This window comes from Entelurus aequoreus, linkage group LG10, assembly GCF_033978785.1.
Source record: "Entelurus aequoreus isolate RoL-2023_Sb linkage group LG10, RoL_Eaeq_v1.1, whole genome shotgun sequence".
NCBI classification, from domain to species: Eukaryota; Metazoa; Chordata; class Actinopteri; order Syngnathiformes; family Syngnathidae; genus Entelurus; species Entelurus aequoreus.
This window is the reverse complement of record NC_084740.1, coordinates 38,059,473-38,164,472: the sequence shown is the minus strand read 5'-3', so window position 1 is coordinate 38,164,472 and position 105,000 is coordinate 38,059,473. Positions and strand designations below refer to the sequence as shown.

The 105,000-nt window shown below is 41.8% G+C and overlaps 4 protein-coding genes and 2 long non-coding RNA genes across 17 annotated transcripts in view; 4 read left to right on the top strand and 2 right to left on the bottom strand.

The window, feature by feature from the left end:
* The first annotated feature begins 5,382 nt into the window (after window positions 1-5,382).
* On the top strand, window positions 5,383-27,167 carry zgc:162698 (Transmembrane protein 87A-like). 2 transcript variants are annotated; one of them, XM_062060764.1, is made up of 21 exons: window positions 5,383-5,614; window positions 5,751-5,823; window positions 7,681-7,769; window positions 7,842-7,991; window positions 14,902-14,949; window positions 15,789-15,848; window positions 15,925-15,987; window positions 16,050-16,191; window positions 16,278-16,339; window positions 18,140-18,323; window positions 18,395-18,494; window positions 18,560-18,653; window positions 21,230-21,300; window positions 21,472-21,578; window positions 21,650-21,708; window positions 23,946-24,049; window positions 24,130-24,212; window positions 24,301-24,362; window positions 24,634-24,686; window positions 24,754-24,784; window positions 26,797-27,167. In XM_062060764.1, exons 1-21 carry the CDS (start codon window positions 5,489-5,491, stop codon window positions 26,836-26,838), a joined length of 1,803 nt encoding a protein of 600 aa, XP_061916748.1. In that variant the 5' UTR covers window positions 5,383-5,488; the 3' UTR covers window positions 26,839-27,167. The 2 variants fall into 2 exon arrangements, with proteins under 2 accessions (XP_061916748.1, XP_061916747.1); XM_062060763.1 differs by lacking the exon at window positions 21,230-21,300 and adding an exon at window positions 20,992-21,071 and having other exon boundaries at window positions 5,384-5,614.
* Window positions 27,168-32,188: 5,021 nt separating this feature from the next.
* Window positions 32,189-59,576, bottom strand: si:ch211-137a8.4 (nucleolar and coiled-body phosphoprotein 1). Its single transcript, XM_062060756.1, has 4 exons — window positions 59,414-59,576; window positions 35,159-36,636; window positions 33,981-34,448; window positions 32,189-33,130 (listed from the first exon to the last, which is right to left on the bottom strand). Exons 2-4 carry the CDS (start codon window positions 36,447-36,449, stop codon window positions 33,108-33,110), a joined length of 1,782 nt encoding a protein of 593 aa, XP_061916740.1. The 5' UTR covers window positions 36,450-36,636; window positions 59,414-59,576; the 3' UTR covers window positions 32,189-33,107.
* On the top strand, window positions 36,449-37,198 carry LOC133658578 (uncharacterized). Its single transcript, XR_009827494.1, has 3 exons — window positions 36,449-36,655; window positions 36,720-36,773; window positions 37,158-37,198. It is a non-coding gene; the product is annotated as an uncharacterized LOC133658578 (long non-coding RNA).
* On the top strand, window positions 37,214-44,020 carry LOC133658577 (uncharacterized). 2 transcript variants are annotated; one of them, XR_009827493.1, is made up of 4 exons: window positions 37,214-37,249; window positions 38,363-38,480; window positions 39,185-39,517; window positions 43,826-44,020. It is a non-coding gene; the product is annotated as an uncharacterized LOC133658577 (long non-coding RNA). The 2 variants fall into 2 exon arrangements; XR_009827492.1 differs by lacking the exon at window positions 43,826-44,020 and having other exon boundaries at window positions 39,185-40,534.
* Window positions 54,423-84,732, top strand: LOC133658573 (uncharacterized). 5 transcript variants are annotated; one of them, XM_062060755.1, is made up of 12 exons: window positions 54,423-56,766; window positions 56,873-56,978; window positions 79,490-79,806; window positions 80,863-80,973; window positions 81,094-81,208; window positions 81,386-82,206; window positions 82,375-82,547; window positions 82,677-82,925; window positions 83,091-83,215; window positions 83,584-83,630; window positions 83,715-83,863; window positions 83,991-84,732. In XM_062060755.1, the coding sequence occupies exons 3-8, from the start codon at window positions 79,630-79,632 to the stop codon at window positions 82,711-82,713; spliced, it is 1,434 nt and encodes a 477-aa protein (XP_061916739.1). In that variant the 5' UTR covers window positions 54,423-56,766; window positions 56,873-56,978; window positions 79,490-79,629; the 3' UTR covers window positions 82,714-82,925; window positions 83,091-83,215; window positions 83,584-83,630; window positions 83,715-83,863; window positions 83,991-84,732. The 5 variants fall into 5 exon arrangements, with proteins under 5 accessions (XP_061916739.1, XP_061916738.1, XP_061916737.1 ...); XM_062060754.1 differs by having other exon boundaries at window positions 56,849-56,978; XM_062060753.1 differs by lacking the exons at window positions 54,423-56,766; window positions 56,873-56,978 and adding an exon at window positions 79,151-79,404.
* A 5,542-nt stretch (window positions 84,733-90,274) lies between these two features.
* Window positions 90,275-105,000, bottom strand: part of LOC133658575 (nesprin-2-like) — a 25,682-nt gene continuing 10,956 nt past the window's right edge. Inside the window, exons 2-12 of one of the 6 annotated variants that reach the window (XM_062060757.1) lie at window positions 102,641-102,797; window positions 102,427-102,577; window positions 102,108-102,290; window positions 101,907-102,041; window positions 99,000-99,194; window positions 98,839-98,932; window positions 98,530-98,771; window positions 98,273-98,464; window positions 97,367-97,483; window positions 97,233-97,303; window positions 90,275-90,677 (exon numbers count right to left, since the gene is read on the bottom strand). In XM_062060757.1, the coding sequence (XP_061916741.1) occupies window positions 90,473-90,677; window positions 97,233-97,303; window positions 97,367-97,483; window positions 98,273-98,464; window positions 98,530-98,771; window positions 98,839-98,932; window positions 99,000-99,194; window positions 101,907-102,041; window positions 102,108-102,290; window positions 102,427-102,577; window positions 102,641-102,780 (1,725 nt within the window). In that variant the 5' untranslated portion in view covers window positions 102,781-102,797 and the 3' untranslated portion in view covers window positions 90,275-90,472. Of the gene's footprint in view, window positions 90,695-97,232; window positions 97,304-97,366; window positions 97,484-98,272; window positions 98,465-98,529; window positions 98,772-98,838; window positions 98,933-98,999; window positions 99,195-101,906; window positions 102,042-102,107; window positions 102,291-102,426; window positions 102,578-102,640; window positions 102,798-105,000 lie in introns of all 6 variants that reach the window. The other 5 variants (XM_062060759.1, XM_062060760.1, XM_062060761.1 and 2 more) reach the window with 5 other exon arrangements.

Sequence of the window (105,000 nt, the reverse complement as noted above, 5' to 3'; positions counted from 1 at the left end):
TCATAACCACACCCCCAACCTTGTCAGAATATCCTCAAACTTGACTCATTTGTTTGTGCTACAATTTTTTGGCTAACTATTATTGTTTTATGTTATTAGTGTTGTTGTTTTTTGTTTTTTTGTGTGTTATTAACATGTTATTGATCATAACCAGACACCAACCTTGTCAAAATCCCCTCAAAATGACCCGTCTCCGCTCGGGATGGTCTCCTGCTGGCCCCACTATGGACTGGACTCTCACTATTATGTTAGATCCACTATGGACTGGACTTTCACAATATTATGTTAGATAAGATCATTATCTTCCAAAACGTTATTAGTTAATGAAGTCATTAGAGACAACAAACTTGACGTCGTTGGTCTCGCCGAGACCTGGCTCAAACCAGACGATTTTTTTGCGCTAAATGAGGCATCTCCTCCTAACTATACCAATACACATGTTGCCCGACCTCTTAAAAGGGGAGGGGGTGTCGCACTAATATACAATGAAAACTATAATCTTACACCTAACCTAAATAATAAATATAACTCATTTGAGGTGCTCACTTTGAGGTTTGTCACACCGCTGCCTCTCCACCTGGCTGTTATCTACCGCCCCCCGGGGCCCTATTCGGACTTCATCAGTGAATTCTCAGAGTTTGTTGCTGATCTAGTGACGCACGCCGACAATATAATCATAATGGGGGACTTTAATATCCATATGAATACCCCATCGGACCCTCCATGCGTGGCGCTCCAGACTATAATTGATAGCTGTGGTCTTACACAAATAATAAATGAACCCACGCATCGCAACGGTAATACGATAGATCTAGTGCTTGTCAGGGGTGTCACCACCTCTAAAGTTACGATACTCCCGTACACTAAAGTAATGTCCAATCATTACCTTATAAAATTCGAAGTTCTGACTCATTGTCAACAAACTAATAATAATAATAATAACTACTATAGCAGCCGCAACATTAATGCTGCCACAACGACGACTCTTACTGACCTACTGCCTTCGGTAATGGCACCATTCCCAAATTATGTGGGCTCTATTGATAACCTCACTAACAACTTTAATGACGCCCTGCGCGACACCATTGATATTGTAGCACCGCTAAAGCTAAAAAGGGCCCCTAAAAGGCGTACCCCATGGTTTACAGAAGAAACTAAAGCCCAGAAATGATCATGTAGAAAGCTGGAACGCAAATGGCGTGCGACTAAACTTGAGGTTTTCCATCAAGAATGGTGTGATAGTTTAATAACTTATAAACGCATGCTTACCTCAGCTAAAGCTAAATATTACTCAAATCTCATCCACCTCAACAAAAATGATCCTAAATTTCTGTTTAGTACAGTAGCATCGCTAACCCAACAAGGGACTTCTCCCAGTAGCTCCACCCACTCAGCAGATGACTTTATGAATTTCTTTAATAAGAAAATTGAAGTCATTAGAAAAGAGATTAAAGACAATGCATCTCAGCTACAACTGGGTTCTATTAACACAAATACGACTGTATATACGACGGATACCGCCCTTCAAAATAGTTTCTCTCTCTTTGATGAAATAACATTGGAGGAATTGTCAAAATGTGTAAATGGGACAAAACAAACAACATGTTTACTTGACCCAATTCCTGGGAAACTTATCAAGGAGCTTTTTGTATTACTAGGTCCATCAGTGTTAAATATTATAAATGTATCACTTTCCTCTGGCACTGTTCCCCCAGCATTCAAAAAAGCTGTTATTCATCCTCTACTCAAAAGACCTAACCTCAATCCTGATCTCCTGGTAAACTACCGGCTGGTGTCCCAACTTCCGTTTATCTCGAAAATCCTCAAAAAAATTGTAGCACAGCAGCTAAATGAACACTTAGCGTCTAACAATCTCTGTGAACCTTTTCAGTCCGGTTTCAGGGCAAATCACTCTACGGAGACAGCCCTCGCTAAAATGACTAATGATCTATTGCTAACGATGGATTCTGACGCTTCATCTATGTTGCTGCTTCTTGATCTTAGCGCTGCTTTCGATACTGTTGATCATAATATTTTATTACAGCGTATCAAAACGCGTATTGGGATGACAGACTTAGCCTTGTCTTGGTTTAACTCTTATCTTACTGACAGGATGCAATGTGTCTCCCATAACAATGTGACCTCGGACTATGTTAAGGTAACGTGCGGAGTTCCCCAGGGTTCGGTTCTTGGCCCTGCACTCTTTAGTATTTACATGCTGCCGCTAGGTGACATCATACGCAAATACGGTGTTAGCTTTCACTGTTATGCTGATGACACCCAACTCTACATGCCCCTAAAGCTGACCAACACGCCGGATTGTAGTCAGCTGGAGGTGTGTCTTAATGAAATTAAACAATGGATGTCCGCTAACTTTTTGCAACTCAACGCTAAGAAAACGGAAATGCTGATTATCCGTCCTGCTCAACACCGACATCTATTTAATAATACCACCTTAACATTTGACAACCAAACAATTAAACAAGGTGACTCTGTAAAGAATCTGGGTATTATCTTCGACCCAACTCTCTCGTTTGAGTCGCACATTAAGAGTGTTACTAAAACGGCCTTCTTTCATCTCCGTAATATCGCTAAAATTCGTCCCATTTTGTCCACAAGCGATGCTGAGATCATTATCCATGCGTTCGTTACATCTCGTCTCGATTACTGTAACGTTTTATTTTCGGGCCTCCCTATGTCTAGCATTAAAAGATTACAGATGGTACAAAATGCGGCTGCTAGACTTTTGACAAAAACAAGAAAGTTTGATCATATCACGCCTATACTGGCTCACTTGCACTGGCTTCCTGTGCACCTAAGATGCGACTTTAAGGTTTTACTACTTACGTATAAAATACTACACGGTCAAGCTCCTGCCTATCTTGACGATTGTATTGTACCATATGTCCCGGCAAGAAATCTGCGTTCAAAGAACTCCGGCTTATTAGTGATTCCCAGAGCCCAAAAAAAGTCTGCGGGCTATAGAGCGTTTTCTATTCGGGCTCCAATACTATGGAATGCCCTCCCGGTAAAAGTTAGAGACGCTACCTCAGTAGAAGCATTTAAGTCTCATCTTAAAACTCATTTGTATACTCTAGACCACATATGTCAGAGTCAAGGCCCGCGGGCCATATCCGGCCCGCGAGAAGGTTTTTTACGGCCCTTGGGATGATCTTGATTTATTATTAGAACCGGCCCGCAGACCGCAGATCTTTTACACGCACCAAGCGGATGCCGGTCCAAGGTTCCGAAAGGGGGCGAGCGGCCCGCTGGGACGCGCCTGCCGGCCGAAGGGCTGCAGCCCGGCCGTCAGTCGCGGAGCCCGCCGTGCCACGCGCGCCAAGGGGGCGGGCCGAAACCCGGCCCCGAGGCCCTGAGACTTCTGCTTTGTTTCCCCAAACCGCGCGTCACCGCCGGGCCCGCACCACCGTCGGGCTGCAGCCCGAGCGTCGGTGGCGGAACCCGTCATGTGCCGCGCGCGCCAAGCGGAGCGGGGGGTCAAGCGGGCCGAAACCCGCAGGCCACCCCCTCACCACGAGGCCCTGAGACTTCTGCGTTTGACCCCTACGCGCGGCCCGTCGGGACGCGCCCGCCGTCAAGCCACGAGGGCCAGCCGTCGGGTCGCGGAGCCCGCCGTGCCACGCGCGCCAAGGGGCGGGCCGAAACCAGCGGGGGGTTTCGGGCACCCAACTCGCCTCCCTCCCACGGAGGGAGGAGGGGGGTTTAATGTGAACATTACTGTGCAATCACATATTTAGAGTTTTTACTCAATTCAAGTTTAAAAGTTAAAGTTTAATATTTGTTTTCACTGCATGTTACTTCTCCTTAAACAAAGTGTTGTTTTTGATTTATAGATTTTTGCACTTTATTTTATTGTATTTCAATTTAATTATATTTTAAAAATATTTCAGTTGAGTGGATGATAGAAAATTGCTATTATTGTTTTTTTCTTTGAAGTAAATTTAGCCCACTTTTGCTAAAATAGAAAATATAGGCTACTGATGGTGCCTTGAATACCGGTTTCTTTCATTTAATGTTCATGTTATGGGGATTTTTATATAAAGGAAATTTGTCTTTTGTGTCTGTTGAAAATTAAAGATTACTGACAGAGCCATAAGAAAATATTGCTTTATTTATCTGATCATATTGGAATATATTTGTTAGGTTTTCAGTAGGTTCAATTAGGTTCACTAGACTATATGCGTCATTTAAAAATTTTTCAATGAACATTCGAACAGTCCGGCCCTCGGCTTGTAGCTAAATTTTTTATTTGGCCCTCCGTCCATTTGACTTTGACACCCCTGCTCTAGACTTTAAATAGACTCCCTTTTTAGACCAGTTGATCTGCCGTTTCTTTTCTTTTCTTTTCTACTCTGCTCCCAACCCGGGGTGGACCGCTAGCCTGTCCATCAGATGGGGACATCTCTACGCTGCTGACCCGTCTCCACTCGGGATGGTTCCTGCTGGCCCCACTATGGGCTGGACTTTCGCTGATGTGTTGGACTTTCACAATATTATGTCAGACCCACTCGACATCCATAGCTTTCGGTCTCCCCTAGAGGGGGGGGGGGGGTTACCCACATATGCGGTCCTTGTCCGTATGTGGGCTCTGTACCGAGGATGTCGTTGTGGCTTGTACAGCCCTTTGAGACACTTGTGATTTAGGGCTATATAAATAAACATTGATTGATTGATCCACTATGGACTGGACTTTCACAACATTATGTTAGATCCACTATGGACTGGACTTTCACAATATTATGTTTGATCCACTATGGACTGGACTTTCACACTATTATGTTAGATCCACTATGGACTGGACTTTCACAATATTATGCTAGACCCACTCGACGGCCATTGCATTCGGTCTCCGAAGATGTCGTTGTGGCTTGTGCAGCCCTTTGAGACATTTTCGATTTAAGGCTATATAAATAAACATTGATTGATTCATTGAAAGTGCTAAAGTAGCCCTTTTTGTCCTTTTTTTCATGTTTTTTAGTGTTATTACTCTAGCTTTATTTGCTTTTGTTTTCTTTCCTTTATGCTGAAAGTGCCTTGACTTTTGTGTGAATGAAAAATGTATGTTTGTTATTTAATAAAAAACAACTTGTATTTACTTTGATTTGCAGTGGGGCCCAACCCCAGTGACTCATGAATAGCGCTAGTGTTTGCGCCCTCTCGTGGCCACAAAAAAGAACTGCAGCATATATCGTTGATGAAAGCTCGTCCTCTACTGGCCGCCGTGGCCAACGACAACAACATTGACGGTAAATTCATCACTCCAGTGTTTTGATTCGTCTACGTGTCGTATGTCATTTCAGCATGACACTCGCGTGTTTGAGCGTGATATCAAAAAGTCACAAAGCGCCGAACGTTTTTTCCCACAATGCTTCGCGCCTCCCTCGTCGACGCACCCGGAAGCAGGAAGTGAAGCGCTCCAACAAGCCACTTGACGCGGTGGCTTATTTATTTTAAACTCTCTGCGCTAATGGCGGACTCTGGGCGTCCGAAGCGGACTGGGGCGTGGACGCTTCTTTTGCTGATATTGGCGGGACGAAATGGACCGACCAGCGCCGTGTCCGAGCCGGGGAAATGGGCCCTGGACCTCGACAGTGTGAGTTTCTTTTTCTTTTTCTTTTTTTATTTTTACAATGGCGACATGTGAATGTAATCAATAATACTCCATAGGTTCTGTTAGAATTGTGCTGCCCGAAATACAAAGACCACTTTCACTTTCTGTTGTCTTCTAGAACACTTTGAGGACACACAACTATTTTGTGTTTGCCAAAACCCTCTTCAACAACAGCGTCATCCATCTTAAATGTAAGTTTGCCCCTTTATCTCATATGGACCGCCGTCACCTTCACCGTGTCATTGCACCTGTTGATGTGTGTGTGTGTGTGTGTGTGTGTGTGTGTGTGTGTGTGTGTGTGTGTGTGTGTGTGTGTGTGTTGTATTTCTATTCTTCTTGAGACATCAACAAGGAAAAGTAGCTTCCATATGAGGAGGTGTGAACAAGTGATGACATAAATCATGGTCCCAATAACATTGCATCTAATAGAGAATGTCTCATTTGCACCCCTGGTGGTGAAATCTATCATAATTAGGGTGGTCCCAAAAAATTGACTGTCAACATATGAAATAAGTGTGTGTAAAAAAATTTGAAGTGCTCCCCCTCTGGCCAACATAAATGCTTTAAAATGTAATATCGGAAATTATCGGTATCGGTTTCAACCTCCCGATTTTCCCGGGAGACTCCCGAATTTCAGTGCCCCTCCTGAAAATCCCCCCGGGGCAACCTTTTTCCTGAATTTCTCCCGGACAACATTATTGGGGGCGTGCCTTAAAGGCACTGCCTTTAGCGTCCTCTATAACCTGTCGTCACGTCCGCTTTCCCTCCATACAAACAGCGTGCTGGCCCAGTCACATAATATATGCGGCTTTTCCACACACATAAGTGACTGCAAGGAATACTTGAACAACAGCCATGCAGGTCACACTGAGGGTGGCCGTATAAACAACTTTAACACTGTTACAAATATGCGCCACACTGTGAACCCACACCAAACAAGAATGACAAACACATTTCAGGAGAACATCAGCACCGTAACACAACATAAACACAACATAAACACAACAGAACAAATACCAAGAACCCCTTGCAGCACTAACTCTTCCGGGACGTTACAATATACACCCCCCGCTACCACCAACCCCCCCACCCCCCACAACCCCAAAGAAAGAAATTGAAATTCGCCCCCTTTGGCCAAAATTAATTTTAAAAAATAAATAATTATGTATATAGACATACTGTGATAACTTGAAGTAAATAAGAAAGATTAAAAAATATTACAAACAAAAAATTCAACAAAAAAAAACAACTAAAGTCTGCCTTTTTCTCACAATGTGTCGACTTTTTTCTTATAAAAACGGGAACAATTTCTCATATTCTTTCTGTTTCTGTAATATTGCAATATTTTCTCGTAAAATTATTACTTTTTTATATAAAATTATGGTGACATTTGTCATATAAAATTCTGACTTATCACAATATTGCCATTTTTTTTGGATTTCTTGTAAAATAGTGAAATTTTTTGAGTAAAATTATGACTTTTCTCATAATTTTGCCAAGTAAAATTCCGATTATTATTATAATATTGCCAAAATTTAAAAGTTTTCTTATTAAATTGTGACTTGTTGAGTAAAATTAAGACTCTTTTCATAAAATTGCCAAAATGTTAAGCTTTTCTTGTAAAATTGCCACAGTTATTGAGTAAAATTCCAACTTTTATCATAACATTGCACAAATGTTCAGTTTTTCTTGTAAAAATTTGACTTGTGTTGAGTAAAATTACGACTTTTATCATAATATTGCACAAATGTTCAGTTTTTCTTGTAAAAATTTGACTTGCGTTGAGTAAAATTATGACTTATTATAAAAATGCCAAAATTCTAAGTTTTACTTGTGAAATTGGGACCTCCTTCTTGTGAAATTCCAACTAATTTTTCACAACAAGCTTTTTTTATATTTGCATAGTATGTATATATTATTAATGTTGTAAATACAAGTCTTTACATTTCTAGAAAGGGTGGTCCTAAAGAGGTAGGCATTTTTCGGAGGTCTCAAGAAGGTAACAAATACAAGAATTTGTGTGTGCGTTTGTGTGTCAATGGCTGCAGTGAGCTGTGAATCTTCTTCTGCGGTCCACTTGAACATCTCATGGTACCTCAGGAACTCCCACTGCTACGATGAAGTCTTCAGTCTGGATGTAAATCACCTAAAATGTAGAGACAACGGAATGTGCTTCTTGCCTTTTAATGTGGGTGCGTCTTGTGTTCAGGGTACACAAGCAGAAAGATACTTCGGGTCAACACAAGTCAATCCCAAAGGAGGAAGCGGTTTCTACATGTTCCACCAGTACCCTCTCATCAAATGCCAGCCACGCCTTGACCCCAGCGTAACGGAAGCCAACCATTGTGGCTGTGCAAGTGTACGTTGGTAAACCTCACACCCATGACACCTTAAAGTAGCAGTAGACTGGAAAAACAAGTTGACTTTATATGTTTATGTTATCAGATCAGTCATTCTGGAAGTAAAGGAGATGTGCTGTTTATTATTCTCTATCCTTATGTATGACAAGAACACAGACATTTCGCTTTTTTGTGCGCTCTAAATCGTAAATAAAAAGCTTTTGAGTCAACAGATCGAGGGTCCTCTGTTGCGCTCATTATACTCTCTCTAACAAACATATAGAAACCACCAACAATACTCCATTTACATTTCATGACCTGAAAATTAACCAAATATGAGAGATATTGTTATTATAAGCGCTAACGCAGACGGCCTATTTTAGCGGAAAATTGATGGCAGTGAGCTAATTCTAGCATACACTGAGCTGGCGGCTGCTTCTGCTTAGTCTCAAACTTGCTAAAAGTGATTTCTGGATTATAATTCGTGCATCTCTCACCTGCGAGTAGACAAATGTGACCATGGACCGACAGGCTGGTCCACTTTCACCTCCCCTGAGGTGGCGAAATAGACCCAAAAAAACGCTTCCCGCAAGAACCATTCGGGAGGATTGCGATTGAATCTTCATCCAAACGGGATTATGTGAGCGTCACGTCGGTCGGCATCCTAGTGAGAGTGGAAATATTACAGTTAGTCTTTGTTTTATTTTGGTTTGTTATGGTTAGTTTGTATGTTTAGCACTTAGCAATGCTGCGGATGCTATAGTGTCACAATGAAACTGCATCCATCACTCGGCTTCTAAAACGTATTGCTCATCCTTTTTGTGTTCGGGCTCAAAAATATTTTTTTTCTAAAAGTAATTGTTGGCTCTCACAAAGTCTGCTTGATTAGCATTGTTGTTGATGGATGGAGTAATTGTTGGCTCTCACAAAGTCTGCTTGATTAGCATTGTTGTTGATGCGGAGGGGCTCTGTTGTTCCTAGCGCCACGTCACGCGATCACGTGACTGGTTTCCTCATTAACTCACAAAATGGCTCGAGAATCTCGAGATTGATACTATTTTGATCATATCTACCGTAATTTCCGGACTATAAGCCGCTACTTTTTCCCCTCGTTCTGGTCCCTGCGGCTTATACAAGGGTGCGGCTTATTTACGGCCTGTTCTTTTCCGACACCAACGAAGAGGATTTCGGTGGTTTTAGTACGCAGGAGGAAGACGATGACACAATGATTAAAGACTGACTTTTCATATACCGGTAGGCTGGTTATTTTGATAACGTACAGGCGAGCACTTTGTATTACTTTAATAATAATAATACCAGGGATTTATATAGCGCTTTTTCTAAGTACCCAAAGTCGCTTTTACATGTTTAAAAACCCGTCATTCATTCACACCTGGTGGTGGTAAGCTACTTTCGTAGCCACAGCTGCCCTTGTATTATTTGTACTCTGCACGAATGCTGTTTGCCATGTCAAAGATGTGAAAGTTTGATTGAATGATTGAAATATTTATTGTTAATAAATGGGACGCTTTGCGTTCCCAAACAGTCATCTCTGTCCCGACAATCCCCTCCGTGGTAGCAGGAACCCCTATATACTACGGTAATTACACATCAAAACCCTGCGGCTTATAGTCGGGTGCGGCTTATATATGGAGCAATCTGTATTTTCCCCTAAATTTAGCTGGTGCGGCTTATAGTCAGGTGCGGCTTATAGTCCAGAAATTACGGTATTTATCTGCAAACTTTGTAAGTCTTTTGGTGTCATAAATCCGATATATTTAATAGCTTCAATATAGAGGCAATTTGTTTTTCCACTCTAAGAACTTGCACTGAACTTTGAGTTGACGGCTCGATGCCTAGCGCTCTCGCACTCTTATTCACTCACTGCCAGGTTTCGAGCTCCGGCCGGGCTGGACACAGGGGCTAGACCAGGGGTCAGCGACCTTTTGCATCAGAAGATTCATTTGGGCTTGTGTCCACTAAATCCAAAACCCTCTTGGGGCCACAAACCTATTTGATCACTATATTGAAGTTATTGCTACATATACAGTTTCCTTTAAAGCAGCAGTATGTAACTTTTCAACCGTCATAAAATATTTTGATAACTTTTGGAATGATACATGGACTTACAACTAATTGAATGACACCTCTGTCATGGCCTGGGGGGGTCTGTATCACTTTCACTGGCACTTAGCAACTTTGAGGAGGGTGGCAGACAAAAAACTACAAATGTGCTGACTTGCTTTACGGCATACGTCACTCCCCCCTTTCCCAATTTGTTAAAAAAACAGAAGTCGATGCGAATGCCTACCTGCAATTACTGCTACCATGGCAGAAGCTGCAAAACAACAACAACCTGAAATGTTTTCTGAGGAAACAAAAGAAAAAGAGAGGCTCCCCGGATAAAAGGGACAGTCAAGGATCAACATTGGCTTTCACTCGCTGGCGTGAGCTCAAAGATGAGGGATTTCTGATCAATGCTGCCAATGCTGTTTTTTCCAATAAGTACCTTTCAATGCTCAAATCAAAATGCTAATGTTACCTATCAGAAATTTGCGTGGTAGCAATAAATAGCCACCACCTTAAAAGTTTGCAGTTCTGCACTGACACAACCAGCCACACAACAAACTCAAAAGTACCGTATAAAGAAAAACAAATCGCAAATATAAAGTTTGAGTAAAATATGTAGGTTCCTACTGTGGAAAGATCAGTCATACTGAATTATTGTGGTATTATCCTGTCAGTTTGTATGTACGTGACCGTTGTTTCTGACGATTTACAACGCTATGCGCTAGTCCTCATGGGAAATATGGTCTTCCTTCTGGCAAAACACTACCGCTTTGGTCCACTGGCGTCGCCGAAATCAACCAAAACTGTCGCCACCTGACAATTAGTCCAGATCCAACTTTTCTGGGTTTTTGTTTTGTCTCTTGTGTTTTCATTAGTGTTAAAAAAATATTTTTTAAAATATATTTATTGCAGTTAATACAGGGATTGAATGTGCTTTGGTGGATGTTTCTCTTCTTGTCCATAACCAGTGTATTGTGGGATTAGATGATTATCAATTCATTGAATTGTTGTTAATTATTCCCCTTAGTAGTTAAAAAGTTGCATATGTATGCGTGTGTGTGTTAGTAACACTGTTATTATGTAACAGCATTATGCCTAACACTGGTTTTCACACATCTTCCTTTCTCATACTTGCCAACCTTGAGACCTTCGAATTCGGGAGATTGGGGGAGGGGGGGTTTGTGGTAGCGGGGGTGTATATTGTAGCCCGGAAGAGTTAGGGATGCAAGGGATTCTGGGTATTTGTTCTGTTGTGTTTATGTTGTGTTACAGTGCGGATGTTCTCCCGTAATGTTTGTCATTCTTGTTTGGTGTGGGTTCACTGTATGGCGCATATTTGTAACAGTGGTAAAGTTGTTTATACGGTCACCCTCAGTGTGCCCTGTATGACTGTTGATCAAGTATGTCTTGCAGTCACTTTCGTGTGTATGCAGAAGCCGTATACAACATGATTGGGCCGGCACGCTGTTTGTATGGTGAAAAAGAGGACGCTGAAGGCAGTGCCATCACGGCACGCCCTTAATATTGTTGTCTGGGTGAAAATCGGGAGAAATTCGGGAGAATGGTTGCCCCGGGAGATTTTCGAGAGGGGCACTGAAATTCGGGAGTCTCCCGGAAAAATTGGGAGGGTTGGCAAGTATGCCTTTTTTGCCACGTTCTCCTTTACTAGGTATTTCCATGGTATTTCGTACGTCCGCTCTTATTTTATCTACAACTTGTTTCTTAGGGCTGTGAATCTTTGAGCACCAGATGATTCGATTCTATTCTCGAGAGTAACGATTTGATTCTGAATCGATTCTCGATTCAAAAACAATAGTTTTCCAATTAAATTGGGGCCCAGTTCTGTAATTAACTATGTTCCCCCATAAAATGGACAAACAACGCTGATAAATGTTTGTATTACCAAAAAAAAGATTAAATAAAAACTATTTAAAAACAAGTACAGCGCTGAATAGAAAAAGCTTCTCAATCTTTTAAAATGGCCTGAAATTCCCCCAAAGTGATGAGTTCATGTAGCTTCAGGTCCATTTGTAATTCATTCCATGATCACAGAGGAGCAAATCTGAAGGCTTTTTTTTTTTTTTTTACCAAGACTTGTGTTGGCTTTAGAAACCAACACGCCAAGGATGTCCTGTGATCGCAAACTGTAGCGACAGGAATCTTTACACATAAAAGAACATGAATAAGGGGAAGCCAGACCAAGAAGTGATTTATTACTAAAAACCATCCATCGAGAAAATCTACGGACTGACAAAGATGGACAGTTTGTCTTTGCATACAAAGTAAAAATTCTACCCAAACATTTAATAAAGTAAAATACAAATAAGACAACAAGAGAAGTATCCCACCGTTCTCTTTTCTAGTGTAAATCTGTCCAGTAGATATGATCATCTACATCAACAATATGATTTACCTGAGTGGCTGGACAGGACAAAATAAAACTTAAAAAAAAAATTGTTTTTCATTGAAAGAACTGGGAATTGTTCCAAATAAGAATCACGATTCATTCAAAAATAAAAAAATGTTTTGACACCACTATTGTTTATGCTGTTGTGTTAAGGCAAGCTCTGTCGTCCCACTCCAAATCCTCTTGTGTAGCTTGACGTATGCCTAAAATAAAGTCTAACCTTGGATAGCAGCGACGCGGCAAATGCTGTAATTGGTTGGCTTTTACTGCTTGTCCTGTGTTGATGAGATTCAATCATGAGGCACAACCTTTGCAAAAATGCCTTCTTTGTTTGCAATAAGGTGTTGTAACACAGCACCAGTCCTAAAACGCTCGACCCCTCTCTAGTTACCATTAGGCTGACTATATTCTGAAATCCCAAAAAGAGGACACACATATGCGTGCCAAGGCGGGCAGCACGCCAAGGCCGGGACTAGGTGAACATTTGCCAATGATACTCGAACTTTCTTTAAAAATAATATATTTTTTTGAATAAAGCATTTTTTCTCCTCTGTTGACAGCAGTGTTGGCGCTAGGAATTTTCAAAATGGGGTCCCAGGGACCCCATCAAGTCATAAAAATGGGGTCCCACAGAACATTTTTGGGGTCCCACTTTTTTGTAAGCGTTTTGAAAACAAATGACAAATGTATGCATTATCCTGTTATATCTCACATTCTATATTGTGTTTTGGAAAAAGGTTGTCATAAACGTTACTTAATTCATTAAAAAAGATAATACAAAAGAAAACAAATGTGTATACATATGTAAATGTATTCAGTTATAAACATTCATTCACTTTCTTCTTTCCTTCATGGATCTAAACTTTACCGCTGCTGGTAGTTTTTTCTATGTTTTTATTTAATAAGTTGTAGGTGTATTTATTTCAGTATAAAAGTGTAAAAAGTGTTTTGCTTGGGTCATGAAATGATGATAATGGTGTGCCAGGGCATACATACATTTTATATTTAACGCTTAAATCTCTGGAGTCTACATCAACTTCAGATCTATTCCTCATTTCAAAATGTTTGTTTTTTTTATGTTGTTTTTTTTGTTTGTTTGTTTTCCGCCCTTTTTTGTCAAACTTTAAAACTATGTTTTTTATGGCAAACACACAAAATATGCAAAATCTTCCACCAAAAATATTTTTCAAAGTGGAATATTTGATGTGAAGTAATCGGAACCTTTGATAGGTCAATAATTCATAATAACATTGATTTTGATTCAATATTATGTTTTGAGCAATGACCGTTTGAAAGAAGAAAAAAACAGCTTTGTTTTATTAGTCAACATTGCAACTTTTTCTAAATTACATTTCACCTTTAAGCTTTTTTATTTCACTTTTATGTTTTTGTTTATTTTAATAGTATTTTTAGAATGTGCCGTGGGCCTTTAAAACATTAGCTGTGGGCCACAAATGGTAAAAAAAAATTAAAAAAACACAAAAAGTGTGTTAACGCCAACACTGCTTGACAGTATAACAAAATAACTCACACTTATATTCTGTAACATTCACAGTTTTGAGAAAAAAAGTGCAGAGGTAGACATATTCAAAATAACCTCTTGTATATAATCTAAACATAAATAATGCCTCAAAACAAGTGAATTAAATCTAAACAAAAAACAGCAGACGAGCTCTCGCCCTGCACAGCAAGTGTTTTGTGCTTTGTAGTGTCGATATGGGCTTGTAGATCTTTGGCCCCTTTATTTGCCACAGATACATACGTTGCTGTTTTGCACACAGTGCTTTCTGCTTCCCATGTGTCACGGCCAGGGCGAAAACACGAATACTTTTCCCGCAAATCATCCGTGAAGTTGCATTTACGTTTCGGCATTTCTTGTTCTCATGTCTCTCTCCACTCACTAGCTCTCTCGCTCTGTGTCTCTGCCCCTCCCTCACAAATGTTGCTAGTGCGCACACCTTCAGTTTTGTTTTTTTTAACCCCTTCTTAACTTAACCCTGAACGTACATTGAAAATACACGCAACCCTAATTCAAAATGCCGGACATTTGAGGCATTTAAGAAACCCCGCTCGGACATCCCGGACACCCCCGCAAAAGAGGACATGTCCGGGGAAAAGAGGACGTATGGTCAGCCTAGTTACCATTGTTTATTAGCAACAAAGTAAGCTAACGAGCTAAATCTTGACCAGTTAAGTGTCATGGTTTCTCACCAGTAAACACAGCCCTTAGAATTCAATGGCTGATGCAGAACTTTGAAATGATAATGCCGCAAGGGACAGCGCCGTGACGACAGCACACAGAAACATGAACTAGCTGGAGCCACAACACAGGGAAAAAAACGCAGGTTGCAGACTCTTGACTTGATTTCAGGGGATTACACCAACATAGTCATACACATATTCAGTAGACAATGTGGTTATTAGTTAATATGTTGTGATTTTTCTCTTCACAGTTGGGCCTGGATGTGTTTGAGACAAAAAGACGACTGACTGAAATGCAAGTAAGACTCGCACAACACGTCCACGTTAGTGCAACAAGTCTGAACAAGAACATAAACACACACAATATATGTATGTCTGTACTTGTATTCACCGCAACCTCTAAAGTGGAACACAATTCGTTCCACCTCTCGCTTGGAAATAATTGCTTCAGCCATATGGTGGAACCTCGATTTACGAACTTAATTGGTTGTTGAACAGGTTGCGTGAATCAAAAAGTTTGTATAGTGAAGCAAATTACTCAATAAGAAACAATGTCATTATGAATAATGGGTTCCCGCTTTAACAGAAGTCCATAATTTAGTGAAAGTTTGTACACTTAAATCACAATATGAAGTGTTATACAGTACTGTATAGCAAACAAACATAACAAGGAGGTGATTAATTAACAAGCCAAAACAACAGGCTGAAGTGCACGCACACACACACAGAAGTCCCTTAGGTGCCCTCACAAACGATCAGAAATCACAAAAATCCTTAATTTTGATAACTACACTAATAAACATGAACAAAATTGGGTCCCCCGGTACCAAACTTCAGGGGATCCCCAAAAGTTTAAAATAAATAAATAAATAAATAAATATATATATATATATATATATATATATATATATATATATATATATATATATATATATATATATATATATATATATATATATATATATATATATATATATATATATATATATATATATATATATATATATATATATATATATATATATATATATATATATATATATATATATATGATTTAAAATGTAACATCTCACCGTAACGTGTACAGCTCCACAAAGTCGTGACTGTCGCCACTCAGCCGTCATGTGATCTTTTTCAGCCAGTCACAATGGCGACCGCGGGCAGGAAGCAGAGAGAGGCAGAGCCGCCAAAACCAAAGGTGAGCATGTCCAACAAGACGTGATCTTGTCATTCCGTGCTGAGGTGTCTGAAAAGGTCATGTGCTCCTCCCACAGTCTGCAGCAGCTGACAAGGAGACGAAGCCCCCTGCAGGAGACGCTGCTGTTCCTCCTAAACAGGTCAGCGCCTCATCCTCATTCAATCTTATCACCTCACCTCACCTCATGCCTTGTGCACGCAGGCCGCTGCGCACCCTCACTTTGATGCGGCGGCAGAGAGTTGGGAGGACGGACCGTACATGTTTGTCGTCAACATCAGGGAGATCAAAGACAACAACCGAGCGCCTGACCCGGCCCACCCCACACCCCCCTGGGGTCTCCAGCGTCAGTACATGTCCACAATCCTTAGCCTCGTTCGGGGTTTCAAGAACTTGAATGTTTTATTTATTTATTTATTTATTTTTTTACAGTTCATGTGAGCATGAGAGGCCCTCTTGACTTCATCTCCGCCTCTGAATGGCCGCTCATGCTGGTAAGAACACTTGATTTATGGTGGCAACTCAACTTATGAGCTCAATTGCTTCTGTGTCCCAGCGCTTAACTCAGAACACTTGTGTCTCTGCGGTCCCTTCCAAGGTTTCTCCTTGTTCCCATTGTGTTTAGTTTTTGCTTGCAATTTAAGGCATAACGATTATCTTAGAGGCAGCTCTTATGCCAAAACACTCTTAAGTTGAGGTACGACTGTATTGTCGTTTACTATAAGAAAAAGTCTAACAAAAGCTACGTTGATTGACCGTGTAAAGCAGAGATGCCCAAACCTTTATTGCTGAGGGCCACACACTGAAAAATCAAAGCATGTGGTGTCCTTTTTGATATTTTCCATTTTCAAAACCAATACAGTATATACAGTTAAAAAAAACTTTTAGGGCTCCTGTCAAGTTTGGTCCCCGGTGACCCGCAAGAGTCTCAGACATAAAAATGTTAAAAGTAACTCATAACATATATTTTTTCAACGCTTAAATCACTAGATCAACTTCAGTTCTAAATGTCTGTATAATGTTTTATTAATTTTTTTTTTTTGCTTTATGCCCTTTTTGTTAAAGAAAACCATGTTTGTTTATGGCATAAACACAAAATATGAAATATTTAAGTGGAATATTTGATGTGAAGTAATTGGAGCCTTAAATAGGTAAATAATTCATTTGTAACATTGATTTTGATTCATTATTAATTTTTGCGCAATGGCATTTTTATTTTTTATTTTAATCGCACTAAATGTTCAAGGATCCAAAAGGGCCCCTGTCAAAAAAGTGTTAAAACATTTTTTTCTTTTCTTTTTTTTTTTTATTACTTTCAACCCATAAACTTTCAGATCCACTTTGGATCTGTGTGTTGATTATACATTTTTATCATTTTTGTTTTTGTTTGTTTGTTTTATTTATACCCTTTTTTGTCATCGAAAACTTTTAAATATTGTTTGGTAACCACAGAAAATTCACAACATTTCCCCCAAAAAATGTTTTGAAGTGGAAGGTTTGATGTGAAATAGTTAGAGCAGTGGTTCTTAACCTTGTTGGAGGTACCGAAACCCACTAGTTTCATATGCGCATTCACCGAACCCTTCTTTAGTGAAAAATAAAATGTTTTGTTTTTTTTTCAAATTCAAGACAAAGTTATATGTTTTTGGTAACACTTTAGTATGGGGAACATATTCTAGGTAACAAAGACTTAATTTAGAGTTATTTGGTTAGGGTTAGGGTTAGAGGGTTAGGGTTATAATGAGGCCATGCCGAATAAGGCATTAATAAGTACTTAATAATGACTAGTTAAGAGCTAATATGTTACTAATTTGCATGTTAATAAGCAACTAATTAGTGGTGAATATGTTCCCCATACTAAAGTGTTACCATGTTTTTTTACTGGTGCACAAAATGAACCGTGCATGAACATCACCTTGTTCAAAGAACAAAACCAACACAGTGCATAAACCCACAACAAATTACACACCTGCAAATCAGTGTGACTTCTGCTGTTGCTATATCCGTAATACGCCGATAGGGAGAAGTTTTTATTTACACGATGAGTCGGTGTGTCTTGACCTCCGCCGAACCCCTGAACCCGACTCACCGAACCCCTAGGGTTCGATCGAACCCAGGTTAAGAACCACTGAGTTAGAGCCTTCAATAATAGTAAGATAATTTATAGCAACATTGATTTTGATTCATTATTATTTTTTGAGCAATGCCCGCTATAAAGAAAGATTAGCTGCAGGCTGCACTTTGGACACCTGTGGTGTAAAGGAAGTTGTTTGTGGACGCTCTTGTTGTTCCAGTTCTACATGATCATGTGCATCGTCTACGTTCTGCTGGCGCTCTTGTGGCTGATCCTGTCTGCGTGCTACTGGAGGGACCTCCTGAGGATCCAGTTCTGGATTGGAGGAGTCATCTTCCTGGGAATGTTGGAGAAAGCCGTCTTCTACGCCGAGTTTCAGAGCATCCGATACGACGGCGTGTCTGGTAGGTGCGTGCACGCCAACATGGCGCGGCTCAGAAGGGCTGACTGGCAGCTGTTGTTCCTCCTCCTGCAGTCCGGGGCGCGGTAGTGTTTGCTGAGGTGCTCTCTGCCGTCAAGAGGACACTGGCCCGCGTGTTGGTGATCATCGCCAGTCTGGGTTACGGCATAGTCAAGTACGTCCGTCGTTAACGCACCTGATAGTCCACTTGAAATGACCATGATTGTGTGTGTGTGTTAGGCCCAGACTGGGTGCGCTGCTTCACCGTGTGGTTGGCGTCGGTCTGCTCTACTTGATGTTCTCTGTTGTTGAAGGCGTCCTACGAGTCAATGCCGTAAGTCAACGCAAAGTACATTTATTTGTCAGTTTTTACAACATAAATATGTATTTATAGGGCTGGATGATTTGTCAAATAATTATCAGGGTTATTTTGATTGGTACTGTAATCACGATTAATTGCACAATTATTCATTAATTTGAAAACATGAGTATTTATTGTACCACTAAAACGTAACTTTAAATATAGTTTAAAAAAATGGATATGAATTAGTAACGAATAAACCACAAGTAAAATAATAATAATAATTAATAAGATCCATCGATCCATCTTCTACCGCTTATATTTAGCAATATAAAAAGAAAAATAATTTATTTTCGTTTGAATTGTTTTTACCGTATATTGCGGACTTAAAATCCTTTTTTTTTCTCAAAACTCGACAGTGTTTTACTACGACTTTGATAAGCTATGAAGCCGCACCGCTTGATGGATTGTCGGCACATTAAACATAGGAGTATTATTATGGTGTGTATAAGGTAAGACATATTACTGGCATTTTGTTTCGCAATATTATGCAAAAGCAACTTTTCTTACCTTCTGGTACCTGCTGATCTGTATTTGGGATCTGTAGAAGTCCGAAAAAATTGTGCGCGTCCGCTAATCGATAAGCTTTTTTTTTTCCCTCTATCTTCTTGTTATGTGACATTCATCCTCCGCTGTTGCCATTTCTAATAAAAAGTAGTGCTATGTTCTTACTTGTATCTGTCAGTAAACTCGCCATGAAAGCGCTAAAACATACTGGTGTAGTGAATTTACATTATTCACCCAAAGAACTTTAGTTATTAGAGTTCCGGTCGGATGGTTTTTCCCGGGACACATTTCCTGTGTTGTTGTTTTCGGATGAGGAGATGCTGCTCCGTTATTGATTGAAGTAAAGTCTGAATGTCATTAAAACGGTTATGTCCATCTTTTGACACTTCTTCCACTCCCGTCCTTGCACGCTACACCGCTACAACAAAGATGACGGGGAGAAGACGCTGTCGAAGGTGAGGCACGTAAATAAGACCGCCCACAAAACTGCGCATCCGGAAGCAACTGTCAAAATGCGGCTTGAAGATGATCTGTAAAACATCATCTATGCAACATTTTGACCAAAGAACCACCATTACAAGTTATGTAGACCACAAGCAAGTGTTTGGACATTTAGGAAAAAAAAAAAAAAAGACTCCTTTAATGCGCCCTATAATCTGGTGCGCCTAATATATGAAAAAAGATCAAAAATAGACCATTCATTGGCTATGCGCCCTATGGTCCGGAAAATACGGTAATTTTGTTTTTTTAATCTTTTATACTTATTTTACCACAGTAGAGTGTGCTTTTTTTTGTCTAATAACATTTAATTATATGCAAAAATCCTCACATTTATTGGTGCAATACATCTTTGTACAATTTTGACCAGTATTTTAGGTCAAAGCATATTACATCTGTAAAGGTACCAATAAGGTACTTTTTGAAACCTTCATTTTGTTAGCGCAGTCAGACCGGATGTGGCGCACCACGCCATTATTGTGAAGGGAGGAAGTGTGCTTTGCTATTGTCAGCTTGGCGAGTAAAGAGGCAACTTGAGGCTCTAAAAAAAGAGAGAAAGCGCCTCTCAAGTTGCGACTACTGTTTGTGCATTGATGTTACATCCATGATGTCGTTCACAACAACACAAGCAGATGAGATGTGTTGTGTGTGTATGGATTATTCTAGCAAGCTTTACCTTTTTAGTTTAGCCGCTGTTTCAAGTGACCATGTCAACATTGTTTAGTTTCGGACGTGTTTCGGGGCTGAATGAGCGCTACCAGACACGTTATTTTCTCAAACAAATGTTCCCAATGTTAAAAATGACAGCTTTTCAGTCAATTTCCGTGATATTCTGCTTTTAACAGTGGATTCTGATTAATTGGCCAATTATGTGACTACGTCCACGGTTATGTGAACACGCAAATCATATTCTTTACTTTTTTAATTAAGTGATTATTGATTTTGCATACTAGCACTGTGTCAAATAAAAAGTAGCAACCATGGTGACATCCCAAATCTTTTTTTCCACTCATTCGCTCCTCATCTGTTTCACCGTTACAAGCTCTGGAATTTGCATGCATGTTGCGCGGCCCATTAAGCGTTTTCCAATTATTATCGTGAGAAGCCATAATCGAAATCACAATTCGATTAATTGTCCAGCCCTAATTAACACCGTCATCCGTTATGTAATTTTAAATGGACTCCACATATGACAACCGTCCTGTACGTTATTTCGTGACACCCGGCGACCTGAGACGTAGCTGAGGAGGCGGGGCTTATCCGTTTGGTTGTGATGTCATGAGGGAAAGCTGTGTGTCTCCCCCAGGATCGAGGCAACAACACCAGCACTATACTTTTGTGCGACATCGTGCTCGCCCTCACCGACTCCTGCGTTTTCTGGTGGATATCCTTTCACATGTCACCAGCAGGGGGCGCCACAGTGTTGAATGGCTTCCCTTGTCTTCTTCCTCTGTTTGATTCGTCTTCCTTTTTCCCCTTACTCCATCTTCCAAACTTGTCCTCCACTTTTCTGTCAATGTCTTGACTCGTCCTCCTTCTTGTAGACTGAAGGTGACGTCCTTCTTCTGGCTGCTGTGCCCCTGGCTCTGCTCGACTCTACCTTCTGCTGGTGGATATCCCCAACTACACCCCCTCCTTCTGTGTCTTTGATGCCACTTGAGCTCATGTGACCTTTTTTAGGAAGTGTGTCAAAGCAGCAGGTGGTGTTTCACTGACTCCACACTAACACAACATGCAGGTGGACTTGTTGACTTCCTTGACTCTGTGTGTGTGTGTGTGCTCACATCTTTGTGAGTCTGGCTCAGACCATGAAGCTGCTCCGGCTCAGGAGGAACGTGGTCAAGCTCTCGCTCTATAGACACTTCACCAACACACTCATCTTTGCTGTCATCGGTACGTCCTGTCTCATTCTATGCATGTTTTTGACAGAACTACTTACTTTAAAGCTCAAATGTGTTTTCCAGCGTCCGTTATCTTCATCGCTTGGACCACCAAAACCTTCAAGATGTCCAAATGTCAGTCTGTAAGTCTCTTTCACATTAAAGGCACAAAGAGTATACCTTATATGTTCCACTACACCAGGGATGTCCAAACTTCAAATCAGGATTGGGCTATTTTGATATTTTTCATTCTCAAAATCAATACAATATAATTTTTGGTCCTGGGGACCCAGGAGGGTCTCTGTCATGAAAATGTTAAAAATAAGTCTCATATACAGTGTATATATATATATTTTAAAAAATCAGTGCTTAAATCTCAAGATTAACGTTAGATCTGTCTGTTGATATAGCGTTTTAATTTTTTGGTTTATGGTTAATGCCATTTTTGTTAAAGAAAACCCTGTTTTTTTGGCAAAAACAAGAATCTAAGTGGAATATTAAATGTGAAGTAATTGGAGTCTTAAATAGGTCAATAATTTATAACATTATTTTGTATTCATTATTATTTGCTGAGCAAACAGTCTTTTTTAAAATCCCACTAAAATTCTCAGGGATCCAAAAGGGCCCCACTCACAAAAGTGTAAACGTAAGTCCTATATTATTTTTTATTATTTTACTTTCAACACTTAAACATCAAGATTAACTTAGATCTATCCGTCAATTATATTGGTAAATGGTAAGTGGTTTATGCTTATATAGCGCTTTTCTATCTTCAAGGTACTCAAAGTGCTTTAACACTATTTCCACAGTCACACACACACACACACGCACACACACACACACACACACACACACGCACACACACACATTCACACACTAATGGCAGGAGCTCCCATGCAAGGCCCTAACCACAACCCATCAGGAGCAAGGGTGAAGTGTCTTGCTCAAGGACACAACGGACGTGACTAGGATGGTGGAAGCAGGGCATCGAAACCAAAACCCTCAGGTTGCTGGCACGGCCGCTCTACCAACCGAGCCATGCCGTCCCTATTATAAGTTTTTATTGATTTTTTGTGTTTATTTTGTTTAATGCTCTATCTGAAAACTTTATAGTTTTTTTTTGGAAAACACACCAAATATGCAATATGTTTCCCAAAAAATATTTAAAAGTGGAAGGGCTCCAATAACTTCACTTTTTTGTAATTTTGCCTATCATTATGAAAGACATGATGACTGATGGATTTTTTTAATGCATTCTAAATCGTAAATAAAAGTCCCCTTACAGCGGAGCCAATGGGCGCTCCACTATTCCGCCCATGAAATCCGATAAATAACCATTCAAAAAGCGCCAACAATACTCCATTTACATTTCGTGACTTGAATATTAACCAAGTATTAGTGATATTGTTATTATAAGCGCTACCGCTCACAAACTATTTATAGCGGCGCCGTGATCACTTTCGTGTGTGCCTATGTTTACATCATTTAGTGGTCTTCCCTGCTCCTTATAAGTTTATTGTAGATCATAAATCATGCCTCTTACCTGAAAAGTGGATGACTGAGGATATAATCCAACAAGTTGGGACACTTTGACTGCCATTTGGGGCCTGGAACTGGCGAGAATGACATGTTTCTTTGCGAGGTTTATGAGACATTTTTCATCAAAATGGGAATATATGAACATCCTAGCAGTCAACATTCTAATGACAGCGGACATTATACAGTAAGTGGTGTTTTATCATGTTTGTGGGCACTCCTAAAGTGTACAGTAAGCAGAAATCAGTGATGAAGGAAAAAAAAAAGTGATGCGTTTTTTTAAATTAATGTGCCGCGTATGCTTAAAATGATCAAAATACGTAAATATTAAATGTTATTATAAATGTGCCCGTGACTACATTACATATATACTTACATCATGTATTAAAAAAAGGTGTTTGGCTCTATAGGCTGAATTGAACAGCTCCCATAAGCCCCATTGTAAGCAAACTTTTGATCGAATTTATTTAATATTTAGAATGCCTTAAAAAAAATCCATCCATCGTCCGTCATGTCTTTCATAATGACTGTGAACGATAGGCAAAATTCCAAAAAATGTGCAGTTCCCCTTTAAAAGGTCAATAATCTATAACAACATTGATTGTGATTAATTTTTTTTTTTTTGGCAAATGGCAGTTTTAAAGACAAACAGCCTGCATGGCAGCTTTGTGTTATTAGTCAACATTGCCACTTTTTGTTACTACATTTCACCTGTATGTTTTATTTTTTTTAATTTTTTAATTTTTTAAAAAAAAATAGGATTTTTAGAATGTGCTACGGGCTGCACATTTGACACCTCTGCTCTACACAAAGTTTGTTGTTTAAATGTGTGTTGTGTGTGTAGGACTGGCGCGAACTTTGGATTGATGATGCTTTCTGGCGCTTTCTGTTCTCCGCCATCCTATTGGTCATCATGTTCCTATGGCGACCATCAGCTAATAATCAGAGGTAGGCCAGTGTGGCGATACCATTGCAAAAATAATTTCCACCCAAGTTTATAAGATAAAATGTGTGTGTGTCTGTCCCAGGTACGCTTTCAGCCCTCTGGTGGATGACATGAGTGATGAAGAGAACGAGGAGGAGGAGGAGCCTATGTTGACTGAAGCTTTTGGTCAGCCATTACTGTTTCTTTCCTTGTTAACGCTAAACAAACTTCCTGTCCTTCATGTTTTGGATGCGTTTGTTTTGTGTGTCTGCAGAGGGCATGAAGATGCGGGGCATGAAAAACGACACCAACGGCGCAGCCAAGGCCAACAAAGTGGTAAAAAATGTTTTGGTGGATTACACCGCGGGTCAAAATATTACGAAGACATGTTAAAGGACTGAGGTGGCGACTTGTCCAGAGTGTACCCCACCTTCCGCCCGAATGCAGCTGGGATAGGCTCCAGCACCCCTCGTGACCCCGAAAGGGACAAGTGGTAGAAAATGGATGGATGTTTAAGGACTAGCTATCCGACAGCGACAATAAAAAGTCTGCGTTATTTTCGTTGGATGGTGTCCCTAAGGAAGTGACCAGTGCGTCTTCTCTGCAGGATGAGGACCTTAAATGGGTGGAGGACAACATCCCAACATCCATGGCGGACGTGTAAGTGGTCACGTGATGCGGCGGCGTGTGTTGTCGTAACCTTCATGCTATGTCTTCCTCTCCACAGCGCCCTGCCCCCCCTGTTGGACTCTGACGAGGTGAGTCACGTGACTCGCCTGCGAGAGAGAACAATCTTTGTCAGCATTTATTTGCCGATGAACACGCACACATAGCTCAAAGATCCATATGTTGTGTTTACACTCTTCTACTGTTACACAGCTCTTTATGTAGTGCTTTATAAAACGAAACGTGTAGATAGCGGCAGAAAAAACCACATTTTCTGTTCTTAGGTTTAACTATCTAGGGCACTAATGGAAATATAATACCTGTATTAGGTGTAGAGACATTGCTTTTTTACCTGTCATTCAAGTGTAAAAATATGTTAACTACTGTGTAGTAAAGCTATGGTAAAATAAGCCACATATAATGGAGGAGAAACAGGTGGGCAAATTACCACATTTTCCGGACTAAAGAACACACCGGAATATAAACCGCACCCACCAAGTTTTAGAAGAAAAAAATATTTTTCCATATATTAGCCGTACCAGACTGACTATAAGCCGCATATATATATACCAATAAAGAAGATTTTGTAAATGTTTATTTACATACCTTCATTGTTTCCAAACGGTGCCTGTAACACGGCAGTAAAACGGTTGATCAAGCAAAACAGAAGTCATCGCCATGGAGCCACTAGCTGCGGAAGCTAGCTCTTCAATCAGCTAAACCAGGGTTTCTTAACCTTTTTGACCTCGGTGCACAACTTCTCAGGACCGCAGCCCAATCAAATATCATCAATGAATTATTAATCTTACTCTTGATTTCTAACCTACTTACAGTTTGCAACATTGTCAACTGTGTTAATCACAAATAGTATTATTTACTAAACACATAAACTGGGTCAGACTGATTTAGAAAAATGAATACTAACCAAATATACTGTGTAAGAAGGGAGTCATTATAACTGACGAAAAAGTGCAAATGAAAGTATTGATATAGTCTTTGTTTGGTAGTGTCATTACTGCCACAAGTGGTGAACAATTGTATTACAGCTGAGTAACACTGCAGCCAATATGGACCGCAGCTGAGAAACGGATATTCTTCCCTATGGTTAAGAACCACTGAGCGAAACAGACTCAATAACTTCACGGTGACGTTTTGGTGAGTTTACTGAGGAATTTGTGAAACAATACAAAAAGAATGCCATTGTAAGTTAATACTAACAAATACACTGGTAAACGGGTTAGCATATTCACTCATGCTAACAATGCTAGATGTCATTACATTAAGGTAGCTTGTCTAAATATGCATGAAAACTTTCCTACAGACATCACACAGTTTTAGTTATATTGTAAAACTTACAAAAACGTTGCTTTCAGGGATGAATTAATAAGCCATACGAGTAGTAACGCTATGGATGGCTGGAAGACAAACACGGCAACTCCGTTTGAAAAAAACAAAAGCTCTACCCTTAAATGGTGCAGTGAGAGAACTCGTCCATAAAATGACAAAAAATAAAACACATTCTAGGTGTATTTGCTTGTTGTTAGATAGGTTCATTGGCAACACTAAATTGGCCCTAGTGTGTGAATGTTGTCTGTCTATCTGTGTTGGCCCTGGGATGAGGTGGAGATTGTCCAGGGTGTACCCTGCCTTCCGCTCAAGTGCAGCTGGGATAGGCTCCAGCCCCCCCGTGACTCCAAAAGTTAGAAAATGGATGGATGTTGTTGTTTGTTTTAAACTATTTTTATTATGGCTGTTATCGTAAAAAAATTCCACAAATTAACCGCACCGTCTTACAGGTGCGGCAGGGTTCAAAGTGTAAGAAAAAGTAGCGGCTTATGGTCCGGAATTTAGGGTAATTGTGCCACGTCACACTAAGTCAACTGTTCTGCTCTGTGGTTATCACACTTTTCTTTGCAATGTCGTATATCCTGTACGTGGAACACTTGTGGAGTTAAATCCTTAGGCTGCTCACTCAGCCAAAGACTCACATGATGCTTGTTTGACGTTTGAGGGACTCCCATCTTGTCACCAATGCACCATGTCTGACAAACTTTGTTTTATTTGTAATGGCTGGGAATAAAAGTGCTCATTTTGTCTCGGGCAGGAAACCGTCACGACCAAGTTTGAGATGTCCAAGATGGAGTGAGGTGCTCTGGGAAGAGGGGGGATGGACGAGGTATGAAAGAGGGAGCAGGAAACAGTGACGTGTTTTCGAATTCCAACTTTATGAGCTTTATAAGCTACAATTGGACAAACGCTCACCGTGGCATCTTTTTTTTTTTAAATTGTGTACGTGGACACAGTTGTGTACTTGTAACAAGTGTCATTTGTGTACATTGTTGCCATGGCAGCAGCACCCACACTGCTCCCTATCATGCGTGCTTGTGTGTACACGTTCTTTCGGATGACTTTTGAGTTATGTTTGGACTGTTGATAGTCTGACTGTGTCTTCTTTATAAAGTTTACGATGCCTTCCTTAAGACTGACTGGTGATTATTGCTTGTCACTTTTTCACTAAATATTTGCAGGGATTTTACTCTCCTAACCAGCAGGGGGCGTCAGCTTGCTCAAGTTGAAGGCATTGATGGTTTATGCAAGAGCACTATACATTTTTTTGCTTATCTATTGTATATCCTGTTTATTTATTTATAGGTGTATCTGATTCTATTTATACATATACATTATCCATCGCATGTGTTTGTATATATATATTCTCTATCCATCTCATCCATCTATTTATTGCTATTTCCTCTATCTCTTTACCACGCTATAAATATACTGTATTTATTCTCTAATCTCATCTGTTTATCCTATTTTATTAAGCAATATTGATATCTATGTGTACAGGTAAACCCATTTTTTTTACATTTCGAACAGAGGTCATTATTCAGGGTATGTGTGTGTTGAGTGAATAGGTCAGTACATCATGGTGACCACTGTCCTCCGTCCTATGACCTACGAGTGGTATGGCTCGTATGGCTCCTGTGCCACTTCCTGTTTTCGTAACTTAGCTCAGCTAGAAGGCCTTACTGACAACAACTCGTGATCTGATTGCCCTCCAATTGATCTTGGAGTTTACGGCGTTCATTTAGCAAAATGTGCACACGTTAGTGACTGTGCTTGTGAAGTTGCAGAAGAAAAGAAGCGGAGCAAGGACGCCAAAGAAGGTGAGAAAAGAACTTCGGGGTGGTGAACAAGTGTGAAGAAGCACATCGAGTCCTACTGGCTGCTAATTGCATGTTTTTGTCAACATTTTCAGAGTCGCTGCTTGCTGGAGACTGCACGGACCGCCATCATCATCACTTTCACACGCATGGGCATGATGAAGGCCGCGAGTGTGCCTGCAGGGGGCAGCACCGAGTCACGTGACATCAGTGAGTGCTCTTAACTGTCATTTCTTCTTGAGTGCCTTAAAAGTCAAAGTGCACATATAATAATAATAATAATGGATTAGATTTATATCGCGCTTTTCTATTGTTAGATACTGAAAGCGCTCACAGAGAAGTGGGAACCCATCATTCATTCACACCTGGTGGTGGTAAGCTACATTTGTAGCCACAACTACCCTGGGGTAGACTGACGGAAGCGAGGCTGCCAGTTTGCGCCTACGGCCCCTCCGACCACCACCTACCATTCATTCATCATTCATTTCACCGGTGTGAGCGGCACCGGGGGCAAAGGGTGAAGTGTCCTGCCCAAGGACACAACGGCAGCGATTTTTTGGATGGTAAGAGGCAGGGAGCGAACCTGCAACCCTCAGGTTTCTGGCACGGTTGCTCTACCCACTACGCCACGCCGTCCCAACAATATTCATTCGCCGTGACCAAGTCGCCCTGTCAGCAGAGCCATTGCAGCGGCGGTGTCCAAAGTGCGGCCTGGGGTCCCATTTGTTGTTGTTTTTGGCTTGCGGCACATCGTAGAAATCCGTGGCGGGCCGTGCGTTTCCCACCTAGGCCTTGAGTGATGTCCGACTTCAATGATTACCTCTCAAAATACCTCAATCAATCAATCAAAGTGTATCTATATAGCCCTTAATCACAAGGGCTGCACAAGCCACAAAGACCCGGGACCCGGGGGTGGATCCCACATGAGGGCAAGAAAAAACTCAACCCAATGGGATACAATGAGAAACCTTGGAGGGGACCGCAGATGTGTTAATAGTGTGAGAGTCCAGTCCATAGTGGGGCCAGCAGCGCAGAGACGTCCCCAACTGATACACAGATGAGTGGTCCACCCAGGGTCCCGACTTTGAACAGCTAGCGTGTCATCTGTGGTCACCTAATAACCTCTTCACGCAGGAGAGGGGGGCAGAGCAGAAAAGAGACGGCAGATCAACTGGTCTTAAAGGGGGGTCTATTTAAAGGCTAGCGTATACAAATTAGTTTTAAGATGGGACTTAAATGCTTCTACTAAGGTAGCATCTCTAACTGTTACCGGGAGGGAATTCCAGATTACTGGAGCCCGAATAGAAAACGCTCTATAGCCCGCAAACTTTTTGGGGGCTCTGGGAATCACTAATAAGCCGAAATTCTTTGAACGCAGATTTCTTCATATTGCACAATACAATCAGCAAGATAGGATGGAGCTGGACCGTTAAGTATTTTATACGTAAGTAGTAAAACCTTAAAGTCGCATCTTAAGTGCACAGGAAGCCAGTGCAGGTGAGCCAGTATAGGCGTAATATGATCAAACTTTCTTGTTCTTGTCAAAAGTCTCGCAGCCGCATTTTGTACAACTGTAATCTTTTAATGCTAAACATAGGGAGGCCCGAAAATAACACGTTACAGTAATCAAGACGAGACGTAACGAACGCATGAATAATGATCCCAGCGTCGCTAGTGGACAAAATGGAACAAATTTTAGCGATATTACGGAGATGAAAGAAGGCTGTTTTAGTAACACTCTTAATGTGTGATTCAAACGAGAGAGTTGTCCCCACATGACCATTGCTGGAGAAATACTATACAGAAACACATTTACGCACTACAACAGTGTACAAAACGGGTTATTTTGTGGCGCATTTAAAAATCAATAAACCCGCATCAGCAATTAAAACATATCTTATGTGGTACTGTCAAAACTTAAATTGCAAAAAACATACTAAACGTGAAAAAATAAAGAAATAAAATATTTGAACTCACAATTTGTAGAACCCATCCGACGCCGTACAGCCCTTCATAGTCCTTTGATTCGAGTGGAAATGGCGGGCATTTCCCCATTTCATCGCCGACCTCGGCTCACAAGATGTAGTTTCTCTTAAGTATCCTTCTTGAAAATGGCCTTGCAAATATATATCTGCCACCTAATCAACATGTTGCTCTCTTTCTTAATGCGTACCAGCAAGTTTTCTGTGGTATGGCTCGTATGGCTCCTGTGCCACTTCCTGTTTTCGTAACTTAGCTCAGCTAGAAGGCCTTACTGACAACAACTCGTGATCTGATTGGCTATCACGATTGTCTATCAACTCTATGTGTCCGTTCGCTTACAGTGCACAGACGCCTGCATTGTTGATTATGAAGGCCCCAGGCAGATTTGGTACAGCATGGCAACATAAGCTAGCTGAATTCTGATTTGATACAAACTCTAAACTGAAAACAACAGCATAATATGACATGAAGAGAATATAAATACTTTTAGATATTTAGGGAACGTAAATTAAAAATTACTTTTATCTTTAATTATGATTATGATTTCTGGTTATGTTAGGCCAGCAGAGAAGGCCTTGCTGGCCCTGACGGCACACCACTGGTAGAAATACCAAACAAAACCGCGTGGGAAAAAAATGGCTCAATATAAAGAGAACAAGCTAAACTAATGATACTCATAACGTAACACAAAGCTTTGTTTTCAATTTTGGGGCGGCGTGGCTCAGATGGCAGAGCGGCCGGCCACAAACTTGGGGTTTTTGTGGTTAGAAACCAGCTTCCGACGTTGTGTCCTTGGGCAAGACACTTCAACCACATTGCTCCGAGTGCCACCCACACTGGTGTAAATGTAGCCTAATTGTAAATCCTGTAATGGGTTTTTCAATGTAAAAGTGCTTTGAGTCACTGGAGAAAAAGCGCTATATAAATATAGTTCACTTCAATTAGCCTTGTCAAAGCTAACGCATTAATGCATGCGATTTAATATTTTTTTTAAATGTACACAAAAATCTCGTATAAACGCAGATAAAATTGCGCGTTTTATTTTGAGCGCACACATGGTTTCCTGGAAGCAGCTAGGGTTGCCATATATGGAGGGCCAAATGGGTAAAAATGTAAGAAATATTTAAATAATTACATCAATGTGTCATTAATTAATTATAATTGTAGTATTCATGAAGCTGCCGCGCAGATTCATGAAATCATCTAATTCTGATTAGTACAGGAAATAATGACACATTTAAGTAATTATTGTAATAGGTATTTATTTAAGGTTGTCCCTTTGACCCTTCATAACTATAGGTCAGTGATCAGGTCAAATGCATAAGTCAGTGCAAGGATGAGTGAGTGGACGCTGACTGGTATGCTCGCTGGAAAATGTCACTTCAGAATAAACCCCTGCAGGACTCGAGATAAAATCAAGGTAATGTGCATATATATAATCCAGCAATTAATTCTCTTATCAAAGCACAGGTTTCAAAACAGCAAAAATTTTTTACTAGTACATACATGTTATTAGCAATACTAGTGAAGTGAAGTGAAGTGAATTACATTTATATAGCGCTTTTTCTCAAGTGACTCAAAGCGCTTTACATTGTGAAACCCAATATCTAAGTTACATTTAAACCAGTGTGGGTGGCACTGGGAGCATGTGGGTAAAGTGTCTTGCCCAAGGACACAACGACAGTGACTAGGATGGCGGAAGCGGGGATCGAACCTGCAACCCTCAAGTTGCTGGCACGGCCGCTCTACCAACCGAGCTATACCGTCCCACTACTGTTCAAAATGCCCTTTACACGATACCGTTGGCAAGTTTTCAGGCAATAAATGCAATCAAGTAAAACAATCATTAAATTGTCTGCGTTTGTGTGATTATATTGCCGTCTTTTTAAAGTTAATTTAAATTAGGCATGCAATGAACTGCAATAAATCTAGATTAGTCAAAATTCAAAACTGTGATGAATCTTTTGACAGTGCTACTTAAAAAATGTATTTATATACACAAACGTATATATTTTAGCCTTTTTCACAACATTAAAAAATAAAATTAAAAAAATGCTAATAATAAAAATACAACTTACATTACGAACATGTTTGTTAGCTTTCAGGTTGTAAGGTAGCGAGTGCGCTGTACAACACACACACACGCACACTCACGTCTAGTCGAATACAAAGAAATGTGCTATTATTGTGACTCTTACGTAAAAGGATGAGATTATCGATACAAGGATTAATGAGCACCCAATAGCGTCGCAGCCAAAGAACCCCCCACCCACCCACGACCCCTCCTACACCCTAGCCCGCTGGCACTCCACCATTCCGACCAAAATGAGCCACAATGAGTTTAGTTGTTAAATTTTAGTCTTTATTGTACTATTGTTTGTTTTTCTTTGACAATTTGCTAGCAGACGTGAAAACTGGACCAACAAAACATCATCATCATCATCATCATCATCGTGTCGTCGTCGTCATGGCGATGAGCGTGTTTAATGACAGTGACAGGATGTGCTCTTACAAAATAAGACAGGAAAACCAATCAGAGTTTTGTCCACCACACAACAGTCTAAAACATTGAACACACAGCTGGAGACATTGCAGTGTTGCTGGGGAGGTGCAGTCCTCGGGGGCGGTCTATATACTGGAGCAGTCTATGTACTGGAGTCCTGTTCGACCCGCATATCTACTTGGACGGAGGGGCTGAGGGTGAGGGGGGGGGGGGGGGCACTACAAAGCAAAATGGCTGTCAATATAAAACTAACAGTCTCTTTTTTTTCTTCTTGTTTTTATGTTATTTAAATCCACCAATCAGGGCTCGGTATGAACAGACGGGCGGGGGGGATGTTATTTTTTTTAAAGTATACATTTCATTGTTTTCTTCTCTCGTTGACAAAGAAAAATGTCACACAAACAAGCAGAGAAAACAGGTGTGTGTGTGTGTGTGTGCCAATGATGGTGGTGGGAGGGGGCGGGGGGGGGGGGGGTGAATTATTGCTTTATGAGTTTTTTTTTGTTTTTTTTCCACATGAACTCTCGCCGCCTGCTCCACATCACCATGGCGAGTTGTTAACACGTGATTACTCCTTTATTTGGGAGGGGGCGGGGGGTGTGGAAGCAGGGAGGTGGTGGTGCTGGTGTGGTGGTGGTGTTGTGGGGCGAGGGGGGGCTTTGGGAGTGGTTAGGGTGGAGGATTTGGAAGAGGGTTGGGGAGGGGGGGGGGTCTCAGAGCTCCTTGCTCAGCGAATCCCGGGCAGTTCTAATCCTCTTTGTGGCCTCACACGTTTCCCGCCTTTTTGTCTGGTGAATGATAACAGAAGACATTGAAAAGAACAAGCATTAAAAATAATAATAATGATGATAATAATAATCATAAAACATGGCAAAAAAAGTGCGCTTTAGTGCTAACCTCATTGTGCTGTTCACAAAGTATGACATTGTCATCGGCACATAGCAAGTGGTCCTCAGTTTTGTCCTGAACACCCTAAGGAGACTGTACCAACCTAGACTAGAGTGGACTAGATCAGGGGTGTCCAAACCTTTTCCACCAAAAGCTGCATGCTGAAAATCGAAAGCATTTTTGCCTATTTTTTCCCATTTGTTTTGTAGTTCTCCTGTTTGTGTCATCATGTGCAGTGGTCACTAAAGAGCCACACTTTGGATACCCCTTGGCTATTTTAAAAACGGTTGTAAACGAGCGCCAAATCAAAGACCGTTCCTAAAGTGGCTTGTGGTCTAAGGTCTACAAAGACTTGAAAGGGTTCCCCGTGCTTAGCTAGCCGACGACGCGCCTGCTCTGCGGCGTGCGCAACTGCCGGTTGATGTGCGTGTGTGTGTGTGCGTGCACGTGCGACGTCCCGTGCTGCCGTGTTAGCATGCTAGCATGTGGAGGCGGGGCCGTGGCAGCCGTTGAGAGCGCCGCAAAGCTCCCGCTCTAACTGGTGGGCGGCTGCCGACATCACGCTGTGCACGATGGCCACCGCCACGTCTCGAAGCTCTCTCTTCCTCATCTCCTCTTCCTCCCCCTGTTCCTCCTCTACCTCCTCCCCTAGCTCACCGCTCATGTTTGTTAGCGCCAGTCTCTTGCTAGCATTTCCTTCCTGGCCACCGCCGAGCTCATCTGAGTCCAGGTGAGCGTGATCTAACTCACCGCTGTTGACGGGCGCCGTGGCGTTGATGACCTTGGAGTTGGCCTCCTCCTTGGCCCCTCCCACTTCCTTGGTCTTCTTCAGGGGGCTGTGCTTCTCCTCCTCCTCCTCCTCATGCTGCGTGCCGTTCTCCTCCGCCGAGCCGTTGGAGCAGCCGTTTTCACCGTTGGCGACGGGAGCTTCGCTCGGCGTCTGCTCCACGCCTTTCTCTACCTCCTGCTCGTCGCCGCCCTTCTGGTCTTTGTCGTTGGTCCCCTTGGTGGACTCTTCGGTGGGCTCCTCTGTGGCGGCTGCGACCCCAACCTCTGTGGCCTCCTCTTCCTCTTCCTTGGCGCCTTCGCCCATGTCCACGCTGGTGGACTTGCCTTTTCTCAGGATGAAGTTCTTGAGGGACACGGCCCGGCCGAAGTGGGACCGCTTGGCCTTGGCCGACTTTCCGTCTTTGCCCTCGTCTGCTGCTCCGTCCTCGCCTGCTCGGAAAACAAACATTTAAAAAATGAAGTGAATCACAATGTAAACGTTTTATTTGAATGATCGTGTGACCATTCTCTGTCCACCAGTGTCTTAAAGCTCAGCACTTTCTGAGTCTAACAATGTGACTAAACAGCTTCTTGACTTGCTTGCCAAAGTCTTTTCAGTAACAAGAAAACATTTGACTTGTCGCCTGCCACCTTTTCTTCATGCTGGTTACACACTGCTGTGGGACGACATTCCACTCCTCAAAATGAAGTCGCCAACAGCGGATCCCGCAAGCGTTCGCAAAATTTGTTACTCGGTTCTTTGTACTTTCACTTCAGAGACGTTGAATTCCAGATTGTGGAGTTGTCACATGGTGATGGCGTCCAAGGATGAAAGGATCAGAGCGCAGGAATCGGCATTGGTCGTCTTCTCCACCATCCAATTTCCACAATCTGCACTCAGGTGCTAAAATGGTGTTCTTCTTCCTCGCGTTTTTCTTGGGACACTGCCTCGTCACGCCGTCTCTGACATTCGGTTGGAGATGGAGTCAGACCCTTATCTCTGACTAAAGAGATAAGGTGCCACCAAAGAACTCCAAACCAGTCAAGAAGCTGCTTAGAGACCTTTTACATAGATGTCTTCTACAAGGAATAAAATGGCCGCTGAAATGGGATTGACTACTGTAGAACTTTGACAGGTTAACAAAATGGGAGGAGCTTACCTGAGGCGGCGGCAGCAGTAGCGTCGTCTTCCCCGCTGGGGGGGCACTCTGTGTTGGCACGCTTGGACTTGGGGATGACACGCTTCTTGAAGGAGGTCCAAATCTCGTTGGCGTGGTGCGTCACCGTCGCTCCTCCCACCGCCTTCTCCTCCTCGCTTCCCTCCGCCTTTTCTTCGCCGCCGTCGACTTTGGCCTCCTCGGCCGCCCCCTCGGCCGCCCCCTCGGCAGCCGCCTCGGCCGCCGCCTCGGGCTCGTCTGCCTTGGGCTCCTCAGCGTCCGGCGTCTCATCCGGCTTGTCGGAGCCCTTGGTCTTGGCGCTGATGCCGACCATGGAGGTGTCCCTCTTCATTCCCTGGAAGGTCCAGGAGCGTTTGAGCTTCCACCTCTTTTGGCCGGACTCCTTGGAGTCCAACGTTGAGGAGTCGCCGCCTCCTTCTGCTCCTTCCCCCGCCTCCTCAGCGCTGCTCCTCTTGTGTGTTTTGTGGGCCATCAGCTTCTTAAAGGAGTGCCAGCGCTTCATGTGCTTGGAGGAGCCAGCCGAGGAGGAGGCTTTTTGTTCTGCCTCACCTTCCGGCGCTCCTGCAACTGCTTCCTCCTCTGTGGAGGCGTTGAGTGCTTGGGGATCCTCCAGGCGATCCAAAGACTTGGCGCGTTTAGGAGGTTCTGGAGTGGCGGTGCTGCGGTGAGAGAAGATCTTTGCCACGGGCCTCCGGATCATCTCTCCTACTGAAGACACTTTGCCTTTCTTCTCATCCTCCTTCTTCTCCTCCTCCTTTTTCTCCTCTTCCTTCTCTCCGTTGGCCACCGCCTCCCCCTCGGAGCCTGCTTCTGCTCCTCCCTCAACCACCGTCGCTGCCGCCTCTTCTCCCTCTTTCTCCGCCCCCTCTGCGGCACTCTCCTCCCCACCGCCTGCGGGAGCGCTGGGCTCCTTCTTTTTTCTGGATGCCATCACCTTGCCCAGCCCACTTTTGTTCAAGAAGGAGTCCAGGAAGGAAGTCTTGTGCTCTGCGTTCTCCGAGCTCTGAGGGGCTGGCGCCTCACCGCTGGATTCTCCGGCCTCCTCGCCGCCGCCGGCCTCCGTCACTGCCTCTGCCGCGGTGTCGTTATTGACAGTGTCTTTGATGGGGACAACCTCACTGTTGACTGCTACGCCCTCTTTATCTGGCACCTCGCTGTTGGCACTCTCTGAGTTTGCCTTATTGGTCGCTTGCTCCGCCTCCGGCTGCTTGCTCTCCACAGTCTTCCCGTCTTCTTGGACCGCGGGCGCCGCGTCGGCTTCCGTCGCCGCCATTCCCGAAAGAAGAAAGAAACCGCAACAAAAAAGTTTGTTCCTTCTATCTTTCCCTGGCCTTCTGCCCTCCTTCTCTTTCTGCTGATTGGTTCCTCCCGCTAAGTGGCGCGCTCAGCTCATGGAAAGCAGCGTGGAGAAGACTGGCGTGGAGGGAGGCTACTCAGCATCCTACTAATCCTCCCGACTCCTGTGGAGCGACAGAGAAGGTGGGAAATGGTTAGCAAGGGAGACAAGCTCGTTTCTGTGACTGACTGCAGGATTTTTATCCAGGTGTGTCACACAAACGCGCACACACTCCATGAATGAGTCAGCGCGTCAATGAAGGTGAGTCACCAAGCGCACGTTCAGACGCTCTCTGAGGGACTCTGGCGAAGACAGCATCAGGTGGGCGAGCGGGGAAGGACAGAGAGAGAGGCGTGAAGACTAACATGATGGGATGGGGAACCGCCTGCCATTTTGAATATGCACATCACATATTGTCTTTTAAAAAAAAAAATTGTATTCCTTTAAAAAATGTGGTTGTTGACAAGCATGTCTCCGGCGGTTTTGTGCAAAAATACCCCAATTAAAGTGAACTAAACTAACGAAATGTCAGATGTCTGTGACAAAGAGACAGTGGACTCTACACCAGTGTTTACTGACCTTTTATTGAGCCACGGCCAATAAAATAAAATTGACATTCTGCTGTGTGTTACTTCTGCCATCTAGAAGATGTGGAAGAACATGTTACTACACAGCTTTGCCTCTCCCTCTCCGCTCATCGCCATCTTGGACATCAAGAGTATTAAAAAAAAAAGAAGGTAAAATAGATACATTTCATTCATTTAAATGTATTTCTTAGGGCCGGGCAATAAAACGACATCAATATACAGTGTTCCCTCGTTGAACGCTGGTGTTACGTTCCAAAAAATATTCGCTTTAAGTGAAATCCATGTAGTAGAAGTTAATTTTTTCCCCCTATTTTTTCTGTGTCATTATATATATATTTTTTTGCACTGTTTTTTCATTTACTGTGCATGTTTTTTCATTTACAGGTTTTTATTTATTTATCATGTTTTTTCGTTTACAGTACTGTACAGTATATGTATGCTCGCATCAAACAATTAAGTAAATTAGGCAAGCTGAATGCATTCTGTACTGTACAGCAGTGGTCCCCAACTTTTTTGTAACTGCGGACCGGTCAACGCTTGAAAATACCCCCCGGGGGGGCGGGGGTATGTTTTTTTTAATTTTTTTTTTTTTTCATAAAAAAATACATTCATGTGTGCTTGCGGACTGTATACCTGCAGACTGTATTGATCTATATTGATATATATGTAGGAACCAGAAATATTAATAACAGAAAGAAACAACCCTTTAGTGTGAATGAGTATAAATGGGGGAGGGAGGTTTTTTGGGTTGCTGCACTAATTGTAAGTGTATCTTTAGTTTTTTATGTTGATTAATTTTTTTTTTTTTAATTTTCTTAATTTCTTGTGCGGCCCGGTACCAATCGATCCACGGCCCGGTGGTTGGGGACCACTGTTATACAGGACACATGGCATGAAGAAGATTGATTGACAATAGTCTACAGTCCCTTAGTGAATCAGGACGCAGAACACAATGCACAATCCATCCATCCATCCATTTTTTACAGCTGGTCCCTTTCAGGGTCGCGGTTGGTGCTGGAGCCTATCACAGCTGCATTCGAGCGGAAGGTGGTGTACACCCTGGACAAGTCACAACCTCATCGCAGGTCCAACACCGATAGACAGACAATACGCTGTTAAAAAAAATAGCATGCGACACTGTGAAAAATCTGTGTAACCGCGTAAAGTGAACCGTGTTGTAGCGAGGAAACACTGTATATCACGATAGACATGACATGTGTTCAATAAAACGTTGGATATCTTTTTTTTTTTCTTTGTCCCAAGAAACAGGAAGTTTCAAAGCAAGGTTGGTTGCATGAGCAAAGGCATTTGCTATCTGGCAACCGAGCAAGGCAGGAAGTGGTCACTGATCAGTGGGAGTGACACGCTAACAGTGAATCAGGTAACCGTATCAACTATCTTGTCTTGCAGTGGAATCTTTGCATGGAGTGAGAAGAGAATGTAAAAATTTGTGTTGTAGAGAACAAAGAGATTGTCACTAAAAATGAAAAGTTCACGTTTTTTTGGATTGAAAAAAAACGGACCGTAGTCAGAGTCTGACCGAAGTCCACACGACCTTAGCCGCGCTCACATAAAACACACGACTGAACTGTAACTTTTTGGCACTAAACCCACATTTTCACACTTTGCACTATTTGGTTTACTTTATTATGCATTTCTTACATATTCCTTATTTTTTTACCTTAATTTTAAGAGGTTTAAGTGTTCAATTTTTCAGAATGTTGTTTACATTGAGTGTTTTCCATGGTTGTGCTGACATTTCCTTTCTGCCTTGAAAGCTGAGGGGGTTATAATTAGAGGAAGGTTTTCAGCCCTTGTACTGTCAAACTATAATTATTCTCCATAAAATTGTGTTTTGTATTGTCGTACAATTCCTTCTTCAGAGAACTAAAGAAAACTGAGGTACTACTCTCGTGTTTTGGTTATGTTGTGCTTGCCAAGTGAAAGCAGACATGAAGTGTTTGAGTTGAATAATTTATCTGCCAGAAGTCCACACTTGTCCACACGCGAGTCTCACGCGCGCTACGTTGAAATAATGTGCTTTGTCGTTGTCTCGTCATTTTAACGTGTCAATCATCTTTTCAGCTCGCTGGAGAAGAAGAGAAGCAACACATGTCAAACGAACCCTTGAGTAGCACTGCGGATTACTACGATAGGCTGTGATGTTTGTACAAGTTCCCTGGAGGTTATACTCAGCAGACATTCTAGGTGAGGTCTGGAATATCGAAGACTGAGAGGCGGCGTCCGCTCATAAAAGCTATGACTCGGGTTAAATGGACCAGGCCTGCAAGAGAGCGTCTCCACTGGGGCAAGGAGGTCCTAACGTTCCAGATGATACACGCGCCTCCTCAAAACTCAGCAGACACGCGACTGAGACGGTTGAATGGACCAGAACCAGCGTTTTGGACCCACACATCAGTGAGTCACATATATTTGAACATTCTTTCAAATCAAACATGGACGATGACTTGTGGCCACTGCAGAACATTTCTACACACACACACATCATCCAACCAATGCACGGGTGGTCTGCAGCAAGAGATTCCTGTTCGAGTCCCGTCTATCTAAACACACTTTAAAGTCACACAACCGTCAACATATTTTGTTTGTGCTTCACACATATCACAATGACGATGCAAACAGGAAGTGCCGATCCACCCGATCAGGCGCCACTTGAAAGTAAACAATGTTACTGAGGCTGTCAGACATTTAAAATATTTGATCGCAAATAATTGCAGTTTGTTCATAGTTAACTCAAAATTAATCTCGATTAATCGCAGATAAATGTTTTTTTGTTATTAATAAGTGTACCCTAGACAGATAAATAAATGATAAATTGGTTATACTTGTATAGCGCTTTTCTACCTTCAAGGTACTCAAAGCGCTTAGACAGTATTTCCACATTCACCCATTCACACACACATTCACACACTGATGGCGGGAGCTGCCATGCAAGGCGCTAACCAGCAGCCATCAGGAGCAAGGGTGAAGTGTCTTGCCCAAGGACACAACGGACGTGACTAGGATGGTAGAAGGTGGGGATTGAACCCCAGTAACCAGCAACCCTCCGATTGCTGGCACGGCCACTCTACCAACTTCGCCACACCGCCCATAATGTTCACGTTTTTAGTACCATGACTGGACAATTTGCTTCAATTATTATTATTTTTGTTTTTAAATATGCTTAATGGATCAATAAAGTTTGTCTAAGTCTTTTTGAACAGCTCAACACAAAAAGGACAAACAGACTTTTAATGACCATAAAAAAAAATTACCTGCAGTGCGTTGGTGTCTTGCCAGATTTTGTATTTTGTAGGAATACAGAATTTTTATTTCTGCTTTAGGAGCACTTGCATTTATTGGAGGACCTACACCATGTTTAGATACCAGTTTCATAACACAAAATGTGGATAGTTACGATCATGGTTTAATTGTCTGAGATGTAGTCTGTAATATTTCTACCTGAATAAATGCTTCTGATATTCTGTACATTACATGTTGTACTAGTTGATGGTATTCATATCCCTGCATGACAATTTCTTAACCTTCCCTATTAATAAAATATAATATTCAGCCTGCTAAACATTCTGTAAATGTGGACTATCAATGTGAAGATGTTATAAAAAAAATATATATACACTTTATTTTAATCTGCCAGAAAACATTTATTTAGGTAGAAATATCACAGATTACATTTCAAGACATCTTTGACAAAGCATGACAATTTTTCATTTTGTTATGTAGTTAGACGAGATTTGATGCGTATCGCCAATATTGTAAAGGCGGAAGAGTGTAATTGGTTTGACAAGAGGCGTCTTGACATGTTTTGACCAAAGGCTCCGATAAAAAGTGACTAGACTTTTTGTCTACCGTCTTTTTTCTGCTGAAATTATATTCCATTTTACTGATGCAGTTAGTGTAACAATGTACATTTTATGTTTGTAAACACGGTCGTTAAGCTCCTCCTCCTCTGCAAGCAGCAAAGCGCGCCAGCCCGCGTTCGCTCCAATGTTGTCGTCTCACGGAGATCAAAGAGAAAATGGTCTTGTCTAATCGAGAGAACGACTTGCCATGGCTTTGGATCTGAGATTTTCATTATGTAGCCTTTTCGCTATGTTCAAGCTTGTGGCTCAACACTAACTGAACATCACCAATGTGTCACACTTTTCCCGCAATGTTGTGGTAGAAGCACCGGGACGGGACGTATACCCTCTCGGTTATCCTACTGCCAAACAAACACGTTTGCCCTTATATCGTTTCGTAGAATAAAGTACTCAAAGAATTAGTACTTTTTAATTTTTATTTTTTACTGAGTAGCACTGTAAATAATCCACCATGGGGTCAAAGAAAGTTGCGAGTGCCAGCACTTTGACAAAGAAGGTGAGAAACACTATTGGATTCAAGAATAGCAAAGTATGAAGGTGCCGTCCACGGGGCTCTCCTGTATGTTCATCGCCGGCTTTGCCAGCAAGTCTTCAATAACGTTAAAAGTGATGTTATAATAAAATGTAAACATTTCACTCATCATTTACCGTAAATTCAGGACTATAAGCCGCAACTTTTTTTATATTTTGAACCCTGCGGCTTATAAAACGGTAATTCCACCAAAACGTCACCGTGGAGTAAGTAAGTAAGTACCGTAAGTAAATTTGATTTATAAAGCGCTTTTCACAGATAAAATCACAAAGCGCTGTACAAAACATAGATGAAGTAGAACAACAGGGGAAACATCATAAAAAGGACACAAAGTGGATTCAAATTGATAATTAAAAGGTGCATTAACTAAAAGCTTTACTAAAAAGAGAAGTTTTCAAATGTTTCTTAACAACACAGTCAAGATCACTTAGGGACTGGTGCAAATTGTTTCGGAGTCTGGGAGCTTTGAGGATCTTTAGAAGACCATGGCTTGAAGACCGGAGCTATAGCCTGGAATGCCAGGTCTCCACGGGTTTTGAAACAAGTTTTGGGGACCTTTAGAAGACCCTGGCCTGAAGACCGGAGGCTGCGCCCTGAAGAGTAGGGCCATAACATGTCAGTGATGTACTGAGGGGCCCCACCATGCAATGCACGGAATGTCAGGACTAAAATCTTAAACTCAATGCGGAATTTAAGTGGAAGCCAATGAATACTGGATAAAATGGGGGTAATCAGAATCAGAATCAGAAATACTTTATTAATCCCAAAGGGGAAATTACATTTTTTACCACAATCCCATTCAAGAGCAGACAAACATTACAGGGAGACAGAACAGGATCAAACATTACAGGGAGACAGAACAGGATCGCTGACGGGTCTGCCAACTTCCGGCGCCCCTTACAAAAAAGGTGAGATACTATGGGCTGTTCTGGGTGCACCAGTCAAAAGTCTGGCAGCTGCATTTTGTACAGTCTGAAGTCTCTTTAGCATTTAATTGTTGAAAAGATTGAAAATAAAATTGCAATAGTCAATACGAGACGAAATGAACGCGTGATTGATCATTTCGAGATCCAATTTTGACAACAAATTTCTCACTTTAGAAATATTTCTGAGATGATGAAAACAGTTTTTGGTCAGTTGACGGCAGTGACCCTCCAAAGACATGGACTGATCAAACACAACCCCAAGGTTTCTGAGGCTGCTTTTAACAGATGCACCCAAAGCACCAAGGGAGTTCTTGATCAGGGTGTCTTTTTATCGGGAGCAATTATCAGAGTTTCTGTTTTGTTAGACAACCACTTTTTAATACAGAATACGCACTCCAACAACTCCGATAAAAAGTGTGATTAAAAAAGTGATAAAAAGAGTCTGTTTAGCTGATTGGAGAGCTAGCTTCCGCAGCTAAGTGGGTTAATGACGATGACTTCTGTTTTGTTTGATCATCCGTTTTACTGTCGGGTTACAGACACAAGAAACAATTATGGTATGTAAATAAACATTTAAACAGTCTTTCTGTGTAAGTAACTCATTTCACAATGTATATATCTGCGGTTTATAGTCCGGTGCAGCTAATATATGGGGGGGGGGGGGAATTCTTCTAAAGTTTAGTGAGTGCAACTTATATAGTCCGGAAAATACGGTACATGTATATTTCACATCATTTTCTGCATGTAGAGCTATAATTATTCTTCATAAAATGTGTTTTGTTTTCATGTTCTGACGCAGATTAATTGGATTTACGTTATTTCTTATGCGAAAAATTGCTTTGCTGTTTGTACAATTTGGTGTTCGTCGGACCTTTTAGAATGGATTACTAACAAAAACAGAGGTACCAATATTTGCACTCTGAGTACACGGTGTACACAGTACACTTATTGAAGTGTTAGTACGCAAGTGCGAAAGTTGAAACAAAGCAATGGATTGACTTGTTGTTGTTGTTGTTGTTGTCATTGCGATGGATTAGCGGCGCTGCGTTCCAGCAGCTTCCTGCCCTCGCAGGGAAGGTCGGACCTTTTAGTGCGACAGCTTTAAGCGCTGCTCTAATCCAGCGCCAGGAGAGCAGCCAATTTCAAGTGAGTTCACGTCTCGGCTTGGCTGTTTTAGGACCTCTGGAACGGCCCTCGTCACGTGGCTTTGTGCTTCACCAGGGGGCGCCACGCCGTTTGATTCAAAATAGCGAATGTTGGTCGTCAAGCTGTCTGATAAAGTGCTAGCCCTGTTGTCATGGTGATAACGGAGCCTCTTTTGATAAGAAGCGACCCGTTTGGACCGCGTGTACTTCCAAGTCCTCACTTCCTGTTTCTATTTCAGGACTTTCTCTGCAAGCACGGCAACTTGTTGGCCGGTGACCTGAGGGAAACCCACCTTGGACCCTGACCTCTGACCCCTCAGTGTTGCGGGTCAGGAGGAAAGCGGATTTGCCGCGCAGGCTGCAATGAAGATGATACTACAAGCAAGCCTGTTAAATCCATCAGTGGGATCAGCACAGACCGCACGCAACGCTCGCACAGGTTACCACGTGAAGGACGCCGTCGTCAATATTATTACCATCGTCGTCGTCATGCTGCTGTGTTACCTGCATGGAAACATCTGGAAGGACCAACTTGGTTGTGATTCATGTAAGAGGAGTCCAAGTTTAGCAACACACACACAACTCGCTCCTATTAACCGATTACCTGTCCCTAAACAGGATTGTTTACGTCGAGCCTAGTTAGAGCCGCCATAGAGCACCAAAACAAGCCAGCCAGCCAACCAATGACTACAACACTAGTAAAACACAGACTACGACACAACTACAACACCACTGCAACATGACTCCAACACTCGGCTACAACACAACTGCAATACAACATGTATAAAATACAACTGCAGTACAAAACAAATTCCCCACTAAAATACAGCGACAACATATTTGCGATACAAAACGACTGCAACTCGACAACACAACTGCAACATGACTCCAACACACAGCTACAACATGACTCCAACACACAGTTACATGACTCCAACACACAACTACAACCCAACTGCAACATGACTACAACACAACTGCAACATGACCCCAACACAATGCAACATTGCTCCAATCCACGACTCCAACACAACTGCAACATGACTCCCAAGTCCAACACACGACTCCAACACAACTGCAAAGTGACTACAACACAACTGCAATACAACATGTCTAAAATACAACTGCAGTACAAAACAAATTCACCACTAAAATACAGCGACAACACATACAAAACGACTACAACTCGACAACAACACAACTGCAACATGACTCCAACACACAACTACAACATCACTGCAATATGACTCCAACACAACTGCAACATGACTCCAATGCACGACTCGAACACAACTGCAACATGACTCCCAAGTCCAACACACGACTCCAACACAACTACAAAGTGACTCCAACACACGACTCCAACACAACTGCAACATGACTCCCAAGTCCAACATGACTCCAACATATAACTACAACATCACTGCAACATGAGTCCAACACACAACTACAACATCCCTGCAACATGACTCCAACATAACTGTAACATGACTCTAACACACAACTGCAACATGATTCCAACATATAACTACAACATCACTGCAACATGACTCCAACACACAACTGCAACATGACTCCAACACACAACATGACTCCTACACACAACTACAAAATCACTGCAACATGACTCCCAACACACAACTACAACATCACTGCAACATGACTCCCAACACACAACTACAACATCACTGCAACATGACTCCCAACACACAACTACAACATCACTGCAACATGACTCCAACACAACTGCAACATGACTCCAACACAACTGCAACATGACTCCAATGCACGACTCCAACACAACTGCAACATGACTCCCAAGTCCAACACACGACTCCAACACAACTGCAAAGTGACTCCAACACACGACTACAACACAACTGCAACATGACTCCCAAGTCCAACATGACTCCAACACACAACTACAACATCCCTACAACATGACTCCAACACAACTGTAACATGACTCCAACACACAACTGCAACATGACTCCAACATATAACTACAACATCACTGCAACATGACTCCAACACGACTGCAACATGACTCCAACACGCCTGCAACATGACTCCAACATATAACTAAAACATCACTGCAACATGACTCCAACACGACTGCAACATGACTCCAACACACAACTGCAACATGACTCCAACACAACTGCAACATGACTCCTACACACAACTACAAAATCACTGCAACATGACTCCCAACACACAACTACAACATCACTGCAACATGACTCCAACACACAACTACAACATACCTGTAACATGACTCTAACACACAACTATAACACAACTGCAACATGACATAACCACAACCTCACTGCAACATGACTCCAACATATAACTACAACATCACTGCAACATGACGCCAACATATAACTACAACATCCCTGCAACATGAGTCCAACCCATGACTCCAACACAACTGTTACGTGACTCTAACATACAACACAACTGCAACATGACTCCCAAGTCCAACACACAACATCACTGCAACATGACTCCAACACACAACTGCAACATGACTCCAACACACAACATGACTCCTACACACAACTACAAAATCACTGCAACATGACTCCCAACACACAACTACAACATCACTGCAACATGACTCCCAACACACAACTACAACATCACTGCAACATGACTCCAACACACAACTACAACATCACTGCAACATGACTCCAACACAACTGCAACATGACTCCAACACAACTGCAACATGACTCCAATGCACGACTCCAACACAACTGCAACATGACTCCCAAGTCCAACACACGACTCCAACACAACTGCAAAGTGACTCCAACACACGACTACAACACAACTGCAACATGACCCCCAAGTCCAACATGACTCCAACACACAACTACAACATCCCTGCAACATGACTCCAACACAACTGTAACATGACTCTAACACACAACTGCAACATGACTCCAACATATAACTACAACATCACTGCAACATGACTCCAACACGACTGCAACATGACTCCAACATATAACTAAAACATCACTGCAACATGACTCCAACACGACTGCAACATGACTCCAACACACAACTGCAACATGACTCCAACACAACTGCAACATGACTCCTACACACAACTACAAAATCACTGCAACATGACTCCCAACACACAACTACAACATCACTGCAACATGACTCCAACACACAACTACAACATCACGGCAATATGACTCCAACACACAACTACAACATACCTGTAACATGACTAACACACAACTATAACACAACTGCAACATGACATAACCACAACCTCACTGCAACATGACTCCAACATATAACTACAACATCACTGCAACATGACGCCAGCATATAACTACAACATCCCTGCAACATGAGTCCAACCCATGACTCCAACACAACTGTTACGTGACTCTAACATACAACACAACTGCAACATGACTCCCAAGTCCAACACACGACTCCAACACAACTACAAAGTGACTCCAACACACGACTCCAACACAACTACAAAGTGACTCCAACACACGACTACAACACAACTGCAACATGACTCCCAAGTCCAACATGACTCCAACACACAACTACAACATCCCTGCAACATGACTCCAACACAACTGTAACATGACTCTAACACACAACTGCAACATGACTCCAACATATAACTACAACATCACTGCAACATGACTCCAACACGACTGCAACATGACTCCAACACACAACTGCAACATGACTCCAACACAACTGCAACATGACTTCTACACACAACTACAAAATCACTGCAACATGACTCCCAACACACAACTACAACATCACTGCAACATGAATCCAACACACAACTACAACATCACGGCAATATGACTCCAACACACAACTACAACATACCTGTAACATGACTCTAACACACAACTATAACACAACTGCAACATGACATAACTACAACCTCACTGCAACATGACTCCAACATATAACTACAACATCACTGCAACATGACGCCAACATATAACTACAACATCCCTGCAACATGAGTCCAACCCATGACTCCAACACAACTGTTACGTGACTCTAACATACAACACAACTGCAACATGACTCCAACGCACGACTAAAACACAACTGCAACATGACTCCAATGCATGACTACAGTACAACTGCAACATGACTCCAACGCATGACTACAACACAGCTGCAACATGACTCCAACGCACAACTGCAACATGACTCCAACACACGACTGCTACATGACTCCAACACACGACTGCAACATGACTCCAACACGACTGCAACATGACTCCAACACAACTGCAACATGACTCCAACACACGACTGCTACATGACTCCAACACGACTGCAACATGACTCCAACACGACTGCAACATGACTCCAACACGACTGCAACATGACTCCAACACAACTGCAACATGACTCCAACACACGACTGCAACATGACTCCAACACAACTGCAACATGACTCCAACACGACTGCAACATGACTCCAACACATGACTACAATACAACTGCAACATGACTCCAACATATGACTGCAACACGACTCCAACACACGACTACAACAGGACTAAAACACAACTGCTACATTACTACAACACAACTGCAACATGACTACAACAGACGACTGCTACATGACTCCCAACACAACTGCAACATGACTCCAACACATGGCTGCAATACAACTGCAACATGACTCCAACGCACAAATACAACACAACTGCAACATGACTCCTACACAACTGCAACACGACTCCAACGCACAAATACAACACAACTGCAACATGACTCCTACACAACTGCAACACGACTCCAACACATGACTCCAACACAACTGCAACATGACTCCAACTAGGGCTGGGCGATATGGCCTTTTATTAATATCTCGATATTTTTAGACCATGTCACGATACACGATATATATCTCGATATTTTGCCTTAGCCTTGGATGAACACTTGATGCATATAATCACAGCAGTATAATGATTCTATGTGTCTACATTAAAACATTCTTCTTCATACTGCATTAATATATGCTACTTTTAAACTTTCATGCAGAGGGAAATCACAACTAAGTCAATTGAGCAAAAGTGTATTTATCAAACAGTTATTAAGCAGTGGTACAAACATTCATGTCATTTCAAAACAGAAAGTGCAAGATTGTCAGAGACATTTTAAAACAAGCTATAAGTGCACTTTTGTGCATGATGTCACTAAGATGACATATCAAAACAACACTAAATTAAAGTGCACTTTTTGTACAGAACGCCACTACAATAGTTTAAAACTAATAAAGTGCACTTTTGTGCATGATGTCACACAAGATATTTCAACAAGTGTCAAATAAAAATGAGCTGCATAATAAGAAATCAAATAATGTATGTCCTTCGCTATGTGGTAGGTTCCTGCGGATGTTATCTCCTCTTGTTGACTATTTGTTTCATACGGTGTTGATGTGGAAATGGTTGCTTCGGCATTTTGTTGGTGTGGCACCGAACGGAGATGTTGACATGCGGAGTTTCAAGCACTCATTCTCTAGCGGGTGACTTTTCAAATGATGCTACATATTAGCAGTGCTGCTATTTTTTGTAACAGCGCTTTTGCCGCATTATTGACATGTTACGGTTGTCTGTTCGACAACTTCCCGCTTGAAGCCAAACCACCGCCAGACGATGGACCCTGTGCTGTTTTTCTTGGGAATTAATTATTCCTTCATTTGTTATCAGATTCGCATCTTCTCTCTCTCGTATTACCACTCGCACCGCACCGCTAGCATCACAGCTAACATTATCCATGCCGCTACCTCTCTGCTACGCAAGGGCGTGTGACGTTGCACGCGCGACAGTATGTGACGTATGTAAGAAGGTGCGCTTGTTTTATGTCACAAGAAAGAGTGAGAAGAGCCTGTAGTGTAATGCCCGCAGCTAAAAGCAACTGCATGAGAACGTATACTCCAATATCACGATATATTCATTTTCTATATCGCACAGAGACAACCCCGCGATATATCGAGTATATCGACAGCCCTAACTCCAACACAACTGCAAAGTGACTGCAACACACGACTACAACACAACTGCAACATGACTACAACACAACTGCAACATGACTCCAACACACGACTATAACACCACTGCAATATAACTCCCAAATCAATCAATCAATCAATCAATGTTTATTTATATAGCCCTAAATCACAAGTGTCTCAAAGGGCTGTACAAGCCACAACGACATCCTCGGTGTCGAGTGGGTCTGACATAATATTGTGAAAGTCCAACACATGACTCCAACACAACTGCAACATGACTCCCAAGTCCAACACACGACTACAACATGACTTCAACGCACAACTACAACACAACTGCAACATGACTCCCAAGTCCAACACACGACTACAACATGACTTCAACGCACAACTACAACACAACTGCAACATGACTCCCAAGTCCAACACACGACTACAACATGACTTCAACGCACAACTACAACACAACTGCAACATGACTCCAACACCACTGCAACATGACTCCAATGCACGACTCCAACACAACTGCAACATGACTCCCAAGCCCAACACATGACTCCAACACAACTGCAACATGACTCCAATGCACGACTACCACACAACTGCAACATGACTCCCAAGTCCAACACACGACTCCCAACACAACTGCAACATGACTCCCAACACCCAATTACAACACAACTGCAACATGACTCCAATGCACGACTACCACACAACTGCAACATGACTCCCAAGTCCAACACACGACTCCCAACACAACTGCAACGTGACTCCAACACACAATTACAACACAACTGCAACATGACTCCAATGCACGACTAGCACACAACTGCAACATGACTCCAACACACAATTACAACACAACTGCAACATGGCTCCAACGCACTACTACAATACAACTGCAATACAACAAGACTACGACACTTACAACACCACTGCAACATGACTCCGATGCATGACTACAAAACAACGGCAACTTGACTCCAACACACGACTACAACACGACTACAATACAAAGCGACCACAACATGACTAACATATGACTATAACACAACTGTAATACAATACGACTGCAATACAACGTGACCACAACAAAACTAACGCATGACTACAACGCAACTGTAATACAATACGACTGCAATACAACGCGACCACAACAAAACTAACGCATGACTACAACGCAACAATACAACTGCAATACCACGCGACCACAACAAGACTAACGCATAACTACAACGCAACTGTAATACAATACGACTGCAATACAACGCAACACCAACACCGGACTACGAAGGAACTGTAATAAAAAAAAGACTACAACGCAACTGCAGCATGACCCCAACACACAACTACAACACACCTACAACACAATGGCATCATGACTCCAACACACAACTGCAATACAACTACAACACCACCGCAACATGACTCCAACACACGAATACAACACAACTGCAATACAACTCGACTACAACACCACCACAACATGACTCCAATACACGACTACAACGCAACTGTAATACAATACGACTGCAATACAATGCAACACCAACACCGGACTACAAAGGAACTGTAATAAAACATGACTACAACACAACTGCAGCATGACCCCAACACACAACTGCAACACACCTACAAAACAACGGAAACATGACTCCAACACACAACTGCAAGACAACTCGACTACAACACAACTACGACACCACCACAACATGACTTCAACACACGAATACAACACAACTGCAATACAACTCGACTAAAACACCACCATGTGACTCCAACACACGACTACAATACAACTGCAATACAAAGCGACTACAACACAACTACAACACCACCACAACATGACTAAAGCATGACTACAACGCAACTGTAATACAACACGACTGCAATACAACGCAACTCCAACACCGAACCACAATGTAACTAATAAAACACAACTTCAAAACAACTACATCCCTGCAACATGACTACAACACAACTATGATACAAAACAATTACACCAGACCTCAAATACAACTGGACTGCAACACCCCCACAAAACAACTGCATTAGGAGTGCACAAAAAAAATCGATTGACATCTAAATCGCGATTGTTATTCATTCCGATTCTAAATCGATTCATCATTTTCAGAAATCTGAGTTAAAAAATCTGGAATACATTTTAAAAAATACATTTTTATGCCTTCTCCATGCAACCAGAATGAGCTTTTTTCACCTGTAACCTATTTTGAAAAAGTTTCATTATAATTATTACACCAAATAATACATTGCGAGAATCGGTTTGAGGCGAGAATCGTGTTGAATCGATTCTGAATCGAATCCATGAATGGATTAACGTGGACCCCGACTTAAACAAGTTGAAAAATGTATTCGGGTGTTACCATTTAGTGGTCAATTGTACAGAATATGTACTGTACTGTGCAATCTGCTCCTAAAAGTTTCAATCAATCAATCAATCAATCAATCAATCAATCGTCACCAAAGGAACTGGAATGGGATCGAATCGTTAGCTGCCCAAAGATTCACACATCTAACTGCAATACAACTCAACTGCTATACAAAACGATTACAACAGACCTGAAATACAACTCAACTGCAACACACCTAAGGCTGAGAATCTTTGGGCACCACACAATTCGATTAGATTTTTGCGGGTAACGATTCGATTTCGATTCAAAACGATTCTCGATTAAAAATGTCTACTTTTTAAATAACATTGGATGGCACTTCTATGAGTAATGACATTCCTCCATAAAATAGATAAACAGCGCGGATACATTTCTATATTACTTAAAACTGGTTTTGTTTAATAAAATTCTACTCAAATATTGAATAAAGTAAAATACAAATAAGACAACAAGAAAAGTATCCAACACTTTACTTTTCTAAAGTAACTTTGTACATCAGATATTATCATCTATTCTGTTCTGTCATGTTATCATCAGGGGTGCCCAAACTACGGCCCCAGCGTCCAAAATCTGGCCCGCGGGAAGTCCCAAGTTAAAAAAAAAAGAAAAAGTATATATATATATATATATATATATATATATATATATATAGTTTTGTTTTTTTTTTAAATAAAAAAATACAACTAATTTAAAAAAGTATTTTTTCTTTTTTTTTCATTATTATTTTTTAAAATCTGTTCTTTCTAATCAATTTTCTACCGCTTGTTACTCTCGGTGTCTCTTAGCTGCTCAGGCAAATCATATTGTCTAAAAATGCATTTTCCCATCGATAATGTAACATCTTCGCGCTCGAAATATATATATATATTTTTTTTTAACCCAATGCGGCCCCTGAGTCAAAAAGTTTGGGGACCCCTGATCTACATCAACAATATAATTTGTCTGAGTGAATGGACAGGACAGATTTAAAAAAAATAAAATAATACAAATTGAAAACTTTTATTTTAAAATTTTTAGAAAAATTGTTACAAGTAAAAATAGCGATTAATTTGAAAATCTAATTTAGATTTTTTTTAATCACTTAAGAATCGTTACATATAGGAATTGCGATTAATTCTAAAATCTTTTTTTAATTGTTTTAATCAATTAAGAATCGTTACAAGCAAGAAAAGCGATTAATTTGAAAATCTTTTTTTTTTTTGGATCAATTAAGAATCGTTACATATAGGAATCGCGAATGATTTGAAAATAGATTTTTGATTTTTTTTTAATCAATTAAGAATCGTTACAAGCAAGAAAAGCGATTAATTTGAAAATCTTTTTTTTTTAATCAATTAAGAATCGTTACAAGCAAGAATAGCGATTAATTTGAAAATATATATATATTTTTAATCAATTAAGAGTCATTACATATAGGAATCGCGATTAATTTTTTTAATTATTTTTTTTCCTGAAGGAATCAATAAAGTACTATCTATCTACTATCTAATTTGAAAATCGATTTTAGATTAAAAACATTTTTTTTTAAGAATTGTTACAAGTAAGAATCGCGATTAAATCGAAAATCGATTTTTTTTAACACCCCTACCGACAACGCAACCGCAATACAACACGACACACCTGCAACTACAACACCAATGCAACACAAAGCTACACCAACAAACCTACAATACGATACAAATAAAACAACAATACGCGGGCACACAACAGCAACACGACGACAACAAATCTGCAACACAATACCAATGAAACACATCTGCAACGACCCACCTACAGTGTGGCGTCGACGCAACGACCACTCAACACTGCTTTGCCTCATAAAAAGTACTTTTTCTGATGAAAAACAATAGCACGTCGGGCGCAGTGTCGCTGCCTAGTGGCCTTGCATGCGCATCACAGTTTTCTCCCTGCGTTTTGGCAACGCCGTCGCGCGTCGCCACGGAAACGAGATTTACTCGAGTCTCTCGGCGCGGCGACAACTTGAAGACGAAGGTGTGGAGAAGTTTGGGTGTGACTGTGGTGGTCAGCAGTGAAAGGAGCAGTGGCCATAGCGACGTGCTATTATGGGCTGCCAGCTCAAGGCACCAAGGGAGTCTTCTATAGAAGCTGGGCTCGCTCCTTCAACAGAGAGGCCCCTTCATGTCCTTTCATCCTCCTCTTCCTCAGACACAGACCAGCCTTTATCTGCCCATCATGTGTTCGCTCTCGCTTCTCTCTCCTCCAGCCTGACCCGGTTTTCTCCAACCCGCATGGGGGGAGGGGGAGGGGGGTGCTGATTTGGAGGCTAAATATTTGATCCATGGCTACGCTAGTGTCTGTAGCTTAATACCCTTTGGATGTTATCTCATAAGTCTGTGCAGCTTTTTCCCGCTCAAATAATCTCCACATCTCAACTCATCCTCCTCACGTCTGCTGCTGGAACGTGTGCACGTGCAGCAAGACCCCCTTCCGGCTTCTTCTCACTCAATGCTGTTGTCTCATCACTCTCATGCTGTCAATCCTCGACTTTATAGTTTCTCATGACAACTTCAAACCTGCCTGACATAGTTCTTCCCGTTAAAACATCATGTTCTCATGTATGTCCTTCATCACGCCGTCAACTTTTGACACTCTGGCGTCACTGCCTAGCATCCTTCTCATTCTGCTCTCATGTCCTCAACCTCATGACGTTGCTCACTCTAATTCATCCCTCAACAATCTCATTCTTGTCTTTCTGCCACGGACGCCATCTTCCTGCATCATCACTCATGATCCTCATCACACACATCCACCAACTCATCCGCCTGCGTCCTCATTCTAAACTACCTTCTCATTCCATGCATATCCCTGCTGTCTCGTGTTCTCAAGGTGTCTCATACTGTCTCGTGCTCTTGTGTGTTCCCTGGTCTTGTCCTATGCTGTCTCATCATCTCATGTTGTATCATGCTTTGTCATTTTCTCTTGCGTTCTCTCATGTTGCCTTGTGTTCGCATGTTTTGTCATGTTGTCATTGCATTCTCATCTGCCCCTGTGTTGCCTCATGCTCTATCATATTATCTTATACTGTCTTGTGTTGTCTCATACTCTCATGATCTCTTGTGTTCTGTCATGTTGCCTTGTGTTCTCATGTTCTGTCATGTTGCCTTTTACTGTCTCATACTCTTTCTTGTTCTCAAATCGCATCAGGCCATCTCTCGCGTTTTCTCATGTCGACTTATACTCATGTTCCCTTGCGTTCTGTCATGTTGTCTCATGTTCTTTATTGTTGCCTTGTTTTCTCATGTTGTGTCATATTGTCTTACACTGTCTCATGTTCTTAAATGTTGCCTTGTTTTCTCATGTTGTATCATATTGCCTTATATGGTCACGTTCTCTTGTGTTCCCATGTTGCCTCATGTTCTCATGTTGCCTCATGTTCTCTAGTGTTGTCCTTTGCTGTCTCCTATTCTCTCGTGTTGTATCATGCTGTGTACTTTTCTCTTGCGTTCTCTCGTGTTGCCTTGTTCTCATGTTGTCATGTTGCCACTGTATTCTCATTTCCCCCTGTGGTCTCATGTTGTATCATATTATCTTATACTGTCTTATGCTCTTGTGTTGTCTTATACTCTCTCCTGTTCTCATGTGTTCTGTCATATTGCCTTGTGTTCTCATATTGTCATGTTGCCACTGTATTCTCATTGTCTTATGTTCTATTGTTGTCTTATGTTCTCTCAAGTTGCTGTGTTCCCCTCGTGCTGTGTTGCTTTTTGTTCTCATGGTCTCTCATATTGACTTACACTCATGTTGTCTTTTATTCTCATGTCGTATTGTGTTCTCATGTTGCTTCATGTTCTCTCTCATGTTGTCCTATGCTGTCTTCTGTTCCTTTGTGTTGTATGCTGTGTAATTTTCTCTTGGGTGCTCTCATGTTGCCTTGTGTTCTCATCTTCTGTTATGTTGCCATCGTATTCTCATGTTGTCCCGTGTTGTCTCACGTTCTAGCATATTATCCGATACAGTCTCATGCTCTTGCATGTTCTCTCAAGTCGTATCATGCCCTTTCATCTCACACTGTGTAATTTTCTCTTGCGTTCGCCCATGTTACCTTTTGTTCTCATGTTGTCTCGCGCTGTCTCATGTCCTCTCACTGTCATACTTTCTCATGTTATCTTCTGTCATGTCCTATTGCCTTGTTTTCACACGTTGCATCATATTGTCTTATACCGTCTCATGTTTTCTTGTGTTCTCATGTTGCTTTGTGTTCTCATGTTTCTCCCATGTTGTCATGTTTTTCCTCATGTCTGCGTGTCTTTTTTGTTCTCATGTTCCCTCATGCTGTCATTATCTCACGTTATCTAGTGTTCTGTCATGTTGCCTTGTGTTCTCATGTCTCATGTTATGTCATGTAGCCTTGTTTTCACATGTATCATATTATCTTATCCCGTATCATGTTCTCTTGTGTTCTCTCAATGTTTTGTGATGTCTCATGTTCTCTCATGCTGTCATTATCTCACGTTATCTTGTGTTCTGTCATGTTGCCTCGTGTTCTCATATTTCTCATGTTGCTCTGTGTTCTCATGTTCTCCCAAGTTGTCTCATGTTTTCTCATATCGCCTTATGCCGTCTCGTTTTCGCTAGTGTTTTCTTTTGTTCTCATGCTGTCTCACATCTCAGATTCTTTTGTGTCTTACACCGTCTCATGTTCTCATCCTGTCTGATGAGATCAATGTTGCATGAACCAATGCAGCAGTTTCTCATAACGAAGAAGAAGCATCAGGTAAAATGTCTTCCACTCAACATTTGTTTACTTTCTGCTGCTTTTTTGCTAATGTTTTCTTCTTGGGCTGTGATTGGCTGAGGCTGACCTGCCAATCATCTGGCAGAACCTACTCCCCCCAACAAGAGACAGTGGAGACAGGAAGTAGTCCGCTTTACACCAGGAGTAATCCTACTTCCTAAAAGAGCGCAACAGGAACCAGCAGAACACAGGTCAGAACTCTAACGGGTTACCCTAGTTGCTCCCTGGAGCATTTTTTAAAAAGGATGGAAAATGGAAAAAGATGGGGGATATATAGTTTTTTTGTTTTAGTATGTTTTTTGTTTGAGGACAAACACGACACAAACCTTCACAATTGTTAGAAAGTCCACTGTTTAATATGTTTGTGTGTATGCTTCACTGATGAGACTATTTGGTGAACATCGTTTTGTCCTACTAATTTCGGCGGTTCTTGAACTCACCATAGTGTGGACTGTGACGCAGCAGTTTGTTTACATGTAAAATCTTCCACTCCTCCTTTGTCTCATTTTGTCCACCAAACCTTTTATACTGTGCGTGAATGCACATAGGTGCGCTTTGTTGATGTTATTGGCTTGCTGGAGTGCTAATCTGGCATATTTGGTCATCTAATCAATGCTAACATGCTATTTAGGCTTGCTGTATGTACATATTGCATATTGCCTCATTTGTAGGTATACTTGAGCTCATTTAATAACCTTTACTTTTATCCTCTTTGTATATAATTTATATTTGCATTTCTCATGACACATTATAATATTGGCTGCATTTCTAACAGTTGTTTGTTTGCCATGTTGTTCCAGACCACAGCAAACGTTACCCAGCTTGCAAAGATTGTAATAAATCCGTTAGAAGAAGACAGCCTGCCACTTCCTTTAACTTGGACACACACATCTATACCTTTTGTCCATTAAAAGCCAGTAATTTCCAGGAGTTATCTCACCTTCTGAGAAGCCTCTGATTTACTAATGGTTTCTAATGTTGTAAAAATGTGTAGAATAAATATTACATTTCAACATTTCTGTCAACGAAGATTTGCTTCAGCCTGCGACACATAGTCATTTTGATAGTAGGCTAATATGTGTTGCCTTCATTATAACACTTATGTAATCTTTTCATTTTTTGCGGCACCAGACATATTTGTTTTTGTATTTTTGGCCCTATATGGCTCTTTCAATGTTTTGGGTTGCCGACCCCTGGGTTAGGGTGAGCAAATCAAGCGCTCCTTTTCTCCTCAGTTCCATAAACTTCACCCAGGGGGTGATCAAGGGTGATGGGTCAAATGCAGAGGATAATTTCACCACACCTAGTGTGTGTATGACAATCATTGGTACTTTTAGCTTCTTTTTTTTTTAATATTGTGCATCCTCCGTTACCATGGCAACATCATCATCATCATCATCATCATCAGCAGTCACTTGACCAGTGAATGACACTTCATATACTGGTCCACACCTCCTCCCTCAGCTTCCTTCACTCACTTATATCCTTACTCGCTTCCTTGTGTCCTCAAGTCAAGTAGAACTTCATCCTTTAAGGGGGGGGGCTAGAGACAGCAGGTGCTCCAGCCTGCTGAAGACAGAATTTGCATTTCTAATCACCCCCCCCCCCCCCCCCCCCTCTCCTTGCTCCCTCATTTCCCTCCATTTCGGGGGGGTAAAGGAACTTCTAACATGGCGACGACATGTTGTTCGGACGTCAGTGAAAGACGAGGAACTTTCTGACGGAGACGGCCGATACCAACCGAGTATATTAAAATACTACAAGGAGTATATACATAAAGGGTGATGGTGGGTGTTAAATAGGCGGGAAGTGAGTGGAGGGGGATGGGGGGGGGGGGGGGGTCTTTGGGGCTCTCTGTGAATTTGTCATTGAACAAAACAAGTGAAGCGCCAAATTCGCAACAAGCAGCCTCCTTGTCTATTGTGTGGGGTGCTTCATGCCCCCCCCCCCCACTCACCCACCCCCGTCAGAAGGTCCCTGCAGCATCAATTCCAAATAGCAACAATTATAAAAATCTATCGAGATAATCGTATCGTTAAAAATCATCGTTTGTCTGCTTCGTAGAAAATGGCTGAGACATAGACACCCCCCCCCCCCCCTTAACCCCCCCGACGTGTCTCCCCGCCCCCTTTTGCGTCGCTCAGTCTTTGTGCGCGCGAACGTTGTAATTTTTTGGCTCCCTTCTGTTTTTGGGGAGTCTGGGGGGGTGCGCGCACATGTATGACAGACGCACACGTGCAGGACGGACAAGGTGGGGAGAGGGGGGGGGGGGGGGGATATCATCACAAACACATTTTTGCCAGACAACGGCACCCCCCCCACCCCCTCCTCCCCGCACCCAGGCATTATCGCGCCCCTCCGTCGCCCGCAAAAAAAAAAAAAAAAAAAAGCCCCCGTCAGTGGACCACCAGAAGGTCTTTCGCGGCGACAGAAGCTTCTAGAAGCGTCCTCCGCTCCGTGCACGTTGGTCGCCATTAAACATCACAAGGACCTGTAGCCTCACCTGTCTCTCCCGCAACGCCCCCAGCGCGCTCCCCACCCCCCTCCCGCTAGACGGTCGCGTGCACGGTGGCGGGAAATAAAGGTGAGATGAGAAAGGAGGGAAAAATAAAAGAGAGAAACTAACCTCCTTCCGCGCGTGTAAATCCGTGTGCACAAAGATAATAAGCTGCAAAAGACGAGACGACACCGCCGAGAAATCCTCCTAGACGCTCTCTCTCTCTCTCTCTCGCTCTCGCTCTCTCTCTCTCTCTCTCTCTCTCTCTCTCTCTCTCTCTCTCTCTCTCTATCTTGCGCGCGCGCTTTCCTCCCCCTCCCCTAGCGTGTACACCCCCCCCCCCCCCCCCAATGTCTCTCGGTGTCCGAATGGGCGTGAGGGCTCTCAAAACAGGAGTCTTAACACGCGTGCATGGGACACCTATCCCTATGGTTGCCCCTAGCAACCATCAAGACTGCCCCGCCCCTTTCCAATTTAAAACCGCATCTCTCTCCATATTGGGGGGAGTAAATAATCTCCTCCTGACGTGAATGTGTTGGTGCAAACATTCAAAATGCAAGGAGAAGAATTTACCCCCCCACCACCCCCATGACTGCTCCATTCACATCATTGTGTGTGTTTGTGTGTGTTTGTGTGTGTCAGAACAATAGGGCCAAAGCAACAGGCTGAGAAGGGGGGGAGGGGGGGGGGCAGTATCTTCAATAGAAACAGCCAAATCTCCCACAATTCACCTCTGCCAGTTCTCACTCACTCCCTCATGTCTTCATGTCACCTTCCACACTGATGTGTTTTCATGTTGGACTTTCCTCAGCTCTTTCTGTCCCCTTCACAATGTAGCAACATGTCAGGTGTGGAGAAAACATGTATTGGCCATCTTTCCTTCCTTATTTGCTGCCTTCCTTCCTTATTTGCTGCCTTCCTTCCTTCAATGCCCACATCTTTCCTTCCCTACCTCCTTCCTTCCTTGCCCACATCTTTCCTTCACGCCTTCCTTCCTTCCTGTCTTCCTCACTCCTTCATCCATTCTTTCCAAGAACGAGTACGTGATGATTCGAATGAGGATGATGAGGAGGGATACTGAAGGAAGAACGAAAACAGGATTATAAGGAGGAGAATGAGAAGGAAGAATGAGAACAGGTTGATGAGGAATATGAGACCAGTATGTGAGGAAGATAACAGGATAATAATGAACAAATGAGAAAAGGATGATGAGGAAGATGAGAACATGACTATAGGTGGAGGATACATTTGTGATTTAGGGCTGTATAAATAAACATTCATTGATAAGAAGGAAGATCGAGAACAGGATGATGAAGATGAGAACAGGGTGATGAGGAAGATGAGACCGCTATATGAGGAAGATAACTGGATAATGAAAGATGAGAACAGGATGACAAGGACAGATGAGAACAGAAAGATGAGGAAGATGAGAAGGACGAAAGAGAACAGGATAATGAGGAAGATGATAACAGGATGATGAAGAAGATGAGAAGAATGACAAAAGGACGTGAAGGAAGGATGAGAACAGTATGATAAGGACAGATTAGATCATGACTATAGGAGGTTGATGACAAGGAAGAATGAGAACCGGATGAAGAGGAAGAATGAGAACAGGATGATGAGGAAGATGAGAACAGGATGATGAGGAAGATGAGAAGAATGAGAACAGGGGGTGAAGGAAGGATGAGAACAGGATGATGAGGACAGATGAGAAGAATGAGAACAGGATGTGAAGGAAGGATGAGAACAGTATGATAAGGACAGATGAGATCATGACTATAGGAGGCTGATGACAAGGAAAAATGAGAGTAGAATGAGAAGGACGAATGAGAACCGGATGAAGAGGAAGAATGAGAACAGGATGATGAGGAAGATGAGAAGGTCGTATGAGAACAGGATGAGAAGGACGAATGAGAACAGGATAATGAGGAAGATGATAACAGGATGATGAAGAAGATGAGAAGAATGAGAAAAGGACGTGAAGGAAGGATGAGAACAGTATGATAAGGACAGATGAGATCATGACTATAGGAGGTTGATGACAAGGAAGAATGAGAACCGGATGAAGAGGAAGAATGAGAACAGGATGATGAGGAAGATGAGAAGGATGAATGAGAACAGGATGATGAGGAAGATGAGAAGAATGAGAACAGGGGTGAAGGAAGGATGAGAACAGGATGATAAGGACAGATGAGAAGAATGAGAACAGGATGTGAAGGAAGGATGAGAACAGTATGATAAGGACAGATGAGATCATGACTATAGGAGGTTGATGACAAGGAAAAATGAGAGTAGGATGAGAAGGACGAATGAGAACTGGATGAAGAGGAAGAATGAGAACAGGATGATGAGGAAGATGAGAAGGACGTATGAGAACAGGATGAGAAGGACGAATGAGAACAGGATGATGAGGAAGATGATAACAGGATGATGAAGAAGATGAGAAGAATGAGAAAAGGACGTGAAGGAAGGATGAGAACAGTATGATAAGGACAGATGAGATCATGACTATAGGAGGTTGATGACAAGGAAGAATGAGAACCGGATGAAGAGGAAGAATGAGAACAGGATGATGAGGAAGATGAGAAGGACGAATGAGAACAGGATGATGAGGAAGATGAAAAGAATGAGAACAGGAGGTGAAGGAAGGATGAGAACAGTATGATAAGGACAGATGAGATCATGACTATAGGAGGTTGATGACAAGGAAAAATGAGAGTAGGATGAGAAGGACAAATGAGAACCGGATGAAGAGGAAGAATGAGAACAGGATAATGAGGAAGATGAGAAGGACGTATGAGAACAGGATGAGAAGGACGAATGAGAACAGGATGACGAGGAAGATGGGAAGGACGAATGAAAACAGGATGATGACGAAGATTAGAAGAATGAGAACAGGATGTGAAGGAAAGTTGAGAACAGGATGATAAGGACAGATGAGAACATTACTACAAGGAGGATGAGAAGGAATAATGACAATAGGATGAGAACAGGAGGATGAGAAGGACGAATGAGAACAGGATGATGAGAAGAACGAGAACAGGATGTGAAGGAAGGATGAGAAAGAGATAAGGACAGATGAGAACATGACTATAAGGAGGAGGATGAGAAGGATGAATGAGAGTAGGATAATAATACATTGTAATAACGGATTAGATTTATATAGCACTTTTCTAGACACTCAAAGTGCTTCACAGAGAAGTGAGAACCCATCATTCATTCACACCTGGTTTTTTGATTGATTGAGACTTTTATTAGTTGGTTGCACAGTGAAGTACATATTCCGTACAATTGACCACTAAATGGTAACACCCGAATAAGTTTTTCAACTTGTTTAAGTCGGGGTCCACTTAAATTGATTCATGATACAGATATATACTATCATATATACTATCATCATAATACAGTCATCACACAAGATAATCACAATGAATTATTTACATTATTTACAATCAGGGGTGTGGAGGGGGGGGGGGGTAAGATATGGACATCAAGTAGTGGACATAGAGAGAGAGAGAGAGAGAGAGAGAGAGAGAGAGATCAGAAGGCATAAGAAAAACTATCTGCATTTGATTGTTTACATTTGATTGTTAGCAATCCGGGGAGGGTGTTAGTTTAGGGTTGTAGCTGCCTGGAGGTGAACTTTTATTGCGGTTTTTAAGGAGGATAGAGATGCCCTTTCTTTTATACCTGTTGGGAGCGCATTCCACATTGATGTGGCATAGAAAGAGAATGAGTTAAGACCTTTGTTAGTTCGGAATTTGGGTTTAACGTGGTTAGTGGAGCTCCCCCTGGTGTTGTGGTTATGGCGGTCATTTACGTTAAGGAAGTAGTTTGACATGTACTTCGGTATCAGGGAGGTGTAGCGGATTTTATAGACTAGGCTCAGTGCTAGTTGTTTAACTCTGTCCTCCACCTTGAGCCAGCCCACTTTAGAGAAGTGGGTAGGAGTGAGGTGGGATCTGGGGTGGAGGTCTAGCAGTAACCTGACTAGCTTGTTCTGAGATGTTTGGAGTTTAGATTTGAGGGTTTTGGAGGTGCTAGGGTACCAGGAGGTGCATGCGTAATCGAAAAAGGGTTGAACGAGAGTTCCCGCCAGAATCCTCAAGGTGCTTTTGTTGACCAGAGAGGAGATTCTGTAGAGAAATCTCGTTCGTTGGTTAACCTTTTTGATTACCTTGGTTGCCATTTTATCACAGGAAAGGTTAGCCTCTAGAATGGAACCTAGGTAGGTGACCTCATCTTTCCTGGTGATAACAATGTCACCCACTTTTATGGTGAAGTCATTGACTTTCTTGAGGTAGATGTGGGACCCAAACTGGATGGATTCTGTTTTACCCAAGTGTATGGATAGCTTGTTGTCAGCGAGCCAGGTGCAAGTTCTACAGAGCTCAGCACTGAGGATTTTCTCCACCTGTGACTTGTCCTTGCCGGATACCAGCAAGGCAGAGTCATCCGCAAACAAAAACAATTCACAGTCGCATGCCGATGACATGTCGTTTATGTATATTAGGAACAGTAAAGGTCCCAATATACTGCCTTGGGGGACTCCACAGCTCACCGAGAGGGGGGGGGGGACACGGTGCCGTTCACCTCTACCACCTGCTCCCTCCCCTCCAAGTAAGATTGCATCCAGCTCCATGAGTTTTTGTTAAATCCGATTGCTCTGAGCTTATCCAACAGTATAGCGTGGTTAACGGTGTCAAAGGCCTTCTGAAGGTCCAGCATGACCATGCCGCAGTATTTGCCCGCGTCCACCTCATGTTTGATGTGGTCGGTCAGATAGAGAAGGCATGTGTCAGTGGAGTGGTTAGTTCTGAAGCCGGATTGGAATTTGTACATGAGTTTATTAGTGGCAAGGTAACTATCGACCTGTTCATAAACAATTTTTTCCATTACTTTCGAAATTGAACTGAGAATAGAAACAGGTCGGTAGTTGCCAGGTTCCAATTTGCTTCCTTTTTTAAAGAGGGGAGTTACTCTTGCAATCTTAAAATCTTTTGGTACTTGGCCTTGTGTAATTGATAGGTTTATTATGTGCGTGATGATCAGGGCAATGATGGAGGCAGAGTCCCTGAGGAATCTGTGGTGGTAAGCTACTTTCATAGCCACAGCTGCCCTGGGGTAGACTGACGGAAGCGTGGCTGCCAGTTTGCGCCTACGGCCCCTCCGACCACCACCATCATCATTCATTCATCAGTGTGAGCGGCACTGGGGGCAAGGGTGAACTGTTTTGCCCAAGGAAACAACGGCAGCGATTTGGATGTCAAGAGGCGGGGAGCGAACCGGCAACCCTTAAGTTTCTGGCACGGCCGCTCTACCCACTTCGCCATGCCGCCCCGATGATGATGAAGATGAGAACAGGATCATGAGAAGAATGAGAACAGGATGATGCAGAAGATGGGAAAAATGAGAACAGGATGATGACGATTAGAAGGATGAGGAGGAGGATGAGAACAGGGTGATGGGAAAGATGAAAGGGATGAGAACAGGATGGTGATAAAGATGATAAGGTAGAATGAGAAGGATGAAAACAGGGTGATGAGGAAGATGAGAACCGAATGATGAAGAAGATGACAACAGGATAATAAAATATGAGAACAGGATAATAATGAAAGATGAGAACAGGATGATGAGGAAGAGGAGAGCAGGACTATATGGAGGATGAGAAGGAAGAATGAGAACAGGATGATGACTGTGACACTACATTACAAAAGGATGAGAACAGGATGATAAAAAGATGATAGGGATAATAACAATATGGTGAGGAAGATGAGAACAGCGTGATGAAGAAGATGAGAAAAGGATGATGATGAAGGTGCAAATATGAGGATGAGCTAGATGAGAATAGGGTGATGGACAGATGAGAACAGGAAAATAGGGAGGGAGATGAGAAGGAAGAATGATGAAGATGAGAATATGATGATGAAGAAGATGAAAATGAAGGATTAGAACAGGATGAAGAGAAAGCTGAGAAGAAGAATGAGAACAGGATGAGGGTGAGAAGGTTGATAAAAAGGAGGATGCTAATGAAGGATGCGGACAGGATCATGAGGAAGATGAGACGCAGGAGAACAAGATGATGGTGAGGAGAAGAGCAGGATGAGAAGGAAGATGAGAAGGAAAGATAAGAACGGAATGATGAGGAAATTAAAAAGGCTACCAGGACGACGATGAGGATGATAAAGAAGGATGACAAGATAAGAACAGGATGATGAGGAAGCTGAGAACAGGATGGTGAGGAAGATGAGAACAGGATAATAGTGAGAATGATAAGGAAGGATGCAAACAGGATTATAAGAGGAAGATAAGAAGGAAGGATGAGAACACGATGAGAATAAGGAAGAAGTCAGGATGATGAGGAGGAAGGAAGAATGATGAGGAGGCTAAGAACGGAGAAGAACAAGAAAACGACTATGAGGATGTTGAAGATGAGAAAGGATGAAAACAAAGTCAGGGTGATGATTATGATGATGCAAACAGGAAGAGGATGTGACCTCCTGGAATGAAGGGAAACAGGAAGTGGGCAACATGAAGACATCATCCATCACTTGTTTACTTTCCTCAGTGTTGTCATGGCAACACCTTGACGGCACGCTCGCAAAGCCCCGCCCACTGTGGCGCATGTAGGCCAAAATGTAATAATGACTTTTCACCTCATTAGTGGACCGTGATGTCATCAAAAAATGATTGGTCCTTACTGGGTAGGCGGGGCTTCCTTCACACACACCCTTTTCCCCACCTCTCCGCTTTGTCTTTGAGTCAGTGTTTGATGCCAGACAAATGACAATTGTTACTGGAGGATCTACGTGTGTGTGTGTGTGTGTGTGTGTGTGTGTGTGTGTGTGTGTGTGTGTGTGTGTGTGTGTGTGTGTGTGTGTGTGTGTGTGTGTGTGTGTGTGTGTGTGTGTGTGTGTGTGTGTGTGTGTGTATAAACGCAACACAGTCCTATATCAGCATAGACAAGGTAGTCTAAAGAGTCGCTTGGCTTTCGTGACAGCTGAGTGCGTGCGTGCGTGCGTGCGTGCGTGCGTGCGTGCGTGCGTGCGTGCGTGTGTGTGTGTGTGTCAACACAAGATGAAGCAGTGAGGCAGAAGAAGAAGCAGGAGGAGAAAGTCCAACATTGTAGAGTGATGGCCATAGAAATAGAAATGGAGCATAGAGACAATGTCAGCTAATTAAAGAGAGACATCTTGCCGGTGGGCTTGGAGGGGAGAGTGGGGGGGGTTGTTAGTAGGCCAAAGCAAAGGATGCTGGGTAATAAATAACATTTTCATGCGCTTCAAACACATTATCGGACAGCGTGTGTCAATGACTCACATGACACACACCTGTGTGGTGAAGCTGTCATGATTGACTAGATGCTGATTGCTTCATTTGTGATGCCACCTGATAGCTGAGTCGCCATGACAACCCCCTCAAGTCATGTGACACCTGATTTACCCTGATATACATTTTTTTTTTTAAAAACATGTCTTTCCTTCGTTTGTCGGCAAGTTGTTGTGCTCGTTGGCGCCGCCTAACGGACTGGAGTGGAAGTGCAACATGGACGTGTGAACACAAGGAACAACTTTGTTGTCCCTGGTGTTTCTGTCGCCATGGAAACCGCTTCCGATGGACGCGTAACATGTGTTCTGCGCGTGCTACCTGTCGCTTTCACTTCTCATCCCCGCTTGCTTACTGTCAGACGTGCAGCGTGCACGGCCGATCGGGGCGGGCCTCGCAGCCTCCCTGGCAGCGAGCTGCCTCGTGATTGGCCGAGGTCGACGGGCTATTAGTGGAGGTGTTTAGGCGGGATTAAGTTGGCGGTCTAATCGGTGTTGGCTGCTACACCACATCACACGAGCGGCGTCCATGCGGAAAATGATGAGAAGACGAAGTGGGAGGAAGTATGGTTGGAAAAATGGGAGGAAGGAGGAAGACAGACTGATGAGGGGGAGGATAAAGGGGAGGAGCTAGTCGCTTTTCACTGGCTGTGCTGTGATGCATGGCAACTCATCCCCCCCTTGGTGCCCCATTCAGTGTGTGCGTGTGTGTGTGTGTGTAAGAGTGAGAACAACAACTAAACACAAAGCTATGACTCATCACGCACACACATTCCTGTAGTGTCCCTCTAGAAGTGCCGTGCGTCGCCGTGGCAACAATGTGGAGCAACATGGCCGCCGTGCACTGCGGAACGTTCTCCAGTCGCAACTTTGAGGAGGAAACCTCGCGCACTGCAAAAAGTCAGTGTACACAAACAAGAAAAAAAATACAAAAATGAGGGGTATTTTACTTGAACTAAGCAAAATTATCTGCCAATAGAACAAGAAAATTTGGCTTGTCAAGACTTTCCAAAACAAGTCAAATTAGCTAACCTCAATGAACCCAAAAATACCTTAAGATAAGTATATTCTCACTAATAACAACTGTACTACTATACGAGTACGTATTTTCTATTGTTTCATTGAAAATAAAACAGCAAAGTCCATTTGGCTGTCATCTGTTTTAATTATGAGACACAATTGTGTCAAAGTCGTGATTTTTTTTTTACATGGTTGATTGGCAACACTAAATTGGCCCTAGTGTGTGAATGTGAGTGTGAATGTTGTCTGTCAATCTGTGTTGGCCCTGCGATGAGGTGGCGACTTGTCCAGGGTGTACCCCGCTTTCCGCCCGATTGTAACTGAGATAGGCTCCAGCACCCCCCGCGACCCCAAAGGGAATAAGCGGTAGAAAATGGATGGATGCTTCAAATAAGAAATTATTACTTTTAAAAAATAGTTTTATACTTGTGAGTGTTGATGACACAGCTTTGCAACAGTTGATATTCTAGCTTTAGGCATTTTTTACTCAATATAGGTCATCAAATCTCAGCAACAAGCTGTAATATCTTACTGAGATCATTTAGGACCAAAACCCTTCAAACAAGTAAAACACTCGAACATAAAATCTTATGTATGGCCGCGGAAGTCCCGGGATGCCCAAAATGTCCATAACACACCAAGCCGAGTCCCACGGGGAGGGGGGATAAAAGTTGTAAAAGTCGGCAGAAGTCCCAAAAATGTTGAAAATACCCACACAGGTTCGAGTCCCACAAGTCCCGCCGCCTGCACGGATGCCCAAAATGTCCAAAACACGCCCAGCAAAGTCCCACGGGAAGGCGGGGAGAAAAGTGAGAAAAGTCGGTAAAATGTTCAAAAATCATGTAGGACTCGAACCTGGGTAGGTATTTAGAAATTTATTTTCTTTTGCCGACTTTTCCAACTTTTATCCCCCCTCCCCGTGGGACTCGGCTTGGTGTGTTATGGACATTTTGGGCATCCCGGGACTTGCGCGGCCGGCGGCGGGACTTGTGGGACTCGAACCTTCCTGTGCACCATTGCTGGGTGTGTTTTGGACATTTGGACAAAAATAGTTTCAAGCATGTTTTACTCAATATAGGTCATCAAATCTCAGCAACAAGCTGTAATATCTTACTGAAATCATTTAGGACCAAAACCCTTAAAACAAGTAAAACACTCGAACATAAAATCTGCTTAGTGAGAAGTATTATCTTATCAGACAGAAAATAAGCAAATATCCCCCTTATTTGAGATATTTCATCTTACTTAGATTTCAGTTTTTGCAGTGCGCTTCCCGTGTGGAGCCTGACGACAGATGGGCCTTCTCCACCCGGGGAAATGGGCGCGGATTTGACCCCTTGACCCCAAACCCGCATCAAGTGATACCCCCATCACCTCCATGTTGTTCCCCTCCCATCCTGCAGGGGGGTGGGGGGTCGGGGAGGGGGAAACTAGTTTTGCTGCAACTTTAACTTCACTGTCCTGTGACGACGGTCGCAATGACATCATCGTCACAGCGTGAGCGTTGGCGACCACGTCGTTAGTGCGGGGGTGGGGGGCGGAGCGACGGCGTGGTGGCGATTAACGTCGCGCTGGCATCAGGTCAGCCTGAGGTCACGTTGGAGGAGGGGAAAAAAAGAGAACAAACATTCCGGAGAGTTAGCTTGAGCGAGCGCCATGTGTGGACTGTTTGGCCGTAGAGGAGCACGTGAGCGTCGCCAACGACCGCAAAGTGACACAAACTATTCACTCAACCCCCCCACCCCCCTTCCGTCACCCCCGTAATCCCATTATGTGTGGCGATGAGCTGCCAGCGTCAATCAGCGTCGTCGCCATGCCAACCTGCTGCCGCGGGCTGGCCCCCGCACGGCCGGCCAATGGGAAGCGTCTTGGTTGATTAGCCAGCCGTGATCTCGTTAGATGGCCCCGCCCTCCGGGAATGGAGGGTAACACAAAAAAAACCTTTTTGGGCTGACGCAACACTCCCCCCCCCCCCCCCCCCCCCCCCCCCCCCCCCCCCGCACCCCTCTGGCGGCGTGCTCGAGGTGGTTACCGTGACGACAGTGTGACGGCGCGAGGTCTCGGTTCTTCCGCAGCAAACTCCTCCGAGCGCTTAGCTCTGTGCCATGGGAACAGGGAAACATGTTGCCACATCTTGACTGACGAAGGGGGACGGATCGTTGGTCATGTGACCTAAAGTTGTCTGGCAGGCGGCTACCGCTCCCAAACTCTTTGTGGCCCTCAACAAGATTCTGTCGAACATTACTGGTGAACACGCTCAGGACTACTGTAGGGTTGTCCTGATACCAATATGTAAAAAATGTATTTCGATACTTTTCCGGTACTTTTCAAAATAAAAGGGGATCACAAAAAATGTCATTATTGGCTTTATTTTAACAACAAATCTTAGGGTACATTAAACATATGTTTCTTATTGCAATTGAAGAACAATTTTGTCCTTAAATAAAATAGTGAACATACAGGACAACTTGTCTTTAGTAGTAAATAAACAAACAATGGCTTCTAATTAGAGATGTCCGATAATGGCTTTTTTGCCGATATCCGATATTCCGATGTTGTCCAACTCTTAATTACCGATTCCGATATCAACCGATACCGATATATACAGTCAGGGAATTAACACATTATTATGCCTAATTTTGTTGTGATGCCCCGCTGGATGCATTAAAAAATGTAACAAGGTTTTCCAAAATAAATCAACTCAAGTTAAGGAAAAAAAATGCCAACATGGCACTGCCATATTTATTATTGAAGTCACAAAGTGCATTTTTTTTTTTTACATGCCTCAAAACAGCAGTTTGGAATTTGGGACATGCTCTCCCAGATCTGATCTACAATGTAAATGGTCATGAAAATAAAGAAAACACATTGAATGAGAAGGTGTGTCCAAACTATAGGCCTGTACTGTATATACATTCATACATTATATTACTTTCATTTACTTTCATGTAAAAAAACACTCATTTTTAAAATGGTATTTTATAGTAGTAGCGACTTCCTCCCGGTCAACTTCCTTTGTTTTCACTTTATCGAAGTGCGCATGCAAGTGACGTCGAGGATACATTGGGGTCACATTGACTACATTTATACTGCAGGCCAAAGTGGCCCAAATCGGATTTTTTTTCTGTTTACACTGCAAGTAAAATTTGATTTTTTTAATCAGACTCCAGTGTAAACGCAGACAGGCCCCAATGTGGCCTCAACGTCACTTAGATGTGCATTCCGATAAAGTGAAATAAAGGAAATTACTACTTAAGTAGCTACTACTACAAAATAAAATAAAAGTCTTAAAAATTAGTGGGTTTTTTTACGTGAAAATAAATGAAAGGTATATCATGTATGAATGGATGTATACAGTGTAATATATTTGGGAGGGTTGTAATTAGAGATGTCCGATAATGGCTTTTTTGCCGATATCCGATATTCCGATATTGTCCAACATTTAATTACCGATTCCGATATCAACCGATACCGATATATACAGTCGTGGAATTAACACATTATTATGCCTAATTTTGTTGTGATGCCCCGCTGGATGCATTAAACAATGTAACAAGGAGGTTGAGGTTGGCGGGGTTTGGGGGGGGGTTGAGTTGGGGGGGGGGGGGGGGGGGGGTGGGTGGGGGGGTTAGCGGGGGGTGTATATTGTAGCGTCCCGGAAGAGTTAGTGCTGCAAGGGGTTCTGGGTATTTGTTCTGTTGTGTTTATGTTGTGTGACGGTGCGGATGTTCTCCCGAAATGTGTTTGTCATTCTTGTTTGGTGTGGGTTCACAGTGTGACGCATATTTGTAACAGTGTTAAAGTTGTTTATACGGCCACCCTCAGTGTGACCTGTATGGCTGTTGACCGAGTATTAGTGCATTCACTTGTGTGTGTGAAAAGCCGTATATATTATGTGATTGGACCAGCACTCAAAGGCAGTGCCTTTAAGGTTTATTGGCACTCTGTACTTCTCCCTACGTCCGTCCGTGTACACAGCGGCGTTTTAAAAAGTCATACATTTTACTTTTTGATACCGATAATTTCCGATATCACATTTAAAGCATTTATCGGTCGATAATATCGGCAGCCCGATATTATGGTGCACTGTACATATTGTGTTGTTGTTGATATTATCGGACATCTCTAGTTGTAATATTTAAATGTGTGTTAAGTAGAGGATACACTGACATCAGCGTGGATCTACAGGAGATTTATTTTTCAACTCACGTGTAAGCAAATGCACCACAGCGTCAATTTTGGTCTTTCAACAATCGCTATTTCTTCAGAATTAAAATATATATTCATATATTACATATAGACTATTATTTATGCACTATTGACAAGTGATGCATCAAAAATGTGGTCGTCCTAAATAAACGTTGCTCATCTAAACTGAATGTTGTGATGAAATATCAACTTCCGCTGGCGACTGCGTGTTTCCGGCGCACACAAGTGACGTAGCTCGCCCAAAACTGACGAAAAAATCACATTCAGGTCGCATTGCGTTTAGATTGAAGTCACATTTGAAAAAAACAGATTTCAATTAGATTCAGGACTACTTGCCTGAATCTGATGCCAATAGATCAGATTTGAAGCACTTTGGAGCGTTTAGACCGGCAAAACAACGTGATCTGTGTCACTTGAGGGCAAAAAAATAATCAGATTTGGTCGTGGTCCTGGAAGCATGGCTGTAAATCTGCCACGTTGGAGGCGACGCTAAATGAGCAATTATCTCTATGGACTTTTGAATGGGCGTCCATCAAAGTAGAACAAGCTAACACCCGCAGAGTACCACGACCCCGCTGACCATCAGCGACTGAAGTGACCGCTCGCCATAATCGTGTGACCCCACCTTACATAGACGCTGTGGCCCTAAAACGCCCCACAGAGCCTTTCTGCCAGGGGCTGGCCCTGTTGGCACGACACGAGTTTACTGGCGACGCCAGCTCATGGCGCTAATGGCTGATGGCGCGGTGAAACACTGGCCAGGGGGCGGGGGAGAGACCTCAGTGACTCACTTGTCAAACACCATGTCACACTGATCTCTGACTCCTGTCCCAGAGAGACCGGCCTACTGCTGAGCACACACACACACACTTTTCTCTATTTGACTTCTTATTCCTGCTTAGTGCCGGGGTGTCCAAACATTTTCCACTGACAATCAAAGCACGCAGGTACATTTTGATATTTTTCACTTTCAACAAGTGAAGTGAAGTGAAGTGAATTACATTTATATAGCGCTTTTTCTCAAGTGACTCAAAGCGCTTTACATTGTGAAACCCAATATCTAAGTTACATTTAAACCAGTGTGGGTGGCACTGGGAGCAGGTGGGTAAAGTGTCTTGCCCAAGGACACAACGGCAGTGACTAGGATGGCGGAAGCGGGGATCGAACCTGCAACCCTCAAGTTGCTGGCACGGACGCTCTACCAACCGAGCTATACCGTCCCAACACAATATGTACAGTGCACCAGCGCTTCACTTTATTCACATTTTGTCATCTTACTCCTTTTGCAAAATGGAATAAACACATCAAAATTCTACAGACAATACCCCATAATGACAATGTGTAAAGGGTTTAATTTTTTTGGGAGTTATTTAAAATAAAAAAAGAAACTAAGAAATCACATCTACATAAGTATAGAAGCGCAGCCTTTGCTCAATATGTTGAATGCCTAAAGATAGGTGTGCCAAGCTTGAGGCGTCGTATTCAGGCTGTAATTGCTGCTAAAGGTGCATCAACAAAGTATTGAGCAAAGGCGGTACATACTAATGTACACGTAAGGTTTTTTAAATGTTATTATTTTTAATGAATTGGCCAAATAAAAGAAAATAAAAGTCACAATGTCATTATGGGGTGTTGTGTGTAGAATTTTGAGGACAAAAATGTACAGAACAAAAAAACTTTTAAAAAATGTGAAAAAGTGAAGCACTGTGAATACTTTACGGATGCACTGTAGATTAGGGCTCCCCTCAAGTCTGGTCTCGGGGACCCTGTCGAAAAAAATTTGAAAATAAATCTCTTTTTCTTAACTTCAGATCTATCTGGCGATATAGAGTTTTTTATTTTATTTTGTTTTATGCCCTTTTTCAATCAATCAATCAATCAATCAATCAATGTTTATTTATATAGCCCTAAATCACAAGTGTCTCAAAGGGCTGCACAAGCCACAACGACATCCTCGGTACAGAGCCCACATACGGGCAAGGAAAAACTCACCCCAGTGGGACGTCGGTGAATGACTATGCGAAACCTTGGAGAGGACCGCATATGTGGGTAACCCCCCCCCCCTCTAGGGGAGACCGAAAGCAATGGATGTCGAGTGGGTCTGACATAACATTGTGAAAGTCCAGTCCACAGTGGATCCAACACATCAGCGAGAGTCCAGTCCACAGCGGGGCCAGCAGGAAACCATCCCGAGCGGAGACGGGTCAGCAGCGCAGAGATGTCCCCAACCGATGCACAGGCTAGTGGTCCACCCGGGGTCCCGACTCTGGACAGCCAGCACTTCATCCATGGCCACCGGACCTATGCAACTCCCCCTCCCAAGGGACAGGGGAGAAGAGGAGAGAAGAAAAGAAACGGCAGATCAACTGGTCTAAAAAAGGGGGGTCTATTTAAAGGCTAGATTATACAAATGAGTTTTAAGATGGGACTTAAATGCTTCTACTGAGGTAGCATCTCTAACTGTTACCGGGAGGGCATTCCATAGTACTGGAGCCCGAATAGAAAACGCTCTATAGCCCGCAGACTTTTTTTTGGCTCTGGGAATCACTAATAAGCCGGAGTTCTTTGAACGCAGATTTCTTGTCGGGACATATGGTACAATACAATCGGCGAGATAGGCTGGAGCTAAACCGTGTAGTATTTTATACGTAAGTAGTAAAACCTTAAAGTCGCATCTTAAGTGCACAGGAAGCCAGTGCAGGTGAGCCAGTATAGGCGTAATATGATCAAACTTTCTTGTTTTTGTCAAAAGTCTTGCAGCCGCATTTTGTACCAACTGTAATCTTTTAATGCTAGACATAGGGAGACCCGAAAATAATGTTACAGTAATCGAGACGAGACGTAACGAACGCATGAATAATGATCTCAGCGTCGCTAGTTGACAAGATGGAACGAATTTTAGCGATATTACGGAGATGAAAGAAGGCCGTTTTAGTAACACTCTTAATGTGTGACTCAAACGAGAGAGTTGGGTCGAAGATAATACCCAGATTATTTACAGAGTCGCCTTGTGTAATTGTTTGGTTCTCAAATGTTAAGGTGGTATTATTAAATAGATGTTGGTGTCTAGCAGGACCGATAATCAGCATTTCCGTTTTCTTAGCGTTGAGTTGCAAAAAGTTAGCGGACATCCATTGTTTAATTTCATTAAGACACACCTCCAGCTGACTACAATCCGGCGTGTTGGTCAGCTTTAGGGGCATGTAGAGTTGGGTGTCATCAGCATAACAGTGAAAACTAACACCGTACTTGCGTATGATGTCACCCAGCGGCAGCATGTAAATACTAAAGAGTGCAGGGCCAAGAACCGAACCCTGGGGAACTCCGCACGTTACCTTGACATAGTCCGAGGTCACATTGTTATGGGAGACGCACTGCATCCTGTCAGTAAGATAAGAGTTAAACCAAGACAAGGCTAAGTCTGACATACCAATACGTGTTTTGATACGCTCTAATAAAATATTTTGCGCAAGAAAACACAAAATGTGGCAAAAACAAAAAATGTGCAACATTTCACCCCCAAATGTCAAAGTGGAATATTTGATGTGAATTGTGTAATGTTACAATCATTTGTAACATTGATTTTGATAAATTATTATTTTGGAGCAATGCCAGTACCACTACAATTCTAAGGGATCCAAATAGGCCCCAATCACAAAAATGTGGAAATAATTCATACTTAATTTTTTTTACTCTCAATGCTTAAATCCCTAGATCAACTTGAGATCGACAACGTTTTTAATTTTAGGTTTTATGCTCTATTTTTTAAAGAAAACTCAGTTTTTATGGCAAAAACCCAAAATATGCAACATTTCCTCTTAAAAAAATTTGAAAGTGGAATATTTGTAATTGGAGCCTCAAATAAGTACATCATTCACAACATTGATTTTGAGTCATTATTTTTTTAGCAAAACAAAAGTGTTGAAATAATTCATATCCTTTTATGTTTTTATTTTATTTTATTTATTTTTTACTTTTATTGATTAACTCTTTTCATCAACTTTAGAAATATCCGATCATTTTTTATTTTTTCATGCTTTTTTAGTTTTATGCCCTTTTTGTTTTTAATGGCAAACACAAAATATGCAATATTTTCCCCATCATATATTTCAAAGCTTGGTGTTATTAGTCAACATTGCAATTTTTTCTCCTCACATTGCACCTGTTAACGTTTTTTTGTAATACCGTAGGTGAAGTTGTATTTTTTTTTTGTAATACCAGGTAAAGTTGTATTTTTTTTGTCAGACTGTAGGTAAAGTTGTATTTTTTTTGTAATACTGTAAGTAAAGTTGTATTTTTTTGCAATACCGTAGGTAAAGTTGTATTTTTTTTGTAATACCATAGGTAAAATTGTATATTTTTGTAATACCGTAGGTAAAGTTGTATATTTGTTTGTAATACCGTAGGTAAAGTAAAAAAATTTTGTAATACCGTAGGTAAAGTTGTATTTTTTTGTTGTTGTAATACCGTAGGTAAAGTTGTATTTTATTTTGTAATACCGTAGGTAAAGTTGTATTTTTTTGGTTATACCGTAGGTAAAATTAAAAAAAATTTGTAATACCGTAGGTAAAGTTGTATTTTTTTTTTTAATACCATAGGTAAAGTTATATTTTATTTTGTAATACTGTAGGTGAAGTTGTATTTTTTTTTGTAATACCGTAGGTAAGGTTGTATTTTTTTTTTGTAATACCTTAGAAAAGTTGTATATTTTTCGTAATACCATAGGTAAGTTATATATTTTTTGTAATACCGTAGGTAAAGTTGTATATATTTTTTTGTAACACTGTAGGTAAGGTTGTAATTTTTTTTGTAATACCTTAGAAAAGTTGTATATTTTTGGTAATACCGTAGGTAAAGTTGTATATTTTTTGTAATACCGTCGGTAAAGTTGTATATATTTTTTTTTAACACCGTAGGTAAAGTTGGAATTTTTTTTTTTGTAATACCGTAGGTCAAGTTGTATTTTTTTTGTAATACCGTAGGTAAAGTTGTATTTTTTTTTTGTAATACCGTAGGTAAAGTTGTATTTTTTTTTTTATACCGTAGGTAAAGTTGTATTTTTTGTTTGATACTGTAGGTCAAGTTGTATTTTTTTTGTAATATCGTAGGTAAAGTTAAAAAATGTTTTTGTTGTACTGTAGGTAAAGTTGCATTTTTTTGTAATACCTTTGGTGATGATGATGATGATGGATTAGATTTTATATCGCGCCTTTCTATTGTTATATACTCAAAGCGCTCTAAAGTTGTATTTTTTTTTTTTGTAATACCGTAGGTAAAGTTGTATTTTTTTTTGGAATACTGTAGATCAAGTTGTATTTTTTGTTTAATACTGTAGGTAAAGTTGTATTTTTTTGTAATACCGTAGGTAAAGTTGTATTTTTTTGAAATACCGTAGGTCAAGTTGTATTTTTTGTTTAACACCGTAGGTCAAGTTGTATTTTTTGTTTAATACCGTAGGTCAAGTTGTATTTTTTTTGTAATATCGTAGGTAAAGTTTTTTTGTTGTTGTTATACTGTAGGTAAAGTTTTATTTTTTTGTAATACTGTAGGTCAAGTTGTATTTTTTTTTTTGTAATACCGTAGGTAAAGTTTTATTTTTTTTGTAATACCGTAGGTAAATTTGTATTTTATTTTTTGTAATACCGTTGGTAAAGTTGTATTTTATTTTTTGTAATACCATTGGTAAAGTTGTATTTTATTTTTTGTAATACCGTAGGTAAAGTTGTATTTTTTGTTTACTACCGTAGGTCAAGTTGTATTTTTTTCGTAATACCGTAGGTAAAATACTTTTTTTTTTTTTTGTAATACTGTAGGTAAAGTTAAATTTTTTTGTAATACCATAGGTCAAGGTGTCATTTTTTTGTAATACCGTAGGTCAAGTTGTATTTTGGCCCCATCCCTCACGTGAAGCGTGAGTGAAAATACACCACCCACCTGATAAGTCCGAAAGAGACTTGAGATGATACAGTATTATCTGCTCACATATGCTACCTGCTGGTTGCTTGCGTCAGTCACACGCAGGGTTCTCACAGGACTACCCACTGTAGAATTAATACTTTGGACAGCCCGGTTCTAGCGTGTGCATGGTGATGAAGACAGGACGTGTCTCATTGCTGCAAAAATCCATCCTTGGGAATCTGCACTTGGCGCTTTTGTCTGAACTACTAACAGCCAACATGAAATAATTAGCTCTTAACTCAATTGGAGACAATCACGTCCATTCCACCGACTCCCAGACCCCAGCTCACACACACCAACGTACAATGGAGCATATTTGAGCAACAGTCACATGACATGCTCAGTAAATCATGACTAACATGTTGTCAATGCACACTAAGACTGACAGTCTGAATGACTTCCCTTTGTGCACACGCACACGCACACGCACACACACACACACATACATACTGGTTATCATTTGGAATGGGGACCAAGTTTTTGATCATGACTTGTGGGGACTACCCTTTCTACAGGTTGTGGAGGCATAAAAAAAATGGTGTAAAATGTCCACTGCCCAGTTAGCTCATACACGTCTTTAAATCTCTGGATTGATGAAGTAATGTGCTGATCATTCTTACTGGGGACCCTGGGGGAAAAGAGTTAATATGGTTCATGAGGGCCAAATTTAAATAATTTTGCATAATTCACACAAATTTGTACGTGACTACTGAGGACCAGAAAAAAAAAAAAAAAAGTTCAAATTAAATATATGATCCTCAGAATACAGCACTACAGGGGGCGGCATAGCTCGGTTGGTAAATTGGCCGTGCCAGCAACTTGAGTGTTGCAGGTTCGATTCGCGCTTCCGCCATCCTAGTCACTGCCGTTGTGTCCTAGGGCAAGACACTTTACCCACCTGCTCCCAGTGCCACCCACACTGGTTTAAATGTAACTTAGATATTGGGTTTCACTATGTAAAGCGCTTTGAGTCACTAGAGAAAAGCGCTATATAAATATAATTCACTTCACATTCACTTCACTACAGCTGTCCTTTTATAGGAAGTTTCACCACTTAAAGCAGGGGTGTCCAAACTTTTTCCACTGAGGGCCGCACACAGAAAAATTAAAGCCTGCGGGGGCCATTTTGATAGTTTTCATTTTCAAATCATAACAAAATATATGGATTGTGGGATTTTTTTTACCTTTAGGGCTCCCGGGGACCATAAAGGGTCTAAGTCATTAAAATGTTAAAAACAAGTCAAATTATTATTTTTTTATTTTTATTTAACGCTTACAGTAAAGGCCTACTGAAACCCACTACTACCGACCACGCAGTCTGATAGTTTACATATCAATGATGAAATCTTAACATTGCAACACATGCCAATACGGCCGGGTTAACTTATAAAGTGCAATTTTAAAATTCCCGCCACACTTCCGTTCGAAAAACTCATTTGCATATGACGTATGCGCGTGACGTCACAAGAGCTACGGAAGAGGTTGGACCCTATCGGACCCGACATAAAAACCTGTGTTTTCGACAAAATTCCACAGTATTCTGGACATCTGTTGGTGAATCTTTTGCAATTTGTTCAATTTACAATGGAGACTACAAAAAAGAAAGCTGTAAGTGGAAAGCGGTGTGTTGCTGCGGGATGTAGCAACACAAAGACAAACACAACTGGTGTTGCATTGTTTTTATTCCCAAAAGATGGCGGCCAAGCTTTACTATGGAACAAAGAAGTCAAGCGAACACGGTTGGATTGGACCACACACACAAAGTACAGTGTATTATGCAGCGAACATTTCGAACAATCATGTTTCGAAGAGGATCCCTTGCAAAGGGCAGCGATGGACATCGCCACCACCCGTCGACTCGTGCTGAAGAAAGGTGCGAAGCCAACTATTTTCAACAGACCACGGCCATGCTTAAGTGCAAGTTCGACAAGTTCAGAGCACCCCACACCCTCCACAAGTGGACAGACTGTGCACATGAGGTCTGCATTTGCCAAAAGGGAAAGGAAGAGGGTAAGAATCTTGATTTCCAGTTTCCATAGTCAGACTACACTGTTCCAATATCCATTTCTTTGTTCTCAATTGTTGACTGATGATAACAACCAAACCTAACCCCTCCACACCCCGGATTGTAAATAATGTAAATAATGCAATGTAATTATCTTGTGTGATGACTGTATTATGATGATAGTATATATCTGATAGTATATATCTGTATCATGAATCAATTTAAGTGGACCCCGACTTAAACAAGTTGAAAAACGTATTGGGGTGTTACCATTTAGTGGTCAATTGTACAGAATATATACTTCACTGTGCAACCTAATAATAAAAGTCTCAATCAATCAATCAATCAAAACTCACACACACAGTCATATACTACTCCAGTGGTTCTCAACCTTTTTTCAGTGATGTACCCCCTGTGAACATTTTTTTAACTCAAGTATCCCCTAATCAGAGCAAAGCATTTTTGTTTGAAAAAAAGAGAAACAAAAGTAAAACACAGCACTATGTCATCAGTTTCTGATTTATTAAATTGTATAACAGTGCAAAATATTGCTCATTTGTAGTGGTCTTTCTTGAACTATTTGGAAAAAAAGATTTAAAAATAACAAAAAACTTGTTGAAAATAAACAAGTGATTCAATTATAAATAAAGATTTCTACACATAGAAGTAATCATCAACTTAAAGTGCCCTCTTTGGGGATTGTAATAGAGATCCATCTGGATTCATGAACTTAATTCTAAACATTTATTTTGTTGAAGTATTATTCAATAAATATATTTATAAAGGATTTTTGAATTGTTGATATTTTTACAATATTTTAAAAAATTCTCACGTACTCCTTGGCATACCTTCAAGTACCCCCAGGGGTACGCGTACCCCCATTTGAGAACCACTGGTCTACTCCATGAACAATGAAATAAATTAACAATAAAATAGTCTACATATAATTATTGCTTCAAGTTCTAGTCAAGTTCTTCTGCAGTATAAAGTATCGTACATTTACTGACATTACTGTCAATAGATTACAATAGACAATAATATAAAGCATTGTACATTTACAGACAATAGATCAGATCATGGCCAGTACGACTACGGCATCAGTGGCGGATGCGGTGGATGAACCAATGGCAATGGCACTAGATTTGCCTGATGAGGAGGGCGATCAAGATCAGGTTCGATTTGTTTTCCTAATCAATGTTCAAATGGATTACAGTTCAAGCCCAATACAAAAGTATTCATAATTTATGTAAATGAGGTATCCATATTACATGTAGCTGTTTCTCCATTTCCAGGGAAATACAAGAGAACAAGGATGCCAGACGGACTGGGTACCGATTGGGAGAGCACCAACAGCAATGACCAGTAGCAAGAGCACCCAAACAGGGAAAATACATCATAGATCAAAGGGTATGTCTATTTCGGTGATGAACATGATTCTGCACATCACAGTACACATTGCACAGCTGCCTGTGCAGAGTAGAGTAGACAGATAAATTAGGTGATTCAAAGACAATAATTAGTATGTGATTCTAGTTTAATTTTAACAGATTATATAAAACAACTTGTGTTTGATTTTATTGCTAGGACACCAGGTGACCCCAGAGATCCTTGAGAGGGTTAGAGCTCGGCTGGCCAGGGTTAGTGAAGTCCCATCGCCAAGTGTAGCAGCTCCATTTGACAGCCCCGAGATGCAGACTAACATAGCAACTCCAGGTGCTCCTGCATTGTTTGATGTAGGACCAGCATCAAGTCCCACTGCGCCTTTTGTTAGTGGTTCTTCCGATGACAGCTATGTGCCGAGTGAGTCATCGACATCGGATCCGTGTCAATCTGACGGGTCGCCAGATCGCCCACGTACTCACCAGATGCGTGAAGAGGGCTGCCACAAGGAACCGAACTACATCATCTTTGAGTCGTGCCTCCAGAGTCTCGTCAAGTGGTGTCACTGTCCAGTCTGTGGCAGCCAGGACATAAGCCCTTCTTGGGATTCAAACGGTACACAGCTGACCATGACTCTTCAATGTGCATCATGTGACCAGAGGAGTAGTTGGAGCAGCCAGCCAAACATTGGCCCTTATGCCGCGGGCAACATCCTGCTATCTGCTGGCATCCTCTTCGCTGGCGCATATTCTGGCAAGGTGTTGCAAGTGCTGAACAGCATCGGAGTGGTCACGTATGTGAAGAGGACATTTTTCAACCACCAGGAGCTCATCCTGCAGCCAGCCATCAAAAAGGTGTGGGAGGAACAGCAACGGACGCACCTCACCATGCTGCAGGTGGAAGGCCGACCCCTCGTCCTTGGTGGTGATGGGCGAGCAGACAGTCCGGGACACAGTGCCAAGTTTGGTACCTACACCACAATGGAGCTTGTGGCCAATGTGGTTCTCGACCTTCAGGTTGTACAGGTACGACCATATAATCTCACTAAAACACTAGTAACATAATAAGCAGAGAAGGGATTTTCCAGAATTATCCTAGTAAATTTGTCTAATAACATTAACCATTTCAATGTATACTAAGCCCCTTTTTCATTTTTTTCTTTGCTCATTCCTTTTCTGTTATATATATTTCAGAGCAACGAATGTCTTGGCAGCTACCATATGGAGATGGAAGGACTGAAGAGGATGGTGGAGCTGTTGATCAGCTGGGACCTGGATGTCGGGGTGCTGGTGACAGACCGACACAGACAGATCGCTAAATGGATTCGCGAAAACATGCCCAATACACGGCACTGCTATGACATCTGGCATGTTGCAAAATATTAGTTGGATTATTTGTATGCATGACAAGTTGTGAAGTAGTGTGTACATATTAGTGATCAGATGAATGCCATATTGTATTTAATCCACAAATTTCTGCTTTTTTCTGTTTGTAGCCATCGGAAAGAAACTGAAGGCCATCTACAAGCATAAGGACTGTGAATACCTGAAGCCCTGGGTGCAAAGTATAATCAACCACCTCTACTGGGCAGCAGTGTCTACACCGCCTGGAGAGGGGGAACTTCTGGTTGCCAAGTGGAAGTCTGTGGAGCGACACATGCAGAACATCCACAAGGACCATGGCGACCTCTTCACAATTTGTACTCATGGACAACTGCAACGGCAAAATAAATGGCTCAAACAAAGTGAGTAGGCAAATAAGTTGCCCGAAAGCAGTGAGGGACTAGCAGTATTTTCCTGCACATCTTTTGAAAGTCAAAAAATTCAGATAAACTTGTAAGTAAATAACCAGTTTAAGTTGACTGGAACATTTTTGTTGAAACATTGTTCTATTTTAAATTTATGTTTAGGTTCACGCTCAGCAGTGAAACGGGATGAGGTGGTCAACAACAAGTCCCTGCTGAAAGATATCGCCATGCTGTCGGGTGAACACCAGACTTCCAAGGTGGAGGCGTTCCATAGCCTTATCATACAGGTGAGAATTAGGCTGATCGCCTGTAGGTGGCGTCGGTGGTTACCACCTGCCACTAGGACTTTGGTGGCCAGGGAGCAAAATACTAGAGCATACTAAATGTAGCCTTGATACAGTCAGTGTAAGCAAGAGAATGTTAGAGGTCCAACATAGTGGCTAGGCATCTTGGTGAGAAAGATTGCAAACAATTCTGGCGTGGTGTTAAAATTAAAAACAAAACAGCTTCATTATTGCAGGAGATCAAGCTTTAATAGCTGACTATAAACAGTTTAATACACAAACATTTGTATTCAAATTTACAAACTATTTATAAATTTACACACACATTGTATGGACGCATGACTGAATAAAGTGTCTTTTATCTTATACAGTTTGCACCGAAAATGTATGTCTTCTCATACATCGGAATGCTGTGCAGGTATGTTTCCACACTAATCTAAGTGTCACTAGTGTGTGCCATACTTTAGTACTAATTATTACATTATTCTGTTACCACACCTAGGAACCTGCTTGCTGGGCTGCACTGGAATGAAAACTCGAGCCGCCCTATAGCCACTACACAAGCGGGTGCTGAGCGCTATGCAGTACGCTACCCGAAGTAAAAAGCAGGGGGCCATGTGGTCAAGAAAATCGCGACAGAGCCAACATACCGTAAGTGTAGAGGACACAAAACATGTAAACACTTGACACTTTGTATCATGATAATAATACTGTCAAGTTTCACTCTCCATGAGTATATTATGTTGTGAGCAGGAACATGTACAATTGTATTTTGCAGCCTACGTAGATGACTTGATCAGGGAGGTTGTTGCTGGCTGCAGACAGACCCCTGACCAGAGAACACCAGTCAGCGTCACTGTGGATGTGCCTCCCTTCCTCTGCGATGAACTGGAGAAGCCAGACAAGGAGGAAGCCATCGCCAAGCACAGGAGTCGCTTCGGTAAGTGTTAACTGCCCTCCCAGTAACAGTTAGAGATGCTACCTCAGTAGAAGCATTTAAGTCCCATCTTAAAACTCATTTGTATACTCTAGCCTTTAAATAGACCCCCATTTTTAGACCAGTTGATCTGCCATTTCTTTTCTTTTCTCCTCTGCCCCCCACCCCACACCCTCTCCCCCTTGTGGAGGGGTTATTCCGGTGACCATGGATGAAGTGCTGGCTGTCTAGAGTTGGGACCCGGGTTGGACCGCTCGCCTGTGCATCGGTTGGGGACAGCTCTGCGCTGCTGACCCGTCTCCGCTCGGGATGGCCTCCTGCTGGCCCCACTATGGACTGGACTCTTACTATTATGTTAGATCCACTAAGGACTGGACTTTCACAATATTATGTCAGACCCACTCGACATACATTGCTTTCGGTCTCCCCTAGAGGGGGTGGGGGGGTTACCCACATATGCGGTCCTCTCCAAGGTTTCTCATAGTCATTCACCGACGTCCCACTGGGGTGAGTTTTTCCTTGCCCGTATGTGGGCTCTGTACCGAGGATGTTGTTGTGGCTTGTGCAGCCCTTTGAGACACTTGTGATTTAGGGCTATATAAATAAACATTGATTGATTGATTGATTGATTGATTGATTGATTTCTTTTATTGATTAAGTACAGTGGCCATGTGGATTGTGTTGCAGTCACTGCACGTCTTGGAACCCCGTGTAGTCCATCGATGGGAATGTTGTCCTAATCTTATGTACTACACAAGCTGGTAGTACCACCCTTATCTCCTTTCCCAGATATCCCTAGCAGAAGCGGACAAACTGTCGATAGGCTGTGTGTCGTCTCCGCCTGCAAGTACAAAATAGTTGTTAGCAATTGATGGCAGCTGTTATTATCCGGACATGGATACACAGTGACTCACTGTTCTCTGAGATGCAAAAGACATTGTCATGCATTCTATTAATTTGTCATTTACTGTTGCAGTAAATTGTAAATATTGTTGACATCTACGGTTTTATGTATGTAATACTTCTATGATATATAATGTCATGTACATTGTAGCACAGTACATTTCACAGAATAAGAATAAGATAAGAAAGTGCTCATTCTGGCTTATCTTCCAAAGGTTGATTGAATATAGAATTATTTAAACTTATTAGTGCCTCACTCATTTTGCTGTTGCTGCAGCACGCCATATTGCTGTTGGTAGGCGTAATACGCTGTCTGCAGCACCCATTCATCCAGACACACAGATGGAAAGCCAGGGTGGTCTATGATGCACGTCTCCACCCTCTCCTCCTCCATCGTTCTGGCCACTGCATCTAGCTCACGACAGCAGACACACTCAGCCACTGTCTCCATGTTCACACAGTTGTGACATGTACACCTGGAAATAGAAATATTCATAATATTTGTAAATCAATTCTTATTATGGACACCTGCAATCTGCAAACATGTGGAATAATTAATATTATCATTGTCTTGTTGTGGCTCTTATTAATCTACATGCATATTTTTAGTATTGCCGGTATATGGAGCTGTAGCCCATAGAAATAATGGGTAATTAATTAGGTTTGACATTGTGTCAATGATAGATACTTAGTCTATAGATAGGCCTGGGGTGTAATTTGTAACACTAACAGTAACAGTGCAAGACTAGGCCACAAGCTAAAACTAGTCTATAAATAAATAACATTTTACCATTCTGTATTCTGAAGGCGATCTATGTCGTGTGCTCCTCCAGCATCAATAGCAGCAGCGTCCTCCTCACAGTCTTAGTCAGCTTCGGGTTCAAAGCGGTATGGCTCTATCCCTCTCACAGCTTCTGAATCGCTTCCAATCCCCACTAGTTCTTCACTTGCACTTTCCTCATCCAAAAATCTTTCATCCTCGCTCAAATTAATGGGGAAATCGTCGCTATCTCGGTCGGAATCGCTCTCACTTCTGGCGGCCATCATTGAAAACAATAGGAAAGACTCAGCAGCCCCAGCTCTTGTGACGTCACGGTACTTCCGGTAGGGGCAAGGCTTTTTTTATCAGAGACCAAAAGTTGCGAACTTTATCGACTTTGTTCTATACTAAATCCTTTCAGCAAAAATATGGCGATATCGCAAAATGATCAAGTATGACACATAGAATGGATCTGCTATTCCCGTTTAAATAAATAAAAAATTCATTTCAGTAGGCCTCTACAGTATATCAACTTCAGGTTGATATAAAATTTAAAAAACCAAAAAGGTTTTATGCCTTTTCTGTCAAGACAACTTTGTTTTTTATAATAAAACTGAAATATGCAGTATTTCCCCCACTGCCCAAAACATTCAGAAAGCAATGTTTGATGTGAAGTAATTAGAGCCTTAAAAACATCAATAATGCAAGACACCATTGATATTAATTCATTGTTATTTTTGAGTATTCACAGTGAAAAGATAAATAAAATCCCATTAAATATATTTAGGATAAAAAGGTGCCCCAGTCAAAGTGATACATTTGTATTAGTTTTTTTTTACTTTCAACACTTAAAGGCCTACTGAAATGAATTTTTTAAATTTAAACGGGAATAGCAGATCCATTCTATGTGTCATACTTGATCATTTTGCGATATTGCCATATTTTTGCTGAAAGGATTTAGTAGAGAAAATCGACGATAAAGTTCGCAACTTTTGCTCGCTGATAAAAAAAAGCCTTGTCTGTACCGGAAGTAGCGTGACGTCACAGGAGATAGTATTCCTCACAATTCCCCGTTGTTTACAATGGAGCGAGAGATTCGGAGCGACAAAGCGACGATTACCCCATTAATTTGAGCGAGGATGAAAGATTCGTAGATGAGGAACGTTACAGTGAAGGACTAGAGAGGCAGTGATGGACGTATCTTTTTTCGCTCTGACCGTAACTTAGGTACAAGCTGGCTCATTGGATTCCACACTCTCTCCTTTTTCTATTGTGGATCACGGATTTGTATTTTAAACCACCTCGGATACTATATCCTCTTGAAAATGAGAGTCGAGCACGCGAAATGGACATTTAAAGTGACTTTTATCTCCACGACAATACATCGGTGACACACTTAGCTACTGAGCTAACGTGATAGCATCGTTCTCAAATGAAGATAGAAACAAAAGAAATAAACCCCTGACTGGAAGGATAGACAGAAGATCAACAATACTATTAAACCATGTACATGTAACTACACGGTTAAAAATTCTCAGCCTGGTAAGGCTTAACAATGCTGTTGCTAACGACGCTAAGGCTAATTTAGCAACTTAGCAACCGGACCTCACAGAACTATGATAAAAACATTAGCGCTCCACCTAGGCCAGCCAGCCCTCATCTTCCCATCAACAGCCGTGCTCACCTGCGTTCCAGCGATCGACGGCGTGACGAAGGACTTCATCCGTGGGTTTGGCGGCAAGCATCGGCTAGGCGTAGTAAGTAGTCCTTGTTGTGTTGCTGTAAGTATTGTACTTAGCCGCTAATACACCAATCGATCCCACCTACAACCTTCTTCTTTGCAGCCTCCATTGTTCATTAAACAAATTGCAAAAGATTCACCAACACAGATGTCCAGAATACTGTGGAATTTTGTCGAAGAAAACAAGAGGTTTTTGTATCGGGGCCGATGGGGTCCAACCACTTCCGTGGATTTTGTGACGTCACGCGCATAAATCATATCCAAAGGAGTTTTTCAACCGGAAGTGTGGCGGGAATTTTAAAATTGCACTTTATAAGTTAACCCGGCCGTATTGGCATGTGTTGCAATGTTAAGATTTCATCATTGATATATAAACTATCAGACTGCGTGGTCGGTAGTAGTGGCTTTCAGTAGGCCTTTAAGTTACGAGATCAACTTCAGATATATCTGTCAATTTTACGTTTGAACTATTATTCTGTTTGTTTTATGCTCTTTTGTCAAAGAAAACGTTGATGTTTTTGTATGGCAACCACACAATATATGCAATATTTTCCACATAAAACATTTTAAAGTGAAATATTTGAAATAATTGGAGCCTTGAATAGGTCAATAATTCATTATAACATCGATTTTTTTTTTTTCAAGCAATGGCAAAAAAATAAAGATAAAGATAGACAAAAGAAAAAAGCAGCCTGCATGGCAACTTTGTGTCAACATTGCAACTTTTTCTAGTTAGATTTCACCTCATTCCACTTTTTGTAATGTTTATTTTTTATTTTTGCAGTAGCATTTCCAGAATGTGTGGCGGGCCGGTAAACAATTAGCTGCGGGCCGCAAATGGCCCCTGGGCCGCACTTTGGACACACCTGACTTAAATATTCAAGCAAATCCTGCATCTTCTGTGACATTACTGAAAACTGCTATTTAGCAGTAATGAAGTTGTCTGCAACTCCAACTACCATATATAGAAGGATGGAACATTCTGAATGTGAATCATATTTTAAGGTAGTAATGTTTTATAATCATGCTGTATGAAATCATTTAAATGTATCATTTAAAAAAGGTTTCCTTTTAGGGGACCTGTTTTTTTGTCCCCATACCGTCAGAGGTCCCCTAAAGGTGACTGTGTAAACAGAGCGATGTCCCCATTAAGTAAGCATTGCCAGAGCGCGCACACACACACACACACACACACATCTCAAGTGACGGACAGTCCGAATGACTTCCCTGTGTGTGCGCGCACACACGCACACACAGGGCACGTAGTTAATCCCCACTTAATGTATTAACAGTATGGCGGTGACGAAGCCTCCTGCGGACACGTGAGTGCAGCACGAGAACCACAACACTAATCACATAGTTTTTTGGCACAAGTCACTTAAAGTAGACTGACCATACGTCCTCTTTTCTCCAGACATGTCCTCTTTTGCGGAGCTGTCCGGGCGGAGTTTCTTAAATGCCTCAAATGTCCGGCATTTTGAGTTAGGGTTGCGTGTATTTTCAATGTGCGTCCAGGGTTAAGAAGGGGTTAAAAACAAAACTAATTGTGCGCGCTGCAGCATTGGTGAGGGAGGGGCAGAGAGAGCGAGAGAGTTATGATAAACGCGCATGCGTCGCCAGGCTCTGCTTTTTATCCATAGATTTATCACATTTAATGTTTTACTATCTATAGCAGGGGTGTCAAAAGTGTGCCCCGGAGGCCATTTGCGGCCCACAGCTAATGTTTTAAAGGCCCACGGCACATTCTAAAAATACTATTCAAATAAACAAAAACATAACAAAAGTGAAATAAAAAAGCTTAAAGGTTAAATGTAATTTAGAAAAAGTTGCAATGTTGACTAATAAAACAAAGCTGTTTTTTTTTTTCTTTCAAACTGTCATTGCTCAAAACATAATATTGAATCAAAATCAATATTATGAATTATTGACCTATCCAAGGTTCCCATTACTTCACATCAAATATTCCACTAGGAAAAATATGTTTGGTGGAAGATTTAGCATATTTTGTGTGTTTGCCATAAAAAACATAGTTTTGTTTGACAAAAAAAGGGCGGAAAACAAACAAAAAAACAACATAAAAAAACTAAAACATTTTGAAATGAGGGATAGATCTGAAGTTGATGTAGACTGCAGAGATTTAAGCATTAAATATAAAATGTATGTATCATTTCATGACCCAAGCAAAACACTTTTTACACTTTTATACTGAAATAAATACACCTACAACTTATTCAATAAAAACATAGAAAAAACTACCAGCAGCGGTAAAGTTTAGATCCATGAAGGAAAGTGAATAAATGTTTATAACTGAATACATTTACGTATGTATACAAATTGTATTTTTTTATTATTTTTTTTAATGAATTAAGTAATGTTTATGACAACCTTTTTTCCAAAACACAATATAGAATGTGAGATATAACAGGATAATGCATACATTTATCATTTGTTTTCAAAACGCTTACAAAAAAGTGGGGCCCCAAAAATTTACTGTGGGACCCCATTTTTATGACTTGATGGGGTCCTAGGCCATTTGGAAAATTCCTAGCACCAACACTGCTGTCAACAGAGGAGAAAAAATGCTTTATTTAAATAAATATATTTATAAAGCAAGTTGGAGTATCATTGGCAAATGTTCACCTAGTCCCGGCCTTGGCGTGCTGCCCGCCTTGGCACGCATATGTGTCCTCTTTTTGGGATTTCATAATATGGTCAGCCCAATTAAAGCAATCTTACTGTACATTTTATTCGATATTTCGTACAAAAAACATTTTACAAAACACAGCTTCTAATAAAAAAAAAAAAATTCTTGAAGTAAGCTAGTTGGCTAACAATTAGCATTATCAGCTTATGTCTTCCATTTTGTACTTTCTATTACACACGCTAATTGGCTGATTAGACAGCTGAAAGTCCTTCGTCTCAAGTGGGCGGGGCTCCGTTGACGTAGCTCAGGTGGAAGTTGCGCTGCGTCCGGCTGATGCCGTGGCGACACGACGGCTCCGTGGAGCACCAGAGGACACAGGCCAGCAGGGCGAGGAGGGCGACGAGCAGGAGGCGGGCGAGAGCCGGAGCGGGTGGAGGGCCCCAAGGAGCCCCTCTGCTGCTGCTGCTGCTGCTGCTGCTGGGTGGAGATGTTAACGTCTGAAAGTTAAATTTTATGCGACAGCTGGACTTTATTACACTTAGGACTTGTTTTTTTACCCCACTTTGCATCCACGCGAACAACTACACACACAGACACACACACACACACACACATATTGTATTTGTTACCTTCTTGAGACCTCAGAATTCGGGAGATGGGGGTGAGGGGTTGTATATATTTTCAAGTATTTCTTTGTATATATATATATATATATATATATATATATATATATATATATATATATATATATATATATATATATATATAATGTATATATATATATATATATGTAAAGTTGTATTTTTTTGTAATACCGTAGGTAAAGTTGTATATTTTTTTGTAATACCGTAGGTAAAGTTTTATTTTTTTGTAATACCGTAGGTAAAGTTGTATTTTTTTTTGTTATACAGTAGGTAAAGTTGTATATTTTATTTTGTAATACCGTAGGTAAAGTTGTATTTTTTTTTTGTTATACCGTAGGTAAAGTTGTATATTTTTTTGTTATACAGTAGGTAAAGTTGTATATTTTATTTTGTAATACCGTAGGTAAAGTTGTATTTTTTTTGTAATACCGTAGGTAAAGTTGTATATTTTTTTTGTAATACCGTACGTAAAGTTTTATATTTTTTTTGTAATACCGTACGTAAAGTTTTATATTTTTTTTGTAATACTGTAGGTAAAGTTTTTTTTTTTTTTTGTAATATCGTAGGTGAAGTTGTATTTTTTCCAATCATTTTCAAGCGTCGTCGCCATGTCTCTTGTTCGTTCTTCTACTTCGTCTCTGTTATGTTTTTGGACATTACTACTTGCCGTAGTTTTGAAGCAATGCATGATGGGAATCCGGATGTTGTGTGTCAGTGTATTAACGTGCCGGCTGGAATAAACACACGCTGAGAAATAGCTCCGTGCCTGCCTACTTATAGATAAATCTATGGATAACAGAGACATATATAATAGTCTCCTTTTCAGGTGAGAGAGGACGCTAAAGGCAGTGCCTTTAAGGCACGCCCCCAATATTGTTGTCCGGGTGGAAATCGGGAGAAATTCGGGAGAATGGTTGCCCCGGGAGATTTTCGGGAGGGGCACTGAAATTCGGGAGTCTCCCGGGAAAATCGGGAGGGTTGGCAAGTATGGACATATATACATACTACTATGCAAATATAAAAAAGCTTGTTGTGAAAAATGAGTTGGATTTTCACAATAAAAAGGTCACAATTTCACAAGTAAAACTTAAAATTTTGGCAGTATTATAATAAAAATCGTCATTTTACTGAACGCATGTCAAAATGTTTCAAGAAAAACTGAACATTTGTGCAAATATTATGATAAAAGTTGGAATTTTACAAGAAAAGCTTAATATTTTGGAAATTTTAGGAAGAGTCGTAATTTTACTCGACAGAGGTCTCAATTTTATAAGAAAACTTAAAAATGTCATAATAATCGTAATTTTACTCTGCAAAATTATGACAAAAGTCATAATTTTACTCAATACATGTCAGTATTTTACAAGAGCAACAACAAAATTGGCAATATGATAAAAGTCAGAATTGTGTATGACAAATGTCACCATTTTGTATTAAAAAGTACTAATTTTACATAAAAAAGTAATTTTACGAGAAAATATTACAGAAACAAAGAATGAGAAATTGTTCCCAATTTTATAAGAAAAAAGTCAACACATTGTGAGAAAAAGACTGCTTTCAGTAAAAAATGTTTGTTTTGTTTTTTAATCTTCATTATTTACCTCAAATTATTACAGTACGTCTCTATATACATATTTATTTAATTTTTTTCTATTCTTTTTATCCAAAGGGGGTGCATTTAATTTCTTACGCATGTTGACCAGAGGGGGAGCACTTTTAAAACAGACAACAGTCAATTTGAAAAATCCCTCCTTTTTGGGACCGCCCTCATTTTGATAGATTTCACCACCAGGGGTGCAAATGAGACATTCTCTATTTGTGCTGAAGGCCGATGACAAAGGAGTCACGTACCACAGATGGCCCCTGTGCCGCACTTTGGGCAACCCAGCTATAGAAGCTAACTGTTAATGGCCACTAAAGTCTTAGTACCGTAGTGTATTTGTTCATCCTATGGTCACATGTGGGTTGTCTTAGTGGTAAAAAAATTTCGGGGATAATTCATAGGGAAGTCCTTCTTTAGCTGCCGTCTTGTTCTATCATATATTGCTGCCTTTGCACCTGTAAATGTTTACTTGTGTATGCACATTAAATCAACCAAAAATCCTGACTTTGGAGCAATGTTCACGGACTCTGGTATTTGGCTCTCTATTAGATGCAATGGTTTTCCGTATTGGGACAATGATTTCGGTCCTAACTTGTTCACCGGTCCTCATATAGAAGGTACTTTTCCTTGTTGATGTCTCAAGAAGGGTAGAAATACAAGAACACACACACACACACACACCATCAAAGACGCGTTTGTTTGGCGTCACAGTGTGCGTTCTGTTCTTCTGCGCGCTTCCGCAAGCATCCGGCAAATTAGTGACCGTCTAAACATTCTTATAAAGGCTCGTTTATATCTGCACGCATTCTTCTCATCACTAGCTGGTGGAAACATAGCAGACGCCGCAGTACTGGCAGAAACCACGGGGGGCGGTACTGCGTTAAAGCCGATCAGAAATGTTGGCTTTAAAAAAAACTGCACTTTTTGGGGGTATTTACAAGAACATGTCTTTCTCTTTTTGGTGCGTCCTAAATAGTAAAAAACGGCTAGTAAGAGGCAGCTAACAACGGAGATTCACCATTTTGCCTATAAAGCGCTTTAAAAAAAACTGCTAACACTTGCTGTGTTCATTATTGTATGAGCTAACGCAGAGGAACTACTTTTCTGGCGTGTGACACGTTGCCTTCTTCACACTGCTCCTCGCTAGCTTGAGCTGCTGAAAACATTGGTTGCAGCCCGTAAAAACAAAAAAGGAGCTTGGGCTGCTTCTAAGTTAACGCTAGCTTTAAAAATCACGCGCCTCACCTGGTTGGTCCAAGATTGCGGCGACAACGTCAAGAAGTTGGTCGACCTTGACACACGCACGATACAACAAACGGGACGCAACATCGCTAGGAAGCATTTTTCATCAGAGGAGTGAGGTTCATTCGAAATCGAGGAGCTCGAGGAGAGTACAAGTGCTGAAAGATACAGCCATCCCGTCCGTCGCCATCTTAGCAAACTTTGTAAGTCAGCGTTTTATGTTTTTATTTCAAACATTTAGCAAGAGCTCTTCGTTATTGGCAGCTAACAGAAAGTGCTCTCTTCACTGTTGTTGACAGAAGTAGCGCTTGTTGCTATGCGCTCTGGGAAGAAAATAAGCAAAATACTGTAAATTCCACTACTTTTTTCCTACACTTTGAACCCTGCGCCTTACACAACGGTGCGGCTCAGTTGTAGATATTTCTTTGCTAGCGTCTATCATGCAAATAGTTTAAAAAACCCCAACAACAAACACACTGAAAAAGGGGTGGTATTGTCCGTGCTATGGCGCCATCTTTTGGACGAGTTCGCTCACTGCAGGAGCTGCGGTGTCCTACTATTTAGTAGGGGTGTAACGGTACACAAAAATTTCGGTTCGGTACGTACCTCGGTTTAGAGGTCACGGTTCGGTTAATTTTCGGTACAGTAAGAAAACAACAAAATATACATTTTTGGGTTATTTATTTACCAAATTTGCAAAATCTTCCACCAAAAATATTTTTTAGTGGAATATTTGATGTGAAGTAATGGGAACCTTGGATAGGTCAATAATTCGTAATAACATTGATTTTGATTCAATATTATGTTTTGAGCAATGACCGTTTGAAAGAAAAAAAACAGCTTTGTTTTATTAGTCAACATTGCAACTTTTTCTAAATTACATTTAATCTTTAAGCTTTTTTATTTCACTTTTGTTATGTTTTTGTTTATTTTAACAGTATTTTTAGAATGTGCCGTGGGCCTTTAAAACATTAGCTGTGGGCCGCAAATGGCCTCCGGGGCACACTTTTGACACCCCTGCTATAGATAATACAAAATTAAATGTGATAAATCTATGGATAAAAAGCAGAGCCTGGCAACGCATGCGCGTTTATCATAACTCTCTCGCTCTCTCTGTCTCTGCCCCTCCCTCACCAATGCTGCCGCGCGCACAATTTGTTTTGTTTTTAACCCCTTCTTAACCCTGAACGTACATTGAAAATACACGCAACCCTAACTCAAAATGCCGGACATTTGAAGCATTTAAGAAACTCCGCCCTGACAGCGCCGCAAAAGAGGACATGTCCGGTGAAAAGAGGACGTATGGTCAGTCTATCGTAGCCCGTTAGCTGCTAGCATGCCGTGTGTTGTGCCTCGGTGTGCATTGTTTACACAACGTGCATTACGCTACTTAATATGTCCGTGTGGAAACTCGTTCGGTACACCTCCGAACCGAACCGGAACCCCCGTACCGAAACGGTTCAATACAAATACACGTACCGTTACACCCCTATTATTTAGTGGTTTCAACCGAAAGTGCAGTTCCGTCTTCCAGCCGTCCATAGCGTTTTTACTCGTATGGATTCTTAATTCGTCACTCCAAGCAACGTTTGTAAGTTTTACAATATAACAAACTCTTCATACTTACTAAAGCGTCCCATGTGTGAAGTCTGTGGGAGTGTTTTCATGCATATTTGTACCTGCTATTGTAATGTAATCAAGCTAGCGTCGTTAGTATCAGCTAATATGCTAACACGTTTACAAGTGTCTGTGTTAGTATTATTAACTTACAAGAGCATTCTGCTTGTATTGTTTCAGTTTTGTAAATTCAGCAAAACGTCACCGTGGAGTTACTGAGTCTGTTTAGGTGATTGGAGAGTTAGCTTCCTCAGCTAGTGGGTCCATGATGAAGACTTCTGTTTTGTTTGATCAGCCGTTTTACTGCTGTGTTACAGACACCATTTGGAAACAAATAAGATATATAAATAAGATTTACAGAATATGTCTGTCTGAATAACTCATCTCACAACGTGATGCCGCTTATAGTCCGGTGCGGCTAATATATTGAAAAATATTGGTTTTCCCTAAAAATGTTGTGGGTGCGGCTTATATACTGATGCGCTCTATAGTCCGGAAAGATGAAGGTGCCTGTAACTTCATTCCAGCATGTTTTTTTTTTTAGAGGTAGAATAGATCGTACCCCAATTACCTGCATTGTATGCCACCTCATACTAGCAGTTTTTCATAATTTAGAAGGCAGAGAAAAGGGAAAGACAGGTGTTCTTGTCTCACACAGGGTTTGTGAATAATAGGCTAAATGTAGGGATGTCCGACAATATCGGACTGCCGATATTATCTGCCGATAAATGCTTTAAAATGTAATATCGGAAATTATCGGTATCGGTTTAAAAGAGTAAAATTTGTGACTTTTTAAACGCCGCTGGGAGAAGTACAGAGCGCCAATAAACTTTAAAGGCACTGCCAGTCACATAATATCTACGGCTTTATGCAACAGCCATACAGGTCACACTGAGGGTGTCCGTATAAACAACTTTAACACTGTTACAAATATGCGCCACACTGTGAACCCACGCCAAACAAGAATGACAAACACATTTCGGGAGAACATCCGCACCGTAACACAACATAAACACAACAGAACAAATACCCAGAACCCCTTGCAGCACACTGCAAAAAGTCAGTGTTCAAAAACAAGAAAAAAAAATACAAAAATTAGGGGTATTTTATTTGAACTAGGCAAAATTATCTGCCAATAGAACAAGAAAATTTTCAAAGACTTTCCAAAACAAGTAAAATTAGCTAACCTCAATGAACCCAAAAATACCTTAAAATAAGTATATTCTCACTAATAACAAGTGAACTTTTCTTGGTAGGAAAAAAAGAGACCTTTTTGCTCAATATGTTGAAAAATATTCTTAAATGAAGTAAATGCTAGTGCCATTATTTTGACATAATGATATGCGATTTTTTTTGTTCATGCTTGAAATAAGAAATTATTACTTTAAAAAAGCAGTTTTATACTTGTGAGTGTTGATGACACAGCTTTGCAACAGTTGATATTCTAATTTCAAGCATGTTTTACTCAATATAGGTCATCGAATCTCAGCAACAAGCTGTAATATCTTACTGAGATCATTTAGGACCAAAACCCTTAAAACAAGTAAAACACTCTAACATAAAATCTGCTTAGTGAGAAGAATTATCTTATCAGACAGAAAATAAGCAAATATCACCCTTATTTGAGATATTTCATCTTACTTAGATTGCAGTTTTTGCAGTGCACTAGTTCTTCCGGGACGCTACAATATACACCCCCGCTACCACCAAACCCCGCCGCGTTAATTCCACGACTGTATATATCGGTATGGGTTGATATCGGAATCGGTAATTAAGAGTTGGACAATATCGGATATCGGCAAAAAAATATATTATCGGACATCTCTAGCCAAATGTTAAAAAAAAAAAAAAAAAAAGGACAGTTTTCTTTCAAGAACGTTGGAACATGGTGACCATGATGGATAATAGAAGTGTGTGTGTGTGTGTCACCTTTGTTTGGGAAGAAGACCCGCGGCTTCATCAAAACGCAACACCTTTTCCTCCTCTTCTTCACTACTAGCCTGAAACAACAACACTTCCTGTTTGTTTTGACTGATGATGACATCATCACTAAATGGACTCACCTGTGACTCCCTCGTCCAATCCGGCCAGGGGTTCGGGACACGGGCGTTGTTGTCGTGGCAACTTGGACTGTCGGCGATGCCAGGAAGCAGAGGATCCAGTTTGTTGGCGGCACTGAACTGTGACAACATTCATCATCGTCATCAGGGGGCTAGGAGGCTCCGCCCACCAATCAAAGGTAACGGGAACACAAAGTAACTCGGATCAGTACTCGGCCAGAAGGAAGAGAGTACCTAAATGTGTTCCACTCCACTCCTCTGGGGGGGGTGGCAGTACTGCACATTTACAAAGAAGCTGATTGGCTGGTGGTGATGATTAGGGATGATGTTTGATAAGAAATTATCGAGTTCGAGCCCATTATCGAATCCTCTTATCGAACCGATTCCTTATAGATTCTCTTATCGAATCCAGATGGGCTGTTGTGTATGGAAAAAAACAATATTTGGTTTAACAAAAGCTCACTTTTATTTTATAAGAAAAATAAATAAATAAATATTGACTGTTGTTACCCAAAGTATATTAAGTGGGATTTTTCAGAAAAACAAATATATTCAGTAACACAAAAACAACTGGTCTCTGTGATCACTATAGGTGAATAGCAATGCCTTGAGGCGTTTTTTCCGGTCCATTATTTTTGCTGCTTGTGTGACATCACAGGAAATGACGTAGCTCAGTCATTAGACTGAGCTACGTCATTTCCTGTGATGTCCCACAGGGCATTTCTTGTGGGACGGGATTCGTTCCCAGGGATTCGAATAAAGAACCAACTCTTTTTCTTTACTAAAGTGGCCTCGATAACGGGAACCGGTTCTCAAAAAGGGATTCGAGTCCATGGAATCGGTTCTTTTCTTATCGAACAACCGGGAGAACCAGTTTCGAACATCATCCCTAGTGATGATGCAACCCACCTGTCCATCAGTCTGCACAGCTTTGCAGCAGGAAAGAGGGGCGGGGCTCTGGCCTCCGAGCCACGCCCTCACGCGACCGTCAAAGCCGACGGACGCGCCATTCTTCTCTTCCGGTGTGGAGGTCGCCAAGTAGCTCAAGGGATGGCGAGCAGCGGCCTTCCCGCTGTGATGCGGCGGCGAGGCGTCCCAGTCCTGCGAGTCAAAGACGAGACGCGTCTCTGAGCACCTCCCAGCCGGCACGTGTCCATGTGACTCACCGGCTCTGCCTCCTGGTTGACCGCGTCATTGCTGGAGTCGGAGCTGAGGGAGCCGACGTAGCTCCGCCTCGTCAAGCAGGAAGTGACTAACGACGTCATCTCCCCATCCTGGCGCCTCCCACCTGTGCAGGAGCTGAAGTAGCAGGAGTCGCCGCTACAGGAGACGGACCGTCCGACATCCACCGAGGGGTCCCACTCCAGTCCCAGGTGCTCGTGGGAAGGCGGAGACGGAGGACGTAGATCTGAGCGGGCAAGATGGCGGAGTGAGACGTTTGAGGTGGTCGACGGCGACAACAACCACCGAGTCACCTTTAGGACCGCCTGGCAGGTCCCCCTCCAACAGGGTCTCTGACGGACAGCCGGAATCTGGAGGCGGAGTCAGCATGATGTCATCCTCAAACACCTGGAGGAGGAAGACGAGCGTGATGAAGACGCACACACACACGAGCGTGTGGTCACTGAGTGCACACCAGTCTCATGCTGAGCAGCCGGGTGTGCGTGCGTCCGATGTCGTCGTACACGTGACTGCAGCTCCTCAGCAGATCCAGCAGGTGGCGCTCCACACGCTGCGCATCACAGGGCTCGCTGAGTTGGATGAGCGCCTCGCCACGCTCCAGCAGGCTGTTGACCCGCCCGGAGTTCACGCACAGGCGCTGCTGTAAGGACTGTGTAGACCAGACCAGGGGCATCAAACTGGCTTTCATTCAGGGCCACTTCTACATCTATATCAGGGGTCACCAACGCGGTGCCCGCGGGCACCAGGTGGCCCGTAAGGACCAGATGAGTAGCCCGCTGGCCTGTTCTAAAAATAGCTCAAATAGCAGCACTTACCAGTGAGCTGCCTCTATTTTTTAAATTGTATTTATTTACTAGCAAGCTGGTCTCGCTTTGCCCGACATTTTTAATTGTAAGAGAGACAAAACTCAAATAGAATTTGAAAATCCAAGAAAATATTTTAAAGACTTGGTCTTCACTTGTTTAAATAAATTCATTATTTTTTTAACTTTGCCTCTTATAACTTTCAGAAAGACAACTTTAGAGAAAAAATACAACCTTAAAAATGATTTTAGGATTTTTAAACACATATACCTTTTTACCTGTTAAATTCCTTCCTCTTCTTTCCTGACAATTTAAATCAATGTTCAAGTAAATTTATTTTTTTTATTGTAAAGAATAATAAATACATTTTAATTTAATTTTTCATTTTAGCTTCTGTTTTTTTGACGAAGAATATTTGTGAAATATTTCTTCAAACTTGTTATGATTAAAATTAAAAAAATTTTTTTTGCCAAATCTAGAAAATCTGTAGAATCAAATTTAAATCTTATTTCAAAGTCTTTTGAATTTCTTTTAAAATTTTTGTTCTGGAAAATCTAGAAGAAATAATGATTTGTCTTGGTTAGAAATATAGCTTGGTCCAAATTGTTATATATTCTAACAAAGTGTAGATTGGATTTTAACCTATTTAAAACATATCATCAAAATTCTAAAATTAATCTTAATCAGGAAAAATTACTAATGATGTTCCATAAATTATTTTTTGAATTTTTTCAAAAAGATTCGAATAGCTAGTTTTTCCTCTTCTTTTTTTCGGTTGAATTTTGAATTTTAAAGAGTCAAAATTGAAGATAAACTATGTTTCAAAATTTAATTGTAATTTTTTTCATGTTTTCTCCTCTTTTAAACCGTTCAATTAAGTGTAAATATCATTAATTATTAATAATAACATAGAGTTCAAGGTAAATTGAGCAAATTGGCTATTTCTGGCAATTTATTTAAGTGTGTATCAAACTGGTAGCCCTTCGCATTAATCAGTACCCAAGAAGTAGCTCTTGGTTTCAAAAAGGTTGGTGACCCCTGATCTATATTATAGTATGATAAGGATTTACTTCATTCTTTGTTTACACATCGGCCTGTGCATTTTATTATAAACTGTTTTTTACGGACACTACTCTTTTTCCATCCAACCATAGTCTTCCGCGTATCCAAGGTGGGGTCACAGGGGCAGCAGCCTAAGCAGAGGAGCCCAGACTTGCCTCTCCACAGAGACTTCGTCCAGCTCCTCCCGGGGGGATCCCGAGGCATTCCCAGGCCAGCTGGGAGACATAGTCTTCCTAACGTGTCCTGGGTCTTCCCCGTGACCATAGGTAAGGATGGGAACGTAGATCGACCAGTAAATTGAGAGCTTTGCCTTCCGGCTCAGCTCCTTCTTCACCACATTGGATCGATACAGCATCCGCATCACTGCAGACGCCGCACCGATCTCACGACCCACTCTTCCCTCACCCGTGAACAAGACCATGAGGTTCTTGAACTCCTCCGCTTGGGGCAAGATCTCCTCCCCAACCCGCAGATGGCACTCCACCCTTTTCTCTACTGTTGTTTACATTTATTTACAGTAATATGCCGTCAAAACTACTGTAAAAATTGGTCGCTCGTTCGCCATTTGACTGTAAACTGTATTGTCATTTTTACACCGTACAATTTGATGGATGACTTGCTTTTAAAATCGTCAACCAAAATAAAATAAATAACATTTTGTAACGTGTTATAATAAATTTGTTGCACTATTAGATAATATTAACATTTTAAAGATATGCAATTGTATGTATTTTTTCTGTCGAGATGTAAAAAAATTTATACATTTAGTAGGAAACGGTATAGTACTTTGGTGCATATTATTTCCAGGCTTCTGATGTGGCGCACCAGGAAAAAATTATGTGGCGCTCCACATAAAATGACGTGGCGGGCCATATAAAACCATGTAGCGCACCAGATAATACGATGGGGAGTGCCGAGTAAAACACAGTGACGCACCAGATAAAACAACGTGGCGGGCCAGATACAATGTGACGCACCAGATAAAACGACATGGCGGGCCATATAAAATGATGTGGCGGGCCAAATAAAATGTGACGCACCAGATAAAACGACGTGGCGGGCAATATAAAATGACGTGGCGGGCCAGATAAAATGTGATGCACCAGATAAAACGACATGGCGGGCGCGGGCCATATAAAATGATGTGGCGGGCCATATAAAATGATGTGGCGGGCCAAATAAAATGTGACGCACCAGATAAAACGACGTGGCGGGCAATATAAAATGACGTGGCGGGCCGGATAAAATGTGATGCACCAGATAAAACGACGTGGCGGGCCAGATAAAATGATGTGGCGGGCAATATAAAATGATGTGGCGCTCCATATAAAATGATGTGGAGCACCAGATAAAACGATGTGGAGCACCAGATAAAATGATGTGGCGGGCTATATAAAATGCTGTGTAGCACCAGATAAAACGATGTGGCGCGCCCCTGGACCTTGAGTTTGACACCCGTGACTTAACAATATGTTATGGTGAGCGCCAACACACACCTGTAGTTGTTTGAGCTTCTCACAGGTGTTCCCTGCCAGGTGTTGGACCTGCGTTAGATGGACTTCCAGCTCAGCCAACCAGAAAGCGAGCTCCTCCCTCTCCGTCTCAAACTCCTCCCACTGGCGCACAAACTTCTGGAAGAGTTTTGTAGGTTTCGGTTTTGTTCTTCAGGTTCGGACTCGCGGTGCACAAGTTCTGACCTGCAGCCGTGCCGTGATGGACTCCAGCTGGACGTTGACGTTGTCCCATCGCTGGCCGCACTCCCTCGCCGCCGCCAGCAGACGGGCCCGCATGGCGCCCTGAAACAGCAGAGTCAGCGTTCGATTCCTCTGGGTCATCCCGTCCAACTGCACCAGCCGAGATCCCGCCTCGCAACGCAGCCTCTGTGATCACACACACACACACACACACACACACACACGGAAAGTTCTGCGTGGTTCTACAAGTCATAATTGCTTTCCAGGCCCAGGATGTTAAGGGCGGAACATTTTTGCTGCTTGGTGATGTCGTTCTCCTCACCTCTAACCTCCTCAGCTCCTCCTCAGCGCTCGTGTACGTGACCCGGGTCCAGCTCTGGGAGACGACGGCCTGTTCGGCCAATCGCAGCCAAGCGTCCACGTGGGCGTGTTCCTTCATGAAGGCGTGCCACAGCAGCCAGCGGCTCTCCAGCCTGGAGGTGAGACGGCCATGTCAGGACCGCATGGTCTTCCGGTCCAGCTCCGAAAGCACTCACCGGTCACGCCCCCTTGGCAGGTCGCCATCTTGGTCCCGGCGGCCGTCACTCGCCGACGGATCTGACACAGACGCAGGCGGGGATTCCTCGGTGGTCACATGGTGGAAGGCGTTGGAAGGGGGCGTGTCTGATCCAGACATCACCTTGTGTTCACCTTCTAGAGAACACAACGTTGTTAACAACCTGCAATACCGCACTACAGCCTGAGGGGCAGTGGTGAGTACCATAAATACAGACTACAAGCTTCTACTTTTCTCCTACGCTTTGAACCCTGCGGTGAATAAAACGGTCCGGCTAATTTATGGATTTTTCTTCGCTGACAGCCAGATTGCAATTTTTTATTTTTTTTTAAACAAAAAATAACAAGCATATACAAGCATGGTTGTGCTATGGCCCCATCTCTTGGTATTTTTATTTATTTATTTATTTTTGTCATAAAAAATACAATCATGTGTGCTTACGGACTGTATCCCTGCAGACTGTATTGATCTATATTGATATATAATGTAGGAACCAGAAATATAAATTTAAATTTTTTTAAAATTATTTTTATTTTATTTTTTTTTTTTTCTTGTGCGGCCCGGTACCTATCGATCCACGGACTGGTACCGGGCCGCGGCCTGGTGGTTGGGGACCACTGGCCTAGTGGTTAGAGTGTCCGCCCTGAGATCGGTAGGTTGTGGGTTCAAACCCCGGCCGAGTCATACCAAAGACTAGGGATGTCCGATATTGTCCAACTCTTAATTACCGATACCGATATCAACCGATACCGATATATACAGTCGTGGAATTTAGGACATGCTGAGAGAGCATGAGGAGGTTGAGGCGGGCGGGGTAGGGGGTACCGGGGGTGTATATTGTAGTGTCCCGGAAGAGTTAGTGCTGCAAGGGGTTCTGGGTATTTGTTGTTGTGTTTATGTTGTGTTACGGTGCGGATGTTCTCCCGAAATGTGTTTGTCATTCTTGTTTGGTGTGGGTTCACAGTGTGGCGCATATTTGTAACAGCGTTAAAGCTGTTTATACGGCCACCCTCAGTGTGACCTGTATGGCTGTTGACCAAGTATGCATTGCATTCACTTGTGTGTGTGAAAATACGTAGATATCATGTGATTGGGCCGGCACGCAAAGGCAGTGCCTGTAAGGCACGCCTCCAATAGTGTTGTCTGGGTGGAAATCGGGAGAAATCCGGGAGAATGGTTGCCCCGGGAGATTTTCGGGAGGGGCACTGAAATTCGGGAGTCTCCCGGGAAAATCGGGAGGGTTGGCAAGTATGACTGGGAGACGCAACTGCTCCGTACTTCTCCCTACGTCCGTGTACCACTCCGTACAGCGGCGTTTTAAAAAGTCATACATTTTACTTTTTGAAACCGATACTGATAATTTCCGATATTACATTTTAAAGCATTTATTGTCATCTCTAATACTTACTAAACCAGGGGTCACCAACGCGGTGCCCGCGGGCACCAGGTAGCCCGTAAGGACCAGATGAGTAGCCCGATGGCCTGTTCTAAAAATAGCTCAAATAGCAGCACTTACCAGTGAGCTGCCTCTAATTTTAATTTTATTTATTTACTAGCAAGTTGGTCTCGCTTTGCCCGACATTTTTAGTTCTAAGAGAGACAAAACTCAAATAGAATTTGAAAATCCAAGAAAATATTTTAAAGACTTGGTCTTCACTTGTTTAAATAAATTCATTAATTTTTTTACTTTGCTTCTTGTAACTTTCAGAAAGACAATTTTAGAGAAAAAATACAACCTTAAAAATGATTTTAGGATTTTTAAACACATATACCTTTTTACCTTTTAAATTCCTTCCTCTTCTTTCCTGAAAAATTTAAATCAATGTTCAAGTAAATTTCTTTTTTTTATTGTAAAGAATAATAAATACATTTTAATTTAATTCGTCATTTTAGCTTCTGTTTTTTGGACAAAGAATATTTGTGAAATATTTCTTCAAACTTATTATGATTAAAATTCAAAACAATTATTCTGGCAAATCTAGAAAATCTGTAGAGTCAAATTTAAATCTTATTTCAAAGTCTTTTGAATTTCTTTTAAAAATTTTGTTCTGGAAAATCTAGAAGAAATAATGATTTGTCTTTGTTAGAAATATAGCTTGGTCCAATTTGTTATATATTCTAACAAAATGCAGATTGGATTTTAACCTATTTAAAACATGTCATCAAAATTCTAAAATTAATCTTAATCAGGAAAAATTACTAATGATGTTCCTTAAATTCTTTTTTTTAATTTTTTCAAAAAGATTCGAATTAGCTAGTTTTTCTCTTCTTTTTTCCGGTTGAATTTTAAATTTTAAAGAGTCGAAATTGAAGATAAACTATGTTTCAAAATGTAATTGT

Coding starts and splice junctions, on each gene's coding strand:
- zgc:162698 (XM_062060763.1), top strand. CDS start 5,489: ATGGCGGACTCTGGGCGTCCGAAGCGGACTGGGGCGTGGACGCTTCTT. Junction 16,192..16,277: donor ACCCCCCTGGGGTCTCCAGC/GTCAGTACATGT, acceptor ATTTTTTTACAG/TTCATGTGAGCATGAGAGGC. Junction 21,579..21,649: donor ACTCATCTTTGCTGTCATCG/GTACGTCCTGTC, acceptor TGTGTTTTCCAG/CGTCCGTTATCTTCATCGCT.
- si:ch211-137a8.4 (XM_062060756.1), bottom strand. CDS start 36,449: ATGGCGGCGACGGAAGCCGACGCGGCGCCCGCGGTCCAAGAAGACGGG. Junction 34,449..35,158: donor TACTGCTGCCGCCGCCTCAG/GTAAGCTCCTCC, acceptor TTTTCCGAGCAG/GCGAGGACGGAGCAGCAGAC. Junction 33,131..33,980: donor CACGGCGCCCGTCAACAGCG/GTGAGTTAGATC, acceptor ATCATTCACCAG/ACAAAAAGGCGGGAAACGTG.
- LOC133658573 (XM_062060752.1), top strand. CDS start 79,246: ATGCGCGTGACGTCACAAGAGCTACGGAAGAGGTTGGACCCTATCGGA. Junction 81,209..81,385: donor AATACATCATAGATCAAAGG/GTATGTCTATTT, acceptor TTTTATTGCTAG/GACACCAGGTGACCCCAGAG. Junction 82,207..82,374: donor TCGACCTTCAGGTTGTACAG/GTACGACCATAT, acceptor TATATATTTCAG/AGCAACGAATGTCTTGGCAG.